This window comes from Ovis canadensis, chromosome 19 (genome assembly GCF_042477335.2).
Source record: "Ovis canadensis isolate MfBH-ARS-UI-01 breed Bighorn chromosome 19, ARS-UI_OviCan_v2, whole genome shotgun sequence".
NCBI lineage: Eukaryota > Metazoa > Chordata > Mammalia > Artiodactyla > Bovidae > Ovis > Ovis canadensis.
In genome coordinates, this window is record NC_091263.1 from 74,903,198 (window position 1) to 75,038,853 (window position 135,656).

At 59.2% G+C, this 135,656-nt stretch overlaps 6 protein-coding genes across 33 annotated transcripts in view; 4 read left to right on the top strand and 2 right to left on the bottom strand.

Annotated features, from left to right (window-relative positions):
• The first annotated feature begins 13,577 nt into the window (after positions 1–13,577).
• Positions 13,578–48,185, top strand: TXNRD3 (thioredoxin reductase 3). 5 transcript variants are annotated; one of them, XM_069562036.1, is made up of 16 exons: positions 13,578–13,981; positions 22,447–22,507; positions 23,410–23,519; positions 26,206–26,310; positions 26,525–26,597; positions 27,491–27,610; positions 29,744–29,886; positions 30,055–30,170; positions 31,007–31,232; positions 31,947–32,039; positions 37,377–37,453; positions 38,192–38,348; positions 38,962–39,069; positions 43,747–43,842; positions 47,468–47,602; positions 47,742–48,185. In XM_069562036.1, exons 3-16 carry the CDS (start codon positions 23,445–23,447, stop codon positions 47,802–47,804), a joined length of 1,587 nt encoding a protein of 528 aa, XP_069418137.1. In that variant the 5' UTR covers positions 13,578–13,981; positions 22,447–22,507; positions 23,410–23,444; the 3' UTR covers positions 47,805–48,185. The 5 variants fall into 5 exon arrangements, with proteins under 5 accessions (XP_069418137.1, XP_069418140.1, XP_069418139.1 ...); XM_069562039.1 differs by having other exon boundaries at positions 13,594–13,981; positions 25,459–26,310; XM_069562037.1 differs by lacking the exon at positions 13,578–13,981 and adding an exon at positions 21,246–22,080.
• On the top strand, positions 43,759–57,952 carry C19H3orf22 (chromosome 19 C3orf22 homolog). The gene is given in 5 exon segments (XM_069562043.1): positions 43,759–43,842; positions 56,156–56,285; positions 56,723–56,854; positions 57,615–57,764; positions 57,766–57,952. Coding segments are annotated over 4 exon segments (402 nt in total). The 5' UTR covers positions 43,759–43,842; positions 56,156–56,196; the 3' UTR covers positions 57,797–57,952.
• Positions 57,953–58,587: 635 nt separating this feature from the next.
• CHST13 (carbohydrate sulfotransferase 13) lies at positions 58,588–66,008 on the bottom strand. The gene is made up of 3 exons (XM_069562041.1): positions 65,515–66,008; positions 60,697–60,779; positions 58,588–60,040 (listed from the first exon to the last, which is right to left on the bottom strand). The coding sequence occupies exons 1-3, from the start codon at positions 65,609–65,611 to the stop codon at positions 59,198–59,200; spliced, it is 1,023 nt and encodes a 340-aa protein (XP_069418142.1). The 5' UTR covers positions 65,612–66,008; the 3' UTR covers positions 58,588–59,197.
• A 2,858-nt stretch (positions 66,009–68,866) lies between these two features.
• On the top strand, positions 68,867–97,278 carry UROC1 (urocanate hydratase 1). Of its 3 annotated transcripts, none has more exons than XM_069562034.1 (20): positions 68,867–69,099; positions 73,328–73,458; positions 73,724–73,817; positions 74,885–74,944; positions 75,202–75,330; positions 75,438–75,499; positions 76,751–76,817; positions 76,899–77,042; positions 77,739–77,827; positions 79,318–79,380; positions 79,640–79,819; positions 80,974–81,071; positions 81,221–81,293; positions 82,359–82,480; positions 85,502–85,572; positions 86,567–86,665; positions 87,873–87,972; positions 91,204–91,285; positions 95,350–95,449; positions 96,245–97,278. In XM_069562034.1, exons 1-20 carry the CDS (start codon positions 68,974–68,976, stop codon positions 96,380–96,382), a joined length of 2,028 nt encoding a protein of 675 aa, XP_069418135.1. In that variant the 5' UTR covers positions 68,867–68,973; the 3' UTR covers positions 96,383–97,278. The 3 variants fall into 3 exon arrangements, 2 of the variants coding, with proteins under 2 accessions (XP_069418135.1, XP_069418136.1); XR_011250939.1 differs by having other exon boundaries at positions 68,912–69,099; positions 85,502–85,754; XM_069562035.1 differs by lacking the exon at positions 79,318–79,380 and having other exon boundaries at positions 68,891–69,099.
• Positions 97,279–102,123: 4,845 nt separating this feature from the next.
• On the top strand, positions 102,124–125,747 carry ZXDC (ZXD family zinc finger C). 12 transcript variants are annotated; one of them, XR_011445974.1, is made up of 11 exons: positions 102,124–102,990; positions 105,220–105,372; positions 105,457–105,535; positions 106,307–106,437; positions 112,791–112,961; positions 115,764–117,056; positions 117,232–117,294; positions 117,729–117,813; positions 122,466–122,590; positions 123,798–123,899; positions 124,801–125,747. XR_011445974.1 is itself a non-coding variant. In XM_069560668.1 (11 exons), exons 1-11 carry the CDS (start codon positions 102,159–102,161, stop codon positions 124,885–124,887), a joined length of 2,475 nt encoding a protein of 824 aa, XP_069416769.1. In that variant the 5' UTR covers positions 102,124–102,158; the 3' UTR covers positions 124,888–125,747. The 12 variants fall into 12 exon arrangements, 10 of the variants coding, with proteins under 10 accessions (XP_069416769.1, XP_069416771.1, XP_069416772.1 ...); XM_069560668.1 differs by having other exon boundaries at positions 115,764–116,410; XM_069560670.1 differs by having other exon boundaries at positions 115,764–116,410; positions 122,466–122,575.
• The window catches only part of SLC41A3 (solute carrier family 41 member 3), a 23,534-nt gene continuing 13,036 nt past the window's right edge, over positions 125,159–135,656 (bottom strand). For 4 of the 11 annotated variants that reach the window (XM_069560680.1, XM_069560679.1, XM_069560686.1 and 1 more), the window contains 7 exons: positions 133,427–133,534; positions 132,581–132,652; positions 130,589–130,733; positions 130,022–130,168; positions 129,696–129,840; positions 129,207–129,286; positions 127,242–128,146 (listed from right to left, as the gene is read on the bottom strand). In XM_069560680.1, the coding sequence (XP_069416781.1) occupies positions 127,638–128,146; positions 129,207–129,286; positions 129,696–129,840; positions 130,022–130,168; positions 130,589–130,733; positions 132,581–132,652; positions 133,427–133,534 (1,206 nt within the window). In that variant the 3' untranslated portion in view covers positions 127,242–127,637. Of the gene's footprint in view, positions 126,335–126,892; positions 127,042–127,241; positions 128,147–128,284; positions 128,965–129,206; positions 129,287–129,695; positions 129,841–130,021; positions 130,169–130,588; positions 130,734–132,580; positions 132,653–133,426; positions 133,535–135,656 lie in introns of those variants that run through there. The other 7 variants (XM_069560681.1, XM_069560687.1, XM_069560677.1 and 4 more) reach the window with 5 other exon arrangements.

Here is a 135,656-nt window from a genome sequence, read left to right on the forward strand (position 1 = left end):
CTCTTCATCTGTCGAAACAATTTCATGGATCAGATGCATTGCTCTTGTTTGTATCTCAGTCATTTCTACTTTAGTTTTAATTACATCATTCTACTTTTTTGAAATTTTTAATGGTTTTTAAGTAGTTTCTTGATTTGAAAGTTCATTTTCAATCTTTTCTAACAAATGCATGTAAGGCCCACCTATTCCTTTGTGTACTGCTGTTGCAGAAAAAGATTCTGTGATGTGGTACGTCTGTGACCATTTAGACATAAATAGTTCACACATTATATATTTTAATTTTTGCTTTAATCAAGAGGTATTAAGGTGTTTTGTTAATTTCTATTTCTATTGCATTTCAACCAGCCTAAATAATAGCAGCTTTTGCAGCTGAATAAGATTTCCCTTATGTCATTGCACAGGTCAGTTTTTCAGAATATTCCATTTGTGGTTAAAAGAATATCTCTGTCAGTCGAGTAGAAGGGTGGTTGGATTAAGCTCATTACTTATTTTACTCAAATCCTCTGTTACTTACTTTTTCCTATGAGAGTTTTGCCAAAACTGCACACTAAGACTTTGAGGACCTGGTGTTTTTCTGTTTGCAGTTCTGCTGTGTTCTGGCTCTGTATGTTTACAAGCGGTGCTTTAAATGCAGTAGAATGGTCATTGGTTACCCTGTCTTCAGCGTGACGTCCCCCTTTCTTTTTATATTAAACGCTCTGACCTTGAATTCTCTGTCATCTGAATGTAAAACTACCCTCTTTTTTGTCTTATTAGCACTTCTTTCCTTCACGTTCATTTTTGCTGGATTATTTCTTTTAGATATTTGCTTCACAGGGTTTGTACTTTTATCCAACCAAGGTTTTTTCTTTCAATTAATTAAGGGAGCCCATTCACACCTAATGTGATGACTGATACTGTTAGAATTGTTTGTTCCTTTTCCGGGGGGTTGCTTTTGTGTGTGTTATACTTTTTGATTTTTCTCCCCTTTCTTACATTTTGTTATACCAACTGAATTTTCTTAATCTTCTCACCCTTTAAAAGTGTTTACTTAAAGTTACATTTAGAAACCACTATCTGTAGTTAAATCACCCAAACGAGTCAGACAACTCAGGTGTCCGCTCGGAGTTCTCTAGAATTTGTGTTCCATGATTGTGCTATTTTTTCATTAAAGTGTAACACACATACTTTACACGCCCACATCTTAGGTGCACAACCTGGTGGATTTCTCAGGGTGAACACAGCCCTGCCACCAGGACGCAGAGCAACACAGAACACCACCAGGTCTCATCAAGCTTCCGTGACGCCGCCATCACGCCCACCACAGGTGGGCAGGACCCGCCGTCACCACGGTGCCCGAAGCCTCTCAGCCTACACGTCTGAGTCCGCGTCTGTCCCCTCGTGTGCGGCCTGTTCTGCTCAGCGTCGGCCCCTGCGACTGCTGCGCACGGAAGCACGGGGCGCTGCTGCCGTCCGCCTGCCGTGCAGACGCTCCTCCTGCAGCTGCGTCACGAGCGTCCGCGTCGTCCCAGGCAGTGGGTGCCGCAGACCGCACGCACAGCCCAGCACCCGCCGTTCGGAAGAGGCATCCACGCACTCCTTCTGGATGCTCGCCCGGGACACGGCACGACTGTTCAGAGTGAGGGCTCTGTCAGTGTTCCAGGTGGTGGAACATCGTCATTTAAAATCCTGCTGCGGCCGCTGCTGCCGATCAGTCGCGTCAGTCGCTTCCGACTCTGCGCGAACCCACAGCCGGCAGCCCACCAGGCTCCCCCGTCCCTGGATTCTCCAGGCAAGAGTGCTGGAGTGGGGTGCCATTGCCTTCTCCGGTCATTTAAAATACCTTACTTTAAACAACCAACGCTCATTGACTCTGGTTTTTAAGTATTTATTTTACTTACTTCCTTGGCTGCACCAGGTCTGGGGTCTCACTGCAGCATGTGGGGCCTAGCTCCTGATCAGGGATCAAACCCAGGACCCCTGCATTAGGAGCGTAGAGTCTTAGCCATTGGACCACCAGGGAAGTCCCAACACTCATTTATGCGTTTAAAAAAAAAAAAACAACTCTACCTGTGTCACCCGGCCACTGTTGTACCCCATTGCTTCTCTTCTGTAGAGCTCGTTGCCCAGCAGTTGTGTGTTTTTAGAGGGTGTCTAACAGGCCTTAACTATTTGGCTTCTTGCGTGCCTGGAAATGTCTCTATTTTGCCATCACAACGAATGATAGCATTGTAATAGTTAGACTTCACATAAAGTTACGGATTCCAACTGATTTTCACTGAGAACTTTGAAAGTGAAAGTCAAGTCTCTTAGTCCTGACTGACTCTTTGGGACCCCATGGACCATAGCCTACCAGGCTCCTCAATCCATGGGACTTTCGAGGCAAGAGTACTGGAGTGGGCTGCCATTTCCTTCTCCAGGGGGATCTTCCCAACCCAGGGATTGAACCCAGGTCTCCCACATTGTAGGCAAACACTTTTACCATCTGAGCCACCAGGTAAGAGAACTTTGAAGATACTGTTTATTGCCGCTTTGATCTCTTGAGGGGCACTCAGTCTCAGCTTTCTTGCATTTCTTCAGTTTGGGGGGAATGTCCTCCGTCATTTCTTGGAACATCTCTCTTTCCAGACCTCCTGAGTAACGGCTTTTACAATATTTTTGATGTATCCTTCGTGTCCCTTGACTTTTCTTTCAGGCTTTCTATTTCTTTGTCCTTTCATGCTAATTGCTTGCTTAGTTTTCCTCCGATGTGAATATCCCCTTTTTGACCGTTGGCTTTCCCTAACTTACCGATCAAGTGCTTAGTTTTCCTCCGATGTGAATGCTCCCTTTTTGGCCTTTGGTTTCCCCTAACTCACCGATCAAGTGTTCGACCTTCTTTGCTTTTCTTTCTTGTTGTTGTTGTTGTTGTTGTTGTTGTTTTAACAAAGTCTATGCACTTGGGCATCTGTCTGAAGCCATTCAAAATCCCTGTCCTGCTTTCTCTATGAAATTTCCTCCCTCGCTCTTTTGTTGTGTTACTCTTTAGAGAACATTCTGGAGAGGCTTTCTGGTTACTCACATTCAGAGTCTTGAATCGTCTCACGGGTGTGCGAGTAGGTCTGAGCCACTAGTGGCGCTGGTGCTGGAAGGGACAGTGATCAGATGGTCAGCTGTCTGGTGGGAATGGGGTCCACCCGCAAGCTGCAGACCGTTGCCTTCCACCTCCTTTTCTTCCCCCTCCCCCCTCCCAGGCACCCCTTCCCACTGCCCCCTGGTTTGCAGGCTGGCTAGGTGACTCCACAAAGGAATTGGTTGGTGGGAAATGCCACTCTTTGGACTCCTGAGTCCTCCTCTTTCTGGATTTCATGAGACTCAGGCTCTGTGTCTTTTGTTTCTCTGAGGCTCAGTCGTGTCCAGCTCTTTACAAGCCTTTGGACTGCAGCCCACCAGGCTCCTCTCTCCACGGGATTTTTCAGGCAAGAATGTGAGAGTGCGTTGCCATTTCCTCCTCCAGGGGATCTTCCAAACCCAGAGATCCAACCCGCGTGTCCTGTGTCTCCTGCATTGCAGCTGGACTCTACCTGCTGAGCCCCTGGGGCGGCGCTTTGCTTCTCTGAGACTGGGATAAATCCAGCATAGTGCCAGACTCATGGGCTTTGTGAATGGAGAAAACCCCGCTCCAAGCCCAGTCTTGATGTCTCTCCAACTTAGAATTGCACTCTCGTGTGTGTTATAAACATCTTGTCTGCCAGACCTCAGAAATTCACGCACACTCTCTGGCTGGTTGAGTTCCCGCCCTGAATCTGTGTCCTTCATCACAGCTTGACGAAAGAATGGTGCTCTGAGGCCTGGTTTATAGGCTTTCTATTCCACAGGTTTGCTGCCCGTTACTACCATCTGTCAGAACCACAAAGCAGCAGTATGCACGCATTACTGTTGGCTGATTTTATTTAGGCACTAATTCTTGTCCCTACCTATCCATTTGTCACATCTGGGGGCTTCCCCGACGGCTCATCAGTAACGAGTCTGCCTGCAACGCAGGAGCCACAGGAGACGCAGGTTCCATCCCCAGAAAGGGAAGAGCCGCTGGGGGAGGAAACGGCAAGTTGCTCCACTATTCTTGCCTGAAAAAAGTCCCATGGACAGAGGAGCCTGATGGGATACAGTCCAAAGGATCGCAGGAGAGCCGGACACGACTGAGAACAAGCGCCTACCTACCCAATGGCTGTCACTGTTTAAAAAAAGGAGAAAGAAAGGCAAGAAGCACACCCACCCCTCCTCTCAGAAAATTCTCACTCATCACAGTTTAAAGACAAGAAGCACAAATAACTCTGCAAGATAAGAAAATACAGAAATAAAACCACCAGGATTCTAATAATCAACAATTGCTGGTCATTCAGTCTAGATCTTGGAACTTGCAGAAAGCAGCCACGTCACCAATAACCCTTACTCTGCATCTTCAGCCCGCAGATGAGACACCTCTACGGCTGAGGAACAAAATGAATTCTTTTCGTGAGGTCATTCGTGCAAGAGAATAGGAACCGAATCAGGGGCCGACGTGCTGACTCTAGTTTCATGAGGCCACAGTGACCAGTCCCTGAGAGGACAAGAGGAAGAGCAGTGAGTGGCAGTGCCCCACCCCCCAAAACACAGCCAGCTCAGTCGGCTCCCTCCTGCCCGCGCCCCGGAGCCAGCCCTGCAAGGGCAGCTGGTGGCCGCACTCTGGTATTTCACAGCAGGAAAGCAGCTAAGGAAGTGGTCTCAGAGCCACTGTCAGCAATTCACTCTTGTCCTCTGGACACCGTCTACAGCCACCAAGCAGCCCTCCAGCTCCCTTGAGCTAAAGGACACACGTGTGTCCAAGGAGACAGCCATGGCCTGAGATAGGCGCGGGAGAGACAAGGTGAACACCGCAGCCCCAGGCCCTCACCCTGCACCCTTGCCCCCGTGAGCCTTCTGTTCTCTGGTTCCACTCCTGCCTTCCATGAGAGTCAGCCACAGGGCCAGCACCCGCTCAGTGCTGACCCCAAGGCCTGCTTCCAGAGTTCCGGGGACTTCCGGTCTGGGGAAGGGGCATGCCGACATTAATCGGGACATCACACAAGTGTAGCATTACAAACTATGGTCTATGCAAGGGCCCTGAGAACCTGTCAGAGTTTGGGCTGATGGCAGACCGTGGTCCAAAGCTGTTTAGAAGGGGTGCGGGTCCTGGGCCCAGCTCCCAGAGGGCGTGGTACCTCCTGCCCAGGCCTCTGGGGAGAGGGGCCATGTCATGCGGGTGCCCTGCAGCCACGGGCTGCGGAGTGCTCCACGCTGCCCTGGCAGGCATCCTTCTCCGGCCTTTTCGCCCCTCAGCTCACTGTCTCTTCCTCTCCTCAGCCCGACCCCCTACCAACTTCTTGTTGCGTCTCCCTTCAGTTCAGTTCAGTCGCTCAGGCGTGTCCGACTGTTTGTGACCCCATGGACTGCAGAACACCAGGCTTCCCTGTCCATCACCAACTCCCGGAGTTCACTCAAACTCATGTCCATTGAGTAGGTGATGCCATCCAACCATCTCATCCTCTGTCATCCCCTTCTCCTCCTGCCCTCAATCTTTCCCAGAATTAGGGTCTTTTCCAAAGAGTCAGTTCTTCGCATCAGGTGGCCAAAGGATTGAAGTTTCAGCTTGAGCAGCAGTCCTTCCAATGAATATTCAGGACTGATTTCCTTTAGGATGGATGGGTTGGATCTCCTTGCAGTTCAAAGGACTCTCAGCAGTATTCCCCAACACCACAGTTCAAAAACATCAATTCTTCAGTGCTCAGCTTTCTTTATGGTCCAACTCTCACATCCATACATGATTACTGGAAAAACCATAGCTTTCACTAGATGGACCTTTGTTGGCAAAGCAATGTCTCTGCTTTTTAATAAACTGCCTGGGTTAGTTTCCAAGGAGCAAGCATTTTTTAATTTCATGGCTGCAGTCACCATCTGCGGTGATTTTGGAGCCCAGAAAATAGAGTCTCTGCTGGCCACCGACTAAGATGTGGGCTCCAGGTAGTCACGACTGCTGTGGGCCTCAGGTTCCTTGTCTGTGAAATGGGGGGGGTAACCCAGGTAGCTCAGGCGATCGGAAGCAGTTGTGGGGTTTCAACGGGTCAGTATAGGCCAAGCCCAGCACGCTTTTTATCCGTCCTTCCTCACGAGCCTTCTGGCGCAGGACTCGGTAATTTGAGATCATCGGGGCGCCTCCACCGGGCCCCGCTGCTCCGCGGAACCCTCCAGGGTTCACACAGCGAGCTCTTAACTTGTTTTCTCGGTGAAGTCGAGACAGGTTCGACCTGTTTAAGAGCAGAAGCGGGCGTCGCTGAGCCGGGAGACGTCCTGCGGAAGCCCGGCCCCCGCGGTCCCGGGGCGCCCAGGTGCGCCGGCGCTGGCGGCGGGGACGCACCTGCGCCCAGGTGGCTGGAGAGGACGCGCCGCCCGCTGCCCGCTTCCTGGGCGGCCACTGCCGCCTGGCGGCCGGTCGGCTCCGGTCCCCGCTCGCTCCAGGGTCTGAGCCGAGCCCTTCCCGGCCCGGTTGTCCGAGAACCCCCGGGGCTGCGCATCTCCCCGCGGGGGCCCGGGGTTGGCCGCTGTACCGGCCGCCCCGCAGCGGACTTCGCCCTCCCCGCAGCGGACTTCGCCCTCCCCGCAGCGGACTTCGCCCTCCCCGCAGCGGACTTCGCCCTCCCCGCAGCGGACTTCGCCCTCCCCGCAGCGGACTTCGCCCTCCCCGCAGCGGACTTCGCCCTCCCCGCAGCGGACTTCGCCCTCCCCGCGGAGTCACCCCCAGGCCGGGGCCGGAGGCCACGTGCTCTCGGCGGGAGGCTCTGCGGCCGGCTGCCCCGGAGCCGCCCCCTGCCCCCTTTCCTGGCGAGCTGGTGGCCCCTGTGCAAATGAGCCACCGAGCCCTCCCTGGCTCTGTTTATTAAGATCTCTAAGGCAGGGCTTCCCGGCCACCCTAGTGGTAAAGAACCCAGCCGCCAAGGCAGGAGACATCAGAGTCGTGGGTTTGACTGGGTCAGGAAGATCCTCTGGAGGAGGGAATGGCAACCCACTCCAGTATTCCTGCTTGGAGAATCCCATGGACGGAGGAGCCTGGCGGGCTGCAGTCCATTGGGTCGCAGAGTCAGACACGACTGAAGCGACTTAGCACATAGCACTTCATCAGTTCAGTTCAGTTCAGTCCAGTCGCTCAGTCGTGTCCCACTTTTTGCAACCCCATGAATTGCAGCACGCCAGGCCTCCCTGTCCATCACCAACTCCCGGAGTTTACTCAAACTCACGTCCATCGAGCCGGTGATGCCGTGCAGCCATCTCATCCTCTGTCATCCCCTTCTCCTCCTGCCCCCAATCCCTCCCGGCATCAGAGTCTTTTCCAATGAGTCAGCTCTTCGCATGAGGTGGCCAAAGTATTGGAGTTTCAGCTTTAGCATCAGTTCTTCCAATGAACACCAGGACTGATCTCCTCTAGGATGGACTGGTTTGATCTCCTTGCAGTCCAAAGGACTCTCAAGAGTCTTCTCCAACACCACAGTTCAAAAGCATCAATTCTTCGGCGCTCAGCTTTCTTCACAGTCCAGCTCTCACACCTATACATGACCACTGGAAAAACCATAGCCTTGACTAGATGGACCTTTGTTGGCAAAGTAATGTCTCTGCTTTTTAATATGCTATCTCAGCACATCATACTTACATATAATATTTATATATACATATATAATATTTGTATATATGCAATACTTTTATTATTTAAATATATGCAATGATTTTATATATAAATGAGTTTTGACAACAGTATATGCCAAACTTCTAAGCATTCTTTCTAGGTCTCTGTTATCTTCTTTAACAGCTTAAGATATGATGCATATGCCGTGCGATGTACCCATTTAAAGCGGGAACTCACGGCTTCCAGTACATTTACGGAGCTACGCATCCATCCACGGATCTGTTTGCTTGTGGCTGCGCTGGCTCATCCCTGCTGTGCGGCTTCTCTGCTCGTGTGCACAGGCTTCCTTTGCGGGGCTGTGCCTGTTACCGACCAGGGGCTCCGTTGCTCTGCGGCCTGTGGGATCTTCCCGGATCAGGGATCAAACCCGCGTCCTCTGCACTGGCAGGCAGATTCTTAACCATTGCGCCAGCAGGGAAGTCCCACCATCACCACGATTTTAGAACATTTTTATTCTCAAAAAAGATCCTCCAACCCTTAGCTCTCACTCCTCGAGCCTCCCTTTCTTCTCCCCTACTGCCCAGGCCGGGGCAACCACTAATCTGCTCTCTGTATCAATATCTTCTTGTCTCTATCGTCTGATTCCTCGACTCTGACTTCAATTAATTAAGAACTCACAAGGGATAGGAGATAATTAATCACGCTATTTCCTGCCCAAGGAGACAAATATGGAACAAAAAGACAGATATATGTTGAAGATAAAGGATAGAAAAGGGTATATATACAGATACTAACAAAAGAAAGTAGATTTGGCCACAGTCATCTTTGGATGAATAGAATTTAAGGACTGAAGAGTTAACAAGGACAAAGGAGGGTATTTTATAATTTTATATATATATATATACATATATATACTCCATTTGGAAAAGGTCAGTTTTCATTCCAATTCCAAAGAAAGGCAATGGAAAAGAATGCTCAAACTACCACATAATTGCACTCATCTCACATGCTAGTAAAGTAATGCTCAAAATTCTCCAAGCCAGGCTTCAGCAATATGCGAACTGTGAACTCCCTGATGGTCAAGCTGGTTTTAGAAAAGGCAGAGGAACCAGAGATCAAATTGCCAACATCTGCTGGATCATGGAAAAAGCAAGAGAGTTCCAGAAAAACATCTATTTCTGCTTTCTTGACTATGCCAAAGCCTTTGACTGTGTGGATCACAATAAGCTGTGGAAAATTCTGAAAGAGATGGGAATACCAGACAACCTAACCTGCCTCTTGAGAAGTCTGTATGCAGGTCAGGAAGCAACAGTTAGAACTGGACATGGAACAACAGACTGGTTCCAAATAGGAAAAGGAGTACGTCAAGGCTGGATATTGTCACCCTGCTTATTTAACTTATATGCAGAGTACATCATGAGAAATGCTGGACTGGAAGAAACACAAGCTGGAATCAAGATTGCCGGGAGAAATATCAATAACCTCAGATATGCAGATGACACCACCCTTATGGCAGAAAGTGAAGAAGAACTAAAAAGCCTCTTGATGAAAGTGAAAGAGGAGAGTGAAAAAGTTGGCTTAAAGCTCAACATTCAGAAAACAAAGATCATGGCATCCAGTCCCATCACTTCATGGGAAATAGATGGGGAAACAGTGGAAACAGTGTCAGACTTTATTTTTCGGGGCTCCAAAATCACTGCAGATGGTGACTGCAGCCATGAAATTAAAAGACACCTACTCCTTGGAAGAAAAGTTATGATCAACCTAGATAGTGTATTCAAAAGCAGAGACATCACTTTGCCGACTAAGGTCTTTCTCATCAAGGCTATGGTTTTTCCTGTGGTCATGTATGGATGTGAGAGTTGGACTATGAAGAAGGCTGAGCGCTGAAGAATTGATGCTTTTGAACTGTGGTGTTGGAGAAGACTCTTGAGAGTCCCTTGGACTGCAAGGAGATCCAACCAGTCCATTCTAGAGGAGATCAGCCCTGGGATTTCTTTGGAAGGAATGATGCTAAAGCTGAAACTCCAGTACTTTGGCCACCTCATGTGAAGAGTTGACTCATTGGAAAAGACTCTGATGTTGGGAGGGATTGGGGGCAGGAGGAAAAGGGGACGACAGAAGATGAGATGGCTGGATGGCATCATGGACTCAATGGACATGAGTCTGAGTGAACTCCGGGAGTTGGTGATGGACAGGGAGGCCTGGCGTGCTGCGATTCATGGGGTCGCAAAGAGTGGGACACAACTGAGCGACTGAACTGAACTGAATTGATACACTCCATTAAGAAATTGCGAGTCATGAATTTTTGTGCACCTAACATCATATCCCTTAAATAGTTTTAGTTGTTAACATGCTCTTTATTGTAAGTAGCAGAAACCACAACTTCAGCTGGCTTTCGTAGTAAAAGGAATTGAAGGGAACTGCGGTTCTAGCAAGTCTGATTCTAGCAAGAGACGACCGGGAACAGAGTCTCACCAGCCTCCCCACATCCACGCGACTCTGGGAAGATCCTGTTCCTTCTCCGTTGTTAGTTGTCTCACCTGTTGGAGACGACACCCTCTCCTTTCTGGGGCTGCTGGGCGGAGTGAATAATGAGATGTCACACACGGTGCCGGTTGTGTGCTGACCGTCTACCAGGTGCCATCCTAAGCACTTTGCATGTACTTCTTGTTGAGTTGCTAAGTCGTGTCCAACTCTTTGGCGACCCCATGGACTGTAGCCCACCAGGCTCCTCTGTCCAAGGAATTTTCCGGGCAACAATATTGGACTGTTTCTTCTCCAGAGGATCTTCCCAACCCAGGGATTGAACCTGCATCTCCTGCATTGGAGAAGGAAATGGCAACCCACTCCAATATTCTTGCCTGTAAAATCCCAAGGACAGAGGAGCCTGGCAGGCTACAGTCCACGGGGTTGCAGAGTCAGACACCAGTGAGCAACTTCACTTCACTTCTCCTGCACTGGCGGCCACTGGCAGTTGGTGAATTTCCTGAGCCATCAGAGTACTGACTCACTTAAATTCACAACGGCCCTTTGAGGCAGGAGCTGACGTTAGTCTCCGCCTATGACTGTTGTCTCAGACTACCACCTAGGAAGGAATGGGGCTGAGATTCAGAGCTAAGCTGTCTGTGCTTTTCCGACCTTAATTGAAATACAGTTTCCTGAAAATGGTGTCACAGTTCTGAAAGGCCCACCAGTGAAGCTCTGATGAGTCAGCTAGTTGTCAGGCCAGGAGCAGAGGAAAACACAGGCTACCCTTATCCTTTCTGTCAGTGATTCACCCTCTGGCCCAGGAGAAGCTGGGGGTGAGGACAGGAAGGGACACGGTAGCAAGCCCATCCCAGCCACAAGGTTTATCGTAAAAAACCCTGACTGTGGAAGTCTTAAATCTTGAAAACCAAGGTTAGAGGGAAGCCTGGCGTGCTGCAGTCCACGGGGTCGCAAACAGTCGAACACGACTTAGCGACTGAACTGAAAGTTGGAGGCGTCCTCAGGGGCAAGGAGGTAACTGCCTCGGCACAGGGGTACAGTAGACCTAGGCTGAAGCCGTGGGCGCCCTTGCTCCTTCTAACCATCGTAGTTGTCAGCACAAAGCCAGTTCCACAGTCAGGAGGGAGACACTTAGAAGGAAACTGCAAGGGGCTGTGAGCGAAGGGTCAGCAGGGGAGCGGCCCTGACCTTGGCCTGCCTGAGAGAGGACCTCAGGCGCCTCCCTCTCATACCATCCCCCAGAGAAAGTTAGATTTGCTGGATGAGGAGGAACATCGAGGCTGAGTAAACAGAAAATGCACAGACCCTAAGGCAGGACTGTGTTTGGCACGCAAGGGGAAGGCAGTGGCTGAAGCACGGTGAGCCAGGTGTCAGGAGATGACCCCTGAGAGGGGCCAGGCACGCCTGCTGGTCTCGTGGGTGAATGTCTCTATTCGGGTTTAACACGCTCACCCCACAGCCGCAGGGGCGTGTAAGTCGTGGTGAGCAAGTTAGCCCCAAATCCCTCCACCCATCCACCCAAATGGTGCATGTAGGATTCCCATTCTGGCACAGATGACTTCAGTTCAGTTCAGTGGCTCGGTTGTGTCCGACTCTTTGCGACCCCATGGACTGCAGCACGCCAGGCTTCCCTGTCCTTCACCAACTCTGGGAGTTTACTCAAACTCATGTCCATCGAGTGGGTGATGCCATCCAGCCATCTCATCCTCTGTTGTCCCCTTCTCCTCCTGCCTTCAGTCTTTCCCAGCATCAGGGTTTTTTTAAAATGAGTCAGCTCTTCACATCAGGTGGCCAAAGTATTGGAGTTTCAGCTTCAACATCAGTCCTTCCAATGAATATTCAGGACTGATTTCCTTTAGGATAGACTGGTTGGATCTTCTTGCCGTCCAAGAGGCTCTCAAAAGTCTTCTTCAACACCACAGTTCAAAAGCATCAATTCTTCAGCACTCAGCTTTGTTTATTGTCCAACTCTCACATCCATACATGACCGCTGGAAAAACCATAACTTTGACTAGACAGACCTTTGTTGGCAAAGTCATGTCTCTGCTTTTTAGTATGCTGTCTAGATTTCTCATAGCTTTTCTTCCAAGGAGCAAGTGTCTTTTAATTTCATGGCTGCAGTCACCATCTGCAGTGATTTTGGAGCCCAAGAAACTCAGGGTCCCTTTATTAGAAATGCCTCCAATTAGCCTCCAATTAAAATAAATAAATTTATAGTAAAAATAATAATAATAATGACAATCATTCAAAAAACATAAAATGAAAAAGTACCAAAGATTTAAAATCTAAAAATAAATAAATAAATAAATAAATGCCTCCAGAATTCCATGCAGTAGGGACTGAGGGGTAGCAGTCTAGGAAATTCATTTTAAAATGTCGTAGCTATATGAGGTATCTAACAGAAACCCAGTTGTTGCTGTTTAGTTGCTAAGTCGTGTTTGACTCTTTGTGATCCCATTGACTGCGGCATGCCAGGCTTCCCTGTCCTTCACTAACCCCCAGAGTTTGCTCAAACTCATGTCCGTTGAGTCAGTAATGTCATCCAACCATCTCATTCTCTGTTGTCCCCTTCTCCTCCCGCCTTCAATCTGTCCCAGTATCAGGGTCTTTTCCAGTGAGTCAGTTCTTTGCATCAGGTGGCCAAAGTATTGGAGTTTCAGCTTCAGCATCAGTGAATATTCAGAGTTGATATCCTTTAGGACTGACTGGTTTGATCGATCTCCTTGCAGTCCAAGGGACTCTCAAGAGTCTACTCCAGCACCTCAATTGGAAAACACCAGTTCTTTAGTGCTCGACCTTCTTTATAGGCCAACTCTCACATTCATACATGACTACTGGAAAAACCATAGCTTTATGGGCCTTTGTTGGCAAGGTGATGTCTCTGCTTTTTAATACGCTGTCTAGGTTTTGCTAGTAGTATTTTTATTTACTTTGTGGGATATAAGCTTTAAAAAAAATAGCCATTTTTTGTAAAGATGGTTTTTATTTATTCACTCCTTCCAAAAGGTTGAGACATCCAACCTCACTGAAGACTGTCTCTAAAGGAGGCCTGAGGGGGCTGGTGGAGTGGAAGTAAGCTCTTCACGGGGGGCGCCCCTGGGGACCATACGGAAACCCGGCGACCCCGCGGTGCGCGCACCACATCGAGCTAACAAGACCGTGAAGCCTGACCCCCGCCACTTTACGAAGACTGGGCGAGTCCAGCACTGCGGTCTATCAGCGGTTTACTTCGCAACAGCCGAGGGTCGGGCGGGGCTGGGGCGGGGCCAGCGGCGTGGATGGGGCGAGCGTCGGGGCGGGGCGAGCGCCGGGGGCGGGGCGTATCCGGGATTGGGCGAGCGCCGGGGACGGGGCGGAGCCGGGGGCGGGGCAGAGCAGGGAGGGGGCGGGGCAGAGCCGGGAGGGGGCGGGGCAGAGCCGGGAGGGGGGCGGGGCAGAGCCGGGAGGGGGGCGGGGCAGAGCCGGGAGAGGGGCGAGCGGTCCGGCCTTCACGCCCACTCGGCGCCTCAAGTCGGTGTCTGGTTTCTGGCCAGGTCCTGCCGGTGCGGGAGCGACACCGCCGTCCTGGCGCAGCCGCCGCCGCCGCCGCCGCCGCCGCCCTCGCGGGCACAGACGCTTTCCACGCCAGGGAGGGGCTCGTCCCCCAGCCGCCGACTGGGCAATGTCCGCGGCGCGGCCGGGCCGTCGTCGCCGCCCGGGCGCCGGGCCTGCCCGCCGGCTCCTGGGGCCTGCCGCTTGTCCCGCGCGGCCCGCGAGGAGCTGCGGCGCCGCCTGCTGGGCCTCATTGAGGGCCACCGCGTGGTCATCTTCAGCAAGACCTACTGCCCGCACAGCACGCGGGTAGGCGGCCAGGTCCCCGGGCCCCAACGGCGCCGCGCCCCGGCCTTGGTCCGGGCTCGTCCGATCCGCCCTCGGCTGGGCCGCGCGGTCCCGCCTGCGGCCTCCGACGGGCCGGCGGGCGAGCCGCGGTCCTGCGCCGGCCGAAAGCCTGCTGGACGTGGGCACCTGAGGGGACAGGTCCCCTGGGTCCCGTCCTAGGGGGCGACGGCGACGGGCGGCGGGGCTGTGCGGACCCCACCGCGTGCCCCGGGCCGGCCGGGCGGCCGTTTAGGCAGGACTGCACGCGGGGCACGCGGGGGAGCTGAGAGTCGAGCAGTGATGCTCTGGAGGACGAACCCGTGTGTAGGATGGGGCTTGGCATCTTTGAAGGCTGCGTCCACGTCTGAGAGTTGAAGCAACGCCTGGGGGAGGCACAAGCCTAAGTTGTCGGGTTAGAGTCGTGAGATTAGGGTCTTCAGGCTGACTGTCAGGTGGACACTGATTTGCACGTTTTCCAGACGAGTGTGCGCGTCACACGTGCCCCTTGCATTTCTCTAGCAGACCACACTCCAGCAGGGGCCTCCTGGTTCATCCTCTCCACTCCAGGGCCACCGCTGGCCAGAACCACTTGCTTTCCCTTAACAGTTTTGTTGCCAAACGTATGTATCCCTTAACAATACTTGGCTCCTTTTGGCTTGTATTGGTACTTTGTGTAAGTAGAGTCATGGATTTTTATACTCTGCGTGTTTTTCCCAACAGTTATATTTTAGAGATTGCTGGATGTTAGTATCTGTAAGTGTGGTTTCTTAGTTTTCATTGCTGTGTTGTTCCTGAGGGTGACTCATAAGCACAGTTATCAGGCTTGATGTTTCTAGTATTTTGCTCTCAAACACAGTATGGCCATGCCTGTTCTTGCCACATCTCCCAGTGCACACATACAAGAGCTGCTTGAGAGGAGATGTCTTGAAGCTGAATTGCTAAGCCACAGAGGAGGCCCAATTTTTTCCTTAGGTGATACCGGAATGTTTCCCGCACGGTCCTACTGCTTGCCCACTCTCTGGTGTGTTACCAGTGCCCACTGCCCTACATCCTTGACAGCAGTTGATACATTTAATTCTTGCCATTCTGGTGTTTATGAGATGGTATTTCATTGTAGCCTTAGTTTTGCATTTTCTTGATGAACTTAACATCTTTACCTGTGTGTATGGGTCATTTGAGTTTCCTCTTCTGGGAAACATTCAGGCATTTTGCTTATTTCTCTATCAGGTCATTTTTTATACTGCTTCTATAGACCTTCTTTATATATTGTGGACTCCAGTCCTTTGGTTCTATGTATTGGAAAGTCTCCCGGATTGGGTCTTTCTTTTTACTCTCTTTATGTGATGTTTGGTTTAACTGAGTGTGGAAGTTTAACGTAGTGAATCTGTCACTTTCTCCTTTCTGGTTTGTGCCTTTTTTAAGAAGTCTTTCTACTCTGAGGTCATAAAGACATCCTCCTGTGTGGGCTGCTGGAAGTTTCTGGTGTGCTTTTCACACCCCTCTTCTCTGTCCCACCTGAACTTGAAGCCGAGGACGTGTGGGGATCCAGTTCCTTTTTTCCTTTATAACTTATCAGTTGTCCCTCTTCCTTTTTCAGAGAGTCCATTCTTTCCACTGTGGTTTGAATGCTCACCAATCACCTGTCTGATTCTCACATACGTGTTGGTTTATTTCCAACCTCTTGTCTTTTTTCTCTGCTTATTGAAGTTGTCCTTTGAAGCTTATAAAAGAGCCAAGCCATCAGAACTGTGTGTGGCCACTGCTGTGTCGCTGGGGCCTAGAACAGTGTGAGGCGGGTAAATGGGTTGAATGAATAAACGGCTTTACATCATTCTGGCGAATGCTTTGCTGACACGGAGCACCTTAGGACAGATGGTTCTCTGTTCTGTGTGCGCTACTGCTTCTAACAACATGGCCACCACTTGGAGTCCTGTTACGTAACTGGACAGCTTTGCTTACTAGACCTTTTCTCAGTTCAGTTCAGTCTCTCAGTCGTGTCCTCCTCTTCGCGACCCCATGGACTGCAGCACGCCAGGCCTCCCTGTCCATCGCCAACTCTGGGAGTTTGCTCAGACTCACGTCCATTGAGTTGGTGATGCCATCCAGCCATCTCATCCTCCGTCGTCCCCTTCTCCTCCCACCTTCAATCAAAACTTTTTTAATGGAGCCCAAATCTGTCCGTCTGAAACATTTTGGTGGTGCCTGTCACTCCAGTGCACACAATTAGGAATCTGGCTTCCAGTGCATTAGGGATCTGGGTTCCAGTTGGATGACAGATCTTCCGGTACTTTCCCTGAGCGCTTTTCTTTCCTGGCCAAGCTTTTTATGCATTATCTGTCTTCACACATGACCCCTCACTAAACAGGTTGTGTGGTAATTTGACCATGCATCACCCAAACTGGGCACCGTATTCCACATCCCTACCTGTGGCCTTGCCTTTCAAGAACGCGTGGCCTAAAGCAGCTGTAATCAGCCTGTTGTCACGTACTGAAAGACACGTGTGTGTGAGGCAGGTGCTGTGGGAATGAGAGGTAAAGCAGCTGCTTCTGTGGGGGTCAGAGGAATTGAAGATGTGATGTTTAAGCTGGTCCTGGAGAGATAAGTTGGATGTAGGCAAGGTACAGCATCAGTAGTTGAGGAATTCGTGTGAGCAAAGGCAGGAGGTGATGACACGAAAATACTGGGCTGAACGCAGTGTGTCGGAAGAGAACCAGGAGAGGGATGTGGGAACGGGCTGGCCTTCAGCTTCTCAGTGGTACTGAGGTCTAAGCGTGTGCCGCTGAGTGTGGACCTGATGGTGTCAGGCTGGAGGAGAGTGATAGGGTCTGCCCTGGGACTGGAGTCCCACCTGGGAAGAGTGTGCTGAACTCGGGGGCAGCTGACCAGGAAGGAAGCTCTTGTGAGTCAGGCGACCTCATGGCCCAAACTAAAAAGTGAAAAATGTGCCCTGATTTTTTTAATCCGTTCCCCAAATTATTTTTCAAGCCGTGTTTTCCCTAATCCTCAACTCACACTTTTGTGGATTGAAAACACGCTTGCATTGGTTAGCTTTTTTTCCTGTAATAAAATATGCATGATACTGTTTACTGCTTTAACCATCCTAGGGTTCACGGCATTAAGACCGTTCCTGTTGGGTGCCGCCATCACCACCGCCCACCCACAGAGCTTTTCTCATCTGCCCCAGCTGGCACTCTGGCCTCACTGGACACTAACTCTCCATCCCCACCCCAGCCGCTGGCAGCCGCCATCTGCTTTCTGCCCTGTGAGTCTGAAAGTATTTGTTGTTTTCTGACTGGCTTATTTCAGTCTGATGTCCTCAGAGTCCATCTATCTGTAGCATGGGTCAGGATTCCTTTCCTTTTTTTTAATAATTTTTTTTTTGAAGGATGATTGCTTTACAGAATTCTGTTCTTTTCTGTCAAACCTCAACCTGAATCAGCCATAGGTCTACATACGTCCCTTCTCTTTTGAACCTGCCTCCCATCCCCCGCCCCGTCCTACCCTCCAGGTTGATACAGAGCCCCTGTTTGAGTTCCCTGAGACATACCACAAATTCCCATTGGCTATCTATTTTACATATCTATGGTAATGTAAGTTTCCACGTTGCTCTTTCCGTACATCTCACCCTGTCCTCCCCTTTCCCCATGTCCATAAGTGTATTCTCCATGTCTGCTTCTCCATTGCTGTCCTGAAATAAATTCTTCAGCACCATTTTTCTGGATTTCGTATATATGCATCAGAATACGATATTGATCTTTCTCTTTCTGACTCACTTCACTCGGTATAATAGGTTCTAGGTTCATCCACCTCGTCAGAGCTGACTCAAACGCACCCCTTTCAATGACTGAGTAATCTTCCATCGTGCGTACGCACCACAACTTCTCTGTCCATTCCTCTGTCCACGGGCATCTCGGCCCCTCCGTGTTCCCGCTGCTGTGAATAGTGCTGTGATGAACAGCACTATTTTCCCACGTGTCTTTTTCAGCTTTGGTTTCCTCAGGGTATATGCCCAGGAGTGGGACTGCTGCGTCATACGGTGGTTTTACTCGTAGTTTGTAAGGAATCTCCATGCCATCTTCCACAGTGGTGTGCATTCCCACCAACAGTGCAAGAGCACCCCTCTCCAGTGTTTACTGTTCGTAGACTTTTTGATGGCGGCCATTCTGCCTGGTGTGAGGTGATATCTCGCTGTGGTCCTGATTTGCATTTCCCTAATAAGGAGCGAGGGTAAGCATCTTTCATGTGTTTGCTAGCCATCTGTGTCTCTTCTTTGGAGAACTGTCTGCCGGGGTCTTTTTCCCGCTCTCCGGTTGGGCTGTTTGTTTTCCTGGCGTTGAGCCGTATGAGCTGCTTGTATGTTTTGGAAATTAATCCTCTGCCAGTCGCTTTACTTGCTGCCATTTTCTCCCATTTCTGAGGGGTGTCTTCTCACCTTGCTTGCAGTTTCCTTTGCTGTGCTAAAGCTTCTACGTTTAATCAGGTCCCACTTGTTTCCTTTTGTTTTTATTTCCGTTGCTCCAGGAGGCGGGTCATAGAGGGTCTTGCTTTATGTCATCGAGTGTTCTGCCCGTTTTCCTCCAAGAGTTTTATACTTTCTGGCCTTACGTTTCGGTCTCTAATCCATTCTGAGTTTATGTATGGTGTTAGTTAGTTTGTGTATGGTGTTAGGAAGTGTTCTAATTGCACTCTTTTAATGTAGCTGTATAGTTTTCTCACCACTATTTATTGAAGAGGCTGTCTGCCCCATTGTATGTTCTTGCCTCCTTTGTCAAAATCAGGTACCCATAGGTGCACGGGTGTACTTCTGGGCTCTGTCTTGTTCCGTTGGTCTGCACTTCTGGTTTTGTGCCAGTGCCATACTGTCTTGATGACTGTAGCTTTGTGGTGTAGTCTGAAGTCAGGACCGTTGCTTCCTCCAGCTCCAGTCTTCTTTTCAAAACTGCTTTGGCCATTTGCAGTCTTTCGTCTTTCCATAGGAATTATGAATTTTTTGGTTCTAGTTCTGTGAAAAATGTCTTTGGTAATTTGATAGGGATCACACTGAATCTGTAGATTGCATTTGGTAGTAAAGTCGTTTTCACAATATTGATTCTTCCTACCCAGGAACATGGAGTATCTCTCCATCTGTTCATGTCATCTTTGATCTCCTTCAGTAGTGCCTTATGATTTTCTGTGTACAGTCTTTGGTCTCCTTAGGTAAGTTTATTCCTGATATTTAATTCTTTTGGTTGCCGTGGTGAATGGAATTGATTCCTTATTTTTCTCTTTCTGATTTTTCACTGTTAGTGTGTAGAAATGCAAGTGATTTCTGTGTATTGATTTTGTATCCTGTAACTTGGCTAAATTCACTGGTTCAGTTCAGTCATTCAGTCGTGTCCGACTCTTTGTGACCCCATGGAACGTAGCACGCCAGGCCTCCCTGTCCCTCAGTACCTTCCAGAGCTTGCTCAGGCTCATGTCCAATGAATCAGTGATGCCATCCAACCATCTCATCCTCTGTCGTCCCCTTCTCCCGCTGTCAGTCTTTCCCACCAGCAGGGTCTCTTCAGATGAGTCAGCTCTTCGCATCAGGTGGCCAAAGTATTGGAGTTTCGGCTTCAACATCAGTCCTTCCAAAGAATATTCAGGACTGATTTCCTTTAGGATGGATTGGTTGGGTCTCCTTGCAGTCCAAGGGACTCTCAAGAGTCTTCTCCATTATTTTGCTTCTTAGATATTTGGATTACTGTTTTTCATCAAATCTCGGCTATTTGGGGGCATCTCTTCAAATATTATTCCCGCGCTTTATTTCCTCTGTCTCTTGCTGGTGTCCATGCCACGTGTGTGTTGTGCTTCGTGCTGGCCCGTTTCCCCCAGGCTTCTGTGCTTCACCTTTTCCCTCCATGGCGTGAGGCTGCACACTCTCCGCTCACGTCCTCAGCTCTGCGAGTCCTGCCAGCTCGAGTCTGCTGTTGAGACGCCATAGTGGAATCTTGACTGTGGGTATTGCACACTCCCGTAATTGCTTAATGCCCAGTTGCTTCCTGTCTATAATTCCTGTCTTTTTCTTGGTGTTCCCACTGGGTGAGACGCTGCCATCATGCTTCTCCGTGCCTCCTGAAGCGTAGTTTTCTCAAGCACCTTGAACGCATCTACGCGGGCGGCTGTGCCTCTTCGTCACACGGCCTGGGCCTCTCAGAGGCGGCTTCTCTTGCCTGCTTTCTTCTTGCGTGTGGACCCTCTGTCCTGTTTGTCTGTGTGTCTGGTCATTTTTTTGTTGAAACTTGGGCGTTTCCGGTAATGCGTTGTAGCCACTCTAGACACTGCAGCCGTCCTCTGTGGCCAGTTTTTGCTTGTGTATCTCTTATGGATTGTTTTCAAGAAGTCTGTTTCCACTCCTCAGAGGTGTGGCCTTGGGTCTGTGCAGCCACCCTGGGGTGACGGGTTCACCGGCCGTCTGTGTTACACTGTCTGACCCTCTCAGCATTGTGCCCGGGTGTCACGCTCCTCTGATTGCGGGTCGGATGCTCTGCTTTCCTGACGGTGCCCTGGGGTGTAAATTGTTCTGTGTTGTTGTTCAGTTGCTCTGGCTCTGTGACCCACGGGCTGCAGCTCACCAGGCTTCCCTGTCCTTCACCATCTCCCAGAGCTTGCTCAAACTCGCGTCCGTTGAGTCAGTGATGCCGTCCGGCCATGTCGTCCTCCGTGGTCCCCTTCTCCTCCTGCCCTCATCTTTCCAGTGGGTCAGTTATTCATGCCAGGCAGCCGCCAGGCGGGGCCCTCTGCAGCGGTCGTCACTGAGCAGATTTGCAGTTTTTTCTTACCCTGGCAGGGCCGTTCTCCAATGTCTCCTCCTGGCTCTCTGCTGACCGGTGGCTCACAGTTTAGCCTGCTGCCAGGAGGAGCCACCGGCATCCTCTGACTCGGCCGCCGCCGTCTCCACTGTCTCAGCTGTGCCTGAGTGTGAACCGCCCCACAGTCCGTGCCAGAGGGTCAGTTTCTTAGGGTGGAGCTCGGCGCTCTCTAAGCTTGCGGTTTCCCCCTTGCCCCGAGCAGCCTCTGAGACCTCGATCCGGAGCTGGGGTGTGGACCCGCTTCCGTTGGGACAGCCTGCTTTATGAGCAGCTCTGGTAGGGCGTAGCCTCTGGCCTCCTTGGCTTGCCTCTCCCAGCCCGGAGCCCTGCCCTGCAGGTGGGCTGGGCAGCGTGATCAGGGCCCTGCTGTTTTCGCCTGGCACAGACACTCTGAGCTGTGAATGAGGTGGTGCGGGACGGGAGCTTTCCCTTGCTGCCACACTCGCCAGTAGCACAGCCTCTGCCTCTCGGACCTGAGCGATAGGAATGGCAGCCTCGGGGCGGCTGGGACCCCGGAGAGCAGGGTGCCTCGTCTCCGCGGCCACAGCCACCTGCAGCGGCGCCCCTGTCACGCTCGGGGGCGGAAGACGGGTCCCTGAGGCTCCCCGCTCTCACTAGTGGATTCTCTTAAATACGCGTTGCCTCATTTGCTGTGTGCCCTCAACTTCCAGAGACTTCAGTGGCCCTTTTTAATCACCTTTCACCAGCCGTGGACATCTGCCAGGGGCAGACGGGCCAAGACCCTCGCGCCTCTGTCCTGGAGCCGGAGCCCCTCGGCTTCCCCTCGAGGGCTGAGGTCGCCGAAGGGACGGAGTCCTGCTGACGGTGGGCTCTGATCGACCTCGGTGGCGGCAGGTGGAGAACTCCCAGGAGGTGACTGAGAACTTCCCCTGGAAGGTCTTGCCGGCTCAGGAGATCAGCTGAGGGGGACTGGAAAGAGGAGCCCGCTCCATGCAGAGCGCTGTGGAGACTTAGCGGTTAACCGGGTGGATGGGGAGTAGGCGTGGGGCAGGAAGAGCCTGCAGGAGGGGGTCTGACACTCTCCGTAGTCACGGACAAGCTCCTGGGGACGCCCCGCTGCTGGCCCCCTGTCCGCGTGGCAGGGCCCAGGGCTTTGTGTGCAGGCAGCTGGCGAACGGTGACAGTGGGGGCATCTGCCTCCCCGCCCGGCGGGCAGGGGGGTGTCCTGCTCATCGCTGCATGTTGCGTTTGGGGAACAGTGGATGAGCCATCCTAGGTGTGTGACAGGTAAATGGTTTAATGACTGTTGAGAGAAAACAGGGGAGAGGACTTGTGGACACAGGAGGGTTGATGTGGGGCGCGCTCCGCGCGAGGCGTTCCAAGACCACGCAGCTGGAGAAATGCTGCTTATGTTGAGTTCCAAAACAGAGGTTTGAGTGAAAGGTACAGATTCAGAAGTGAGACAGCGGGTTGTAAAAGAAGAGAAGAGGCAGGTGGAGGTCGTTCTGGGAAGGCTCCCCGAGAACAGGAGAGAACGTGGCCCGGGGCGCGCATCCCTGAAGGGCACGTTTGAGCGTCCCCAGTGCTTTGCCCACACCCCATAGCTGCGTCTGGTCTGTGCGAGAGGAGAATGCAGGTGCATTTCCATTGCAGGTTAAAGAACTCTTCTCTTCTCTGGGAGTCGACTGTAACATCTTGGAACTTGATCAAGTTGGTGAGTAGAATGGCTCGTACCTGTTGTTTGCAATCAACGTCCACAAGACTGGCTCCTTTCCTCGCATTGCCTCGTTCAGTTCAGTTTACTCGCGTCTCTGGGTTCAATGAGCTGAGTTCACCCACCTCCAACCCCGCAGAAGATGAACCTGTATGTGGAGACACTTTGCGTGGATTTTTTGCGTACATTGTCTGCATTTGAGGGGGTTGTGGAAGGCAGCCATGTAAGGCAGCGCTGGCGGTCCTCAGGCGTGTCTGCCCGCTGTTCAGTGGCCTAGAGGAGGCTGTACCAGGACGAGGCGGGTCTGCCCATCTCCGAGCGCAGCCCCAGGGGGGCCGGCGCCAGTGTTCCCGCATTCCTGCTTCTGAGTCCCATGCGCTTCCCACAGGTTTCCCTTGGACAACAGAAAGCCCAGTCTCTGCCTTCACGAGACTTCATCCCTCTCTTTAGCCAGGTTGATTTAAAAAGTGAAATGCTCTTGAATCTTTGAGACTTTCCTGAAGAGTTTATCACATGGGGAGCCTGAAGGACCGAGGGCCCAGCTCAGTTTTTAGGAGTGGAGGGCATGTTTTGGACTATGAGCATAAAGATTTTTTCAAATGTAATTGTTGGATATGTTTTCTGTATTAGACCACATATTCTGTTTGCTCTTTAAAGGCGATTCTCATCAGTCTCTGCCTAGCCAGTGGATTATAGGTCAGATTCTAATTTGAAAGTGTTCATTTTAAAAGCAGTCAGGAGTCTGCTCTTTATTCTGTAAGGCTTCCTCTGAACCCCTGAGTCGTCGCTTTGTGAAGTTGATAACGTGCACGTGGGCATCAGAGTGTCACAGCCCTTCAGCTCAGCTCGCAGAGCCTCGGAACCTTTGCAGGGTCTTATGTCTTTGATCTTTAATTCCTTAGATGAGGGGGCCAGTGTCCAGGAGGTTCTATCGGAGATGACCAACCAGAGGACTGTGCCCAGTATCTTTGTGAATAGAGTGCACGTGGGCGGTTGTGACCACACTTTCCAGGTAAATAGCACCATGTGTTTCTGAAGGCTGTCTGTCCAAATTTTGTTTTTAAGGAAATATTTAAAAGAGGTGGAAATAGTTTTTACAAGCCTGTTCATTTGTGTCTTTTGGAGCTTGTAAAATGGAAAGCTTCCCTGAAGGCTCACGTGATGAAGAATCTGCCTGCAATGTGGAAGACCCGAGTTTGATCCCTGGCTTGGGATGATCCCCTGGAGGAGGAAATGGCAGCCCACTCCAGTGTTCTGTCCTGGGAAATCCCATGGACAGAGGAGCCTGGTGGGCTACAGTGCACGGGGTCCCAAAGAGTCGGACACGACTGAGCGACGAGGCAGTATAGGATGATTATCAGATAATCATGATTAGTTTAAGAGAAATTAACTTCTTACCAATTCAAACTTTGAACGCTGAGAAGCAGAAAGTTTCGAGTGAGGTTGGAGGACAGAAGGGTGGGCTGCCCTGCTCTCTCCCTCCAAATGGGGACGAACGAGGCCTCCTTCCACCTCGAGGTTTAGGGAAATGAGATCAGCACTGGCAGTCCAGCCCAACAAGTGCAGCTCTCCTGCCGAGGCCGCTGGCCCTGTGAGCTTTCAGAAGCTTTGTTTGGTTCCTGCTGCTGCTGCTGCTAAGTCGCTTCAGTCGTGTCCGACTCTGTGCGACCCCACAGACGGCAGCCCACCAGGCTCCCCCGTCCCTGGGATTTTCCAGGCAAGAACACTGGAGTGGGTTGCCATTTCCTTCTCCGTTTGCTTCCTAGAATGCAGAAATGAACAGGAATCACTTGGTTACGTAGAGACAGATAACAATTGATCTGTAATAACAAGGACCTTATTGTAACTATCTGTTTGCTTTTATTAAACCTCTGCTCTTAGATCCTCTATATGTGTAGGCATCAGTGGGGATGGATTGAATTCTTAGGTTTAGATTCAATTGAGATTACATTTTTGGGGCTTCACCGGTGGTGCTTTGGATAAGAACCTGCCTGCCAATGCAGGGGACACAGGTTTGATCCCTGGTCCAGGAAGATCCCACATGCCGCAGAGCAGCCAAGCCTGTGAGCTGCAACTCCAGGGCCCCAGCAGCCAGAGCCCGTGCTCCCCGACAGGAGAAGCCCCGCAGTGAGACGCGCGCGCCACAGCTGGAGCCGCCCTGGCCACTGCGGCTGGAAGGAGCCCGCACAGCAGGGACCCGCGCAGGGACCCGCGCAGCCAAGGAGAAATGCAGTGGTTTTTTGAAAGCTTCATACACTTAAAAAGAAAGAATCACACTTCTGTGGGGAGAAAAGGTTGTCTGCATCGCACGTTAATCTGGGATCAGCATCAGTGTCCAGTAACTGCCTGCCTCATCCGTCCTGGAAGCAGGTGCCATTGCTGTAGCCTCCGACACCTTCGGAGGCACTGGTCTTGGCAGTGCCCGCTGGGAAAGTGCATCACGGGGTGGGGGGGTGCTTCGGGCTGCAGAGATGCCAGTCTCCCTGCCCTGGGCGGCAGCTCTGTGTGAGGTGGACCCCCTAAGAGCACCTGAGGGTAGGAGGCTGCCGGCCGGGGCCGTGCGCCTCGCCGGGCCTGTGGTCCTGCAGCACTCGAGAGGCACTCGCGGGACGAGCCGGCTCGGGGGCCAGCATGATGACTGAGCAGCCGACCTCGCACGGACAGAGCTGTTGTCCAGCCTCACCTGGAGCCTCCGGCCTTGTCCATGCTGCTTCTGGCCACAGGGAGGGCCACGTGGACATGAGGTCGTGCCTCCGGGTCAGCCCTGACCTTTCCCGACAGACGGAGCAGAAGGCTCGCGTTGTACTTATGGAAAATCAGGAGAAAACCCACAGTGCATGCCCACCGATGATGCGTGAGCACTGTTTTCAGAGAAGACCAGCGCGGGTGGACACAAGCAGAAGATGCCGCTCCTGGTCTTACGTCAGGCGCGTGTGCTCACCCCTCACCAGGCATCCTCGGAGCCAAGTGCTGGTCGAAAGGAAAGTCGCTTCAATCAGAAAAGCCGGCATCTGGGGAGAAGGGGACCCACGTCCCAGAACCAGCTTGCAGGATTCTGCTTGGCCGTGAACGTTTTTAAAGGGAGAAGAGGGAATCAGGCCATCGCTGAGGTGGGAGGTCAGCTTCTCCGTCGTCTTCCATCGTGTGCAGGCCTGCTGATACCTCCAGCCCTACTTGGCCCTCCCTCGTGCCCTCTCGGTGCACCTACACGCTTGCTGAGGGGAGAGTGTGCTCGAGAGTCACTCAATTCTTAACTATTCAGTTCTCCATGCTTGTTTACACCTTTTAAGCCAGGAGGGGAGTCCGCCGCTTAGCAAGGCGTGTGTGCCTCCGGTAGAGCAGAAGGCAGGGGCAGGTAAAGTGCCACCCGGTGAGCTCATCTTGATGGTTACGGTCTGAGGAGAACAGAGGTGAGCCGGCGGGAAGGGCCCAGAGAGCTGCTCGCGGAGAGAGCTTGTCTGACGTAGGATGAGGCCCAACCTCCCCGCCATCTGACATGTGCCTCGCGCTTGGGTGATGACCAGTGTGTTTATCTGCTGTGGCATCGGTCTGACTAGTTGGGCCCAACCGAGCACCCTCCAGACAAAGTCACAGCCCGCTTACCTCCACTGCAGGTTGCCCGTCCCTGAGGTTTTCTAGAAGCCGTGTGTGCTGAGTCAGCTCGGTCGTGCCGTGTTCTGTCCTTTGATTCCCCCCAGGCACATCAGAGTGGTTTATTACAGCAGCTCCTCCAGCAGGACCTGGCGTACGACTACGACCTCATCGTCATCGGCGGGGGCTCCGGGGGCCTCTCGTGCGCTCAGGTGAGAAGCAGCAGCCCCCGTGGATGGTCCTCCCGGCGGTGGCCCTAAGCCTCCCTTCCGCCGTCGATGCTTAGGCCGTTCCAGTCTGCGCTGCTGTCGCGGCACGGCTGGGCTAACAGAGAGGAGAGACTGTGTTTCGTCACACACAGACATGGTCTCATCCTTCGGGGCAAGGTCGGGGAAATGACGAGGTCTCCGTGTGTCTTGTTCGCAGGAAGCCGCCGTCCTGGGGAGGAAGGTCATGGTGCTGGACTTCGTGGTCCCGTCCCCCCGCGGGACGGCCTGGGGTGAGCGGCTCTCCTGCTGTCTCGGGGGGCTTGCTCTCTGTGGCTCTCATCGGTCGGCCTCGGTCCTCACCACAGCCCCAGAGGGTAACCCGCCTGCCTCGGGCTGAGGACACCGTCCCAGGTCCTGTGTTAATAAGAGACGGCAGAAAGATAACACAAAAACGATTGGGGAGGATTTTGCACAGGGAAATTCCAGGCCCCGAGTGTCCCACTGCGTCTGCCAGGACAACTTTGCACCCGCACGGGGGTGTCCCACAGGGTCGTGGTCTCAGAGCAGGGCGCACCCCATTGTGCTTGCCTGGGTTGGCCGTGACGCTTTCCTGTGTCTCTGCGTTGATTTTATAACTGACACCCTGGTTGCAGGAGGGTCAGCCGAGTACACTTGTCCTCCTCCCTCGCCGCCTCCCCGTCCCGGGCACAGCCCTGCCTCCTGGTACCAGGGGGACACGCTCTCGGAGGGCACCGCTGTGAGTGTCTGTCTCACCCCGTGTTGGTGAGAGTCCAGGCAGCTGGCGGCTGGTGGTACCAGCCCGGAGGAGTCAGGGTTGCCCAGGGAAAGGCTGGAGGCCGGCCCTGCCTGGCCTCAGGACAGCGTGTGCCCAGTTAGTCTGACCCAGTTCTGACCACCTCGTGGTTGGGACTCAGGTGGAAGTCTTGGATTCTGTACCCAGGGAACTGTTCAAATGCACGTCGGAATTTGCTCATTCCTGGGCCTCCAGCAGGGACCCTCGGTCACCGTGACGCAGACTGTTCTGTGTAACGGTGTGTGCTGCTGCCCCGCAGTCGTCAAGCCTGTTGTTTCCACGTTTTCAGAGCACCCACTCCGCATGTGTACAAGCCACGTGAACGCGCGCGCGCGCACACAGCATCACAGCTGCGGCTCTCTCTCTCAGGTCTCGGTGGCACGTGTGTGAATGTTGGCTGTATCCCGAAGAAGCTGATGCACCAGGCCGCGCTGCTAGGGCAGGCGCTGACCGACTCCAGGAAGTTCGGCTGGGAGTACAGTCAGCAAGGTGGGTGATGCACGAAACCGTCCAGACTAGGAGGAAAGAGGGAAGAATAGGTTTCTTAGAAATGCTTGCTCTTCCTGTTTCTGTAGTTGACTTTTACGTTAGTTTAATAAACACTCGTTAGGAGCTCGCACGTGCCAGCTGGACCCAGGATTTAAGACTGTCAGTGCAGACCTGCTGTCAGGGGCCTTAGGGCTGGGGAAGGGTTGTTGCAGCTCCGGCCATCCCAGACACACAGCAGAGTGTGGGGGAGCTTTCGAGTCTAAGGAGAGCGCTGACTGGGGTGGAGCGCCGCGGGCAGGCTGGATGGAGCAGGGTGGAGTGATGTTCACGTTGACCTGGGGGTGGTCTAGGGGCCTCTGAGCACGTGTGAGAAGGCGGAGGAGTGTGGCAGGCCTGGAACACAGAGCAGTGAATGGGGCGTGAGAGCAGTGAGGTTGGAAAGCTGTTGAGGAAGAGAGTGCGGGGCTTCCGTACCAGCAGCGATCGCTCACAGGAGGAGGAATAATGGCAACCACAGCAAGCGCGATGCAGGGACTTGGGAGACACCCCACTGGGAGTGTGCAAAACGCGCAAGGAGGTGTGCGCGCGCGACAAGCCAGGCTCTGGTTTCCGAGGGAGCGTCTGCATACCGGGGAGACATTATCTCAGTTATTTCGTAAAGTTTATTGAAAGTCCAGGGAAAGCATCAGAATGCTTTTTCCTTTGGGAACTGGACGGGTTATTCTCACGCTCATATGGAGAGGTGAACGCGTGAGGGTAGCTGTGCCGCCTTTGAGGGACCAGGGGACCGGCTCTCCATCAGAATTGAAGACGCCGCTGCCGCCGCCGCACGGCCGGGCGGGTGGGTGGCGTGGTGGAGCAGCTCCTTCCACGGGCCTGCCACGTCAGGGCCCTGGGGGCCCTCTAGGTGCCAGCCTCCGTGCTCCTGCCCCTGACTCTGCAGGTCGGGGGAGGGTCCCCAGGAGCCGTGTGCAGCCTGCTTCTAGGGGTGCTGACTTGCAGGCCTGTTGTGGACCTTCTGAGAGTGTCTTTCACACAAACCAGAAGCAGAGGTCCCCGGGGCCATGAGACGCGCCGTTCTCGGAGGCCTGGGAGCCTGGCCTGTCTGGAGAGAGGGGCCGACAGAGGACGTGAGCCCGGCGGAGAGCTAGTCAGTGGTGGTCATAACCCCAGGATCAGGGGCGTGGGGTCGGGGAACATAGTCATCAGACTGAGTGTCTGGACCACACGGTCTTGGACCTGTGGTCCTATTGCTGAGGTTGTAGGAAGCGTGACGTGACGTCTGGGCCATAATCGCTGATGCCGCCCGAGTCCCCACACGCAGTGACGTCTGTCCTCCCCTGTGCTCGGGAGTCCCTCAGCCTGGTGGGCGGGTCCCTGAGCGCACTGGAGGGTCAGGGTCCAAATGGGACCGAGGGTGAACCCCCAGTCAGCTGGGTTTGTGTTTGGGGGTCTCACCCAGCCTGACAGGACCCTGGACCAGTGTTTCCCTGGGGAGCATCAGCAGATGGGGTGAATCCAGGAAATGAGCCCCACCTGGCAGGCCCAGGAGTAAGGAGGAGCCTTGATTCCACCAGCCTCGCCCTGGCTTCAGCAGGAAGTGGGTGAGCTCTCAGCTGAGCTCTGGTGTTCACTGTCACGGCCCTGCCTGCGGGGGACCCGTGTCCCACCTGTAGATCTGGGGGCTGGCCGTGGGAGGGCAGTTTCCCACCCTGCTCCATGGATTTTCGTCATGTTCAGAACTCTGCTTCCTACCTGTTTGTAATATGAAAGAAGCTGTGTGCATTAGTTGCTCAGTCGTGTCCGACTCTTTGCAACCCCGTGGACTGTAGCCTGCCAGGCTCCTCTGTCTATGGGATTCTCCAGGCAAGAACACTGGAGTGGGCTGCCATTTCCATCTCCAGGCGATCTTCCCGACCCAGGGATCGAACCCAGGTCTCCTGCACTGCAGGCGGGTGCTCTCCCTCCTGAGCCACCAGGGAAGCCGTGGGGGCTGGAACTGGCGTAAGAAGATGCTTAATAATTATCTTCTGTTCATGTCTGGGTCCTTAAAGCGATGGACGTGCGTGCCGTGTGTGACTTCACGGTGGCCGTGCAGCCCCTCACTCCCGCCTGCCCCGGTCTCTCCCCCAGTGAGGCACAGCTGGGCCACTATGACGGAGGCCATCCAGAGCCACGTCGGCTCGCTGAGCTGGGGCCGCCGGCTGGCCCTGCGGGAGAACGCAGTGACCTACGTCAACTCCTACGGGGAGTTTGTTGAGCACCACAAAGTCAAGGTCAGTCGGGCCTTTGGCCCCATCGGTTACCCCCCTTACTTGTGCCTGCACTCGCGTGAACTGGGGCTCCGTGGCCCATGTTGAGGGCTGCAACCAGTGTGTGAGCGTCCTGGTGTCCGATCAGTCTGGTACTGAAAGAAAAGTGAAGTTTGCTTTGCTTTTTTCAAGGCAACCAATGAAAAAGGACAGGAGGCGCTTTACACTGCTGCGAACTTTGTTATCGCGACAGGACAGAGGCCGCGCTACTTGGGAATCCCGGGAGACAGAGAGTACTGTATCACCAGGTGGGGATGACTAGGCCGGCTGCCCGCATGTTGCGTCACGTTTGTGTCTCCAGAGTATTCACCCCTGTCTCGTTTCACAAGAGATTTGCATTGACGACAAGCAGGGCACGCAAGGCAGAGCTGAGAGCACAGACGCACACAGTGTGTCTCCAGGCCTCCAGGCGGGAGAGTGAGTCTGGGCCTTGGTCCACGCTTGCTGGAGCCCAGAGCGAAGCAGCAAACGCTGCTTCAGGGTTTCATGTCTGTGTGATAGTGATGGGCTGGGTGACCGGGAGAACTCGCTGTCCCGATGCTGGGATCTAACGGAATTCCCAGTGGACAGTTGTCAGGAGGACCTGTGGCCTCAGTGTATGAAGCAGGCCGACGACTTGCACGCTTCCTCGACCAGAGGCACTTTCAGAAACGCGTCCTTCACTGTGTGGCTGTTCAGGTGAACGCCCAGCACAGGCTTTGCCCGTGGCTGCGACCCCAGTGCCCTGGCTGGCGTCCTCCTCCGCGGTGGGCGCGCCCGCGACCCCCAGTGCCCTGGCTGGCGTCCTCCTCCGCGGTGGGCGCGCCCGCGACCCCCAGTGCCCTGGCTGGCGTCCTCCTCCGCGGTGGGCGCGCCCGCGACCCCCAGTGCCCTGGCTGGCGTCCTCCTCCGTGGTGGGCGCGCCCGCGACCCCCAGTGCCCTGGCTGGCGTCCTCCTCCGCGGTGGGCGCGCCCGCGACCCCCAGTGCCCTGGCTGGCGTCCTCCTCCGCGGTGGACGCGCCTGCGATCCCCGAGGGCCGCTCCCCCAGCGCCGTTTGCTCTGGCCCCTGGCACCGTCCCACGTGGAGCCCCTTCTCTCTGCAGCGACGACCTGTTCTCGCTGCCCTACTGCCCGGGCACGACCCTGGTGGTGGGTGCGTCCTACGTGGCGCTGGAGTGTGCAGGCTTCCTGGCCGGCCTGGGCCTGGAGGTCACGGTCATGGTGCGCTCGGTGCTCCTGCGGGGCTTCGACCAGGAGATGGCCGAGAAGGTGGGCGCCTCCATGCAGCAGCTCGGCGTCCGCTTCCTGCGCAAGTTCGTGCCCGTGGAGGTGAGTCCCGGCTCCGGCCGCTTCGGCCGTCTCCCTGCCAGTCCAGCTCCACAAGCTTCCCTTCAGTTTGATTTTTTAAAAAGTCCTGAGGCGTTCGGGATGTCAGTTCCTCGACCAGAGATCAAACCTGTGCCCCCTGCCGCGGGGGTGTCGAGTCCTAACCTCTGGACCACCATCTCCAGGAGGGAGAGGCTCCTCCTGGGGCTGCTCACGTTACCCTTGTTCACGCTGCTGAGGATGGGGTGCCCCCGGGCCTCAGCGCCCAGCTGTGCCCCTCCCATCCCCTGCCCGCCCCGCCTCTGCCCACAAGTCACGCCTCAGTGCGGACGGCTCTCCTAGCGTCTGCCTCACTCCACACCCGTTCATACAGCTGCCTGCTGGGCGTCTCCGCTTGAATGCCTCTCAACATCTTAAATGCAACAGGACAAAATAAAGCTCCTGACTTCCCGCCCGGTGTCCTCCCGCTGCCGTCCTGGCCTGTCTCCATCCTTGGGAGGTGGTCGCCCGGTGCACACGGACCCCCGGTGGCTCCCTGTCCGCTCTTCCTGCTCACCCAGGGCCTTGTCTGTCCCTCGACCACCCTCGGGCTGGTCCTCCATCCTCCGCCCCTGCTCCGTGCAGATGGAACGCACCCTCCTGTACACACGCCCTGCGCCCCGCCCCCCGTGCTGTGCCACCTGCGGAGAGAATCCCCACACTGTCCGTCCCTGCCAGGTCCAGCAGCTGGAGAAGGGCCTGCCCGGGAGGCTGAAGGTCGTGGCTAAATCCACGGAAGGGACAGAGACAATGGAGGGCGTTTACAACACGGTGAGCGTCTGCCGGGCAAGCAGGGGGTGGATGGACACACCGGTGAATTGGCGCAGATGAAACACGTGGGGAGATGATACCAGGGTTGACTTTTTGACTCTCTGTGAGACTCCAGGACAGATGGAACGTGTTGATATTTGATGGGCTTTGGTGGCACAGGAAGAATACGGTGCTGAGATACGCGGGTGTGTGTAGCCGCAGGGAACAAAACCTGGGAGCAGGTGTGGATGGAAGTCGCTCAGTCACGCCCGACTGTTTGCCACCCTGTGGGCGGTGCGGTCCAGGGATTCTCCAGGCCGGAACACTGGAGTGGCCAGCCGCTCCCTTCTCCGGGGGATCTTCCCAGCCCAGGGATCAAACCCAGGTCTCCTGCCTGCAGACGGGCTCTTTAGCAAACTGCATGGGAAGCCTGGAAGCTGGTGTGCCTGCCTGCTTTTAGCGCTCGCTTTCTGGGGAGTTAGGTGTCTCACACGTTTCTGCATTTGACTATTTTTGCAATAAGCATTGGTTATATTTTATAATCAAAAGCAACAAAAACAAGCTATGTCAAATCTCCAAACAGTTTGAGTAGCCCGTGGACCCTTGGGTGGCAGTCGTTATAACTTAAACTCATGCAAGTCAGACACCAGCATTTCTTGTGTAAACTGTAGTTTATCACTAACCTGGATCAGACTATTCACGTATGTTTCATATACTCTGACCGTGATTTTTTTCAACTAAAAGTGAATGATGTTGGGAGGATGACCGGAGCCAAAGACAGGTGTAAGGAAAACAAACATAAGAGCCAGCCCCTGTCGGGGTTTCGATCAGGGCTGTGATGCGTGTGTAACCAGCTGGAAGCACTCGATTCTGCCGTACCCAGGCTTCCGGTTCATGATACATCTGCCCTTTGACCTAGGCCGTCTGTAATAGCCCCCAGCAAAGTTAGCACATTTCTCTGTAGACATCAAGAGCATCTTCTGTGAGATTCACTCCTAGGCGTTCACATATTTCTGTATAGTTACAAATGGTGTTTCTGGAACAGTGCCATTGTCTCTCACAGTCTGTTGCTGATAGAAAGGCTGCTCGATTGTGTGACTGTGCGATGGCGTGATCCGATTCAGCACTCAGGAATCTCGCTGAGCCCGTTTGATCACGTGTCCTTAACGGTTTGTCGTTGTCTTTGTTATGCCTGCGTAGCAAGGCCTTGCTTCCTTCTGTTGACTCCTCCTCTTCTGCGTGAGGGCACCAGCCAGGACCACCCCCCCCCCGCCCCCCGCCACCGCCCCGAGGCTCTGGGGTCGGGAGGGCAGTTTCCAGTGTTTCCTGGTTGAAGAGTAAGGTTTTCCATAGGGTTTGGTAGATATTCTTAATCATGGCGGATACTGTTAATCACGGCGGTGTTCTTAATCATGGCGATATTAATCATGTTCTTAATCATGGTGGAGAAACCATCTTCTGTTTCTGTTTGCTAAGTCGTTTTTGTTGCTGTTATTTTGGTTTTTGGTTGTTAAAGGTCAGAAGCAGGTATCCAGCTGTGAGAATGCTCCTTTGTGGCTGTTGATGATTACTGTTTTCCTTTAATCTGTTAGTGTGTTGCCTTATGTTGGTTTACAGCCAGCTTTGTATTACTGGTGTAAATCCAGCTGGATAACAAATGGTTCTCTTTATACATTTTTAGGTTTGGCTATTTAAAGTTTCTGTATCTCTATCCATGAATCATATTGGCTTGTAATTTTCATTTCACATATTGAACCTCCCAGACTTTGATGTCGAAGTTTCCTAGCTCGTGGAAGAAGTCTGGAACATGTTCCCTCTTCTGTTCTCTAGGAGCATTTGTGCGCTGCTAGAACTGTTGCTTTCATTCAGTCGCTAAGTTGCGTCTGACTCTTTGGGACCCCAGGGACTGCAGCTTGCCAGGCTTCCCTGTCCATCACCAACTCCCGGAGCTTGCTCAAACTCTCGTCCATGGAATCAGTGATGCCATCCGGCCATCTCATCCTCTGTCATCCCCTTCCCCTCCTGCCTTCAATCTTTCCAGGCATCAAGGTCTTTTCCAAAGAGTCAGTTCTTTACATCAGGTGTCCAAAGTGTTGGAGTTTCAGCTTCAGCATCAGTCCTTCCAGTGAATATTCAGGGTTGATTTCCTTTAGGATGGGCTGGTTGGATCGCCTTGCAGTCCAAGGGACTCTCAAGAGTCTTCTCCACAGTTCAGAAGCATCAGTTCTCCGGTGCTCAGCCTTCTTGATGGCCTAGCCTTCCCATCTGTACATGGCGCACAGCTTTGACTCCACAGACCTTTGTTGGCAACGTGATGTCTCAGCTTTTTAATGTGCTGTCTAGGTTGGTCATAGCTTTCCTTCCAAGGAGCAAGCGTCTTTCAATTTCATGGCTGCAGTCACCATCTGCAGTGATTATGGAGCCCAAGAAAACAAAACCTGTCACTGTTTCCAGTGTTTCCCCATCTATTTGCTATGAAGTGATGGGACCGGATGCCATGATCTTAGTTTTTTGAATGTTGAGCTTTAAGCCAACTTTTTCACTCTCCTCTTTCATTTTCATCAAGAGACTCTTTAGTTCCTCTTCACTTTCTGCCATAAGGGTGGTGTCATCTGCATATCTGAGGTTATTGATATTTCTCCCTGCAATCTTGATTCCAGCTTGTGCTTCATCCAGTCCAGCGTTTCTCATGATGTACTCTGCATAGAAGTTGCATGTTTGATAGAGTGGGCCTAGAATGTTCAGTGAAGATATGTTCAGTTTTCTTTAACAGTCAAAGGGCTGTTTCTTTCTGCCGGCTGCTTCTTTCTGCCAGCTTTTCCTGTTGGGTCACGGCTGATCTGCAGCTGTGCCGTCCACACGCCTCGGGGTCCGGCTGTGTGGTGTGTGCTGGTGGCTGCTTCTTACACACCTGTTCGTCTCCAGATTCTCTTTCAATTACAGGTTATTACAAGGTCCTGAATAGTCTCCTGTGCTGTGCAGTAGGTCCTTGTTGACTCTCTATTTATGTGTAGCCCTGTGTGTCTGCTAGCCCCGAACTCCTGACCTGCCCCTTCCGCGCCTTTCCCCCGTGGCAGCCTGAGGTCTGTTTCCGTGTCTGGCAGTCTGCTTCTGCTTTTTGAAGAAGTTCCTTTGTATCATTTCTTTAAGGTTCTGCATGTGAGCAATACCAGGCGACATTTGTCTCTGTCTGATGCGCTTCACTTGGGGTGATAGTCTCTGTGTCCACCGCGTTGCTGCAGTGGCGCGATGCCTTTTTATGGCTGAGTAGTATCCCACTGTATATGTTCACCACATCTTTAGCCATTCATCTGTCCATGGACACTTAGGTGGCTTCCTCCACGTAAATTTAAAGCCAGCTTTCCAATTCTGAAGAAGAAGCCTGCTGGGATTTTGACTGAGATTGTACTGCTTATGTAGATGGGTTCGGTGAAACTGTCATCTTGAATCAGCAGCGCTGATTTCCCTGCACACGAACCTCTGTGTCTTTCCGTTTATTCTGTTTGCGAGTTCTTTAGTTTCTCTCAGCCACGTTTTGCCCTTTTTCTCTGGAGGCCTTTCAGGATTCTGTTGACTGTATCTCTAAGTGCTTCACGTCTCTAACCTCCTGCAGATGATAGTTTAAGGTTTTAAATGTTGTGCGTAGAAATGCAGATGGCTTTTCTGTGTTGACCCTCTCAGGGTTTGCTCTGCATGAAACAGCGGTTTTGTTTCTTCTTCCCAGTCTGTGCGCATCTCATCTCCTTTTCTTGCCTCGTCACCCCGGCTGTGGCCTCCACGTGGTGCTGAACGGAGGCCGTGAGGGTCTCCCTTCTCGGGCGAGTGAGGCGGCCTCTCTCCGCTGCGAGCGTGTACACCCTCAGGGTTCTGCAGACCCTTCTGTCAGCTGGGGACGCATGCTTCTAGTCCCAGAGCACCGAGGATTTTATTGAAATCCTCAAGGGTGCTTAGTTTTGTCAAATGCTGTCCCAGCTTCTGTTGGGATTAGTTTCTGTTCAAATGATGAATTCCATTGATTGGTTTTTGTATGTTAAACCAGATTTGTATTTTGTGACAAAAAATACTTGGTCACGATCAATTATCCTTTATTTATGCTGCCCTATTTTATTTGCTGGCCTCCGTTAGACATCTGGCGTCTGCGTCCGTGGGGAGTGCTGGCTTCCGATTTTCTCTGGTTTTGGGTTACTGATGCTTCGCCGCGCTGGGTCTCCGTTGCAGTGTGCGGGCTTTCTCTAGTCGCAGCGAGTGGGGGCAGTCTTCCTCGCCCTGTGTGGGCTTCTCACTGCAGCGGCCTTTCTTGTTGCCGCGCGTGGGCTCTGGAGCATCCAGACTCAGTAGCTGTGGCCCAGGGGTTTGGTTGTCCCTCGGCACGCGGGCTTTTCCCAGACCAGGAATCGAACCCATGTGCCCCGCGTTGGCAGGTGGATTCTTAACCACTGGGCCACCAGGGGTGTCCTCTCGAGTTTTCTCTCTTTTTACTGCCCTTGTCTGACCTTGTGTCCGGCATTCACGCCTCTCAAGCAGGCCTTGGGGTGCTGTCCCTCTCTCGCGTCCTGTAGGCTTTTTGTGTCGCCGGTGTTTTTCTTAAGTGTCGGATACGCTTTACTAACAAGATCACCTGGCTCTAGAGGTGACTCATGGAGACGTTCACACACCGTGGATTTGGTCTCGGTGAGCTGCCATGGCGTCGGGGGTCCATCACATGGCGCCACAGGGAGAGCGTGACCACCTGCGCCCCGAAGAGAGAGGCCTCAGGGGAGACGGACCCGCGGACTCTCGGTCTCAGGAGTCTGACCTCCAGAACCGAGAGGAACCTCACCCGGGGTACTTTGTTATGTTCTGAACTAGGACCGCTCTTCCCTGGTAGAAAAGCCCGCCTCCAAGTGCAGGAGACAAGGGTTCAGTCCCCTGGAGAAGGGCGTGGCTACCCATTCATTCCAGTATTCTTGCCTGGAGAAATCCATAGAGGAGTCTGGCGGGCTACAAGGTCATGCAGTCACACAGAGTCAGGCAAGACTTCTCGACTGAACAATCGCCTTGTTGTACCTTGACCTACTCTGTAAAGGCCCGTCTCCGAATAGAGTCGCGTTCCGCGGTCCTGAGGGTCAGTGCCTCGGCGTGAATTAGGGGAGGGGCATGGTGCGGCCTGTGCCGTGGGGTCGCGGAGTCCTGTGGGCGCGGGTTTGGTGCAGTCTGTGTTTGCAGGCGTCTGTTCCGTCTAAACTGTGAGGCTGGCTGGCATAGGCTGGTGGTGACGTTCTGCTGCTCTCCTGTCAGCGTCGGAAGGATTCCTCGTGATGCTCTTGTTTTCGCTCCTGGCGTTGATGATCTGTGTTTCTGCCGTCTCTCTAAACACAGGTTTTGTTAGCAATTGGTCGTGACTCCTGCACGAAGAAGTTAGGGCTGGAGAAGATTGGTGTGAACATCAGTGAGAAGTAAGTACCCTGGTGTTAGTGCCCAGCCCTGCTCAAAGCTCGGTGTTTCCGCAGATCGCCCCTGGGAAATTCTGATTTAATTACTGAGGTGCTCTGAATTTATTTTGTAATAAGTAATCTGTCAGCTCTGTATTATCAGTTATTTCATTAATCAGTTGATAACTCTTAATGTTTTCCTTAAATATGTCATGCATTAAGCAGTTACTTGTAAAAAATAATTGTGGAAATGTATGCATCTACTTTCTGTTTAGAATGAATTTGTCTGTCCTTGATCAGGCAAAGAGGAAAGTTCCAAAGCAGTATGTTCAACTCTTGGAGAAGGCAATGGCAACCCACTCCAGTACTCTTGCCTGGAAAATCCCATGGGCGGAGGAGCCTGGTAGGCTGCAGTCCGTGGGGTCGCAAAGAGTCGGACACGACTGAGTGACTTCACTTTCACTTTTCACTTTCATGCATTGGAGAAGGAAATAGCAACCCACTCCAGTGATCTTGCCTGGAGAATCCCAGGGACGGGGGAGCCTGGTGGGCTGCCGTCTGTGGGGTCGCACAGAGTCGGACACGACTGAAGCGACTCAGCGGCAGCAGCAGCAGCAGCGTGTTCCGCTCTGGCGCTGTCCTCAGCGCTCAGAAGGCAGGCAGTGGCTTGTCCGAGACGTGGCTCCAGGGACACTTGGTGGAAGAGCGTCTGCTTCAGCAGTGCAGTCAGTTGTAATATTTTTTCTTCCCTGGACACAACAGGACGGGCAAGATCCCAGTAAACGGCGAGGAGCAGACCAGTGTGCCCTATGTCTACGCTGTCGGGGACGTCCTGGAGGGCAAGCCGCAGCTCACCCCGGTCGCCGTGCAGGCGGGCAAGCTGCTGGCGCGAAGGCTTTTTGGGGGCCGATCAGAGAAGGTAAGTTTCTCACTGCTGTCTTTGGGACAACGTCTGAGTCACAGTCATGATGAGAGGAAAGTCAGTGTGTGCACTGCGTGCTCGCTTTGCTGGGAAGGCACCCCCCGTGTCGTGTGCAGTTCCCTACCGTTTGCTGATGGTTTTGAGTAAATGCTTTATGAGCGTCTTACATGCAGGGTGTTGTCCTGGGTGACGCGGGGGCACCTAGGTGGGGCCATCTTGTCTTCTTACCGGAGGGGTCAGGGAACGCGTCCTGGGTGGGTTGCTGCTCCAGCACCGGGGGCAGGGCCACGCAGCTCGGGATCAGATGGGCTCAGTGCGTGGCCGTCTCCCCTGGGCAGGCCGGCCTGTCGCTCTGCCCGATGTGGCAGAAGGGCCTCCTGCTCATCCTTGCAGGGGTGCGGTCCTGTGCATGGCTGGGGGTCCCGGTCTCACTGAAGCGACCAGAGTCGGGGCTCCCCGTCGGCTCAGTGACTCGGTTCCCCGAACCACGGTGGCTGGTGGTCACCTGCACTGGGCTGTGCTTGTCTGTCTTCTGTTTATAAATGTACGTCGTGCGGATTTTCACTGTAAAAAACAGGACAAAACGAGACACGAGCATTCTGTCTTGCAGTGTGACTACGTCAACGTCCCCACCGTGGTGTTCACGCCCTTGGAGTACGGCTGCTGTGGGTACTCAGAGGAGAAGGCTGGCGAGGTGTGCCAGGCGGAGAATCTGGGTGTAAGCTGCGCGGCCGGTGCATTCTCAGGCCTTGCCCCTGAGCCACGGCTTCCCCCGTCGGGCACTTCTTATTCTGTGCTTCTGCAAGCTCCTGTGACGGCTGCATTGTCAGAAATTATATCCCTGCTTTGGGAAAGTTGGAAAGTAAATACTGTAAGCCCTGCCTCTAGCAGAGTGTGACCGTCGCACAGCTGGGAAGAAGGACTCAGACTGTGCACACAGCGACTTGCACAGGCAGCATCTGCGGCGGGAGGCCTCTGGGGGAGTGCGCCGTATCCCGGGGGGCGGGCACCAGGGGCTGGGGTTCACGGCAGCTCCTCCTCTCCTGCTGGGGTTCACGTGTGCGTGTGTGTGCGTGCACACATGCGTAGTCCATGTGTACCTGTGTATGCACGTGTGTACGTGTGTGTGCGTGCATGTGCGTGCACGTGTGTATGTCCAGGTGTGTGTGTGCATGCGCGTATGTGTATGTGCGTGTGTGCATGCACGTGTGTACGTCCAGGTGTGCATGTGTGCACGTGCGTATGTGTACAGGCGTGTGCGCATGCACGTATGTATATGTGCTGCACGTGTGTTCGTCCATGTGTACATGTGGGCGTGTGCATGCCCATGTGTGCACATGTGTGCACGTGTCTGTGCGTGTGTGTGTGTGCATGTGTACATGTGTGTGCACACACACTCTCGCAGGTCACACTTATGTTCCTGCAGAAACAGGTGCCTGTGGCAGCCACGTGCACGTGGCCTCCCCCCACTGCAAGTTCACTGCCAGTTCTGGTCTTTGGAGGAGCTGACTCACCCAGTGTTCGTCAGTCGCACACCGTGGGGACGTTTGCTGGCCCGAGCTGGCTCTGTCCACCTTCCCCACGTGGCGCAGCGGGGCCAGGCTCAAGAAATGGTTCTGGGAGCCCTCGCCCTGTCTGCAGGCTCGGGAGGGGCGGTTCCAGGGCTGCAGCGCTGCGGGGTAGTGGGCCATACTGACGCCCCCAGAGCTGCTCTCTGCTCTGCTCCACCCTTGCCCGTCTGGTCACGCCGCCTCATGGTGTGTTCTATGATGTGGTGGGTGGTCCGAGTAGCTTTCTCCTGCCCTTCTCCCCACGTGGGAGGGTTGGGGGATGAAGGGGGTCAGAGGGTTAGGACCACCGCATTTTCAGGGGCTGTTGTTTAGGTGGTGTTTTCAGTGAGAAGTTTCCATTTCAGAGGACGTAATTTGATCGGTGTTTATAATTAACTCCTGGGAATAATGAACCACCTGTGTGAGTGGTGAGCTTTCACTCGGGTCTCTGACAAGTGGCGGTAGCCATCGTGGAGTTGACACTTAGTTACAAAGGCACGTGAGAGGGAGTGCAGGAGGCTGCGGCCCAGACGGAGGGCTGTGTCTATAGGAGCCCCCGTCTTGGGGTCACTCTCGGGCCTCTCCTAAGGCCCCCTGCACATCAGCACACCTAGTCTAGACTTTCACTTTTGCATTTTGCAGGACTGAAAATTTGATCTATTAGTATTTTTGATATTCCTATTATAAAGAGACTTGAGGAAACCTCACATAAATCCACATATTGTATCTTTTCAAGTGAGGAAATTAAGGAGAAAAGGTGAGGGTAGCCGCAGTTCAGTTCAGTTCAGTTCAGTCGCTCAGTTGTGTCCGACTCTTTGCGGCCCCATGAACCGCAGCATGCCAGGCCTCCCTGTCCATCACCAACTCCCGGAGTTCACTCAGACTCACTTCCATCGAGTCCGTGATGCCATCCAGCCATCTCATCCTCTGTCGCCCCCTTCTCCTCCTGTCCCCAATCCCTCCCAGCATCAGTCTTTTCCAATGAGTCAACTCTTCGCATGAGGTGGCCAAAGGACTGGAGCTTCAGCTTCAGCATCATTCCTTCCAAAGAAGTCCCAGGGCTGATCTCCTTCAGAATGGACTGGTTGGATCTCCTTGCAGTCCAAGGGACTCTCAAGAGTCTTCTCCAACACCACAGTTCAAAAGCATCAATTCTTCATCGCTCTGCCTTCTTCACAGTCCAACTCTCACATCCATACGTGACCACAGGAAAAACCATAGCCTTGACTAGGCAGACCTTAGTCAGCAAAGTAATGTCGCTGCTTTTGAATATGCTATCTAGGTTGGTCATAACTTTTCTTCCAAGGAGTAAGTGTCTTTTAATTTCATGGCTGCAGTCACCATCTGCAGTGATTTTGGAGCCCCCCCCAAAAATAAAGTCTGACAGTTTCCACTGTTTCCCCATCTATTTCCCATGAAGTGATGGGACCAGATGCCATGATCTTCATTTTCTGAATGTTGAGCTTTAAGCCAACTTTTTCACTCTCCTCTTTCACTTTCATCAAGAGGCTTTTTAGTTCCTCTTCACTTTCTGCCATAAGGGTGGTGTCATCTGCATATCTGAGGTTATTGATATTTCTCCCGGCAATCTTGATTCCAGCTTGTGTTTCTTCCAGCCCAGCGTTTCTCATGATGTACTCTGCATAGAAGTTAAATAAGCAGGGTGACAATATCCAGCCTTGACGTACTCCTTTTCCTATTTGGAACCAGTCTGTCATTCCATGTCCAGTTCTAACTGTTGCTTCCTGACCTGCATACAGATTTCTCAAGAGGCAGGTTAGGTGGTCTGGTATTCCCATCTCTTTCAGTAAGACGAGATAAGAAAATGGAATTCATTCACAAAACTCATGCCATAAAGTCCTCTGGACTTTGATCTGTGATAAGAACTTGTATGTATGATATCAAAGAACTCTTACAACAATAAAAACCAAACAACCTGGCTTTTAAAAGAGCAAAGGATATTTCCCCAAAGAGCGTGCACAGGTGACCAACAGACACGTGGGAAGAGTCTCGGTGTCACTGTCACCAGGGAACCACAGCGCAAGCTCTGTGAGAGGCCGTGGGCTGATTTGTGAAAGTTTTCACCGTTTCTGTGGGTCCTGTCTTCACTCTCCTGATGGTGTCCTTTGAGGCACAAAGCTCTTTCCCTTTGGTGCAGCACCCCCCCTCCCCACCCCCCCCCACCCCCGCCGTGTGCCTTGTTTTCTTCTGTTGCCACATGCACTTTGATGGACTTCTGACAAATCGTTTTCTGACCCACAGTCGTGATGATTGACGCCTGTGTTTTCTTCCTAGAGTGTTGCGGCTTTCAGCTCTGACGTGTGGGCCTCTGATCCCTTCTGAGAACTTTCTGTACACGTGTGAGGTCGGGGTCCAGCCTCATCCCCCCACACGTGAGAGCCCATTTCTCCTTGAAGAGCTTCCTCCTAGTGGGGAAACACGGGCGCTGATGTAGCTTACAGATTTCAGTGTAATTGGGAGGGTGGATAGGAGGGCAGAGGGCAGGGAAGAGAGAGTGAAGCCTTCTGAACAGGAGGGCAGGCCAGGAAGGAGAGCCCGCCCAGGAGCAGGCAACCGCAGCAAAAGTGTGCTATTTAGAAGCGTGCAGGCTGATGACAACCAGGAGGAAAGGCACTTGTGTCTGATTGAAAAGGGCACTGGGCGGCAGAGGCGGCCTGTCAGAACAGAGCTTTTAAATTTGCACTTCTTGTACATAGGTTGATTTAACAATTAAAACTCCTTACAAAGGCAGTCATAGGGAGATCGTTCTGGGGGGTGGGCTGTGCCACTGAGCTCGTTAGATCTTCGTTCCCCAGCCAGGGATTGAACTCGCGCCCCCACGCACAGAAAGCGCAGAGTCCCAACGGCTGGATCCCTCGGGAACTCCGAAGGGAGGGTCTGGACAGGAGAGCACTGGGCAGAGGAGGCCGCCAGCCCTGTTGGACGGTAGTGTGTCCTGAGGGCACGGGCGCTAAAACTGTGCTGAGCGGCACACGGGCGACAGAAAGACCCGCAGGACAGAAGCTGAAGCCCAGACTGATGCAGGTGCTTAGGAGAATTAATGTGATAAAGGCGGTGTTTTAAATTTATGGCAAAAGACGTTCATTAAGGGTGTTGGAGTAAGTGGGCAGCATTTAGGAAAAATGTGAAGTTGGGTCCACACTTCACGCCCACTTTGAACCAGGAGGATCAAATACTTAAATGAAACAGAATCTTCCAAGTGCTGGGAGGAAAAGCAGAGCTAACACGATGTGACGAGCCAACTCACTGGAAAAGACCCTGATGCTGGGAAAGACTGAGGGCAAGAGAAGGGACAACAGAGGATGGGATGGCTGGATGGCGTCACCGACTCCGTGGACATGAGTTTGAGCATGCTCCGGGAAATAGTGAAGGACAGGGAGGCCTGGCGTGCTGCAGTCTCTGGGGTCGCAGAGAGTCAGACACGACTGAGCGACTGAACAGACAATGCACGTGAGGAAGGGGGTGGAGGGGCCCGGGGGGGGGGGGGTCCCGCGCGGGACTCGGGGCGCGTCGGAGCCAGGGCTTTCTGTTTCAGAAATCCTGCCTATACTCTCAAGAGTGGGCACCATCTCTTTTCTTAACATTCGGGGTATATTTTAGGGAGAATACCTTGGGGTGAAGAAGCATTTATCTCATGTTCCTCATGGCCGGAGAGATTAGAAAGTTTGTAATAAAATGTGCAGAAGAGTTCATTTCCATCAGACTCGGAAGCTGGGATCCCACGTGTTTAAGTTTCTGAGAGCTGGGGGACAAACTGCCCTCTGTGTGACTGAGGAGCCCTGCAGGTGTCTCCGTGGACGCTGACCTCTGCCTGTCTCTTGCAGGTCTACCACACCCTGTTCTGGCCTCTCGAGTGGACAGTGGCCTGCAGAGACAACAACACTTGCTACGCGAAGATAATCTGCAATAAACTGGACAACGTACGTCATGTGGTTGGAAGCGGGCATGCTTTGATTTTAAAATTTCGCTTTTAGTCTCGTATCTGGGTTTTTATAATCTCCTTAAAGATAGCTCTCGAGGCTAGGCAGAAATCCTTCAGACTGCCGCCCAAGTGCTGTGCTTGCGGAGGATGGACACAGGCCTCCCTTTCTCTGTGTGATCGTGTCTCTCAGGGGGGCCCTGACTGGCAGTGTGGAGCCTCAGGCTCTGCTGCAGTCTGGGCCGTCAACGACACAGCGTAGGCGCGTCCGTCTGCATCTGGAGACACAGGTGTGCCTTGAAGACATTACGGGGCTTGGTTCCAGACCTGGCAATAAATCGTGCAGGCCCCGGTTTTGTTTGGTTTCCCTGCGTGTGTGAGGTCACATTTACACCAGACTACAGTCTTTATCAGTCACATTCTGTCTAAAAAATTCAACGTACAACCTTAATTTAAAAATACTTTATGCTTAAGCACTCTAACCATCAGCTGTGCCCTCAGCAGATTGTAACCTTCTTGCTGGTGGAGGCTCTGGCCTCAGTGCTGGGGCTGCCGACTGATCAGGGCGGAGGTGGCTGAAGGCTGGAGTGGCTGCAGCTGTTCCTCAAAGCAAGATGTCCAGGGCGCTGGCCGCTTGGAAGGGCCCTTCTGTCATGAGTGGTCCCCGGAGCAGGCAGTGCTGCCTGAAAGCGCCTCGCCCACAGTGGCACTGCCACCCTGCCGTCCTTTATCCACCAAGCGTGAGTCGTGTCCCGAGTCCTGGTTGTCATCGCGGCTGCGGTCACGGCCTCTTGCAGGAGTGGCTCCATCTCGGGAACCGCTGTCTGTGCTTATCTGTCGGGAGCAGCTCCTCCTGCGATTGGTCCGTCCTCAGGTGGCGGCAGCTCAGCCCCGCCCTCAGGACCCACTTCTGAGCCCCGTCCTCCTGCCTCCACCACGTCCCCCTCCTTCCAGGAAGTCCTGGGGCCCTCGCTGTCATCCACAGAGGCTGGAGTCAGGTTGTTCCAAACGCCTCTCGGGTTTCTGTTCTGACCTCATCCCACGAGCCGCGACGCCATGGCATCTGGGACGGGACTCCTCTCCAGAGGCCTTCGGTCCACTCTGCCTAGATCCGCCAGAGGACTCACTGTCTGTGGCAGCTGCAGCCTAGCAGAATGGATTTGTCCAATAATGAGACTTGGAAGTCAAAATTGCTTCTTGGCTGCTGGACAACAGAGGGTGTTGTGTTAGCTGATGTGAGAGCAACATCCATCACGTTGTACGTCTCCATCAGAGCTCTGGGGTGGTCAGGGGCATGTCATTTGGAAAGGGCACTCTTATTTGGAAAGGAATCTTTTCTTCTGAGCAGTCAGTCTCAACAGTAGGCTTAAAATATTCTGTAAACCATGTTGTAAGCAGATGCCGTCCAGGCTTTGTTGAGTACAAAGCAGAGTCGATTCAGCTTAATTCTTGAAGGCCCTGGGGTTTGGGGGATGGCAGGTCAGCGCCGGGTCCACTGTGTCAGCGCCCAACATGAGAGCAGCCTGTCCTTTGAGGCTGCGAAACCAGGCTCTGACTCCTCTCGCTGTGAAAGGACTGCGTGCGCGCTCAGCCGCTTCAGTCGCGTCCGGCTCTCTGTGACCCCATAGACAGCACCCGCCAGGCTCCTCTGTCCATGGGACTCTCCAGGCCAGACGGCTGGAGGGGGTTGCCATGCCCGCCTCCAGGGCCTCTTCCCCACCAGGGATGGAACCCGGGTCTCACGTCTCTGGCATTGGCAGGCAGGCTCTTTACCGCTAGCGCCACCTGGAAGCCCATGAACGACCCAGATGCATCCTTCCATCCACACTGAAAACCGCTAAGTGCTGGAGCTTCTGGGGAGGTCAGGTCTTCTGGGTAAAGGGCTACAGCCTCTGCGTGGGCGCTTGCTGCTTTCCCGGCCCTGCCGTGCCGCCTCTGAGAAACGATTCCTTCCTGAGTCTCTGAGCCTGCTCCGCCAGTTCCCACCGCCCTGCAGCCTCCCCGCTGCTCCTTCACGGAACCAGAGGGGATCACGGCTGTGCTCCGGAGGCTTTGATCAGAGGGCGTGGCGGCTGGTGTGGTCTACCCAGACGCCAGAGCTGCCTCCCCCAACGCCAGCAGGCCGGCTGCTTCTCTCCCCTCGCTCCTCTGCTCACTGGGGCAGCGCTGTTTCCTTGGAGAGCTGTCCCTCCGCATTCTCAGCCTGGCTGACTGTCTGGCTCAGGAGGCCCAGCTCTTGGCCTGTCCTGGCTCTCCACCCACCCTCCCCATTTCCAGCTTCTGATGTCAAGGAGAGGCGTGCGACTCTTCCTTCTGTTGAATGTTCAGAGACCGTTGAGATTATTGGCCTGATTTCAGTGTGTTTCTGTCCCAGGGCAGAGGGAGGCCGAGGAGGGGGAGACTGGCTGGGGGCTGGAGCCAGTCGGTGGAGCTGTGAGTGAAGGTCCCATATCACATGGACCTGGTTCGCGGGACCCAGAAGAGTCACAGGAGTAAGGTCGCAATCCCTGATCACGGGTACAATGATAAGGAAGAAGTTTGAAATGGTGTGAGGGTTACCAGAGTGTGGCGCAGAGCTACCAGGTGACCGGTTGCTGCTGGAAAGACGCTGCCGGGAGACGTGCTCCACACAGGGCTGGCACAGACGTTCCGTCGGCAAGGGGCAGGGTTGTGGGGTGCGACACAGTGTGTCTGCCCCTAGGTGGGCCGCATCGCAGGCAGTTAGGAGATGCCTCCGTGCACTGAAAGCTTGGTTAGAATTGCTCAAGTTCTAATGGAGGCGCTCACAGCGGCGGGTGCAGGGCCCCCTGTGGAGCACGAGGGAAGCCTGAGAGCCCCTCACCGCTCCGTGGGGACAGCAGGGCCCCTCGAGGCCGGTGAAGAGTGTGCGAGGCTGTGCCAGCCCGGGGCGCCTCCCTCCTCAGAGTCTGAGATTCTTTCTGGGGAGGTCGGATGTGAAGTTGCCGGCGATGTGCCCTCATGCAGCCCTCCGAGGGTCCCTCCTGTGGGGGCCGGAGATTCTGGGCATCACCCACGGCCCCTGGGGAGTGCCAGTCACTGTGGGGTGTCCTTCCACAGGCCTGTGGGGTCCAGGAGTGTGGGGCACAGGCCTCCCCTGGTGCACTGTTGGTCCTGAAGCTCTAGACGCGGGGAGAGGAGAGCTGTGGACGGGAGGCTGAGTGCTGGAGCCCCGGGGTGCCTGGGGTGAATTCACTGCCCCTGGTGTGTGAGCGTGGGGGGCAAGGGGAGAGGGCCCCCCGCTCAGTGTCTGCGCCCCGGCCCGGGAGTGGGGCCCCTGCTCAGAGGGCACGCACCCCGGCGTGGCCATTAGACCTGCCTCGCCAGAGTGTCATCCAGGCTCTCGGGGTCACTGGACGTGTCCACCGTGCTGGGAACCCCTCTGGGCAGTGGGTGCCACGCGTCCTGATGGGTCGGGGCTCACGGTGCCTGGGGTGCGCCCAGGCCTCTCCCCACAGAGTCTCAAGGACACGGGTTCCTGGTGGTGCTCTGGGCTCAGGGCAGCGTTAGAGGCACTTTTCTAGGGGAGATGCTGTAAGTTTCAACTGTGAACCTGGGGTGACGAGGCTCCTACTCAGGGCGTTAACCTACTGGCTTCCTTTCGGAAGGATCGGGTGATAGGATTTCACGTCCTCGGACCGAACGCCGGGGAGATCACTCAGGGGTTTGCTGCCGCCATGAAGTGTGGGCTCACGAAGCAGCTGCTGGATGCCACCATCGGGATCCACCCCACGTGTGGAGAGGTGCGCCCGCCAGGGCTCCAGGGATGGGGAGGGGCCCCGTGTGCTCTCGAGGGTGGCGTCAGCACCGCGTCAGGGACGCGCCCGAAAACTGGCGTCCGCACAGCTGCGTGTGAGTCGCTGTCTTCCCTCCGCTGGGCAGGTGTTCACCACCTTGGAGATCACCAAGGCATCAGGACTGGACATCACGCAGAAGGGCTGCTGAGGCTAGGCCCCGCCGCCCCGTCCTGTCCCGCCCCGCGATGGTGAGGCGGCACGTGCGGCTCAGGGAGCCCGCGCTGCCGGGGGACAGGAGGCGGGGCGGCGCGGGGGCCCACTCCCCGGCTGGGCTGACGGGAGGGCAGACTCGCTGCCTCCTTGACGTCTTCGCTCCGAGCCGCCAGGTGAGCCAAGACCGACCTCTGCCCGCCAGCTCCTCCGCGAGGCCTCTCTCGACTGACTCATCCAGGCTGGCGCCCGCGCTTGCTGCGGTTTGAGCCCCTCCCTGTTGCTTCCACGGAAACAGTCTGTGTTATGAAACTGACTCCAGTGGGCGTGCTCAGCGTGGTGATCTTCAGAGCAGTATTAAAATGCTCTCAGTACTGCATTCTGTGAAATCCAATTTGAAGTTATTTAAAGCAGCTCTGTTCACGGTCTGTTTACTCACAGCCTGCTTCAGCAAATGACCAGGTGATGTCAGGGCCTCTCCTTGGGGTGTTCACACCTGTCGGCATCTAAAAGGGCTGGAGGCGGGCAGCCTTCCCTGGGGAGGAGCCTGTTTCCTCCCAAGCAGACCTCCCAGCCCCAAGTCCAGGGTTCCAGACGGTGGTGCGGTCCTGGGCTGGCCTCCTCCCGCTGGCCCACTGGTCCTTTGGTCAGAACTTATTTTTAAAAGAAACTTTAGGTCAGTAAGCAGGTCGGGGTCACCATCTGTGGACGGGGTGTTTGCTGCCCTCCCCAGAGGTGGCAGAGGGGCGGGGTGCCCAGCTTGCCAGCCTCAGGGTCCAGTTACTGAGGAGCCACGAGCAGGCAAGGCGGGGGAGCGGTCGCCGTGGGGGCAGCCCGGCGGCCCACCCGAGACGCTGGTGGCTCCTGCGCGTGGGCTGGCGGCAGTCGGGCAGGGTGTGGCACGGGCGAGTGGCTTCTCTCACTCGCTGGCTTTCTGTTAACGGCTGCGTCAGCGTCTTGGCCAGGTAATACTGCTGCTGTGTTGTCTCGGCCTTGGCATCTGGTCACCATCTCTTCTCCTTCAAGTAGGTTTTCTCCTAGGATTGCACCGTGTAACCAGCTGAGATCTGTGTCTGGAATGTGAGAACGGCTCACCGTGCAGAATCCAGTCAGCGCAGTGACCCACATCGGCAGAATGGAGGCAAGAGAGTCACATGATGGCATCAGTTGATGCTGAAAGAGCGCTCGACTAAATTCAACACACTGTCCTGATTAGAAAGTGCTCAGCGAACTAGGGATGGAAGGAAACTACCTCTACGTAACAAAAGCTGCACGTGGAGGCCCCACAGTCATCAGCTAACAGGACAAGGCCGTCCTCTTCTGCCACTTCCGCTCAACAGCATCCTTATGGAAAGTTCTATGCAGAGCAGTTAGGCAAGAAAAAGAAGTAGAATCATCCCCACTCGCAGGTGATGGGGTCATAGCTATAGAAAGTACTGAAGAGGCCTCACGCCCAGACACAGAAGCTGCTGGACCTGGTGAATGAGCTCAGCAGGTTGCGGGATGTGAAATCGACTCCGGGAAGTCCGGCGAAAGTCTGCACACCACCCGTGATCCATGTCGAAACGAAGAAAGCGATTCCACTTATAGTAGCCCCCAGAAGAAGAAGATTCATAGGGGCTGAATTAACCAAGGAGATGGGACAGCTGCACGGTGAAGACTGCAAACTGTTGAGAAAAGCAGCCAGATAGGTGGAAAGACAGCCTGTGCTCATGGATTAGGAACCTTAATACTGTTAGAACGTCCGCTGTGCCTGAAGCAACCTACACATTCACGTTCTGTCCGAAACTCGGCAGTGACTTTTGCAGAAATGAAAGAACCCGTCCTGAAATTCCCGTAGAACCTGAAGGGGATTCTGAACGTTCAGAACAACCTTGAAAAAGCACAGAGTTAGAGATCACACACTGCTGTTTCAGGGTTTACTGCAGATCCTCAGCTGTGAGGACGGCGTGGTCCCAGCACAGAGTGGGGCACGCGGAGAACAGCGAAGTCAGGCCTCACGTGTCAGGTCAGGGGGATGGTGGAAACACCGCTGAGACCCTTTCATAGGAAAGCGTCCTCTTTCTTCCGCTGGCGCTGGGAAACCACGCCAAAGGGCAACGTCAGATCTCTGTTCACATCGGGTACAGACGTCAGCTGAAAGTGGGCCAGAGACCTGAACGTAGCAGCAGAAGCCGCAGCGCTCAAGAAAACCCAGGGCGGAGGCTCCGCAACCCCGGCTCTTGCAGAGACTCTCCCGTGTGACGGGCACAGGAAGCGAAGTAAAGGGCGGACTGGACCTCGGGGGCTTAGGGCCTGGGGCGGTCAGGGGCGCCAGGGCACTGCAGAGTGAAGGCAGAGCCCAGAGGAGAGGGGAGATGTCCGGGCCTCGTATCTGAGAAGAGATACGCTCCAGAACGCAATATCTGGAATATATTGAGAAACTTCCAAAACCCAGGAACATAGAAACAAACACCCAGGTTGAAAATGGGCAAAGGACTTCAGCAGACGTGCACCACGGAAGGTGCACAGATGGCCAGCACGCCGCCAGAGGCGCGGAGACGGGGGCTCACTGAGCCGCCACCCCACGGCCACCAGGGTTGCTGTTCAGCTGCTCAGCCGCGCCTGACTCTTCGTGGCCCGTGGACCGCAGCACACCAGGCTTCCCTCGCCTTCACTGTCTCCCAGAGTTCCCTCACACGCATGCCCATCCAGTCGGTGATGCCGTCCAGCCATCGCATCCTCTGTCGCCCCCTTCTCCTCCCGCCTTCAGTCTTGCCCAGCATCAGGGTCTTTTCCAGTGAGTCAGTTCTTCTCATCAGGTGGCCAAAGTACTGGAGCTTCACCTTCAGCATCAGTCCTTCCAGTGAATGTTCGGGGTTTGTTTCCTTTAGGATGGGCTGGTTTGGAGCTGAACCACACGCTTTAAAATGGTGAAGATGGCTGCTTTTTTATGTATTTTATCACAAGTTTTAAACTGCATTTAATTGTGTCTCAGTTATGCCTTAATAAATTTGATCTAAAAAAATGAACCAACAGCTTAAAAAAAAAGCCCAGGGCCAGATGGTGTAAGTCTGTGAAACGTAAAGAAGTATTAACAGCAGTTTCCCTCAGAATCTTCCAGAAAGCTGGAGGAGAGAGACCACTTCCTCAGTCATTCTGTGCAGCATCATCACCGGCTTCCAAGGCCGGATGGAGACGCGGCCAGCAAAGCCCAGGCCAGCACCCCGACGGGCGCAGGTGCCAGGCCCTCGGCAGGGTGGGCGCACCCAGCGAGAGCCAGCAGGTCTCTAAAGGACTGCATGTGAGGCGAGTTTATTCCCAGGGTGCGAGGGAGTCTCACAGCAAGGAACTCAGTGATGAGACACACCACGTTAATAGAATGACGGACCACGTGACCGTCTCAGCTGGTGCAGAAGAAGCATTTGGCAAAATCCCAGGCGATAAAGGCCCGTGTGAAACCCCACAGATCACGCTGCCCTCAGCATTGAGACGAGACCGAAAGGTTTCTTCCTCTAAGATCAGGAACAAGATAAAGATGCCTGCTTTGCCTGCTGTCCATTCAACTCGCCCTGGCGTTCTAGAGAGAGTGCTCAGACAAGAAAAGGAGTGAAAGGCGTCGCACTGGAAAGGAAGAGGCAGACCTGGGTCTGTTCACAGACAACACGAGGCCGGCTTTGGCGGCCCCCTCGCTGCATCTTCTCTGTCTGGGGGCCTGTCTGGTCGTCGGCATTTTAGAATAAATGTTCAGTTGATCGTGGCCCATCAGAGCCTCCTAGCCCAAGGCCTGAGGCCCTCTTTGCTGTGCGCGCTCTGCCCGGGACGCGTCTCTCAGTTCCTGCTGATGTCCCAGCGGCCCGCAGCCCCGTCCAAGGCCAGGCGTCATGCACCTGGACTGCAGACCCAGACGTTAACCTGCCCACGTTGGTTAGAGCCGCTGACCGGGATGGGACTCGTGCCCTCGGTGCGCACAGCGTGTGGCTTTCGCCTGTGCCCCTCGGGCCCGCCCCATTAGCCACCGCCTCCCTCCAGGTCCCTCCAGGGACCTCCCTCCAGGTCCCTCCAGGGACCTCCCTCCAGGTCCCTCCAGGGACCTCCCTCCAGGTCCCTCCAGGGACCTCCCTCCAGGTCCCTCCCTCCAGAGCTCCTTTCGTGAGCTCTGCTGGCTGCTGGGTCCACCCCGGGGCTCCCGGTCCACTCGCCGCCTCCTCCGCCTGGATGCCTGGTGTTTCCACGCCCACCTGGTCGCAGCTGTCCTCACGGAGCACCTGGAGCAGCTGCGGCGCCCCGGCCCGCCCTGGCCTCACCCGGCCCACGCTCTCCCGGCGGAGGCCTTCTCTGAGCGCTGCTGTCAGGCCGTCAGGCTGCCGCGGAGGGGACGAGGCAGAAGCAGCCAGGAGCGTGGCGCCCCACCTGCCCACAGGCCTGCCGTCACCTGGCCAGAGCCCCGGGCCCCTGGGCACTGTGACCTCACCATTGTGACAGGGCCCCTGGGAGTCCCTCCCGCCCAGCCACGGCGCACACACGGGGCTCTCCAGGAGGGTCGCGAGTGCCGGGCCCCGGCAGGGCAGGCAGGGGTCTCACCTGGTGCCCCTCACAGCCGCAACCCCGGGCAGGCGGTCCTCGGCCCTCCCTGGTGGACGCTGTCCTGCCTGCGCTCCTCAGGACGGGCCCAGCCCCCTGGGACCTCCAGATGCTCGGCCCTGCACAGCCGTGGCCCTCCAAGCCCAAGTGAGCTGCCTGGGGGCCCTGCTGCAGGCCTCGTTCCCTGTCTTGCTCGCTCTGCCCCTCGGTTCGTTTCCATCTTCAGGGACCATAGGCTTGGCCCTGTGCACACCTCTGGACCCCAGCAGGCTGCTGCCCTCAGCCCACTGCTGCGGGGCTGACTCTTCACTACTGACCCAGCGACGGGATGCCTCCCAGCCCCACCTGGAGGGGCTGCCCGGCCTCAGGGCAGGAAGTGCTGAGGGAAGGGGGTCCCCGCCTCACGGCAGAGACGGCTGAGGGGCGGGGGGACCGGGAAGAGGGGTCCCCACGGGGCTCCCCTTGGGCCTCATCCTGCATCGCGCCCCCGGCAAGCCCCTGGACAGGAGCCCCACGTCGGGGCTGCTCCGAGAACGTCCGGGTCAAGGCCAAGGACGTGAAGGCAGAGGCAGGCCCTGCTGTCTGCACCGTCTGCTCCCCTCCCGCCCCAGTCCTCACGCTGAGCTGGGGTCCCGGCCCGGTCGATCCCCAGCCCAGTGGGGTCTCCGTGGGGCAGCAGACCCCAGAGCTGCACCCTTATGCCCGCCCTCCTCAGCCCGGCCACTCCTGGGCCACAGCCAGGGCTCAGGTCAAGGTCAGCCAGGGAAGGCGCTTCTCTTTACTATTTGTCCGCATCGCTTGGCACCTGGCCTCTTAGTTCCCAGCCAGGGATGGAGCCTGTGCCCCCTGCATTGAGACAGTGGCGCCTTAGCCACCGGACACCAGGGAGGCCCCGAAGAAGGAGCTCTATTTCCGCCAGGTGGGTCGTTTGCTGCCCGCAGGCCTCGCGTGTGCTCTGCTCCCACGCGTGTGGCTGTGGGTGCCCCCACGCAGGGTCCTCGGAGATGGGGTGCCCACCAGCCCAGCTCCACACAGCTCCTCCCCGGCCAGGGGTCCCCGACTGTGCCCTCGGGCGAGGCTGCGGGCCTGGCCCCGCGTCCTGGGCCCAGAGCCTGGTGGCGCGCGGCAGCAGGACCGTGCCCAGCGCTCGCCTCGCCCGGGCCCGCCACACAGGGCGGCCGCGAGTGCCTGGGCCCGGGGCCTGCTCACCCCCACCTTTCTGGCTGCAGGGGGCCCAGCCCTCACATCAGCGTCCCCCCGGGCCGGGTCACTGCTGGGCGCTCTGACCCACACGCGACAGCATCTTGGCTGGGATGGGGGTGGCAGCCTGGACCCACGGGGCCCCCTGCCTGTGGAAGCGGGCTCCCCGCAGTACACAGGCCCAGGCCCACGACCGAGAGGGTCCACAGGTAACCCGGGCGGGCTGTGGGGGCCCCTGCCTGCCCCCTCCAGGCCCTGGGTTCCCGCGGCAGGGCTGTGTCATCTGCGATCACTGCTGGGGTGCCCTCTGTCGCCCAGCTGCCCCAGGACTGTGGGAGCTGTGTGGCCTGGACGCCACCTCTTCCCCCACACGCTGCGGGGCGGGGGGTGCAGAGATGCAGGCAGGGCAGTTCCCCCAGAGCCTCGGTCTCCTCACCTGGAGAGGGCGGGGGTGGCCTGTCTGCCATCAGGTGGGGAAGTAAAGCAGGGCCCGCAGAGCGGCACAGACACCCCACCGGCCCACCCCGTCCTGGGCCTGGGCCCCCTGCCTGCTCCCTGTGTCCTGGCCTGGCACCCCGGGAGGGGCTGAAAGCCTTGCCCTTGTACCAGCCCAGGTCCCTTGCCCGAGGCCTGCCCTGGTGCAGAGGGCTGCCCCGTCCCCAGGGGACCAAGGCTCCTGGGGACCAAGCCCCCGCCCGGGAAAGAAGTGCTTGTTTCTCCGAGGCTTCTCTCCGGATTTCAGGAGATCCGACAGCAAAGTGTGGTCACAGGAACACAGCTGCTGTGACTCAAACTCAGAGAAGCAGGGGGCAGCGCCCCACCCCCCCAGAGGGTGGACGGGCGATGATGCAGGCCAGAGGGCCCCCGGGAGCTGTGTGCTCAGACCGGTGCTGGGGGCCTTCATGGCCTTCGCCCTCAGGGCCTGTGGCTCAGTGGCTTCCACGCCGGGGATGGGGGGACAGGCCCCCACTGCTGTGAGACGCCGTGTTTGGGAGCCGCTCCCTTGGCTCCGCGGGGCTTGGGGTGAGAAGGTGGGAAAGAGGCCTGCCGTGCTCGTCCCCTGGGCCCCCAGGCCCTCCAGGGGCAGCGCGGTGGGGAGCAGGCCTCGCAGCTGTCCCGGCCGCCTCATCCCTGAGTCGCCAGGGGGGCTGCTTCAAGGGTGCCAGCTCCCGGGGAACCTGTTGCCCGCTGCGGTTGGTCCCGCCCGTGTCTTCACAGCCCCCCGCCTGGAACCAGGGCCCCCCACGCCAGGAGGAGCCTGGCAGGTGGCTGGCCTCAGCTCGCAAAGGTCAGGCGGACAGTGATGTGGCTGCATGAGCGCCGCCACTGGGGCGAGGGGCTCGCGAGCCCGCGGTCAGGCCTCATGCCCAGTCCTCCTTCCCAAGGCGGGCCGTCCTTACTCTTCTCTTATCCTGTGAAAAAGAACTACCCGTGACTGTGGGGCAGGGAAAATGGCCCAGCTGCTCAAAAGCTGTGGGCAGATCTCTTTAAAACTGAACCAGCGGGCTTCCCCCAGCCCGGCGACTGCACTCCCAGCGCGTGCAACGGAGAAATAGGGACACGTGTGTGCAGAAACCTGTGTGAACATCCACGGCAGCTTTATTCACGATGACCCCGCCTGGGGGCTCCCGGGGCCCTGGGGGAGACGGTTAGTCCAGGCCAGCCCCGGGCAGCAGCCCCTGCAGACCCGGCCTGGAGATGGCACGGGGCAGCCCGTCTCCTGAGGGTGCCGGCTGCGCCTTTCTGCCTGTGCAACCCTGTGCAGCCACGGCCCTACACGGCCCGGAGAGCCGAGGTGGCCCCGGGCGGGCCGCACGGGGTGGATGCTGCTGCGGGGCGGGGCAGCACCTGGCACCCGCAGGGCCAGTCCGCTGAGGGCCCCTCTGACTGTGGGGGCCACTCAGAGCTGCTAATGGTGCAGAGCTGCACACACGCACACACACACACACACACACACATGTACACACATTGTAGGGGCGGCTCAGAGACGGGCACGGTGTAGAGCTGTACACAGGCATGCACACAGAATATGGGGGCCACTCAGAGCTGCTAATGGTGCAGAGCTGCACACACGCACACACACACACACACGTACACACATTGTATGGGCGGCTCAGAGACGGGCATGGTGTAGAGCTGTACACAGGCGTGCACACAGATTATGGGGCGCGACTCAGAGCTGCTAATGGTGCAGAGCTGCACACGCACACACACACACGTGTACACACATTGGGCGGCTCAGAGACGGGCATGGTGGAGAGCTGCACACGCACACACGCATACACACGTGTACACACACATTGTAGGGGCGGCTCACAGACGGGCGTGGTGGAGAGCTGCACACGCACACACACATACACACGTGTACACACACATTGTAGGGGCGGCTCAGAGACGGGCATGGTGGAGAGCTGCACACACGTGTACACACACGTGCACACACACATTGACACACCAGAGCAGGCCTTGTGGAGCAGCATGCTGAGCACTGGGGGGCTCACAGCCCTCCTGGGCGCCCCATCTCGTGCACTATCGGGGAAGCCTTGCTGTTCGAGTCCTGACTGGCTCCTCCGGCCTCTCTTCCAGCTCTGGCTGAAGGACGTGCCCCAGTGTAGCCCCCTTCTGTGATGGACCCGAAGGCCCCCAAGAAGTCCCGCCAGGGAAAGGAGAATAAGGCCAGGATGCAGGAGAAGTTTGCCAGGAAATTTCCATACAGGTAGCAGACCCCGAGCCTGAGCCTGGAGGGCCCCCCCTTCCGCAGGCCCCCAGCCCAGGAGCACCCTCTGGGAAACATGGTGGGAGCAGGTGGGGGTCTCTGTCCCCTGAGCTGCTCTGTGCTCCCCGACGGCAGGCTCCACACCAACCCTTCGCCCCTGAGCTGGGCCCCCCAGAGCCTCAGCCGGCTGCTTCCTGTCGCCTGTTCAGCACACCTGCTCCTGCGGGGGTGTGATGGGGTCCGGGTGTGGGGGCGGGGCAGGAGCCCGCAGAGCCCGCAGGCTGGGCGGCCTGGGGCCTCTGCCAGGTGGCCTGTTTTTCTGGGTTGAGGGGCCTGGGAGGGCTGAGCCCAACCTTGGGGGCCACGGCCTCCTCATGGCTTCCCGTGGCAGGGGCACTTGCCCTCAGCCCACAGTCCCGGTCTGTCACTGCCCACAGGTTCTCCTGGCTGACGGAGACCAGCTCAGAGCCCCTGCAGCCCTGGGCGCTCACGAAGACGAGCAGCTTGCTGCGGGAGCAGCTGCCCCTGCAGAAGACGCTGCTGCCCACGAGGTCCATGCCCACCCGAGGGTGAGTCTCAGCCCCAGGCCCCCACGCGGACACAGCACGTCCGGGCCGAGGACAGCGAGCCCCGGGGAGACTCCCACTCACTCCCCCACACCCTGCACATGGGAGGACACACTCAGACCTCACACACAAACGCAAATATGCACAGACTCACCCTGACCCAGACTCTCCACCCGGCCCACCACCTGCACTGACGTGAGTGGGCATGGGGCCTCCGGGCTGAGGCTGTGTCTTCTCCACTGTGCTCCCGGGCCTCTGAACCTCTGCTCCCCTGGGCTGACGGGCTGAGCTGCAGCTTCTCCCATGGAAGGGTCCGTCTTGTTGGACCCTCAGAGCCTTCAGGCTGTGTGGCCAGGTCCTTGTGCCGGAGGCAGGGGGTGGGGGCTGAGGCCTGCCCCCAGGACTGCCCTGCCTCGCACCCTGAGCCCAGGCAGTGGGCAGATCACCCAGAAGCTAAAGGCCGAGTTTATCTGAGGATAACAGAGCCCCTGAGATGGGGGAGCTGGAGGGGGGAGGGTGGTCTCGGGGGGAGGTGGCCTCCGTGCTGGTGGTGCCTGCTGTGGCTTGCCCCCAGGCTGGCAGGCCTGTGTCTGGGCTGGGCAGAGGACGGGGAGGTGTCCACCGCTGGACGTCCGGGCAGGGGTCAGCCAGAGGAGTGTCTGCCCCGGGAGTGGAGCCACGGTTGCAGCCCTGGCCCGCTCCTCTGGCCTGGGGCCGGGCTGGCTCTGTGGGGTCAGCGTGGGGCTCTGTGTGGCTTCTCCAGGCTGGGGGCCCCGGATTTCCTGCCTCTGTCCTGCCTCCAGCCGCCGCCATCGCCGCCAAGAAACCTCTGGGAGCTGGCGCTGCTGACCCGCCGCTTCCCCAGGCCCGCAGCACTCCCGCCCGCCCCCTGGAGCCCCGCTCTGCACCGCCAGACTGGGCCACTCGGCCCCCGGGCGCTCGTGACGGTGGCCACCGGGAGCTCCCTCCAGGCAGAGGTGACCTATGGGGAAGCGAGGAGCCCTGGAGAGGTCGCCCGCGGACACGCTGCAGGGTCATAGCCCCGGACAGTCGTCTGCACGCTGGCCCCACGCTCTCATCCATAAAGTGCGGTGACGGTCAGCTCTACAGTGTGAGCGTCATTTCCTCGCGTTGACCCCCAAATACGCTCAGGCATCTGGGATACCCGGGTGGCGATACTCTGGAGTCCTGCTTCAGGGGAGCGCGCGTGAAGGCGGACCACCTAGTCTCATTAGGGGCGCCTTTTTGCCACGGCTGCGCCCGGAGGAGGGGCAGGAAGGGGCAGTCTTTCCACCCTGACTGAGACAGTCTAGGAAGGGTGCTCAGGCAGGGCTTACAGCTCAGCAGAGTCTAAAATGCTGGTGCCACCTGTGTGCGTTAGGAAGCGGTGTGTGTGCGCGTACGTAGGGGGGCACGCCTGTGTGCTGCAGTGGACACGCCTGTCACAACTTGGGTAGAAAAGCACGCACACCAGGGCGGCGGCGGCCCCAGGCACAGGGCTTGGCTGAGCTGGTGTGGCTTTAGCGCTTGGCCCAGGCAGAGTGAAAGGACAGGTTTTCCGCAGTATCACTGCCCCCCCTCGAGCCAGCACATGGCAACCCCCCAGGGTGTCTGCGCTCCTTACTCCGGTCCCCCCCAGCCTCTGACACCTGTGCCCTGCTGGGAAGGTGATCCAGGCTCAAGACCAGACCACCTCAGACCCCAGAACAAGTGCCAAAAGGAGACACAAACCCATATTTCACAAAGTAACAACGCATTCATTTCAAGCCATGAGCCCCTGCTCACCATGGTCCGGTCTAGTCTGCTCCTATATTGCCTACTGGGCTCTGCTGATGGTGGACCACCGAGCACCTGGCTGGACTGAGGCCAAGAAGGAGCCAGAACAGGCCCCCCTCCCCCGCCGGGTGCACCACGTGGTGGGGTCCTCAGGGTGCCCAGGTGGCCGGTCACCGCCCACTGAGGCCGAGACAAGGCCTGTCCGGTCCTAGGTCTGGGCGTGGGGCGGGCGGGGGTGGGCGTCTCTCCTTGGCGGGGCCGCAGTGACCAGGGCAGGTGAGATGGGGAGGGCCCCGGGGGGCTCGGAGGCCAGCGCAGAGCCAGCATTCTAGTCTTGTGCTATGGTTAGGCTCAGGACAGACGACGAAACACAGACGCTCGCAAGCTAGAAACCTACTATTCCGTCCTCCGGGGTCCTGGGGACGCACCCGCCAGCCAGGGTGCTTCGACGAGGCCGGCATCAGGCACGCAGGGGTCCAGCCCCTGGAGGTGAGGCGGGCTGTGCGCCAGGACGCCGTCCGCCCGGCGGGGCGAGGACAGGGCCGTCTCGGCGTGCACCCCGACCGCCGGCTAGCGCAGCCGCAGGTAGGAGGGGACGGAGTAGTTGAAGAGCAGGAAGTCCATTTTGTAGAGGCCGAAGAGGCGCCGCTGGTAGAAGGGGCTGATGTCGCGGAAGAGGCGCTCGGCCCGGTCGCGCGCGGCGGCCCGGGCCCCCGGGGGCGGCTCCGGGAAGCGCAGGCCGGGCGCGCCCGCGAGGCCCAGCACGAAGGCCGCGTCCTCAGCCAGCGTCTCGAACTTGCCCACCACGTCGTAGCGCAGGCTGCACGGGTGGCAGAGCGCGTGGGCGCGCTCCCAGTGCTCGTTCAGGGGCCCGTCGCGGCGCGTGCGCGGGTCCAGCAGGTAGGCCAGGAACTCGGCGAAGTGCACGTCGTGGCCGCGGGCCAGCGCGTCTGGGCTCGGGCGCGGTCGCAGGCGCCGCACGATGTCGGTGCCGAAGCGGCGCTGGAAGGCGGCGCCCCAGGGCCGCTGCAGCTTGTTGCGGTAGGCCGAGGCCAGGCGCTCGAAGGGCTCGCGTACGAAGAGGAAGGCCAGGTAGGTGCGCAGACGCCGGTTGACCTCGGCCGGGCTGAAGTCAGCCAGCGAGGGCAGGCGGCCGGGCGCGTGCGCGTCGGGCGCGGGGATGGCGCGCGGGTCCCCGGGGCCGCGGCCGCTCAGCGCCAGCAGCACGCGCTTCCAGTTGGTGCAGGCCACCTTGGGCACGTAGCAGTAGAGCAGGCCGCGCGCGTCGTCCACCAGCACGTGCCGCAGGTCCTCGGGCCGCAGCAGACGCTGCCGCCGGCTGTGGCGGCCGCAGGCGCGGCGCAGCAGCTCTCGCCGCTGCCGGTGCACCTCGGCCAAGGCGGAGCGCGGGCCCTGCGGGGCCAGGGCCACGGAGGGAGCCCGGGTGAGCTGCCGTGAGCCCACCCCGGCCGAGGGGCGGGGAGGATGCGGCTGATCGCGCGCAGGTCCTTACTGCCGCCCCCACGCCCACCGCTCCGCCCCGCCCCAGGGAGGGTCTCCGCCTACACCAGGCCCCTTCCATCAGCACCACAAGGGCAGAGGTCCAGGTGAGGCTCCTGCGCTGATCGAGCAGGGCCCGAGCCGGCAGGTGCTCAGTAGTGCTGAGGGCGCCTTCAGGGGCGTGTGTGAGCTGGGCCTGTGGGCTCAGTTGGCGCACACTGGGGACAGCATATGGCCCCTCAGGCCTGGGGGTGGGGGGCGGCATGCCCGGCCCATCTCCCCGTCCCAGCGGCACTGAGCCTGGGGCTTCCCTTCGCGTCCCTCCTGCTGTGGGTGGCACGCAGCCCACTGCTCATTATGTCCCCCACGCGGAACGCTGCAGCACAGAGCCCAGCATAGTCCACACCTGGACGCCCCCAGGTCTCTCCGCCTGCCCCCAGCGTTCGCCCCGCAACGGCCCGGCCTTCGCTCCCTGGCCAGAGCCGGAGGCGGCCGCAGCCCCTGGACAGCAGGTCCACGCGGGCTACGGCCGCTGCGGCTGGAGGCAGCACGGGGAGGGGTCCGCCTACCTGGTCCAGGTCGTAGAGCGTCTGCAAGGGGCTCCTCCTCTTCCCACTAAACCAGCTAGTGCCCACGGCGTTGCTCTGGAACACTGGGGGCAAGGGAGAGGCGTTCGCCGTGGCACCAGACTGGCCGTGGCCCTAGGGGCTTGGCCGACTCGCCTGGGCACACTGCATCCACCGCTGGGCCTCAGTGCCCCCACGTCCCGCCTGCCTCGGGGGTCACTGACAGACCAGGTCCCTGTCACCAGGGCAGGGAGCCTGCCCTCCAGAGCTGCAGGGGGCTTGGGCGGGAGCAAACAATGGGAAAAGGGGAAACCACCGCCCTCTAGGAAGGCCCTGACCACCCAGCACCACTTGCCTCCACCAAACACCCTGCCTCTGCCAGCCACGGCCATGCAGCCTGAGGGTGAGGGCCCAGTGGGGAGGCTGGGCCAGCCTCTCCCCTCCCTGGAGGGCAGGCAGCAGCAGGGGTCGGCAGCAGCTGGGGCTGGCGACAGCGGGGGCCGGTGGCAGCGGGGGTCGCACCGCCAAGCTGCCGGGTTGGGTGGCAGCGCAGGTGACCAGGTCAAGTGGCCTCTGGGGACGCCTGCCGGGGCTCCTCCCCCTCCTGCTGGGGTGTGTCCCGCCTCCCAGTACATTCAGGGTTCACTGGCAGCGTCCAGGTGTGGGGACGCTCTCTATCTCAGCACTGTATCCCTCAGTCTTCTCCAAACTGCCACAGCCTCGTATTTGTCTTAGATATGATTCTACTTACCAATAAGATATAACAGGTTTTAATGCCTTTAAAAATATCACCCAAATTGTCAAGTCTTTGGTTAGACTGATCAAGAAAAAAAGAATGAAGAGTCGAATTACAAAAAAATGGAAATGAAAGAGGTGATGTTAGTACTGGACCTTATAGAAAGAGGGCTTCCCCGGCGGCTCAGACGGTAAAGAATCTACAGTTGAGGAGATCCAGGTTTGATGGTTGGATCGGGAAGGTCCCCTGGACAATGAATGGCAGCCCACTCCAGTACTCTTGCCTGGAGAATCCCGTGGACAGAGGAGCCTGGCGGGCTACATCCATGGGGTCACAGAGAGTCGGACACGGCTGAGCGCCTAACAGTCTGACTGTCATAGAAACAACGTAGCTGCGAGCACTGCATGTGACTGAGGAGCGTCCATTTAAATGCGCTCAATGGCTGTTAATAAAGTGTCGGATTCATAGGGATATGCAATATTCACAAGGATATCTTTAATAATTCAGAATCACGTTAGGAAATAATAAATTCATAAGAAAAAGGAAGCTTTCAATGATCCTTGGCTTTCAACAAAATGAGGAGTCTTAAAATGCTGCCAGGATTCAAGAGTTTTCCTGAAGACAAATCTTTGGCAAACAAGCGAACTTGAACAGTTTGGTGAACTGCTGCGTTGGCAGACTGACCACAGGCAGTGGTTCCCAAACTTGAGCGGGCACGGGGCCTGCTGAAACGCGGGTGGCCTGGCCCACGTCCAGAGGTTCTGGCCCCCTGGGTGGGGCCCGTGGTCTGCACGCTGACAGTCCAGGCTGCTGAGGCCTGGGAGCCCCCTGAGCACTGCTGAGCACTGCCTGGGGGACTTGGTTAAAGGAAGAAGTCAGTGAGAGGGAGACCAGCCTTGCCGGGCCTGCAGACCCCTCCCGTGTGCACCTCTGGCAGCCCAAGGGCCCCTGCCCACTCCAGTGTCCCCAGAATAAGGGCCAGGCTCGGCTGTGACCAGGGCTTTTGGAGGGGTGAGGCCCACAGGGCCTGCCTGTGTCCTCGGGATCATCAGTGACCCGCAAGACAAGCCACCCTCCTCTGGCCGCCCGCTGGCAGGGAGGCCCCAGGACCTGCTGGCCCCATGCTAGCCGGGCGCCCCCACAGCCCTGGGAGGAGGGCTCTGCCTCACCTCTTTCCGGTGAGGTTAGAGGCCCTGAGTGGGGACGGAGCAAGGCTGGTGCCCCCCGGGGGGGCAGGCAGAGCAACAAACCAGGCCGCCTCTACCCAAGGCCCACGGCTCAGAAACACCCAGCCTATTGGAAGCAGCAGCTCTTGGGTGGAGCCTCTCCTTTCCCACCCAGACCGAAGCCCGAGGGAAAGCGGGTCCCACACCAGCCCCCAAGAGCCGGGGCAGTGATTATGGGGCTGGGCCGCCCCTGCCCGGCTCCACCCCTTCAGTGCAGGAGCAGAACCCTGATCCGGTGGGCGGGCAGGCCGGCGTGGAGGAGGATGAAAGGTCCGTGGGTCCAGCCCCCCCAAGCCCCCCACAGCGGGAGGCCGGGGCTCTGAGGGTAGGGCGGTCCCCAAAGGGCCCCATGGGGCTTCCTGCAGCCTCCTGCCCCCTCGCCCCAGTCCCCCGCCTGTGTCCTCAGCCCCCGAGTCCCTCCCCGAGCCTCCAGGTCCCAGGCCTCCCAGCAGAGGGCCAGGGAGCAGACTGGGCCAGCCCAGGGCAGCCACTTGGGCAAAACCACAAGCGGGCTCTGCTTTGACAAAGGAAACAAAAATAGCAGGAGGTTAGAGAGAGAGGGAGAGAGAGGAGGCGAGGAGGAGGGAGGGACTGAGTGGTGTCAGAGACAGAGCTTCCCCGGAGGGCAGGGATGGAGGCTGGGAGAAGGGGAAACAGACACGCGGGAAAGCAGTCTGGAGTAGCTCAGAGCGAACCAGCTGGGTGTGAAGGGCTGGCAGGCCGAGGGAGGAGCTGCCCGCAATCTGGGGGTGCCCAGTGGGCCAGCCCCGGCCTCCCAGGCCCGCTGCACGTGGGCTGGCATGTCCCGGTCAGCACAGGAGTGGCCGGGAGACTGGGGAGCAGGCAGGAACGCACGGCGCCCCTGCTCTGCTCACTGACACCGTGCCCCCAGGGGTCGGAACTACTGTTCTCCCATTTGACAGATGGGAAAACTGAGGCTCAAAGAGGCAAAGAAACATGTTGAGGCCTCCCAGCAAGCAAGGGGCCAGGAGCGGCTTGGCGCCAGGCCCCGGTGAGAGCATGTCCTTGGCTGCTGAGGCCTCCTGGACCCACTGTGCCCGCACACCATCCTGCCCGCCCTCACAGCACCAGGGGCTGGGGGCAGCATGCCCCATGGGCAGCCAAAAGCAAGCCCACCCTAAGGACAGGCCCGGTGCAGCCACACTGGGCTCCTCGGGGCTGGCCCTGCAGGACGCTGTGCTGGGTGACCCCCAGCCTGGGGAGCAGAGGTTACCACACAGTTTTCTGGTTAATAAGTTCCAGCCAGGCCAGTGTTGCAAGAGCAGGCCGTCCGAGCAGCACAGCCCGGCCGGGTCAGCACCCCCCGCTGACCTGCAGGCCCTCCAGGGGTCAAACCCTTCAGAAGGAAAAATCGATTCTGCCTTTTTCTCTTGGAAGAGTCGTGACCTCTCCACCCTGAGCTCCGCAGCCCCCGGCACAGAGCCCTGATTGGGTGGATCGCTCTGCGCGGGACGGTCAGACTTCACTCCCGCCTCGGGCACCAGGAGCTGGCAGAGCCCAGGCCACGGCCTCCTGCTGGCCGCCAGTGAGTCCCGCTCCCTCCAGGGCCTGCCCGGGTCCCCCGCCCCCTCGCTCAGCACCAGCCTCACTGCTGTCCTGCCGCTCTGCGAACACCGGTGCCCTCTGCCTGGGCTGCTTCTCCAGAAACCTCTCCTCTTCCGGGCTAAGACTTCTTGTTCGGATCTCAACTCAAACATCCCTCCAGAAAGGGGGCCTCTCCAGTGGCCAGACTGCTGTTCGTTTATTCAGGGCACTCGTTGCTACTGAGGCCATCTGATTCACGTGGCAGCTGTCTGTGTGCCCCAGGGGGAGTCGGCTCAGCGAGGAGGGACCGCCCTGTTTTCCTGTAACCCCGGGACCTCGCCTGGCATCCGGGTTACTGTTCAGTCGCTCAGTCGTGTCCGACCCTTTGTGACCCCATGGACTGCAGCACACCAGGCTTCCCTGTCCTTCACCATCTCCCAGAGTTTGCTCAAACTTCTGTCCATTGAGTCAATGATGCCGTCCAACCATCTCATCCTCTGTCGTCCCCTTCTCCTCCCACCTTCAATCTTTCCTAGCATCAGGGTCTTCTCCAGTGAGTTGGTAGTATTAAAGACTGGTAGCCCTTCTGGGCCATGTGGAGAGCACCCCAATTCCTAGCCTGCCACACAAGGCCACTCATGAGTGGACCTCAACCTACCTTCCTTCCTGGCCTCCACCGCTGCTCATATGCACACACACTGCCACACACACACTCACACCCGGAAAAGGCAAGGTCAGGACAGGCCTCTGCCTGGGCACCTCCAGACCTCCGGGGCCTCTGCAGCCCGCGGGTCAGCGGCCCACGGCCCCTCGGCCTCTGGAGTGAGTCAAGTCGCAGCACATGCTGGAGCAGGCACTCCGCACGGCTGGCACAGCGGGCTGCCTGTTTCCCACACCCGACCCTGAGGAGGGTGCTCCGGACGAGTCCTTCCTGGTGCAAAGTGCGGTGCCAAGAGGGACCCACCTGGACCGGAGCGTCCCACCCGCGGCTGTGGACACTGGGGAGGGGGGAGCTTCCAGGCGCGAAGTGGGACCAGGCGAAGGAGGCAAAAGACCCGGGTGGCCTAATGCCCTCCTCGGCCCACCGCTCACCTGGTCCCTGGACAGAGGCTGGGAGCTCCGGACCGTCCCCCTCCCGGCCTTGGGAGACCGCATCGCGAGCCCTTGCGAGGACCCGGGACGCGGGCGCAGCTTTGAGTCTTTCTGAGCGCCCCCTCCCCGCGCCTCCCCCGTGCCCTAGCCCGAGAGGAGACCAAAGGCGCCCCCACCCGGTCGCGTGCCGCCCCCCCCCCACCCGCCGCGGCAGGCACTCACCCGGGCGCAGGGCGCGGGGCGCGGCGCCCAGGAGCAGGAGCGCGGCGCCCAGACACGCGGCCGCCAGCGCTCGCCGCCGCCAGCAGCGCCTCGCCATGCTTGCCCGGAGCGCGCCGCGCTCGGCCGGGCCCAATGGGGCCCGCGCTGGAGTGGGACCCGGGGCGCGACCTCCGTCCCGCCCCTGGACCCGCCCACGGGCTCTTGCTCAGACCGAACCCGAAACCCAGGGCCGCCCAGGATCCGCGCACCAGGGCCGCGCTTGGATCCGGACCCGGGACCCTCCCGGCGGCCTGTACACCACTCCACCCCCGAAGCGCGGGGATGCGAGGGCTTTGCTGTCTGGAGGCGGGCCGGGGCTGGGGTGGGGGGTGGACTAGTCCAGTCTGCCCGGCCCCTACTCCGTCCAGCGGGGCAGTGAGCAGCCGCCCAGGGCGCGAAGGGTGGAGACCGGCGGAGAAGCCCTGTTGCCGTCAAGGTTTCGCCCGCTTCCTTCCGCTCGCCCGGGCGCCCTCCTCCGCTGACACCGAGCAGCCTCATCACAGTGGGTCGGGGCCGGATGTCCCCTTTGCTCCTTTGCTGCGTGAAGCCGCCAGTACGAGACCCTCGCTGACGCCCCCAGCCCCAGGATCAGGCCAAGAGGGCCTCTCCCACACCGGAGCCCACCCTTCAGCCTTGCTCTCCACCCGGGTCTCCAGGTTCTGGCTTGCAGGAGGCAGCCAGACCGGGGGCGAGGCTGAGACGGGGGTCTCCTTCCGCCTCTGGACATCAGGACTCCTGTTCTTTGCCTCCTCCCCACAACTGCTGCAGACCCCAAGGGAGCACTCAGCTCGCTGAAGACTCTTGAGTGCAGGCTGGTGAGAGTGAATCCTGCCTTGAAAATGCACTTGTGCAGCACCCCAGGGGGCTGGGAGACACTCCAGACCCCAGGCTCCAGCTGCCCACAGCGTGTGCAGATCTGGGTGTGTGTGCGTGAACCAACCCTGAGCAGCATGAGTGTGTGGGAAAGGGGTGCATCTCAACTGCTTCCAGCCCTGCCGGCTTCTACTTAACCTGCTGTGTGCGGTCAGGAGAGCTGCCTAGCCCTCTGCGCCCAGCTCCCTCGCGCAGTGGGATCGCACTAGGGCCCACTTCACCGTGCGGTGGGGACCGAACGAGACCCAGCAGACGCTCGGCATGGCACCTGGCACTCAGCCAGTGCCGGCTGCGGACTCGACCCTGGTGGTTAATACGTTACTCCTGTTAGTGTCTGGCAGGTGGCTCTGGCTTCTGTCAGGGTGGGGACATAAAAGTTCCTTCCCGTTACGTGCAAATCTATTTAAAGGACAATATTAAGTAAATAATGGTTCTGCTGCCTTAAAGACAGGGCTCCAGATTCTATCCTGGGTCTCAAAGAGCAGAGGGCAAGAAACAGCCCAGGACAGAGCAGGGGCGCTGTGTTGTGACTTTCCCGAGGCCCGGGACAGAGGGCCTTGGGGAGCGTCCAGCTCACCTCAGAATAGCCTGAAGGCAGGGCTGCTGCTGCCCTGGGCCTGGGACCCAGATTCCGGGTCATCCACTTGCGCAGCTGGTTCCGAACCTCCCCTACTATCTGCGTGAGGACCTGGGTTCTCTGCAGTCCCAGCCGCAGGCACCCTTAGGCAGGCGTCCTGGTCCCTGTGCTGCCACCTGGTGGCCACGTCTAGAACACCATCTCTGCCCGCCCAGTCCAGGAACGTCCAGGAGGCCCCCAGGGCCGCACTGGGTCTTGGGGTGGAAGGGCCCACATGCCCAGGGCTGGGGTGGGCACGGGAGAAGGAGCGAGCGGGCACGACCATTGCAGCTCGTCAGTGGCTGTGAAGACAACAGGGGCGCATAGGGAGGCGCCCGGTGCTGAGATGAGTCCGCAGTAGACAGCCATCGAGAAGACCCCGAAGGCAGAAGCCGGAGGGGCAGGCAGGGCGTCCCTGCTCCCAGCCTCTCGTGGCCACGCTGGGCCTCCCGGGGGACCACGGCGGGCAGGGAGGGGGTGGGGCCCGGAGGGAGGCTGTGCACGGTCAGGAGCCGGGTGGCCTCGGGGTGCAGGCCCTGTGTTGAAAGTGGACGGATCAGCGGTCAGGGTGCGCAGAGAAGGCCCCCGGGCAGGAGAGTGGAAGCGGGGAGGAAGGGACGCAGGGGAGGGGCTGATGGCCCCGGGCGTGAGCTCTTGCCTGGCAGAGACGGGGGCCCAGCGTGGCCTGGGTGACGGTGCCAGGCGGGCAGGGCTGGGCTCTCGGTGCCGGTCGCGAGGGGCAAGGAATAGAGGCTGGCCCGGACAGGCTTGGGCCTGGGAGAGAATCCAGCGCGGGCACTCGATCCCGAAGAGGACGGACTTCATCCAGCGCCAGGGCCAGGGGCTCAGGCCCGGAGGCACGCTGAGGGCCTGCGGCCTTGCTTGGCGCCTTGTCACTTCCGCATTTTTTACTTGGTCTGTCCGTGGAGCACAGTGTGAAAGCCCCAGAGTCCTCTGGGCCAACGTTGAGGCCGACGGCGGCTCCACTAGACTAGCTGTGGCCGTGGGCAGGCCCCGCACCCCGCGGAGCTCGACCTGCACCCCCACACGATGGACACTGAGCCCCGCAGGCTGGCCGCAGGGGCAGGGCGTTCAGCTGACGCCGGTGTCCCCGGGCGCAAACAGCGGGAGGCGCCAGCATCCTGCAGACGCGCCGGGCGTGGGTGCTCACACGCTGTGTGTGCGTTGGGACGGCGCCCAAGGCCGCGGGCTGGTCGGCAGCCGAGCTGGGTCCACACCCAGGGCTGCTGCCCACCCTCTACCTGGGGTCACTGGGGCTCTAGGGCGCATCTTCCCAGCTCTGAGAGTGGCCCTGGGCCCCACCCGGAGCTGGAGGGAGCTAACGGGCACCCCCTGCCCCAGAGGTGGCGACGGGGTCTCCTGAGAGCCGGGGAGGCCTGCACCCCCGTGGGGCACCCCTTCCCCCAGAGGTGGCGACAGGGTCTCCTGAGAGCCGGGGAGGCCTGCACCCCCGAGGGGCAATACTGCCACCGCGTGGGCTCCGGCCAGCGTGTCACTCACCAGGCGGGAAGGAGGGAAATGGGGCGGCCGCACTCGGTACCCCGGTCACGGGCCCCCCTCACTGGCACACATCGCCCCTGATGATGAGGCCGCCCCCCGAGACCGTGGGGCAGACCCAACCCAGAGACCCCTCTCCCCATGGTGTGTCCCAGAAAACTCCCCGCGGGCCAGCACACTGCGGAGGGGACACACGGACCCTCCCCCGGCATCCCCGGCTCGAAGCCTGCCTCACCCCGGACCCTGCCCTCCGGTCAGCGCTGCCCTGACCCCGACCCTCACCCTGGCCCGGGGCCCAGAGAGGGCCGGAAGGGGTGGGCCCGCGGCCCGAGGGTCCCGCCCCGCCGGACAGGACGCCCGGTCTCTCCGCGGCCCCAGCACACAGCGGCCCTCTGCCCCAGCCTCCGCCAGCCATGTGCAGCCTCCAAGCGCTGTGCTCTGGCCTGCCCCTGCGACCCCTCCCGGAGAACCGGGGCCGGCGGGCCGGGGTGCCCCACGCCCCAGTCAGGACCCCCGGCCTCAGCCCCCGTGAGGAGCAGGTGAGAGGCTGGGCCCCCCGCCCCGCAGGACTGCTTGCCCTCTGGGAGGTTCGGGAGGGCTTTGCCCACCAGCTGCTGCCTGCCAGCCTGGCCCTGGGGGCACCCACTGAGGCCTGGCATGCTGCAGTCCCCCACGTCAGCCTCCACCGCACCCGCCTCCCTCCTCCCGGCTGCCCGGGGGGTGTCGGCCTCTGGCCCCCACTGACCGAGGGTCCCTGAGGCTCTAGGTCACGGGTGGGCGCCATCACCTCAACCTTGGGCCCCCAGGGCCCAGGGGGCCTGCTGCCCGCTCCTCCCGGGAGCACCCGCTGGCCTGGGGACCGGGGAGGAATGGGTAGGTGGATCCCTGCACCTCCTCCTTCCCGCTGGTGTTTGCTCTTTGACCCGGTCTTTGACACCGAGCTCCTAAATCGGCTTCAGTTCCCTGGGTGGTGGGGGCTCCTGGCGGGGCTAGTCACCGGGCCCAGACCCTGATTGCACGCTGGGCCTTTCGGCCCCACCCGCAGCCTCCCGAGAGGGGTGGAGGCCAGGGAACCAGGGAATGGGTCCTTGCAAGGCCGCTCCCCAGGGTCCGACCGTCCGGGTCCGTGAAACGGAGCGGGTGCTGGGGTGAGGGGCACACCTCGGAGCTCCCCCCAACCCCGGTTCCTGCCCATCAGCTCACCCTTTGTCACATCCTTTCAGTACAAAACCCACGGAGAGAGTGTCCTGAGCTCTAGGGGCAGCACTAACAGATTACAAACCCGAGGGGCTGGGACCCCCAGTTCTCACTGGTTGTTCACGAGCACCGGTGACGACTGGGGTGTGTGATCGAGGGCTGAAGTGAGGGTGTCTCGTGGGCCCGAACCTTCAGCCTGTGGCCGGGGTCTGGGGGGACTCTGGTCGACAGTGCCCCAGTGGGACCGAACGGAGGGCCGCCAGTGGGGTGAGGGGAGAGGAGGGCCCTGGAGGAAACACACATTCAGTCCCCAGGGGGAATGCCTGCGGGAGGACCCCTGGGGCTCTCCTGGACCATCCCAAACCTGGCACGGCGTCCTCGGCCACAACCGTCATGCTTTCCTGGGGCCGCTTTTCTGCTTTATTTAAATGGCCCTTTGAATTCAACATCAGCCTTTAAAGGTAGTTATAAGAGACACGCAAGTCGCACGCTGTAACATTCTGCGATTCGTGGCGTCTCCTTCCAGACACATCCTGGTGCGCGGAAGTTGTGTGCGTCCTTCTTGAATCTCTAAGTGGGAGCTGTCCGCGCAGGCTGATCTTCATCAGTGTGGGGTTGTGGTTGGAGTTCATGGTTTGGATGAATGGAAACACGCTCCCCTCTTAGTTCTCTGGAGAGTACTAGTTGTTGAGTTGCTCAGTCGTGTCCGACTCTTTGCGATGGACCACAGCACGCCAGGCCTCCCTGTCCATCACCAACTCCCGGACTTTACTCAAACTCATGTCCCTTGAGCTGGCGATGCCGTCCAGCCATCTCATCCGCTGTCGTCCCCTCCTCACGCCTGCAGCCTTGCCCAGCATCAGGGTCTTCCCCCGGGACTCAGGTCTCCGCATCAGGGGCCTGAGTACGGGAGCTTCTGTAGGTAGACTGCTGTTCGCCTGCAGAGTGTGCTCGGCTGTGGTGCGGAGGGGGAGTCCTCTCACATCCGTTAGAATCGTCCCTGGCATCCCCCGCCCCCATGCAGCTGCTCTTGGTGACCTCTCCCCGAACCACACCCCACCCTCAGGGGGCTGTGCGGGACCTCACACCCCAGGTCCGAAGACCTCCCACCACTGCAGAGACACCGCCCGCAGCTTCTGGAGAGCAGGGCCCAGTGGGGCTCACTTCTGGGTCTTCAGTGACGCCAGAGTCGTCTGCTGAGTGGATGAACAGGGGTGTGTGCCGAACCAGTGCCCTGAAAGAGCTCAGTGGGCAGAAGAAACGTAGAAAGGCTTCTTGGAGGAGCTGGTCTTGGTGCCAGGGGCAAGGTTCCCAGACTGGGGAATCTGAGCGGGAGGCTATTCTGGAGGTCATGAGTGACCACGTGGAGACGGTCCTGGGCAGAGCAAACTGGGGTGGACGAGCCCTGTGTAGGCCCAAGCTGGGTGAGGACCTGGGAAGCCAGGCCCGGCCTGGTCACAGAGAGGCTGAATGCCACCCCTGGGCACTGTGTTGGGCAGGGCTAGCCTGCTGCATGGCCTGCTGCCCGGCCCGCTGCCCACAGAGAGCGAGGCCCACGTGGAGCTGGGGGGACAGACACCCTGCATGGAAGCTGTAAGCGTGGAGGTGGTCATTCCGGCCACTGGCCCTGGGCAGCGCCTGCGTGCCGGGTGCTGCCCACGTCCACTCGGCCGGGTCCCGAGTCAGCCCTGTGAGGTGGTGCCTCCTGCTTGTCTTCTGAAAGAGGAGGTGCAGCTCAGAGGGGTGTGTGTGCGGGTCGGGGACCCGCAGGGACAGACTGGGGTGCAGGGGTCTGGGCCCCGAGGCACAGTCTCTGGAGAGGCTCCCCCGCCCCGCCAGGAAGAGCCTGACTCACAGTCTGGACCTGGCGGGTCTGGCCTCACTTCGGCCCTGTTCTGGTGAGGACCCCATGGGGCTGGGCTCCAGGGGTGTGGGGGCTCAGACAGGCCCAGCCTATCAGATCGTTAGGAAACGAAGCAGAAGAAGCCAGCGGCCGGCGGGACGTGCTCGGGCCCATGTAGTAAGATCAAGCCCCCCACCAGGGAGGGTGCCTGTGCGCCTGTGACGTGTTGCTTTTGAAACTCCTCTGTCAATGTTTGTTTTCGCTTGCAAGCTCTGATTATAGGCTGTTCACTGATTTAAAAAGAAACACGCCGTCTCTGTGTCATGGGCCAGACATGGCCTTGAAGGGCTTGACCTCCAGCTCATGCTGGGCCCCGCCTGCCCTTGAGCCTGAGCCTGCAGCTTCCTGCCGCGTGCCCTCCCGTGCCGCCCCCCCTCCGTGCCCCCCGTGCCCCTCCCACCCTGTCACCCCGTCGCTGCGTGTAGCTTGCACGTTCCTCCTCGGGGCCCTCCTGTCGTGCATGGCTCCCTCCCTAGAGCGTTGGGCCAGCAGTGGCTCCGGGAACAGGCCACAAGCTGGACTCAGAGACACTGCGGTGGGCCCACCCGAGCCCACCCGAGGCGCCCGACCCCTGGGTGAGCCTGGGAGACCCCGCGGGCAGATTCCCAGCCACCTTTTGCGAGGGAGACACACACGTTTCTGATCGCCTTTCCCCGGAGAGCAGGAGCCATGTGCCTTTATTCCACGTTGAAGTCGCCCAGGGACTCGCCATGCAAACCTTTCAAGTTCCCCTCACTCCTGAGCTGGGGTTTCCTCGCTGCCCTTCTCGCCCTCGACTTCTTCCAGAATCATCTTTCCCCCACCCTTCCCACGCACCCCTCGGCCCCCAGGGGCATGCTTGATGTGCGGTGCTAGACTTTGGGCGCACAGGGCAGGCTGTCCCCACCCCGGGCCTCTGTCCTCAGCCCCACGGGCACCTGGCTCTGGCTGGCCTGGCTGTCTGTCTCTGGGGAGGCCCTCTGCCCTGCCCACGAGCTGGTGCCTCAGGCTCCTCTCCTGTCGCCTCCACCATTCTGGTCAGAGTCTTGTCCGAGGCTCGAGCTCCCTGCCCCCTCGGTAGATGTGTTCGATGAATACGTTCACACCAGCTCCTTATCGCACTCCCTAAAGGAGTTTGTTGTGCATTGTTGGCTGGTTGAATGCATGGCCTCAGTGTCCATCCCTGACACCCGGGTGTCACCCCACTCCCCCGCCTGCAGGCCTCTGCCGGGTACTGGGAGGGAGAGAGCAGGGGAGGGGCGTCTGGCGGGACCCCTGCCCTCCTTGAGCCCAGGGGAGACTAAGAAGCAAGGGAACAAACCCACTCTGGAGCATGTGGAGACGCTCAGCCCGGGGAGGGGCCCCCAGGGAAGGCAAGCAGCACCTCCCACTGTAGCCCAGGCCACAGGCCATGTCCCTCTCTGGCCCTTGCTGGGGCTCAAGCGGCCTGGTGCCCGGTGAGCACACAGAGGGAGGGACTGGAAGGCTGCCAACAGAGAGCTGGAGGGCAATCAGGGAAGGCTTCCTGCAGGAGGTGACGGGGAATGGCCTGGGGTGCGAGCTGGGCAGTCTCGGGGCTGGGCCCTGGGCCTCCTGAGTGGAGCAGGGGCACATCTGGAGGGCAGAGCTCGGCCTGGAGCCTGCACACCCTGCCGCCCTCACCGCCTCCCCCCGCACCGCCCTGCCAGCTGGCGCTGAAGAACGCCCTCCGCTACTTCCCCCCGGACGTCCAGGAGGTGCTGGCCCCCGAGTTCGCCCAGGAGCTGCGGCTCTACGGCCACGTCTACATGTACCGCTTCTGCCCCGACCTGGAGATGAGGTGAGTGCCGCGGGCTGGGCCTGTCCCCCTGGAGCACAGACCTTGCTGTGGAGTGTGCCTCCTCCAGGCTGCGGCCTGTCTGGTGGTGTGGAGGGGCTGGCCCAGAGCACCTCCTGCTGGTGGCAGCTCCAAGGGGTGGCTCCTTCTGGTGATGCCAGGGCTGGCCGTCCACACCGGCAGGGCCAGGGGCCGGGCCGCGACGAGGCAGGACCCGACATTCCAGGCGCCTGCCCCTCGACTGGCCTGGCAGCTAGACCCCTTGCAGGGCCTACCCGGTGGAGCAATATCCCTGCCGGACGAGGGCGGCTGCAGCCATCATGCTCATGATCATGAACAACCTGGACCCAGCCGTGGCACAGGTAACAGCCCGGGCGTGCGGGCGGGGTCGGCAGTGGGAGGTCGGCGTGCGAGACACACCCAGCTCACTCATGGCAAGCGTTCTGCTTGGAGGCAGTGGCGGATTCGGGGTGTACGCAAGTCGCTCAGTCGTGTCCAACTCTTCGCGACCCATGGACTATACAGTCTCCAGGCCAGAGCACTGGAGTGGGTAGCCTTTTCCTTCTCCAGGGGATCTTCCCGACCCAGGAATCGAGCCTGGGTCTCCTGCATTGCAGGCAGATTCTTTACCAGCTGAGCTATGAGGGAAGCCCCGAGGGAAGCTGCAAAGCCAGAGCGGGGAGGGCTCCTCGCGTCCCCCGGGCGCCTCGCCGTCTCCCGGGCACCCCTCTTTGGTCGTTACGACAGCATCAGCACCACGACACCAGCCTTGGCGTCAGAAGGTGTCACTGTACGTCTGATGCGTGCGTGCTTAGTCACTCAGTCGTGTCCGACTGTCTGCGACCCCCTGGACTGCAGCCTGCCAGGCTCCTCTGTCCCTAAAATTCTCCAGGCCAGAACACGGGAGTGGGTAGCCACGTGAGAACTGGAAGGGAACAGACTGAACGCTGTGGTTGGCTGCAGTACATTCGAAACACCACGACGTGTAATCAGTATAAAAGCAAGGTGTCTCGTAGCGTTCTTTCCCTACCAAGTCCTCGAAACCAGCGGTGGGTGTCCTGCCTAGAGCTTGCCCTGTGGGCCGTGGCTCCAGGCGCAGAGGCTGCTGACAGAGCAGGCCTCTGGCCGTGCTGGTCCACGCAGGTCTGGCCACACGTGCCTGTGCCGGCATCCTTGCGCGCCAGCCCGTTCTGCAGCGGCCTCTGCAAGAGAGGACAGCCTTCAGGGGGACCTGAGAGTTTGCTGGAGAGCAGGAGGGTCCCAGGATGTGAGCGCTCTGCTGAGCCCTGACCGGGTCACCCCCCCAGCCCCCAACTCCTCCTCCAAGGGCCATCAGCCACTTGGCAGGCGGCCATGACCCCTGAACCCTGCCAAGCTGGGGGCCTCCTTCCCCACACCCCCATCTCAAGTGGCCCCGCATCGTCTACAGTTTCCTCAGGAGCTCGTGACCTACGGAGGAAACGGGCAAGTGTTCAGCAACTGGGCGCAGGTATGGACCCCGGACTGTGTGGGCAGGCGGGGGGGTGGGCACCACAGGCCTGTCCACCACCTACCTCCGCCCCGGCCTCTGGCCTGGAAGCGCCTTGCAGACTGGCTCTGGGGCTCGGGCTCTGCCTCCCTGATGCCCGAGAGCCCAGAGGCCAGAGGTCCTGTGGTGGGGCCACTGGAGGGGAGTCGGGGGCCTCGTGGGGGACTTGGGCCAGTGTGGGGACGCCCCTCACCACCCCGTGCCTTGTTCTCCTGCAGTTCTGGCTGACAATGTCCTACTTGGCCCAAATGACGGAGGAGCAGACGCTGGCCATGTACAGCGGACACCCGCTTGGCCTTTTCCCCAGCAGCCCCGAGGCCCCCAGGCTGGTCATCACCAATGGGATGGTGGGTCCCGGGGCTGCAGGGAGGCCCAGCCACCACCTGCCCGCCGAGCTGTCACCCCCGAAAGCCACGGCGCGGCCCCCAGCCCTCCGCCCGCCCCTCTCTTGCAGGTCATTCCCAACTACTCCTCCAGGACAGACTACGAGAAGCTCTTTGCCATGGGGGTTACCATGTGAGTACTGTCGGTTCATAGCCAGGCCCTCTGGTTAAGGCAGAGCAGCAATCGTGGCCTCAGCTCCGAAACACCCTCACCATCAAAACGCTATAGCACGATTCCGTATTTACACGTTTCCTGCTCATTTTCGTGGATGTCCCTGCGATTTTTATACATGTGTGAGTGAGCAGACGTGCAATTTGAATCCTACTTTTTGCAAGGACTCAGGTCCTGGCTGCACAGGGGGCGTGGTGATGGCTCTGGCCCCTGAGCTGTGTGAGAATGGATGGGACATTGCCTGAGTGGATGGGACCCCAGGGGAGCGCGCCCCGTGGCGGGCTCTGCCTGCCTCCCTGGTGGGTGTGTATCGTGTTGGCATAATTGTTCTATTCCCGCAAGCTTGTACCGCAAGGGTAACCCATGCGCCATTTATCAGAAGAGGAAGTGGAGGTTCCCGGAGGCCCTGTGCTTGGCCCAAGTTCTGGGATTGGCTCGGAGTCTGGATGTGTGAGCTCCAGGATCCGCCCTCAATCCAGAGGAGAGAAGGGACTGGGGAGGCTGCTGGGGGCAGGTGGACCGGGTCCTCGCAGTCCTCGGGGAGCGCAGACACTCTCTTCTCCCGCCACGTGGCCGCTGACGCCGATGCTGAACAGCCACCGCCTGGCACACGTGGGCGCCTCCTCCCATGATCTAGCCTAGAGCGCCCAGCAGGCAGGGGGCTCCTGTTCTGTGGCCCGCCGAACCAGCTGCTGACTGGCAGAGAGAGGGGCTCCTGCAGCCCGCAACGGGGCTCACTGCGGGAGCTGATGTGTGGAGAGGTCCCCATTGGCCTGGTCGTCAGAATGGGCCCTTTGTGTAAACAACAGCGACCTCTCGAGCGCTGTGCCCCGACTCTGCCGGAAACTAGGGGACTGGCCTTTCCTACAGGCGTCTGTTTTGCCTAATTAATGAGCTCATGTCTGGCTGCGCGTGTGTGCGGGCTTCCTCCGGTGCCTCGAGCAGGGATTGCTCGCTGCGGCAGCTCCGGGGCACGCGGGCCTGGGTGGTGGCTTCGGGAGCTGAGGCTTGTGGACTCACCTGCCCTGAGTCACGTGGGATCCTTCTGGGCCTGGGATCAGACCCACGCCCCCGCCTTGGCAGGGACCAGCAGGGAAGTGCCTCCTTTTGTTGTTTAAGCACGAAGCACGTGGGGGCGACAGAGCTCCTTAGACCCCAGGGAGTGGGGCAGGGAGGCGCCACTCCAGCTCACGCCCCTGCGTATGCGGGCAGGTACGGCCAGATGACGGCAGGCAGTTACTGCTACATCGGCCCCCAGGGCATCGTCCATGGCACGGTGGTGAGTGGCAGGCTGCGGGGCCGTGGGACTGGGGGGTGGGATGAGCGAGCGTGGTGGTGACTCCTCCCTCTCCCCCCACAGCTCACTGTGCTGAACGCGGGGCGGCGCTACCTAGGGCTCCAGGACCTGGCGGGCAAGGTCTTTGTCACCTCCGGGCTGGGCGGCATGAGTGGGGCTCAGGCCAAAGCTGCTGTCATCGTGGGGTGCATCGGTGTGATCGCAGAGGTGAGCCCGCAGGAGCAGCCCCCCACCCCATCGAGAGCCCCCCGGCTGCTCTCACCCTGCCTGCTCTTGCCTCTGCCCTCCCAAATCCTCCCATCCCAGTGTGGGTCCCCACAGCAGCAGACACACCTGCCTTCCAAGTGCCCATCACTGCCAGGCCCGGAGCCACGCTCCCAGGACGCACGCTCCCAGGACCCAGCCTCCCTTGCCTTGGGGCCCTGGGGTCCAGCCAGGAGATAGTAAACCTGTGAATAAGTGAGCAGAGACCCCACACACACACCCCGCCGCATCTGGACAGAGCTGTCGGGTTAGGGGGAAGAGTGGATGAGGGCCAACATCTATAGGGTCTCTTGAGCTTCCCTCCTGGATACAAAGTGGCTTCCCCAGCTCCAGCCACCTCGTCTATATTCAAGGCAGACAGAAGGGGAAATGCCAGCTATGGCTGACGCTAGCAGGAAAATAATGCTTTAGAAACTTGTTTTACCACGTTGGTCAGGATGGGCTCACGTGGATGTTGTCATCTACAAGGGTGGAGGGAAGGCGTGAGAGGGCAGTTGGGATTAGCTGGGAGCAGAGCGTCTCCCTGAGTGAAATCAGGGTTTGCTGACTTGGAGGCGGGAGGCAGCTGACAGCAGCTCGTAGGGTCCGCCCCGCCCTGTCGGGAAGGGGGTGATCTTCACCCCTGCCCCGTGGTCCCAGGTGGATGGCGCGGCGCTCATGAAACGCCACAGGCAAGGCTGGCTGATGGAAGTGACTGACAGCTTGGACCACTGTATCGGAAGACTCAGGTGTGACGCCTGGTGCCGGGGGAGAGTGGGCTGGGAACCCTCGATTTCTGCTTCTCACTGTTGGCTCCTGGGAATGTGGAGTGGCCCGGGTGTGTCCACGCCGCCCACACACGCAGCCTCACAGACATCCGTCGTCCTGTGGGTGACCCCCCAGCTCAGCCACAGTTTGGCAAAGACTGTGTTTTGGGTTTCTCCCTTCTGTGCCTCAGTGTCCAGCCCACAGCCTGGCACACAGGAGGTGCTGCTCGAAGCTGCTGAATCTCCACAGGATCCATCCGGACCCGCGGCTCCTCCCCAGGGGGGCCAAGGCTGGTGCGGGGTCCCGGGACCCTTCCCAGCTGCATGCCATCTGCTGAGATTTCTCCATGGGGACAGGCAGGGCCACCGGGAGGCCGCTCCTCAGATGCTGTCTTTGAAGCATTCTCTCAACTGACTGCTCTGCAGAGCTGAGCCCCTCTTGTGTGGGGAGTTCTCCTCGGCACAGAGGGCGTCACCTGCTGTGATTGGAGCTGCCCAGGGGCGCAAGGGGGCTTAGGGGACACTGTCCAGAAACACAGAGTTTAAGAGATGCTCCTGTTACTGAGACTGGAGACTCTTTTGACACAGATCTTTGAAAACTTGCTGAAAACCTTGCATTAATTACTGGAGAAATTCTAAACTCCTCGTGTGGCAGAGAGGGTCTTAACCTGGTCTGGCTCTGACCCTGTGGGTGCATCTGGAACACAGGTGCACACGGACACACTCGCACACACGTGCACACACGTGCACACACGCACACGCCACACTTGCACACGCACACGCCACACTCGCACACATGCACACGTGCCACACTTGCACACGCACACACTCGCACACACACGCCACACACACCACACTCGCACACACACTCGCACACACACTCGCACACGCACACACACACGCCACACTCTCATGCTCATGGACACACACACACTCACACACGTCCAACCACTGTGACGTTTCTGTCATCTCTGAATTTTGTCGTCTCACTCACACAACGGTTAACTCCCGCAGCCGCACAGAAGCACACACAGAAGTCCAAATCAGAATAACAACCGATTCCGCAGCCGCTTTGATGATTTCAGGTCTCCTGTTCCCCAGACATGCTGTAGTTTTTCCAAATCAGGGTTAGAATCATCTCTCAAACCGTCTGCAACTTGAGGATCGCCTTGAGCGACTTCTACCAAGATCCCTGTCAGAGCCCCAGAAGCAAGGGCCCGAATGCTCCGGATGGAATTCCAGGCCTGGGGGAGGCGGGGGGGCAGCTCCTCTGTCAGCCAGTCCTCAGTGAGGGGCCCCCGGTCCGCTGTGCCCCTCGGCTGGGGGCCTCGTAGGTCCCCAGCCCTACACTCACACGGTGCTGTGGGCGCCCCCCAGGCCTCTGCGTCCTCGCCAGCTGGGCACCAGGGTGCGGGGTGTTGGGGTGTTGCCCTGGGCAGGTGTGACGGGGCCGCCTGTCCTGCCGCTTGCAGGGAAGCAAGGAAGAGGAGGGAGGTGCTCAGCCTCGGTTACCATGGCAACGTGGTGGACCTCTGGTGAGTGGGGGGCTGGCCACCTTGAGGGCCCCCGGTGAGCCCTTGGCCGCGGCCCCGTTACTGGCCCGGGGCTCCTGGCTGTCGCGGCCCTGATCCTGGCACAGCTCGCAGCAGACCCCCCCCAACCCCCGCCAGGGGGTGCAGGATGAGCCTCAGGCCTGGCTACGGAGCCTGTGACCGGGCACACCGTGTGCCCTCCTGGCTGGACCCTGAGCTCGGGTGCTGGCACTACCCGGCCTGACCGGTCGTCTCCCCGCAGGGAGCGCCTGGTCCATGAACTGGACACGACGGGGGAACTCCTGGTGGACCTGGGCTCCGACCAGACGTCCTGCCACAACCCGTTCAACGGTGGCTACTACCCTGTGCAGCTGAGCTTCGCAGAGGCCCAGAGCCTCATGGCCTCTGACCCCACTGCCTTCAAAGGCCTGGTCCAGGAGAGGTGAGGCGGGCCGGGGCTGCCCGCACAAGGGGTGGGGGCGCACACGGCCTGCTGGGGCTGTGGACGGGGTGGCCCCGGCCTCCGCCTGGTTCTCCCACAGCCAGCTGTGTGGCCTGTGCCAGACCCTTAATCTCTCTGCTCCTGTGTCCCCGCCTCTGTCAGGGTCATGAGGGTACTATTCCATGGGGATACTGGGGACAGGCTGAGGTGACATTTGCAAAGCACTGGGGCAGCTGCAGCACCTACGGCCTCTAAGCAGATGCTGGTAGGGGGCAGCCTGGGGCGCTTCCAGAAGAGGTCACTGCTTGTTCAGCACGGAGCCCGGGCCCCCGCGCCTGGCTGGCTGGGACCTGTAGGCACTAGCTGAGTGACTGCCTGCTGTGTCTCCCGTGAACGGGGAGAGGCTCTGAGGAACCCCAGGGGTGGGGGGCTTCCCAGTGGGAGGCACTGGAGGTGGAGCAGGCAGGGGCGGGGTCAGCAGGGGAGGAGTCAGGTGGGGTCAGGAGGAGTGGAGTCAGAAGGGGAGGAGTCCAATGGGGTGCAGTCACGAGGGGAGGAGTCAGGAGAGGTGGAGTCAGAAGGGGAGGGGGTCCGATGGGGTGGAGTCCGTAGCAAGCAGAGTCAGGAGGGGAGGAGTCAGAAGCGATAGAGTCAGGAGGGGAGGAGTCAGAAGGGGGTGGAGTCAGGAGGGGAGGAGTCTGAAAGGGTGGAGTCAGGAGAGGAGGAGTCAGATGGGGTGGAGTCAGGAGGGGAGGAGTCAGGAGAGGTGGAGTCAGAAGGGGAGGGGGTCCGATGGGGAGGAGTCTGAAGGGGAGGAGTCTGAAAGGGTGGAGTCAGGAGGGGAGGAGTCAGGAGGGGAGGAGTCAGAGGAGGAGTCTGATGGGGTGGAGACCAGAGGGGAGGAGTCATAAGGGGTGGAGTCAGGAGGGGAGGAGTCATAAGGGGTGGAGTCAGGAGGGGAGGAGTCAGGAGAGGTGGAATCAGAAGGGGAGGGGGTCCGATGGGGAGGAGTCTGAGGGGAGGAGTCTGAAAGGGTGGAGTCAGGTGGGGAGGAGTCCTATGGGGAGGAGTCCGAAGCAAGCAGAGTCCGAAGGGCCGGTGTCAGCGAGCTGTGGTGCTCTCGCTGGCGCTGACTGCTGACTGCTCCTTTGCAGCCTGCGGAGGCACGTGTCAGCCATCAACAGGCTGGCCCGGGAGCACTTCTTCTTTTGGGACTACGGCAACGCCTTCCTCCTGGAGGCCCAGAGAGCCGGTGAGAGAGGCAGGAGGGGCGTGGACACACTCGCCTCGCGGCAGGCCCGGCCATCCCGTCAATGCGGCCAGCAGGAAGGGCCCTGGCATGCCTCTGCCTCGCCGGGCCTCGGTCTCTCCAGGTGATTCTGGCCCCGTCTGTGTGCACAGGGGCCGACGTGGGGAAGCCGGGCGCCAACAGGACAGAGTTCCGCTACCCTTCCTACGTCCAGCACATCATGGGGTGAGTGGGGACGCTCCCGGCGTCTGTCCTTATACGCACAGGTCCTTAGCCTGCTCATACTGCCCAGGCTGCCTGCTGAGACCTATGCTTGATCCCAAGTGGCCACGGCCTGGGTGATGGGGTTTCCACCCCAACAGGCCGGGGGAGAGGAGCTGGAAACGTGAGAGTCTGTGGAGGGCCTCAGGGAGAGCACGGGGATGGGGGCCATGCCTGAGTCACCTCCGGCGAACACCCCAACCTACGGGTGCTCAGGGCTGACCCCCCCAGGCCCTGCACGCTGTGGCCGAGGAGCTGTGCATCCCCCAGGCGCGCCCCAGCCCTGAGCGGGTGACCGAGGGCCCGATCCCTGCAGCCCTTGTGCCTTCCTGGCCACCGGGGGCCTGAACTCGCCGGGACAGGGCAGCTGCTGCAGGGAGAGGACAGGGTGGAGTCCGGGCTGGGGCAGCCGGGCAGGGCGGGAAGCCCCCGGGTCTGCAGCAGAGGGGACCCCAGCGGGGGCTGGGGGTGGTGAGAGAGGCCAGCACCCTTCTCAGATTCACCGTGGGAGGGGACAGGGCCAGAGTGGGGCCACGACCACAGGCCTGGGGGTGATTCCCCAGGGGGCAACCGGAAGGGAGCCCAGCAGAGGCTGGGTGGGCACGAAGCCTAGGGAAGGCCTGCGCCCCTCTGCCTGGAGCCCCCTCGAAGGCCGGCTCACAGCAAACGGGGCCGTTTCTGTTTATTGCGCGTTCTCCCGGGTGCTGCCTGGTGTTCGGGCTGTCTCTAACCTCGGTTTAGGAAGTTCTGCTTGTCTGTGTCCCGGCTCCCTGCTCCTGCAGCCAGAGAAGCTGCAGCTCTGGGAGGGACGCTGTGGTGATGGAGGGGGCAGGCAGGGTGGGGACCGCTGCACGTGCTGGTTGAGAGGCTCCGACTCACGACACAGGCCCCTGCGCATATGCCCACTTCATGCACTTCATGCCTTCACCCCGTCAGTTCTGGAGCATCTGCGGCCTCCCTGACCTTGGACCATGCCGACCCCAGCCCCAGCCCGGCCAGCCCCAGGTGACGAGCCATCTGCCTTTTCAGGGACATCTTCTCCCAGGGCTTTGGGCCCTTCCGCTGGGTGTGCACCTCGGGGGACCCCCAGGACCTGGCGGTCACAGATCGGCTGGCCACGTCTGCGTTGGAGGAGATTGTTGCTGCCGGAGGTGAGGCTGCCGGTTGGAGATGCTGACGTGTGGCTGGCCCCCTGGCTGGCAGTGCTGGGAGCCTGGACACAGGGTCCCCGCCTGGCACCGTGGGCACAGGGCACGTTCTCAGGGGCTGCCTGTCGACGGTGCTCGGCCCCCTGTAGCCGGCCCTGTGCTGCTGCCTCCGCGTGTCCAGGCCACTCTGCTGTCTCCACGTCAGAGCTGCCCCAGGCCGTCTGTGGACACAGCGTGGCTCTGCCCCGCCCTGGGTGGCCCCGGCCCAGCTGAAGACCCTCCTTGTGTAGTGGGCGGGGCAAGAGGGCGCACTCACTTTACCGCACCTCCCCGGCTGCCTGCTTGTCACAGCTCCTGCCCTGTTGCTCTGTGGCTTCTCCCTGGGCCCAGGCAGCCTTCTCTGGGGCTGGTGGGTCAGCCTTTGCAGCTTGTTGTAAATCCTCTGGGCCCAGTTTCACCCTGCCGCCCACATCTGGGTTGAGTGGGCTCAGTGGCAGGGGCTTAGGGTCAGGGGACCCAGGAGGAGCGCCTGATGGGCGGGGCCGCCTTGTGGGTGGGGCCATCTTGTGGGCGGGACCACCCCACTGGCTTCGGAGGAAGCTGAGGCAGCTCAGTTCAGTTCAGTTGCTCAGTTGCGTCCAACTCTGTGACCCCATTGACTGCGGCATGCCAGGCTTCCCTGTCCATCACCAACACCAGGAGCTTGCTCAAACTCATGTCCATCGAGTCAGTGATGCCATCCAACCATCTCATCCTCTGTCGTCTCCTTCTCCTCCCGCCTTCAATCTTTCCCAGCATCAAGGTCTTTTCCAATGAGTCAGTTCTTCGCATCAGGTAGCCAAAGGTTTGGAGTTTCAGCTTCAGCTGAACATTCAATGAACATTCCAATGAACATTCAGGACTTATTTCCTTTAAGATGGACTGTTTGGATCTCCTTGCAGTCCAAGGGACTCTCAAGAGTCTTCTCAAACACCACAATTCAAAAGCATCAATTCTTTGGTGCTCAGCTTTCTTGATAGTTCAACTCTCACATCCATACATGACTGAAAAAACCATAGCTTTGACTAGACGGATCTTTGTTGGCAAAGTAATGTCTCTGCTTTCTCATATGCTGTCTAGGTTGGTCATAGCTTTTCTTCCAAGGAGCAAGCGTCTTTTAATTTCTTGGCTGCAGTCACCATCTGCAGTGATTTTGGAGCCTCCCAAAATAAAGTCTGACACTGTCTCCACTGTTTCCCCACCCATTTCCCATGAAGTGATGAAACTGGATGCCATGGTCTTCGTTTTCTGAATGTTGAGTTTCAAGCCAACTTTTTCACTCTTCTCTTTCACTTTCATCAAGAGGCTCTTTAGTTCTTCACTTTCTGCCAGAAGGGTGGTGTCATCTGCATATCTGAGGTTACTGATTTTTCTCCCGGCAATCTTGATTTCAGCTTGTGCTGCATCCAGCCAAGCGTTTCTCATTATGTACTCTGCATATAAATTAAATAAGCAGGGTGACAATATATAGCCTTGATGCACTCCTTGCCCAATTTTGAACCAGTCTGTTGTTCCATGTCTGGTTCTAACTGTTGCTTCTTGACCTGCATACAGATTTCTCAGGAGGCAGGTAAGGTGGTCTGGTATTCCCATTTCTTGAAGAATGTTCCACAGTTGGTTATAATCCACACAGTCAAAGACTTTGACATAGTCAATAAAGCAGAAGTAGATGTTTTTCTTTCTGGAACTCCCTTGCTTTTTTGATGATCCAACAGATGTTGGCAATTTGATCTCTGGTTCCTCTGGCTTTTCTAAATCCACCTTGAACATCTGGAAGTACATGGTTCACATACTGTTGAAGCCTGGCTTGGAGAATTTTGATCATTACTTTCTAGTATGTGAGATGAGTGCAATTGTGTGATAGTTTGAGCATTCTTTGGCATTGCCTTTCTTTGGGATTGGAATGAAAACTGACCTTTTCCAGTCCTGTGGCCACTGCTGAGTTTTCCAAATGTGTTGGCATATTGAGTGCAGCACTTTCACAGCATCATCTTTCAGGATTTGAAATAGCTCAACTGGAATTCCGTCACCTCCACTAGCTTTGTTCACAGTGATACTTCCTTAGGCCCACTTGACTTCGCATTCCAGGACGTCTGGCTCTAGGTGCATGATCTCACCATCGTGATCTGGGCGGAGCCTCCTCCAGCTTCCGGATGTTGGTGCAGCTGCAGACCCTCAACCTGCCGGGCGACTGCTGGCGTTTCCATCGTAACCACCCTCCAGGGGTGATTTCAAGGAAGCGAGGCTCCACGTGAAGTGGGAGCAGGTTGTCCACCAGCCAGAAAACCTCGGGGCACAGCTCCTAGTACAGGGCTGGGACGTCACTAAGTGATGTGGAAACATTACTTTCATTTTTAACACAATGTTTTCAGTTTGACTGAAACATCATAGACATCTGTAAACCACAGGCTCACAGAATTCCTGCAGATTTAGCAGTCTGTTCCCACAGCACCTTGGCAGACCCCCCTCTCCAGCCCGCCACTCTTCAGCCCTCCACTCTTAACTGCCTGCCTGTCCTACCTCGAGAGGCCCAGCATCTGTCAGCTTCAGAGCCTCTGTACTCGCTGCCCCCTCTGCAAAATGCTGTTACCTCAGTTCCATGTAGCTGGCTCCTCTTCAGCACTTAGGACTTGCTTTGAGTGTCGTCTCCCCAGAGAGGCCTCTGGTCCCCCCGACCCCCTCACCCCAGTCTCAACTGCACTTGTTTCCTTCTCAGCCCACAATAGTCTTGGCTCTGGTGCCTGGCACTCAGCAGATGCTCCTTAGATATTTGCTGCGGGTCGGGTCCTGACTCACTCGATTGCTGGCATTGCCATCGCCGGAAGTCGAATGGGCTGGTGGGGAGCTGGGGATGGGGGCACCCCGACTCTGCTCGGGGTCCAGCGGTGGGTGCAGATGCGTGCCTGAGCCCAGCTGCCTTGCAGCGGGAGTGTGCACCCCCACCGTGGGGCAGGGTACCTGAGACACCCCCTCCCCTGCCTGCAGTGACCCCGGCTGTGAAGCTCCAGTACGTGGACAACATCCGCTGGATCCGGGAGGCTGCCAAGCACCAGCTGGTGAGGGCGCCAGCTGGGGGGCGGGGCGGGTGCAGTGTGGACCTTGCCCCAGGTGAAACGCTGCTCACCACCTGGACAACTTGGGGAGTCCCTACTGGCCACCTCGCCCAGGGGCCACTGTACAGAGAAGCCCGGGGCCTTTCAGAAGGTGGCCTGGACTCTGGGGCAGTGACCTGGGTCAGGTAGGTCCTCCCTCCCGTCATTGCCTGGCAGGGCCCTGGAGCCAGGCCTCCTGATTTCTCAGTTGTGTGGCCTGGGCTGAGTGGCTTGGCCTCTCTGGGTCTCCCCTCTCGTCTGCACAGTGGAGGCACGGAGGTGGTCGGGCCCCCGGCTGTGGTGCAGGGCTTGGAGCACGACCTCTGCGGCGCCAGGGCAGGGCCAATGGGCGTTTCTGTGCCTGTGAGCGTGACCTCAGATCAGATGACGCGGGGAGTTGGGGGTGGGGGCGGTGTAGCAGAAGGGTGTCTCTGAGGAGCTGACTCGCAAGTTCAGGCCTAAGTGGGGCTGAGTCCAGAGGGACCAGCCAGTGCACAGGCCTGGGGAGGCAGCCGGCCAGATGCGCCCAGACCAAGCAAGGGCTGGGCATTTGGTTCTGATGGCTGGACGCTGCCACGTCTGCACCGGTGGGTCCTTGGCCTGCCCCAAGCGGCGGCCCCCGCCCTGGGCTTCCCAGTCCAACCCCGTCCACCCAGACTACCGCTGCCGCCTGTACCAGTGGTTGCACGCGTGTTTCTCCACGGAACCCCTCATGCCAACCACCCAGTGCCTGAGAAGTCCACGGCGATCGCCGCTGGACTTGAAGACCTGGGCCTGGGGAGGGTGGGGCAGGAGGTGGCGATGGGGGCGGGCCCCCGGAGCCCCCGGAGCCCGCCCTGCGGAGACCGGTCCGGAGGCACAGCTGCACCAGGGACACGGGCCGCGCGTGGGGGACTCCAGCGACCGCCCTCCAGCGTCTGGGGGGCGTGTCTCCTGAGCATCGCCCTTCTCGCCACAGGTGGTGGGCTCCCAGGCCAGGATCCTGTACTCGGACCAGAAAGGCCGTGTGGCCATCGCCCTGGCCTTCAACCAAGCCATCGCCCGTGGGGAGCTCAAGGTGGGAGCCCCGCCAGGCCAGCCCTCAAGCCCGGGCTCTGCTGTGGGCCCTGCCGTGAGACTCTGGGCAGTCAGGGGCCACCGCTGAGCCTTGTCACCTCAAAGCGTGGCTTCCCCTCCGGTGGTTCTGGCTGTCTTTGTTGAACTGTCCCTTTCGCCTCACTGCAACCCTGACCGCGTCTCCGTCTCCCTAACGGTCAGCCCCGCCCACCTCGCTCGGCGCATGCGCACATGTGGGCTGCACAGCTGTGTGGCGCTACAGCTACAGCGCTTCATGCCCCGCCTCCCCGCCTCCTCCTCCTTCCCGCCTCCTTCCAGTCAGCTCCGCCCACCTCGCTTGGCGCATGCGCATATGGCGCCTCTTCGCCCCCTCCCATCCTCCGCCACCCCCTTCCTCCCGCCTCCTTCCAGTCAGCTCCGCCCACCTCGCTCGGCGCATGCGCGCAGAGCGCCTCTTCGTCCCACCTCGCTCTCCACCCTTCCTTCCTCCCGCCTCCTTCCAGTCAGCCCCGGTCACCTCGCTCGGCGCATGCGCGCACACGGCGCCTCTTCATCCCCACCCCTCCCTCTCCGCCCCTCCTTCCTGAGCGCCGCCCCCGCTACCCAGGTGCAAGCCTTGCTCCAACGCCGGGCTCCCGGCGGAGCACGGGGCAGACAGGGTCCCGCCCGGTGCAGGTGGAGGGACACTGTGGATGCGCGGGCAAGGCCATCAGTCCACGGTCTCTGAGAGTGCGGCGCTCCGCGGATAAACTGAGCGAGGAGTGCGCGTAGGGTCGGAACTGGGCTCCGTGCTGCAGGCGGAGCCGTAGAGTGTCCCCGGTGCCAGCGCACTGGGCTGGGGGTCCCGTGCAGAGCGGGGTCAGGCCCGGCTTGTTGAAGCGCAGGGAAGCTCCTGCGACCTCCGGTGGGAGCCGAAGCCCCTGCCTGTTCCTGCGGCCCTGAGATGGGGGCTCCGTAAAGTGGGCGTGGTGACTGGACAGGGTAGCGGCGACTCAGAGCCAGCACCTGGGGGTGTACGGGCTCCGGGTGGACAGAAGGGGCATCTCTGGGCGGTCTTGGGGGGCGTTGGAAACCCCCTGCGCCCTCCTGCAGAGGGTCTGCTTCCCAGGGTAGTCCAAAGGGCGTCTGGCGTGGCCTGACCCTTGAACTCTGCCCCGGGCCAGGCAGTGGACACCACCGCTGACCTTTCATGCCCTTTCACACCGCAGGCGCCGGTGGTCCTGAGCCGAGACCACCATGACGTAAGTGGCACCGACAGCCCCTTTCGGGAGACCTCCAACATTTACGACGGCTCTGCCTTCTGTGCAGGTGAGGAGGACAGGGCGTCTAAGCTGTGTTTCTGTTGGATTCGGGTTTGATGTAAAAATCACGTGGCTCAGTCTGTCACGGTGCTGTGAAAAGGTTGCTGGCTTCTGAGGGGGCAAGGCCCAGGGTGACCAGCCCACGACGGAGGCGGCTCTGGGACCCGGGACACGGCTGTAAACCTGAGCAGGAGCCAGTGGACCGGGCCGGTGGACGCCTGAGACCTGGGCGCACCCCATCACGCGCCAGGCGGTCTTCAGAAGGTCCTCAGGGTCCTCCTCTGTGACGAGGAGCCAACAGCGGGTCCTTCTTTGTTGTGAAGGATGCACTGAGTTTGTGTGTGGGAGTCATGTCAGCTCCCCCAGGCCGGGTTCCGTGAGGGGCTGTTAACCTCACACAGAGCTTCTGCCTTCTGCTCCTGGGGGCTTTCTTGTCCCCAGCACCCAAGGCTGCTTCCGTCATGGGTGGGACCCCTAGGGAAGGAGTGGACACCCAGGAACACCGATCCACATCACTCTGAGGACTAGGTCCATTCCCTGTGAGCTGTGAGACTGATGGGCAGAGAAGCATTCATTGTCCCTCCAGTGCCTGTGGGCTCACACCGCCTTCCCTGAGGTTAGGCCTGTCTGTCTTCTCTCTCTCTCCTTGATCAGCCTGGCTAGGCATTGTTGAATTTTGTTGATCTTCTCAAATAAGTTTTTAGTTAGATTTTATTCTATTTTTTTTTTGCTTTCAAATTGACTGATGTCTACTCTTATTTTTACTGTGATCTTTTTCCCATTTACTGTTTGGGTTTAATTTGCTCTTCTTTCTCCAGTTTCATGAGGTTTCCTTTTGTAATAAAAATGTTTTAGTATTATGAATTTCCCGCTAAACGCTGCCTTAGCTGCATCGTACTGATTTTTTGAAAAATGTATTTTTCTTTTCATTCAGTTCAGAACACTTTTAAATTTCCTTTGATACATCCTCTTGGAACCATGGATTACTGTGAAGTATCTTCTTAAATTTTTTTTTTTTAAATTTAAAATCTTTAATTCTTACATGCGTTCCCAAACATGAACCCCCCTCCCACCTCCCTCCCCATAACATCTCTCTGGGTCATCCCCATGCACCAGCCCCAAGCATGCTGTATCCTGCGTCAGACAGACTGGCGATTCGATTCTTACATGATAGTGTACATGTTACAATGCCATTCTCCCAAATCATCCCACCCTCTCCCTCTCCCTCTGAGTCCAAGAGTCCGTTATACACATCTGTGTCTTTTTTCCTGTCTTGCATACAGGGTCGTCATTGCCATCTTCCTAAATTCCATATATATGTGTTAGTCTACTGTATTGGTGTTTTTCTTTCTGGCTTACTTCACTCTGTATAATCGGCTCCAGTTTCATCCATCTCATCAGAACTGATTCAAATGAATTCTTTTTACCGGCTGAGTAATACTCCATTGTGTATATGTACCACAGCTTTCTTATCCATTCATCTGCTGATGGACATCTAGGTTGTTTCCATGTCCTGGCTATTATAAACAGTGCTGCGATGAACACTGGGGTACATGTGTCTCTTTCAATTCTGGTTTCCTTGGTGTGTATGCCCAGCAGTCTTCTTAAATTTTTAAGTTTGGGGAGATTTTCTAATTATCTTTCTGTTACTGACTTCTGAGTTAATTCCATTATAGTCTAAGAGCTTTGTATTCATCCTGTTGTTTTAAACTTGTGTTAAGGGTTGTGTTGTGGCCTCAAAGGTGATCCCTCTTGATGCCCCTGGGAAGAACCTGTATTCTGCTGTTACTCAGGGGCTTTTCTTTTTTTTTAATTTTAAGAGGTTTTTCTTGGTGTGGACCATCATTACTGAATGGGTTACAGCGCTGCTTCTGTTTCACGTTTGGTTTTTCAGCCGTGAGGCTTGTAGGGCTCAGCATCCCATCGGGGATGGCCCCTGCACCCTCTGCGTTGGGAGGTCACGTTTTAGCCACTCGACCAGCAGAGAAGCCCTGGGGACGTGTTCTCTGCGTCTCACCGGGTGAAGTCGGTCAGTAATGCTCTTCCTGTGGTCAGGAGCCTTGCTGCCCTTCTGCGGCCCTGTCCCCTAGGTGGGCGCGCGTGAGCTGGCTGCAGAGCTGGCTGCAGAGCTGGCTGCAGAGCTGGCTGCAGTGCCGGCCGCTGCGCTCATCTGGCCCCTCCGCGGTCCTCGCGCGCGCGCCGCTTGCGTTTTAAAGCTGTGTTGTCAGCTGTGCGCTTGTCTGTGTATTGTCTCTTCTTGGAAGATTGACGTCTTTACCATCGTGTGACGGCTCTCTTTTTTTTTTCTTTATTTTAAAACATTTTTTGGCCCCTCATGCGACACGTGGGATCCTAGTCCCCCGGCCAGGGCTCAAACCCCGGGCCGCCTGCCTTGAGAGCGCAGAGTCTCCAGTGCGGGCCCGCCGGGGACTCTTCTCCGGCGCTCGCGTGCTGCGGCGTTAATGGGTTCACATTGGTATTCTTCCGCCAGTGTAAAAGCTGACCACAAACGCAGAGGCTGGAAGCGGCAGAAGCGGGTTCCCTGAAGTTCTGAAGGCCCAGAGCCTGAAACCAGTTTCTCCAGGCCTGGGTCGAAGTGTGGGCAGGGCCCCGATGTCTCAGGAGGCAGCCGGGCGGGTGGGTCGCTCCTTGGCCTTTGCCAGCTTCTGGAGCTGTTCCGGTGCGTCTCACAGTCCCAGGCTAGACGGAAGTTGTTCCCAGGACCCCCGCCTCTTCTCTGGGGGGGCTTTGGGGAAGAGCCCACCAGGGGCCAAGCCCTTTGTCCCTGGCCCAGGGGCGTGGGTCTCAGGGCGGCATCGACTCTCTCAGCAGGCCCTTGGACAGGAGTGAGGCTCGGTTCCCTTCTCTCTGCGGGCGCCTGTCTCCCTGCAGAGTCCTGTCTGGTAACCTGCCGCGGGGCCTCGCCCAGGGATGCCCAGGCGCAGTCTGCGGCGTGCAGCTTGCCCCGCGCCCTCAGCGCGCTTCTCTGAAGGGTAGGGCTGGTGCTGTTTGTCGCCTGAGCGACAGTTCCTCCACCCTCAGTGCCTCTGGGGTGCTGCACCTGTGCCGGGCAGGTGGCAGTGGGAATCGGGCACTCGTTCGGTGCTCCCGCTTCACCGGGCTCTGCGAACGCAGTGTCTGCGGCTCCTACAGGTGCCCTCCCTGGTCCCTGTCTGACCCCCCGACCCTGGCCCGGGCTGGCCGCCTGGCTCGGGCTGACCGCGCTCTCTTTCTGCAGACATGGCTGTGCAGAACTTCGTGGGCGACGCGATCCGTGGGGCCACCTGGGTCGCCCTGCACAACGGCGGGGGCGTTGGCTGGTAAGAAGGTTCCCGAGGGCCAGTGGCGCGGGTGGGGGCTCCCCGCAAGTCTCGAGGGGCCCTCCGAGCTCCCTCTGCTGAGGACTCCTCATGTGAACTGGATGTGGGGGCCTTGCCCAGGCTGCACCTGTGCAGTCTCCTGCGTCTCGCGGGACGCCGCGAGCCATCTTTTCCGGCGTGGTTCTCCAGCTGCTGTGACAGGCGTTCTCCGGGGAACTGTCAGAGTCGCCCTGGCCCCGTCCTTTGACTTCACCAGGGCGGCTGGGCTGGGCGGCGGGAACCTAGTTCTGGGCTCCCTGGCTCCTGGCCCCGTGCTGCCCAGCCAGGCCTGTCTCCAGCCCAAGCCACGGGCCAGCTGGGGTTCTGGGAGGCTGCGTCCTGGGCCATAGGCAAGTACCCTCATGAGGTCGTCCCTAATTCTGCACCAGGTTTCAGCCCGTGGCCATTTCCAGCACTGGGTGTCCTGAAGCTCAGCTCAGGTCCGGCCCCACGCGTTCAGCCTGGAGCTGACACCACATCCCACAGCTGGGGGCTCAGTCCCTCAGGGCCGGCCCTCCGCCCACCGCCCCATTTTCTGGCTCCAGTGGCAGGTCTGCCGCATCACCTGTGACCCCCCCACCCCCCCCGCCCCCCCCCCGCCCCCCAGCTGGAGATCACAGGTCCCTACGGCCCCCCAGCTCAGTTCCCCTGCTTTGCTGGAGCAGCTCACGGAAGGCAGAAATTTCTGAAAAAAATTACAAAGGTGTCAAAGGGTGTGAGTCGGTAGCCAGAGGAGGAGACCCACGGGGTGAGCACGCGAAGGCCCACCTGCCGGTGGGGGCCTGGGCAGGCGCGGCCCTGCCTGCCTGTGCTCCGGCTCCCGGCCGGCCACTCTCCAGGCCCCTCCTCTGGGGCTTCCTTGCAGGATTCCTTCCATGGGTGTGACTGACTCCATCGCTGGCCACAGGTGACTGGTTCCACCTCCAGCCCTTCCCCCTCTGCGATGGTCAGGGACTGGGCCCCAGGCTCCAAGCGCGGGTCACAGGGTGACTCCTCTGGCAGCCAGCCCTGCCCCCTCGGGCGAATTCTCAAAGTCACCTCATCAGCAGGATGAAAGACACCTTCATCCTGCTCATCACAGGAAATTACAAGAGTTTAAGGAGCTCTTCGGAGAAGGCAATGGCACCCCACTCCAGTACTCTTGCCTGGAAAATCCCATGGACAGAGGAGCCTGGTAGGCTGCAGTCCATGGGGTCGCTAAGAGTCAGACACGACTGAGCGACTTCACTTTGACTTTTTACTTTCATGCCTTGGAGAAGGAAATGGCAACCCACTCTGGTGTTCTTGCCTGGAGAATCCCAGGGATGGGGGAGCCTGGTGGGCTGCCGTCTATGGGGTTGCACAGAGTTGGACACGACTGAAGTGACTCAGTAGCAGTAGCAGCAAGGAGCTCTGTGCTGGGAACCGTGGACAAAGACCAAATGTTTATTTCTCATTATAAGTAACAATGTCCCATTCGCTGCTGAGAAAAACGAACAACTGGTGTCCATCCTAAAGGAGATCAGTCCTGAATATTTATTGGAAGGACAGATGCTGAAGCTGAAACTCCAGTCCTTTGGCCACATGATGCAAAGAACAACTCATCTCAAAAGACCCTGATGCTGGGAAAGATTGAAGGCGGGAGGAGAAGGGGACAGCAGAGGATGAGACGGCTGGATGGCATCACCGACTCCATGGACGTGAGTTTGTGTGAGCTCCAGGAGATGGTGAAGGACAGGGAAGCCTGATGTGCTGCAGTCCACGGGGTCACAAAGGGTCAGACATGACTGAGCGGCTGAAGTGAACTGAACCGTTGCTTATTGCAAGTGGACATGTGGCAAGCGTTTGGATCTCCTCTCACCTCATCTCAGAGAAGAAACACACAGATGAGAAAACTGAGGCAGCGGGCAGTTTAGGCTGCACCTGCCAGGGTTCCCTGGGTGGGGGGTGGGTGTCACCTGGGCGGCTCTCTGGACCCCTGGGCCCTTGCAGCAGCAGGGGGCGCTGTGGCCCCGCACAGCAGGACAGCTCTCCAGACCAGCTGCCTCTGAAGTGACCTCCCAGCCCGTTTTGGCCGGAGCAAACCTGGCCGTGCCTCCCAGAGCCCAGTCCTGCAGCCTCCAGAGCGTCCCCGTGGGCTAGCTTGGCCTTGGGCCCTCTGAGGCTGGAATTCTGAGCTGTAGCCCAGTCAGGTGGCCTGAATGAATGGAAAATGTGACCGGAGTGCGTGGCCGGAACAAGCCAGGAAGGGAGGGATTGGGCCCCGTCACCAGGTGCCGGCCATTCGGGGCTCGACTTGCTGAATGGGTTCTGGAGATGATGGGATGCCTCTGGCGGGGGCCAGAGCCGGCGGTGGAGCTGGATCTGGATTCAGATCTGTCCCCAGATTGCTGAAATCGGAGCCAGGCCGGCAGAAGGCAAGTGGGGCCGGACACGAGGCCCTCGGGCCACTGCTCGCCGTGGGGGCCCCCCACTAGGCTGCCCCCCAGGCTCTGACGGCGGGGCCCTGAGGCACTGGCACCGGGGCCATGAGTCATGACACCCTAGGGGGCTCCTTTGGGAAAGTGCCTCAGGTTCACTGCAGAATTCGTGCATAATTCAATCCACCAGATACTGCTGCAGACCTTCCTGGAAACGCAGTGGGGAAACCACCACCCCCCGCAGTCTTCCTGCAGCTTCAGCTGCGTCTCATGCTTCCAAGTCACGGTTGCCGTGACTGATGTCTCTCGGTTCGCTCCGGGTTTCTCCACTGCGTGGGGGCTCCCTGTTTCTGAGCAGATCCATGTCAGCACCGGGTCCCCTGCAGGCCCCCCACCCTGCGCCATCTGTCCGTCTGTTCTGATCACGTGCTGGGGTCTGGCCCATGCCGTCTGCCCCACAGTCCCAGCCGGCGGCTGCCGTGTAGATGGGGACTGTGGGCTGTAAAGCGGGATACTCAGCGGTCAGGCTCTGCTCCATAGAGACAGTGGACCCCGGTCCCTCCGGGGAGGGTGTGCAGGTCCCTGCAGGCGGGACCAGCCCCCAGGCCTGTGTCTCTGAGGAACAGATGCACTGTCTGGGTTCGATCCCTGGGTCGGGAAGATCTCCTGGAGAAGGGCATGGCTACCCACTCCAGCATTCCTGCCTGGAGAATCCCATGGACAGAGGAGGCTGGCAGGCTGCAGTCCACAGGGTCTGAGACACGACTGAGGGACTTCGCTTTATCCAGATACTGACGCTGTTTCCCCACCAGAGCACATCTTGAGGCCAGCTGCGTGTGGGCATTCCCGAGGGGCCTGTTAAGATATGGATCCCGAGGGCAGGTCTGGAGTCGGGGTGGGGGGGTCTGCGTCCCTGCCCAGCTGTGGGTGACGGTGCCATGGGGCCCCTGGGGGGTGGCAGCCTGGTTTCTGAGGTGACCTGCCCGCTCAAGTCTCACTGCTTCTTGGGGACACACGGCTGCGCCAGCTGCATGCTTCTCAAGCTGCTAATGGTGAAGACCCGTCGCGGGAGCCGCGGCTCCTGCAGGGCCCACGCTGTGCTTGGGGTCTCCCAGGACACTTAACATCACTTCCTCTCATCAGCTGGGTGGTCCTACCTCAGAGGCAGCTGCACGCAGAGCTTGACTCTGCAGATGCTGACTGCTCGGCCACAGTCTCTGAGTGAGGACTCCCGTTTGCATAACCTCCCCAGCCCCAGCCGCTATCACATGTCAGACCTGGGGCTGTGGGCTTAGTGGCCGAGAAGTTCCAACCCTGTTGTTTGGCTCTGAGTTGCTCACTTGTCTCCAGGGACTCGTGGCTGAGTTCTGCCCCCTTTTCTGCTCATCTCACGGTGTTGTGTCTCCTTAATACAGCCAGCACCAACCTTACATGTGACCTTCTCCCTGAGGACCATTCTCTGGCCTGCGACTGCTCCACGACACGAGAGGGCTCCCCCTCTCTGGTTGTCTTCCTGGGCCAAGGGCTCCTCCGACTGGGTTTGCAGAGGCCGCCTGGAGCTGAGCACCTTTGCCCCCTGACTGTCTGTGCCTGGGAGTGACCCCGAAATCCTTTGGCTTCTTGCAGGGGCGAGGTGATCAACGGGGGCTTTGGCCTCGTGCTGGATGGGGCTGAGGACGCCGAGCGGAAGGCCAGGCGGGTGCTTAGCTGGGACGTTGCCAACGGAGTGAGTGACCGCCAGCATCCCCCAAGGCTCTCCCCTGTGCAGACTGCAGACCCTCCTCCTTCCGGAAAGGTCTGCGGCCCTCCTGCCGCTGCAGTATCTCCCCCCAGCCACTGCCAGGGTGTCCCTGCACGGCAGACAGCCCGCGTCTCACCCGGCCTGTTTCCTGTCCAGCCTGTGTCCACGGGGCCTGGGCAGTGCGCCCCTTCCCCACACTGCCTCTTTGTGCATCTGGGAGCACAGCTGTGTACCCTCATGTGTGTGTCCTGACACTGTGTGTGCCCTGACACCGTGTGTGTGTCCTGACACCGTGCGTGTGCCCTGACACCGTGCGTGTCCTGACACCGTGCGTGTCCTGACACTGTGTGTGTGCTGCGGGGCCCCGTCCCTGAGGGACCACATATCAGGGCCTGAAAGGGGAAGCATGACAGATGGGGGTCGGGGTGATGGGGGTGGGTTTACGGACGTGAGTGAAATGGGGAGGGGGCTGGGGAGCCCAACTGCAAGGGTCCAAGGGTTAGACCAGGAGGCCTAGGAGAGTGGCAGGGCAAGTCCCAGGAGCCCCCAGCACAGGGGCTGGGCTTCCTCCTGGAGGCCGGGAGACTGGAGGGAACGGGTGGGGCAGGTGGGGTGCCAGGGCCATGTCGGGGGGCCCCTGACAACACAGGTCAGATGGGAGGAAGGGAACATCTGGGGAGAACCTGAAGCGGAGCCGAGGTGGTGTGCTGGGGGGTGGGGGGGCGGACACGCGGGCTGGGCGGGGCCTGGCACCGAGGGCACGCCCCTCCCACCCCTCAGGTAGCCCGCCGCTGCTGGTCCGGGAGCCCCACAGCCTACGAGGTCATCTGCCAGACGATGCGGGAGGACAGTGGCGTGGTGGTGACGCTGCCGCATGCAGTGGCGGATGAGCGTGTGCTCCAGGCCCTGCGGCTGTGAGAGGACTGGGCGTCCCGCGGTGCCCTGGCCCCCGGGTCCCGCCCTCACATTCCCCGCCCCCTCCACTGCTCGCCGTGCTCCCCTGGGTCCAGAGCTTTGCACACGGGCGCGCGTGGACGCACGCACACACGCACACGCACGCACGCGCACGCACACACGCGCACGCACACACGCATGCCCTCTCCGTCTCCCCACCCCAGAGGTAGTCGCTGCGTCCCCATTTTACAGACCGGGCAGCGAGGCGGGGCCCTCTGCTCTCACCACGCAGCTCCCCTGGGGACCTGGAGGGCAGTGAGGGTCTCGTTCTGTGCGGGGTGCTCAGGTCTACCGTGGAGGGGACTCCAGGGGCTGGTGCCCAGAAGCCTGGCTGAGTGGGGCGCTAGCCAACCCACAGAGCTGCCTGCATTCCTCTTCCCCTGGGTGCACGGTTCATCTGGCCAGGTTCTCATCCAACATCTATCGCCCCCCGACCCCTGACTAACTGTCCACGCCAGGGACCTGCAACTTCAGCCACAGAATAGCCTGGCTCTGGCTACGCTCCTTATTCTCTGTCCTCCATCTTAGCTCCGCCCCTGCTGGGCCCACGACAGACCTAAACTGAGAGAGACTTTGGGGCTGGGTCTCCAAGGGGCCCCCGAACTCGACACCCCCTCGTGTCTAGTCTCAACCACGCAATATGGCCCGTCTCCTGCCCACTGGCCATTCTGCCTTTGCCTAACAGAACCCCAGTGTAGTCTGGGCAGCGGTGTACACAGAAGTAGCTGACTTTCCAGCCTGCCTAGTGATCGAGAATAGATAGCCATTGACCTGCCTCCAGCCCAGCAGACCGTGGAAGTCTGCTGGATGCATCTGCTGGGAAAGCTGTAATAAAAACGGGCTGACGAGGTGGTGTCCCATTCCATTGTGCCCCTTCTTTCTGCCAGAATCTCAGGTGTGATGCCTGGAAGCACAGCAGCTCTGCTGTGGCCATGAGGAGATCACTGAATGCCCGGAGGCTTCTGGAAAGGCAGAGGTGCTTGGGCTCCTGGCAGCACTGGGTGCTGCTGTGCCAGGCCTGGGGGCCTCCTTTCCTTGGTCCTCACCTGCTCAAGCCATCCTCGCAGGCTTCTGTTGCACGTGGCGAGCGTGGGGTCTGGATGTGGAGGAGGGCTCCACTCTCTCACCATGGGCTTTCCAGAGGGGGTCCCCTATCCTGGAGTCTGGGGCCACAGTCCTGGGGTTGAAGATTTTTTTGCCCCCCCCTTAAAAGTTTTTTGACTTTGTCACCAATTGTTTAGAAATTGGGAAATTTCACTTAAAAAAGCAAACCCAGGTTTTGAGTTACTTGAAGTCAGGAGAGTAAGTGATACTTGTTGATAAAAGTGTGCCTGAAGGTCACCCTGTTGTGTGTTTCTACACAAACATTCCCTGTTTCTCGGGGGAAACAAATGTGTGTTCAGTTTGAAGACCAGGACCTTCTGTCATCCTTTTTGCCCAGCACCCTGAGTCCTTCAGGACGGCCAGGGCTCGGCCAGCCTCAGGGGAGGGTCTCAGGAGGCTTGTGGCCATGTTTGAGGTCTCCAGACCCTCCCTGGGCTCTCACAGAGCCCACCAGTGGGCATGCCGCCCCCCGTCTCTGCTGCCAGCAGGGAGAAGGGATGGCCGGCACCACTACTGGGCCCAGGAGGGCGGCGGAGCAGCCGACCACAGACTTGGTGGCTGTGGAGGTGCCATAGAAAGCCTCCCCCCCCCCCCCCCCGGCTCTGCAGTGACTGAGTCCCCCGCCACTGCAGACACTGACCTCCAGCACACCCGCAGCGTCCAGGGCGAGGGTCAGGATGCGTCTCTCTGCGCGCCGGGAGAACTGGCGTGGCAGGCCCTTGGTAGTCAGATATTTCCGGAGAAGTTGTTTATGAACCCGGGTTCTGGCCTCTTACCACAGTTAGGAAGGCACTGAAAACCACTAGCTTAGATTCCACTCCCCACAACCTGCATCCACCTTCTGCAGCCTTCTGTAAGAAAGCAGGGGAGCATCGTTCACTCAGCAATGCGTTCATCGAAACGAGGAAGATAGGAACCAACTGGCCCTGGTGGGGGTGGGCCTGGCTGCCTTGAGGACTGCAGAAGCCTCAGGGCCCTTCCTGGTGGCCTCTGCTCCCTGGCACCTAGGACTGCCCGGGGACAGACTTTCCCCGCCAGCCAGCCCGAGCCAGGGCAGGAGGGCTCTGTGCTGTTGCCCTGGGCTTTCCAGAGGGGACCCCTATCCTAGGTCTGGGGCCAGACTTGACTTGGGGTTGTGTTTTATTTGCCCCCCACACCTTTAAAATTTGACTTTGTCACCAATTTTTAGTTATTGGGAAATTACACTTAAAAAAAAAAATCCAGATTTTGAGTTACGTAAAAGTTGAGTTTAGGTGACAGCGTGCGCTCACCACCCCTGCCCAGTCATCACCGGGAGGCCCTGGGGCCTGGGCTGGTTTTATCCAGCTTGCCACAGTCCCCACCAGCCTCTGGGGCTAACCAGGGCACGCGTGATAAAGAAGCTGCCTGTCAGTGCAGGAGCCAGAAGACACATGGGTTCGATCCCTGGGTCAGGAAGGTCCCCTGGAAGAGGAAATGGCAACCCACTCCAGTACTCTTGCTTGGAGAATTCCGTGGACAGAGGTGCCTGGCGGGCTACAGTCCATGGGGTCACGGAGAGTCAAACACGACTTGGTGACTTAGCTCACACACATGCCACCAGTCTCTGTGGTCCAGCAGGGGCAAGGCCGAGTGTGTTTGCTGTTTATTCCTGGACAGGAGCTGCCTATCTCTTACTGGTGGGCAGGCTACCTCATGACCGGAGCGGTGAGCTTTCAGTTTTCCACCCCGACCTCCAGGGAGGGGAGAGGGGCTGCCAGTGTCTCACTTGGCACAGGATCCTCACTGTTTATCCACGTCGTCCCATGTGTCAGCGTTTCCTTCTTTTCTAATAGTGAATAATCTCTTGAATCCATAATCACATTTTCTGCGTTGGCCCAAAAGTCCACCTATTCTGGACATTTCATATGAATGGAATCACACAATATGCGGTTTTTGGGGTCTGGCTTCTTTCCCTTGGTGTGTTTTCAGCGTTCATCTGTGTTGTAGCGTGTATCAGTACTTCGTCCCTTTTTACGGCCGAATAACATTCCTTTGTGTGGACAGGCCATATCTTGTCTACCCCTTTGTCTGTTCACGAACACTCACCTGTTTCCATTTTTTAAACTGTAGTGGTATGCCACTGTGAACATTCACACACAAGCTTTTGGATGGGTTTTTGGATGGGTTTTCATTTGTCTTGGCTATATGCCTGGGAGTGGAATTGCAGGGTTATAAGGAAATTCTTCCCAGGTGGTGCTGATGGTAAAAAACCTGCCTGCCAAAGCAGGAGACGTAAGAGATGTGGGGTCAAGTCCAGGGTCGGGGAGACTCCCTGGAGGAGAGCTTGGCAACCACTCCCGTGTTCTTACCTGGAGAATTTCATGGGCAGAGGAGCCTGGCGGGCTGTGGTCCATAGGGCTGCAAAGAGTCGGACACTACTGAAGTGAGTTAGCACGCAAGGAAATTCTGTCTTTAACTTTTTGAGGAACTGCCAACCTTTTTTACACAGCGACGTTCTCACCAGAAATATATGAGGGTTCTAATTTTTCCCTCACCAACACTTTTTTTCTGTTTAAAAAATTGTAACTATCCCAGTAGGTGCGAAGTGGTATCTCATTGTGGTTCTGAGTTGCATTTTCCTGATGACTAATGAAACTGAGCTTCTTTTCATGGGCGTATTAGCTAGTTCTTATTTGGAAAAATGTTTATTAAGATCCTGTGTGTACTTTTAAATTGGGTTGTCTTTGTGATTGACTTGGGAGTTTTTAAAAATATGTTCCGGATAGCAGATCCCCACCAGATACACGATCTGCAAATTTCCGCCCATTTTATGGGTTATGTTTTCACTTTTTTGTTCCTGTTCTTAACTCAAATTTTTTAATTTTCACGAAGCCCAGTTTGCGTCTTTGTGCTTTTGTTTTCACATCTGAGAAGCCATTCCCTCATCCAAGGTCACAGAGATCTACAGTTATGCTTTCTTCTGGCCATTTTATAGTTACAGCTGTTAGGTTAGACCTGGGATCCACTTTGAGTTCCTTTTTGTGTCTGGTACCTGGCAGAGGTACAAACCCTCTCTGCTGTGTGTGACTAGTCAGCGATCCCAGCATTATTTACTGAAAAGACTGTTGCCTTTATTGAATGGTATTCAGTTCAGTTGCTCAGTCGTGTCTGACTCTGCGACCCCATGAATCCCAGCACACCAGGCCTCCCTGTCCATCACCAACTCCTGGAGTTCACTCAGACTCACGTCCATCGAGTCCGTGATGCCATCCAGCCATCTCATCCTCGGTCGTCCCCTTCTCCTCCTGCCCCCAATCCCTCCCAGCATCAGAGTCTTTTCCAAGGAGTCAACTCTTCACATGAGGTGGCCAAAGTACTGGAGTTTCAGCTTTAGCATCATTCCTTCCAAAGAAATCCCAGGGCTGATCTCCTTCAGAATGGACTGGTTGGATCTCCTTGCAGTCCAAGGGACTCTCAAGAGTCTTCTCCAACACCACAGTTCAAAAGCATCAATTCTCCAGCACTCAGCCTTCTTCACAGTCCAACTCTCACATCCATACATGACCACAGGAAAAACCATAGCCTTGACTAGACAGACTTTAGTTGGCCAAGTAATGTCTCTGCTTTTGAATACGCTATCTAGATTGGTCAAAGCTTTTCTTCCAAGGAGTAAGCGTCTTTTAATTTCATGGCTGCAGTCACCATCTGCAGTGATCTTGGAGCCCCCCAAAATAAAGTCTGACACTGTTTCTACTGTTTCCCCATCTATTTCCCATGAAGTGATGGGACCGGATGCCATGATCTTCCTTTTCTGAATGTTGGGCTTTAAGCCAACTTTTTCATTCTCCACTTTCACTTTCAAGAGGCTCTTGGTATTGGAGCAATTTATTTTTGGCACAAACGTAGATATAGATGTAGTCCAAGGGACTCTCAAGAGTCTTCTCTAACACCACAGTTCAAAAGCATATGTAGGTGTGTTTCTTATTCTTTTCAATATTGTTGACCTACTTTTGGGGAGGGTGCTGCACCTTGGGGTTTGGGGGATCTAAGTTCCCTGACCAGCTGTGGAAACGGAGTCCTAATCGCGGGAACTCCCGAAGTCCCTTATTCTTAAGGTGCTTTTTAATAATAAAGCGGTCACCAACGCATCACACGTTGGCAGAGTCTCCAGTGCTGGCCTCGGGGCTGAGCTGTGGAGGGCTCCCCAGAGTCTCCGTCCGCACAGCAAAAGGGACACCAGGGCGCCGTGGACACAGACCCTGCGTGGATCCCGCAGCAGCGGGGGGCGGTGGGGTGGCGGCAGGACGTCCGGCGAGGGAAGCGGGGGCCGGCCGGGCCGCTCAGGGAGGCGGCGCGGCGGCAGCGGGGTCATCGCCCTAGACGCGCCGGGTTGGACGACAAGCCAGGCGGCAGGCCCGCCCTCAGCGAGTGGCCGCCGGACAGCCCCGCCCCTCCAAGCAGGCTCCACCCCGTGTGACGTCACGCGTCCGGCGGGCCCTGGGCGCCGCCCGCCGCCCGCGCATGCGCGCCTGGGGCGCTCCGCCGCGCGCTTGGGCGCTGACCAGCCTGCGTCGCGCACGGCGTCGCGCGGCGGCCAGCCTGCGTCGCGCTCGGCGGGCGTGCGTGCGGGGCGGTGCTTCCGGCGAGGCGGTGGCTGGATGCGCCGCGGCCCAAGATGGACGCGCCGGCGCTGCTTGCCGCCGCGGCCCCGGACGCGCTCGGGCCCCAACTCGGCGGTGGCCCCGGTCGGCCCCGCAGAGCCCCGGGCCCCGCGCGCCGCCGCCTGCTGCTGCTGAGGGAGCCCGAGGGCGGCGCGCGGGGCCCGCGCTGCGGGGAGGCCGGGCCGCCGGCCGCCGGCGGCGGCGACTCTCTGGTGGTGCTGCTGGACGTGGCGCGGGGCGCGGCCGCGGCCCCGGGGCGGCGGGAGCCGGAGCCCGAGCCCCGCGCCGCCTCGAGCCTGGCCGGCCGCCTCGCGCAGGGCCCCGGGGCCGCTGGCCCGCAGGACCTGCTGGTGCGCCTGGAGCGCGGCGTCCTCGCGCTGGCCGCGCCGTCCCGGGGCCCGGCCCCCGGCCAGGAGGCCGGCAGCCCGGCCGAGGCCCGCCGCGCGCCCGCCGGGCCCGGCTACCGATGCCCCGAGCCGCAGTGCGCGCTCGCCTTCGCCAAGAAGCACCAGCTCCAGGTGCACCTGCTCACGCACGGCAGCGGCCAGGGCCGGCGGCCCTTCAAGTGCCCGCTGGACGGCTGCGGCTGGGCCTTCACCACGTCCTACAAGCTCAAGCGGCACCTGCAGTCGCACGACAAGCTGCGGCCGTTCGGCTGCCCAGTGGGCGGCTGCGGCAAGAAGTTCACCACCGTGTACAACCTCAAGGCGCATATGAAGGCGCACGAGCAGGAGAGCCTGTTCAAGTGCGAGGTGTGCGCCGAGCGCTTCCCCACGCACGCCAAGCTCAGCTCGCACCAGCGCAGCCACTTCGAGCCCGAGAGGCCCTACAAGTGCGACTTTCCCGGTGAGCGGCGCGGGCGGGGCGCGGTGTCTCCTCTCCTCCCGACCGGGGGTCGCGGCGGCTCCCGGACCCCGCTTGGCTGCGAAGTAGCTCAGGGAATCTCGGAGCCCTCCCCCGGGTGCGGGTGCGTCCGATGAGCGAGACCACAAGGCGTCTTCCCACCGACGGAGCCGGAGGGAGGTCTAGTCACTGGGAAACGCTCAGTCCGGCTTGCGGGCGCGCACCCCGGGCTGCAGGAACGCTGGGCCGCCGCGCAGCCGGGGCGAGACATTAGGGCGCCCCAGGGGATCATCGCCCGGTGCGGCGCATCCACTTTTTATGTTGTTAAAACTTTTGTTTCGTTTGAACTTCATGGTTGTATGAAGTTCTGAAACTCGTCTTCATCTTCAGATGGAGACTCCCGGCGAGGTGGGTTCGGTGGGTGAGTGTCCATGGACTCTCCGCCCGGATAGGCGGCTCCAGCAGCGGAGGGCATGTCCCTGCGAAGGAGAGGCTGGGGGGCCGGGGCCGGCTGCGGAGCCAAGGCAGGGAATGCGGGCATGTGGGAGGCTTCTGGAGGGCCTTCCTTAAAAGAGAAGCTGGCGTGTGCGCCGGGCGATTGGTTGATGTGTTGTGGACCGGGAGTCCGCTCCGCATAGTGTCTGGGTTACCGACGTGTACTGGAATGAGGGATTCTGAAAGGGCGGAAGAAATGCCAGATGTTGGGGAATTCTCTCTGATCTTCCCCTGTGCCCTGGGCCGATCCTGTGCACCCCGTCTCCGTGGAGAGCCTGGTTGGAGAGCACTCTCTGTCCCGCACTCGGCACCTGAGGACGGCTTACAGACCGCTCTAGTGAAAAGCTCAGAGGGCGTCCTTCTGAGCACAGTGCTAGCAGGATCAGGAACCCACCTGCTTTGGGCACGGGGTCACCCTAGGGGTTTTGAGGTGAATGATCTGTGGGGAGTCTGTCCCCGGTGGGCGGAAGAGGGAGAGGGACCCGTGGAGTGTTCCAGGCCGCAGGGGCCTGAGGGCTGACCCAGGTGGAGGCTGTGGGCTGCTGAGCTGCTCCAGCTGGGGAGGATTGAGGCACTGGGTCCGGGGGCTTCTCTGTCGGTTGGGGGAGGGTGTGTCTTGCTGAGGCAGACTCCAACTTTGCTTGTTTAGATGTGTCTACCTGACGGAGGGGCAACCCAAAGTGAGGAGTGGCCAGGGCCGCTGGGGAGAGACAGATGTGTACGTGAGGAGGAGTGGGGGGCGTTTGGGGAGATGAGCTTTTCCCTGCTCATTGTCACTGGGGAGAGGAGGGGCGCCGGGCTCTGCACCCGTGGCGGCCCCAGGAGGGCTTGAGAGGGGCCATAGCGCCCACTGCTCACGGGCATCTTGCAGCCTCTTGGGTCTGCCGGCTGTGAGCACTGACCTTTCTGTCGAAGGAGAGCTGGTTGTTTAGTAGCCAAGTCTCGTCCAGCTCTGCTTCTCCATGGACAGCCTGCTTTTTCCACCAGGCTCCTCTGTCCATGGGATTTCCCAGGCAGGAATACTGGAGTGGGTTGCCATTGCCTTCTCCAGGGGATCTTCCTGATCCAGGGATCAAATCTGGGTCTCCTGCACTGCAGGAGGGGTTCTTTACTAGGGAGCCGCCAGGGAAGGAGCTGGTGGCTTCTAGCTCTCCCCAGTGGAGAGCTTAGTGATGTTTGAAGTCCCGTGGGTCAGCCTGGGTTGAAGATGCAGGTGGGAAGAGGCCGTGTAAGTGCAGAGGAGCCCGGTGACTCTTGACAGAGCAGGAAGCCCCAAGGAGACAGGCCAGAGGGAGGAGGGGCTCGCGGCAGGGGCCGCTCTGCCTCCGGGAGGACGTGCTCAGGGATGGGGGCTGGGCCTGACCCCGCAGCTGGGAGACCCTCAGGTGTCACTGCAGTGGCTGGCAGCCCTCTCAGGCTCAGCCCGACCAGACGGACTCTGGGTCCACTATCTGGTTCATCTTGTTGGGTTTACGGGTCGTTGAGTTCCCACCACACCTGGAGTGTCTGTCGTGCTGAGCTGAGAGCTGATGGCTGCCTCCGAGGACGACCGGGTGGCCACTTGGGGCAGGTGGCCTGTGAACTGCCCCGAGCCGCCCCGACTTTAGCCTCCAGGGAGGCCCTCACGTCCTCCTCCTGTCTGCCCTGGTGCCAGCGGCGCCCGGGGCGGTGACTGGGTTAGCTCTGTGACGTGCCTTCCGTCCCGCCAGTGAGCAGGCTCTGTGTTTCTCTGTTCAGGCTGCGAGAAGACGTTCATCACTGTGAGCGCTCTGTTTTCCCATAACCGGGCCCACTTCCGGGAACAAGAGCTCTTTTCCTGCTCCTTTCCGGGATGCAGCAAGCAGTACGACAAAGCCTGTCGCCTGAAAATCCACCTGAGAAGCCACACAGGTAACGAGCCAGGGACGCCCGGCCCCAGCCCGCCGTCTGCGCAGGTCCCGGTGGTAACCGTGAGTGTGGCTCTTCTTCCCTAAGGTGAGAGGCCTTTTATCTGTGACTCCGACAGTTGCAGCTGGACCTTCACCAGCATGTCTAAGCTCTTGAGGCACAAGAGGTAACCTCGCATTTGGGTTGGATTCTTCGTTTCAAAACGACTGAGTTATTGTCAGTAGCAGAAGCCTGTGGATGGGATGATCCGTGGGTTTAAGTTATAAAAAACAAGTGTGGATAACTTGGAAAGTTCAGAAAGTTTATAAGAAGAAAAACACACAGAGTCCAATCACTTTAAGGTAGCTTTTCTGTGTGTACTTGTTTTAAAGTTCAGTTGGTGTGCTTAACGCTCAGCTTGGTTTTCAGCAGAGCTGGGGTTGTAGACCGAGCCTCCCTCGTGCCACCGTCGTTTCTGTGGTGGTGGTGGTCCTTGAGGGTCCGGGCCTTGTGCAGGGGGCCCTCGGCGCTTGGCCTTTGTCCTGCGCTCGGCCTCTCAGCAGCTCTGACGCTGAAGCGCTTGTCCTCCTGTTTTGCCTGGGGGCCCAGAGAGCTGGGAGGCGTTCTGTCCTTCACCGCCGGGGCTGAGGGCGTCCATGTGGACAAAGACCGTGTGCGTGTCAGGCGAGGCCCCTGCCGCAGGGACAGCCTGTGTGGTGGTGGGTAGCTGAAGGGGAGAGGCGGCTGCTCCTTCCTGCGTGGAAGCTCTGAGTCTGACTGTGGTCGGTTCCATCAGGAAGGAGGACTTTGCCCGCGAGGGCTGGGGACCAAATCCCGGCTTCTCTGAGACGAGTCGTTTTCCCCTGCGGCGTGGAGAGCTCGTGGGTGGGTGCCTCAAGCAGAGCTGTGGCTGTGGGGGTGGCGCGCGTCGTCACCCTCACTGCCGTCTGTCCCGCAGGAAGCACGATGACGACCGCCGGTTCCCCTGCCCCGTCGAGGGCTGTGGCAAGTCTTTCACCCGGGCCGACCACCTGAAGGGCCACAGCGTCACCCACCTGGGCACCAAGCCCTTCGCCTGTCCTGTGGAAGGTGGGTGTGAGCAGCCCCACGGCTGCCTGGCGCTGTGGGTGGAAGTGTCTGAGGTGCCACGTGGGCCGGGGCGTGGGGTGGCTCGGCTGGTCCTAGCCGGGGGCGAGCATTCTGGGAGCAGAGTGCTAGCAAGCAGGTGCAGAGTCCGACCGCTGGAGCCAGGGCCGGGGGCTGTGGCTCTGCCGAGTCCCCGCTGGCCTGACGCTGTGAGGATTTGGCGTCATACTGTGGGGAAAGTGCCGTTCAGGGAGACGCTGCAGACCCACCTGAAGCTGAGCGTTCCCTGGAGCATGGCCAAGGCACCCCGGTGGTCTAACCAGACGCAGACCGGCGTCTCCGCAGGGCTCCAGCTGGGGGCGGGCCGCAGGCGCACAGCCAACGAGTGGGGTGCTGGGGACGTGGCGGCAGCCACCCAGACTGTGCTGGGGCGGGGCGGGGAGGGGTTGGAGACAGAAGCACCAGGGGGTGGGCTGAAGACGGCCTGGCCCGGCGGGGCTTCTCCTGGCAAGTGTGAGCGGCCCCGGGAAGGTGGGCAGGAGTTGGGGTCCGCAGGGATGTTTGTCGCTAGAGGGTGGTTGCCGCCTTCCCTTGGGTGGGGTAGCTTGGCAGAAGCGTGAGGACTGTGGGCATGTCTTTGTGAGGGTGTGATGCGAGTCTCGGTAGACCGCTGCACTCAGGAAGAGGTGGTCGTTGACACGTGGACACACGCATGTGCTGCTGAGCATGGAGGGAACCTGGGCGAAAGTGAGATCCTTCGGGCTGGCTGAAAGCTTCATTCAGCTTTTAAGTAAAAATGAAAGACACGTTTCTCACATTCACCAAGAACTCTATCGAACTCTTTACTCCCCATTTTGTTCAGCTACCTTCCGGCATTTTTCAGCTGGCATCATGATTCTGTCTTCCCCAAACTTTTCCCCCCCACATAGCATTCTCTATTTCAAGGTCTCATAGCCCGGTAAGAACACGGTTGCTGGCGTTTACAGGGTTTGCGGAAGCCCTTGTTTTCCCCTCCAGCCGTACTCTCTGGTTCATCTGCATCAAGAATGTCAAAAGCAGCTAGGACAATTCTTCCCGTTTTGTTTAGAAACTGGAGCAGCCCACTTCCCCACGTTCTACAGTAGCCTCATTCCATACAAACACCAGTCAAACAGAAGGCGTTCTCTGAGTCTTCATTCAGGTTCTGCGTGCGGTGGGTCACCGGAAAGCCGCGTGTGTCGGCGACTCTTGCGGATCAGCGTTGCATTCTCGCGGTATAGTCCCATCAGTGGGCCAGCGTTTCCTGTGCCCTCTGTCCTTTTTTCTTTAACTTTCCATTTTATCTTGGAGGCCACCTAATTAGTCCTTAGCAGTGTTGTGAGAGTTTCAGGTAGATGATGAAGGGACCCGCCGCGCACACACACGCGCGCGTCCCTTCTCCCCCAGCCCCCCCCCCCGGCGGCCCCGTGACCCTGAGCGGAGCCCTGTGTGCTGTGCAGTGGGGCCTTGTTGCTCACGTGTGTGAAACACGCAGCGTGTGCACAGGGCGCCCCACCCCTCCCTCCATCCTCCCCCGGCACCCATAAGCTCGTTCTCCAAGCCTGCGAGTCTGTTTCCGCTCCGTGAGTGAGCGCGTGTGCACCATTGCTTTTCCAGACCCCACTTGCGGGGGGTGCCATAGGATATGTCTCCTCCTCTCCCTTCACCTGGCGGGAGAGCCTCGGGGCCCCCACGCTCTGCAGGTGGCATCGCGTCGTCACGTGCAGTGGCTGCCTATTAGTCCACGGGGGGCTCGTCCCACGTCTCCCATACCCGTCCCTCTGTCGATGGACAGCTGGCCTCCACCTCCTGGCTCTTGCAGACGGTGCTGCGGTGAACGCTGCGGCGCGTGTATCCTTTGGGATCGTGTTTTTCTCCAGATACGTGCTCCTGAGTGGGGTTGCAGGGTCGTATGGTAGCTCTGTTTTTTGTTGTTTAAGGGCCTCCACACTGTTGGATAGTGGCCGCACCAGTTTACATTTCCACCAGCAGTGCAGGAGGTTCCGTTCCCTCCACGTCCTCGCCTGCGTTTACTCTTTGTGGATTTGATGAGCTGTGTGTGCCTGAGCCGGGCCTTTCTGCAGTTGCGGTGAGCAGGGGCTGCTCATCGCTGTGGGCTGCGGCGGCTTCTCTCACTGTGGCGCGTGGCCTTCCGGAGCACAGGCCCAGCAGCCTGGCGCCTGTGTGGCTCTAGTCGCTCGGGGGCGGGTGGGATCTTCCCCGGCCAGCCGTTGAAGTTGCCTCTCCTGCATCGACAGGCGGCTTCTTCCCCACTGAGCCGTCAGGGGGGCCCTGTTTATGGATGTTTTGGTGATGGCCCTCCTGAGTGGTGTGGAGTGCTACCTCACTGACGTTTTCATTTGCATTTCTCTGATAATTAGCGATATGGAGTGTCTTTTCCTGTGCCTCTTGGCCATCTGTATGTCATCCTTGGAGAAATGTCCATTTAGGTCTTCTGACCGTTTTCTGGTTGGGTTCTTTGTTTTGATGATGCTAAGCCTCAAGAGCTGCTTATAAATTTTGGAGGCTGATTCCGTGTAAGTTGCATCACTTGCAAATATCTTCTCCCTTTCTGTGGGTTGTCTTTTTGTTCTGTGGTTTCCTCTGCTATGCAGGCGCTTTTGAGTTTAGGTAGGTCCCCCTTTTTAAAAATTTTTGTTTTTATTTCCATTATTCTGAGAGATGGATTGAAAAGATACTGTTGCAATCCATTTCAGAGCATGTTCTGTTTTCCTCCAGGAGTTGTATAGTGTCTAGTGTCCGTTTAGGTCTTTAATCTGTTTGGAGCTTACCTTTGTGCATGGTGTGAAAGAATGATCTAATTCCTTTTTTTTTTTTTAGCATGTAGCTGTCCAGCTTTCCCAGCACCGTTTGTTGAAGAGACTGTCTTTGCCACATTGTGGAGTCTTGTCTCCTTTGTTGCTGGTTAATTGCCTGTTTGGTGTGTGGGTTTATTTCTGGGCTTTCTATCCTGTTCATTGATCTGTATTTCTGTTTTTGTGCCTGGACCATACTGTTTTGATGCCTGTAGCTTTGTAGTATAATCCGAACGAAGTCAAGGAGCGTGAGTCCTCCAGCTCTGTTTTTCTTTCTCAAGATTGTTTTGATGATTCAGGGTCTTTTGTGTCTTCATACAAATTATTAAAAAAATTTTTTTTGTTATAGTTCTGTGAAAAATGTTGTTGGTGATTTGATAGGGATTGCACTGAATCTGTCGGAGAAGGCAACGGCAGCCCACTCCAGTACTGTTGCCTGGAAAATCCCATGGGTGGAGGAGCCTGGTGGGCTGCAGTCCATGGGGTCACGAAGACTTGGACATGACTGAGTGACTTGACTTTCACTTTTCACTTTCATGCATTGGAGAAGGAAATGGCAACCCACTCCAGTGTTCTTGCCTGGAGAATCCCGGGGACGGGGGAGCCTGGCGGGCTGACGCAACTGAAGCGGCTTGGCGGCGGCGGCGGCAGCGCTGAATCTCTGGATTGCCTGGGTGGTAGTCTGTTGTTCTGACAGTATCGGTTCTTTGGCTCCATGGCCGTGGCATATTTGTTCGCATCTTTGCTTCCACCAGCGTCTCACAGCGTTTGGAGGCGTGTCTTCGTCTCTTCCACCAGCGTCTCACAGCGTTTGGAGGCGTGTCTTTGTCTCTTTAGGGAGGTTTATTCCTGCGTAGTGTATTTTTCTAACGTGGCGAGCGGCCTCGCTCCCTGAATCCCCTTCTGGCCTCTCGGTGCCTGTAGAGACGCGGCAGGTGGCTGTGTGTGGCTCTCTAAGCTGCAGCCTCCCCAGGTCCCCTGGTGGCTCGGGCAGCTTTCTGGTGGCATCTTCAGGGCCTTCTGTGTGCAGCGTCGTGTCACCTGCAGACAGTGCCAGCTCGCAGTCTTCTTGTCCAGCTTTGAGCTCCCTTGGCGGCGTCTTCTTCTGCTGGCCCTAGCTAGTGCTTGCAAAGGTGTGCTGAATGACAGTGGCAAGGGTGGACGCCCGTGTCTTGTTCCTGATCTTAGAGGAAGTGCTCTCCGCATTTCACCGTCGCGTGTGATGTCAGCATGTGCAGGGAAGTGACGGTTTGCCGCATGTGGCCTTCGTTATGCTGAGATGTGCTCCTTCTGTGCTCACCTTCTGGAGTGTTTATCATAAGTGGATGTTGGATTTGTCAGAAGCTCTTTCTGCACCATTGAGGTAACCATTCTTCCACTTTCGGCGTGGTGTGTCACACTGATTGATGTGTGGGTCTTGAAAACCCTTGCATCCCTGGGAAGGATCCCACTAGATTGCATGTGTGACCCTTTTAATGTGCTGTTGGATTCCAGTTGCTCATTTTTCATCTTTTTGAGCAAAGAGCTCTTCCAGATGCCTTCTGAAGCCTTCCGGGGAATTGAAATTTCTTCCACTGAGAGAGTCTTGTGCAGATCAAGTAAATGGACCTCTGAAGGTGCGGTGTCTGGTTAGTAGGGAGGGTGAGTCAGAACTTCGCAGCCGAGCCGTGACAGTTTTTGTCTGGTCATCGAAGAACCCCACCGTCTTGCTTATCCTGAGGGCAGAGCATGTGCTTTCTGCTGCCTGACTCCACGCGCTTCCTCCTTGGGTGCTGCTGTTGGCCTTGCTGGAGCCGTGCTCGTTGGAACGAATCGTCTGGTTTTCTGGAAGGAGCCCATAACAGAGGACTCCCTTCCAGCCCCGCCACATTCCTGACGTTGCCTTCTAGGACGAAGACCAGCCTTGCCGTGGCGGGTGGTGGCTCGCGTCACTTGCCCCACGAGCTCGTCCGCTCCACGCCCTCGTACAGCATGCACTTGCCATCGCTTGTCGTAATGTGTTTTGAAAGTGGACAGTTTCCATTACGTTTCAGTAGAGAGTCCTGTGTAGAGTATGGTCAGGAAGGTTTGTTTGCTTGTGTGGAACCCAGACTTCGAAGCAATGACTGTAACCAAGGCGGTACAGGAGACTCTCACGGCGGGTGGGTGTTGAGCGTGTCTGCTGTCCCCCACGTGGCATACCATCGGTTGTCCTCAGGATTTGAGTTCAGTTGCTTTCAACTCCAGCCGATCTCCCCAGCCGTGGAGCAGTGTCCAGCAGGGAGCCTCCACATCTGATCAGCAGCTGCACCTTCTCTGTACACTGCGCAAACCTCTTTCTGTGTCTCAGCTGCATTTTTATTTTCTCGAAATAACAAAGCGTGATATGCTGGAACTGTTACTTTCTCTCTTCCATCTTGGCTACACAGAAATTCACCAGTCTTGGTGCCTTTTTTGTTTGTTTTTATGCACACCGGTTCGACAGCTGTCACGATACACTCTAACAGAATTGTTTGGATGAAGTCACAGACAGTGGCGCAGCACTGTAGCCTTCTTAGGGAGAAAGTCGAACGAGCCCTTGGGCCACCCGACATCTTGCTCTCTGTTGAATTTGCAAGTTTCTACAGCCGGAAGCTGCCTTCTGGCAGGAGCTGGGAGGACGTCCCTGCTGTGGTCAGGCCAGTCCTCAGCAGAGCGGTGTGACCGGAGGTCAGTTCAGAGCTGTCTCAGAGGCAGCCAATCCTGGCTCCTGCGGCTCAGGACCCTCTTTCCCTGTAAGAACCCCTCCCGTCCCGAGCCATCCTTCCTGACCTGGGAGCACCGTCCCATCCTCGCTTTACGGACAGACAGCACACGCGGAGCCGTCCGCTCCCTCCCACCCTGCCGTAGACCCTTGGCCTCAGGCCTTCATGGCTCTGACGGGCCTGCCCCTCGTCACCTGGAAGGTGACGTCTCTCCTGAGACCTGTTCCTGTCTTGCAGGCGGATGCCACCCTCGGGCCCAGAGTGCTGGGCAGCCCGGCCCTGTCTACCTTGGTGGGCTGCTGTCTGCCTCGGCGAGGGCAGCTGACTGCCTGCTGCCGTGCCGAGCTCTGGCGGTGGGGCCTGGGCCTTGGAGGCTGGGCAACAGCCTCTGCGGGTTGCTGATTCCCTGTGTCCCAGCACCATCTGTGCTGTGAGACCCTGGTGGGCGTGGGCCACCAGCCAGGCAGGCCCAGGTCCGGCCCCCTCCTCCTGGTTCTCGGCCGTCTGCCCAAACCACCTGGCAGCGGCTTCTTAGTGGAAGCCTTGAGGACTTCTCCACAGGAGGAGGTCACTTCTGGGGTCAGTGGGGGCGATCTGCAGCCTGGATGTCTTGGGGTCGTGGGTTTTCCTCCGGTAGCAGCGTAGCAGAGGTGGGCGGTGTGACTCGGGAGATGCTGGCGTGGCCTCGAGGCTGGGGGGCAGCCGCATGTCACACCCGGGGCACCTGCAGCCTTCAGGGCATCTTGGCGCTGCCCGGGGCCGGGGCCTGGCGCCTCACACGGCTGTCCTCTCTCCCCAGGGTGCTGCGCCAGATTCTCGGCGCGGAGCAGCCTCTACATCCACGCCAAGAAGCACCTGCAGGATGTGGCTCCCCCGAAGAGCAGGTGTCCGGTGTCCAGCTGCGACCGGCTCTTTGCCTCCAAGCACAGCATGAAGGCCCACGTGCTCAGGCAGCACCGCCGGCACCCAGGTGGGCCCCTGGCGGCCGCGGGCGCGGCTGCAGCTGCTCGCTGCGTCCTGGACGCCTGGCCCGGGGCCACGGCTGCCTTGCCTGCACACCCGCGTCCGCTGGTGCCACCCCGACCCTCTTGCCCGCCACTCTCGGGCTTCCCCCGCCTGGCCTGGCCAGGCAGGGCTCCTGAAGCTCGCCTTGGCCTCGTCCTGTGTGCCGAGCTGCCCCTCCGGCTGCTCCTGTCCAGCCCTGCCCAGGACAGCCGTGGGGTCAGAACAGACTGTTCCTGGACAAGCACGCGGGCAGAGCGCAAACAGCGACGAGTCCCACGGTGACTCTGCACAGGGCCATGGCCGTCCTGCCCCCCGGCGCTGGGCACTTGGCAGCCTTTCCGACCGTGAGCCCAGGCCCCCAGGCGTGGCGGGCAGGGCCTGGGTGCTGCACAGCGGCCTCTCGCCGCATCCATCCCGCCGCCTGTTCCCCAGGGCCTGGTGGGTGTGCTGCTCATGCAGGGCCTCGCGGGTGAAGTCCTGGCTGCAGTCCCCTGAGCGGCTGCCGCTGGGCTCTGCCCAGGTCTGCCTGCCCGCCTTGGGCATAGCCCCCGCCCTGCTCTGTGATGCTGGGAGGGGGAGTGGGATGCAGGGCGTGTCAGGAAGGGGACTGGGAGTGTCCACGCCTGTGAGGTGATGTGGCCTCGTGTGAGGTGACGTGGCCTCGTGTGAGGCGACGTGGCCTCGTGTGAGGCGTGGACGTCCCAGGTCTGTGAGGTGATGTGGCCTCGTGTGAAGTGTGGACGTCCCGGGTCTGAGGTGACATGGCCTCGTGTTGGGCAGGTGAGGGGGTCTGTTGTGAGTGGTAGGTATTCACGGCTCGACGTGACTGTAGGTGCTGGGGAGTGTGTGTCTGTTGTGGAGGAACCCTGCCTCACGGTGTTCCTGGTGGGGTCACGCTGGATGGAGGTGAGGCAGGGCCGTGCTGCTCTGAGGGAGCTGGTTGCCTTCACGTGGCCGGTGCTAGTGCTTGTGTGCAGCTTGTGAATATCTGCCTCTCGCATGTGGCAGGTCTCCAGTAAACTCTTACAGAATTAACAAAATGTTAAATAAGGTATTTACGAGCAAGTTGGTATTTCTTGATGTTTGCCTGGATTCAGTTCAGTTCAGTCATTCAGTTGTGTCCGACTCTCTGTGACCCCATGGACTGCAGCACACCAGGCCTCCCTGTCCATCACCAGCTCCCAGAGTCCACCCAAACTCATGTCCATTGAGTCAGTGATGCCATCCAGCCATCTCATCCTGTGTCGTCCCCTCTCCTCCTGCCTTCAATCTTTCCCAGCATCAGGGTCTTTTCCAGTGAGTCAGCTCTTCGCATCAGGTGGCCAAAGTATTGGAGTTTCAGCTTCAACATCAGACCTTCCAGTGAACACCCAGGACTGATCTTTAGGATGGACTGGTTGGATCTCCTTGCAGTCCAAGGGACTCTCAAGAGTCTTCTGCAACACCACAGTCCAAAGGCATCAATTCTTCGGCGCCCAGCTTTCTTTATGGTCCAGTTCTCGCGTCCGTACGTGACCACAGGAAAACCATATTATCTTTCTTGATTTATTCATAGGGAGCTGAATCAGCAAGGTTGTCTAGGAAACTGGAAAGTTTTGAGAAGGAGACGTATTTCCATTTTTACCATCTTCAGAGAGGCCCTGCCGTCTCTCCAGAATGTTCCCTGGTGCTGGGTGATCGTCGAGGCCCCGGTGGGTGGGCCCAGCATCTGAGCTCCGTAGCAGCATAGCCGCAGGCAGAGGCTCTCCGCGTGGCTGTCCTCCGTTTGCTCGGGGACAGCGTCTGGCAGCTTTCCTCCCTGGGTCCCCAGTGGAACCTCGTAGCTGCTCTGCTGCAGTGCCCACGGGGTGGTGTGAGCTCAGGGCCCGCTCCGGGTTGGGGGTGCTGGTGCTGCAGGAGAGGCCTCTCGCAGCCCTCCTGGCTCCTTTGCCAGATTCTCGCACTCCTGTCTCCCTGGTGGCCTGGTGCCTGGCGAGTGCTCACCAGGGCTGGGATGGTGGCTGCCCTTGGGTCTGAACTCCAGCGTGAGCGTCCAGTGGCGTCGGTCAGTGTTGGCACCGCCCCTTCTCCCCAGGGTGGCCTCACGGCTGGCCTCCCTTCCCCGAGGAGCAGCTACTCGAGTGCTGGGCGCCGGCGCCGCTGTGGTCGGGGGAGCCCGCCTGGGGGCTGAGCCTGTGCCTGCCGTGGGGCGGGGGCGTCTGGAAACAGGGCGGCTCCCCAAGCCTGTTGGGAGCCGCTCGGTCCAGGGGGCCGCAGCCTGGGTTCAGTGCACGGGGCCTACCGTGTGTCTCTGCAGGCTGGCCGGCCAGCTGGTCCCCACTATCCTCCCTGTTCTCCCCCTCAAGCTCGGGAGAGGCGGAGACCAGGCTGAGAGGTGGCCTGACACGGCTGACCCCAGAAGGGTCCCCGAGCCGCAGGATCAGTGCGGCCTGAGGTCGGAGGTTCGTGCTCTGTGAGGGACACGGTCTCCACGGGCACTGCGGGGCCGTGCGTGTGACGGGTGTGAAGCCTGAAGGACTCAGGGTGAAACTTTCTCTCACTATTACTTGGGGAGCATCAGTGGCTGGGGGAAGACCCAGGGGCTCGAGGCTCTGAACCCCCATGCGGGCACCCGGGCATCCCCCGCGGCTCCTCCCTGCGGAGTGTGGCACCTTCGGGGGCTGGCAGGGGCTGCGGAGTCCGGTCCGCGCCTCTTCGGTGTGCCCCGCCCGCGTCGCAAGCGCAGACAGCCCTCCCATCTCTGATCACCGTGTTCCTTCCTTTTCAGACCTCTTCCCTCCACTGGGGGCTCCGAGCACGCTGACGCCTGGCGGTGACCCCGGCAGCCCCGGGCAGGGCGAGTTCAGCCACGTGGACCTTGCGGTTCTCTTCTCCGACCCGCCGGCTGACGGCAGTGCCGCCCCCGGGCCCCCCGACGCAGCTCTGGGCCCTGGGATCCTGACCGTCGACGTGACTCCTGCGGGTGCCTCTCTTGGAGGGGACCTACCTGCCGGTCAGGCTTCCTTTGGGCCGATGGACCCGCTGGTCTTCGTGGCCCACAGTGACGTCCCGCCTGGCCCGGACAGCCCCCTCGTCCTTGGGACAGCAGCCGTGGGTTTCCAGCAGGGCGGCCTCGCCGCGGACGATTTGCCGGCCATGGGCACAGGGACCCTGGGCTGTCTGGTGGCTGTGCCCGTGAAGAGCTTGGATCAGGACCCCCAGGCTCTGACCCCGAGCGGCCCCCAGGGAGCCAGCAGCGCTCCGGAGCCCCTGGTGTCCATCAAGATGGAGCCAGACTCGCCCCCCCGCGCCCAGCCCGGCTGGCAGCAGCAGCTGGGCGAAGGGGCGTTGCAGCCTGCAGAGTCCAGCCCCTCGGAGCAGCGTGGTCCTCGGAGAGACACCGGGCTCGTGGCGGGGACCAGCGGCTTCTACCTGGTACGAGGCACCCTGGGGTCGCCGGCTCCTAGCTCGGCTCCTGCCCCGCCGTGTGGTGTCCTGGATTGACCCTCTACTGCAGACGCTTCCTAGGGGCCTGCGAGAGCGTGGAGCCCCGGCTACAAGTCTGGAAACCTGAATTCCCGTCTCGAATCTGGAACAGACTAGTGCTTATGACCTTGAGCAAATCGCTTAACTTGTCCGAGCCATCAGTCCTCAGTTATTTCTGAAACGAGGGGCTTCGACACGATTTCCAAGGTCTTCTGAGCGCTGGGGTTTGGGGGATGATGTGTCTTTTCCTGAGAAAAGCTGGGACGTTCATAACGTTGACGTGTCCTGGTGGTTGAGCGTCTCACACAACGGCAGGTCCTCAGACGGACTCCTGACAGAGGAACTGCAGCGTCAACAGTGTCTGAAGGTTCATGGACGTGAAAACCAGGAAGAATTACCCGTTAGGACTGACGAGAAAAGGAGAGTGGTCTGGGAGCTCTGTCTCCGGAGGGCCATGACGCCTCTCCGCTTGTGAGGCCTGACGCTGGCGCGCTGTGACTGCGCTCACGTCAGTTACCTGTTTACTGTAACTGAGAGTAACTTACGCAGAGTCTTGGGACAGTCTGTTTCCTCAGCCTCAGGTGGGAGCAGTCAAGTAGGTTTCTCTTTGTGGTGCAGGTTAAATTCAATAGTGATGTTTATGTTCAAAAAGTTAAATCTCACTTGGCCACGATTTAACGAAGTGCTCCACCGTGAGCGACGCAGAGATGGCTGAGGCCCAGGGCCAGCAGCGTGTGAGGCTGACCCGACCCTGTCCGTTCTCTCGCTAGCTGTGTGACTGGGTTCGGCCCGGCGTCTGGGAGCCCGGAAGGCGCTCGGAGAGGGGCCTGCAGGTAGGCCCGAGCCCCCCGGGGATGAGGGTCGGCCGTGACCTCACGGTGCTCCCAGCCCCGCGCCCGCAGACCGGGCGCTCGGGGACGTCCTGCCCTCCCTGGAGCACCGGCCGCTTCACCGGCTGAGGCCCCCGCAGCCCTGGCCCCGGGCGGGTGGAGGGCTATGCTGAGGCTGTGGGGCGGTGGTCGGGTCCTGTGTTTCAGGCAGCAGAGAGGTCTTCAGCTCACGACAGGCTGGTCCGTGTGAGGTGTTTCATACGGTTTAGCCTCCGGAGGAATAAGTGCTGCTTCCTGGACTGGAGTCGCGTCGCCGCTGTGACTCTGTGTCCCCGTCGCCCGGCATGGTGTTTGGTCTGACCTCGAAATGGACCCTGTGCTCAGTTGCCCCCCTGCTGTTCGGGTCCCGACTGATGCTGCTCTTTTTTTGGATTCAGGAAGGTGGAGGCTCAGCGAGAACTGATTGCCAGTCCGTCCAGCGAGCCAGGGAGAAGAGGCAGAGAGGTGCCGGGAGCCGCTTGGGTGAGGCTGCGTGTGCTGGGCCGGGGCGGTGTGGGGACCCTGGGCAGGGCGCCTCTGGTTTTAAGACGTCAGCCGCTTTGTGGAGTTTCTAAAGCACAGGGTGGACTGCACAGTCCGTGCTTGTTTGCGACCTCGTCCGTCTGTCCGGGGTGCCTGTACCTGGTGCCTGTGAGGCTGTTGCTGGCTTCCTCAAGAAGCACCATGTGAAATATTTAACTACAGATTATTTCAAAAGCATCGAGAGGAGTGTAGGATTCGCGGTACACTCGTCTGTTGGTCTCTTCTTTGAATGACAATAACACGCTCTTTTCCGTGGCTTTCTTCACGTAAACACTGCCCTGTGGTGCCTGCCTGTGGTCGGTGTTCACTGTCACGGGGGAGGAGGCCCCCTGGTCCTCGAGCCCCGGGGCGGTGGGGGCACAGACGGCACGGCCCGTGGAGACGGCGTGGCCGGGGCGGCGGCTGTCGGGCCGTTTCGTTTCCTTGTTGTTCGTGTTAACACTTGAGCATTATCTTTTTAGAACTTAGGACATTTAGAAACATACCAGACAGGGTCATCACTTGGTCAGATGTTACTAGCTTGCCTTTCTTTCAAGCTGGCTTCTAGCGCGCATCCAGTTCTCAGTCATAAAAGCCGTGAGCGTTTGTGGGTCTGTTCGCCCGGGTCGCCGGGGTCGCCGGGAGGCGTTGTGCCTCGGGCCTCTCACGTGTGTGCACCCCCGCCCTCGCCCTGGCCCCTCCCCTGTGTGTGTGCCCGCGCACATGCACACACTTGCTGCAGAGCTGGGGCAGTGTGTCCGCAGGCCGGCGGGCCTGTCAGTGTGCAGGAGGCTGTCACGTGACCGGAGGCTGTGCCCTGGCGAGTTGGGCGTGGGGGCTCCGTACGGCCCCCGAGGCCCGGGCTCTGGGCCTGCCACTCCCTCAGGGCTGCAGAAGACGCTGACGTCCACCCCGCTCACTTTCAGCTAGACGACTTCTGCTCATGCGGGAAGGTCAGCAGAAATGTCCCCGAACTTACCGTGTTCAGGACCAGGAGCCTGCTGGCTTGCTTGTGCCCTGCAGGGGTGGTCGGCTGTGTCTACCTGCTCAGTGATTCAAGCACTGTATGGCTTTCCAGACGGAGCCTGCCAAGTGTCCAGGCTTCCCACCTGAGGCAGGGGGCGCGTCTCCTTGAGTGGGAAGGCTCCCACCCCTACCCCCAGCTCGAGGCCCGAGAGCCCGCAGGAGGAGGAGCGTAAGTGCGCCTTCCCTTTTCCAGAGCCCCGGGCCAGCCGTGCGTTTCCCCGGAGCCTTGCTTTTGGTGGAACTGCAGACATGTAGAAACACGCCTTCCCTGCCGGGGTCCAGCCCCGGTGGATCCAGGGAATTAGAAGGGTGGTCGGAGTCGGTGAGGAAAGACTTATTTATTAATATAAGATTAGATTAGGAAGAAATAGTGTAGTAGGAAGATTAAGTGGAGAGAAGAGGCTGATTAACTTGGGTTATGTGGAAAACCAATAAAGTTCCAGACAAGGAGCTTCTACGTTAGGCTGCCGGCGCCCGTTTGAATATCGGAGAGTGCCCTGCCTTGGGCTCTCTCTCTCACGGATCTTGGAAGCCGGGTAAAGTAAGTAGACACAGTGAGCCTCCACGTCCCAGATGGGAATTCAGCCTGAAATTAGAGTAAAGAGGAGACGCGGGGGAAACCAGTCCAGCGACTGGCTCTCCTATTGTCCTTCAAGGCCTTTTATACTTTTGGTTATACAGAGATCGATGGTTAATACAAAATTACGTAGCGTTCGCAGCCCAGAGTCTTTCTGCATATGTTTTTGTATACAGAAGGTCTCAGGTGACTTACATTATCCTCTGGCCAAGAGGCTTGTTAACACTTTTTGGCTCTCCTCCTTAATGAATGCTAATTTCATTTCCCCTAAGTGTTTTGCTTTAATCTGCATCTCCTTAAAGCGCTAAAGTTACATCTCTATAGAACAAAGGCGCAGTGGGTTATAACAAAGAAGGTACTTAACTCAAAGATCTAATGTTGCTAATACCAGGTCTACTACTTGTTTTTCTATATACCAACTATATCTAAAAACAAAGGATATGAAAATTTGGCAGCAAGTATAGGCTCAACAAATGAAACCTTTAATCAGTCCTATTCTAGTGATTTTGACTCCTCGGAAGCCCCTACATTCCTAGGATGTTTTAAGCTTCCTGTGCCTCCTGTGGTCAGGAGGCCTCAAACAATCACACGCGCAGCTGTACGAGTCCTGCAGGCAGGCTAGAAAGCCATCAGAGGGGTTTTTGGATTGAAACACTCTTTCAAATGCAGAAGACTAAAGCCCTGAATTGACTTTTTCCAGAGAATGTCAGAAGAGTGGAAAAGCAGGCCGATTCTTATTTTAGGGGGGTGGATGCTCAGGAAATTCCAGGGGGAAAACCTGAGGTCCGATTAACCTTGCCATCAGAGCTCTGCCACATGACCTCGTCACGGGAGGAATTCCTCATGCGGGCTCCCGACACTCCCCTGAGCTTTGTCCCTGGCCACGGTGCCTGACACATCACCTCGCCTCCCCCGTGTGGACCTGTCCTGAGATCACGCGTGTCTACACGGCTGGGGAAGGGCCGGGCCATGGTCCACTGATGGCTCGGATGTTCTCTGCATGGGAGAGGGGCCCCTGGGTGAGAGGGGAGAAGGGGGTCCCCGAGTGTGAGAGAGGGGAACGGGGCCCCCCCAGGTGAGAGGGGAAGGGGCCCAGCTGAGCACCCTCCATGCCAGCGGCAGCAGCTCCTCTGGCAGTGACTGGCGTCTGCGGGGCACAGGCCCTCGGGTGGGCTGAAGGTGTGCTGGAAGGAGGGTTTCTGTGATTTCGCTCAGTCAAGTGTGTACTGACCTAGAGGGCAAAGCTGACCGGGCTTGAGCTCGTGAACACAGGGACGTGCTCGTCTCTGACAGACGCTGGGCTCGTGTTTGAGCCCCGTGGACCCACCCGTCACCAAGAGTGAAACAGGCACTCGGTCGTAACATCTAGAAGAACCAGGGGAGTTCAGCTCTGATCTGTACGTGTGACTTTCTCTCTATTCTCCCATCTAAGCAGCACGTGTGCCCACAGTTGTGCGTGAAGGCGGGGTTGGATCCCAGCTGGGGTCTCAGAGGCGGCACGGCTTGTGCCGTGTCATCAGTGTCAAGGAGAGAGGGGCTCAGACTCACTGCATCTTTAGATGTGACTTGGTGATGAGTAGGAGACACACGTCGTGTAAACGTTGCCTACTTTAGAAAAAAGTTGGCCGTGCTGGGTCTTAGCTGTGGTGCACACGGGCTTCGCTGGGTCACACGGGGTGCACATGGGCTTCGCTGGGTCACACGGGGTCTCGGCTCTGGTGCACACGGGATTCACTGCTCCACGGTGTATGAGATCTTAGTCCCCCAACCAGGGATTGAACCCCCACCCCCTGTATTGGAAGGCAGATTCCTAATAACCAGAGACAGCCCCACATCTCGTCTGCTGCTAAAAGTGGCTCCGAAAGGTGCGTCGCCGGGCCGCCTCCGTTCGCTCCGGTGGCCTCGTGGCGGGCTTCCTCGACGCGCCTTGAAGCGCGCGTTGGCGTGCCAGGTGTGTCCGCTCGGGTGTGGGATGGAGTCAGACCCCACGTCATTTTGCGTTCGTACCATGCGGGTTCATCCAAAGCAAATGAGCTGAATCTGCAGCTGCAGAGTTGGGTTGAGGTCTGTTTAAAACACGTGAGCTTTTTGTTAAAAAATTGTTTCGACAACAGTCTCCAAGCTCACACAGACACGAGCTGTCTGGGAGCACGCCGGCAGTGCCCTTCTCGACGCGGCAGCAGGGTTTCCCCTTTGATGTTTCATAGTTAGCAGTTTAATATGTCTTCTCCTCGATGGGTTTGCACTGTTAATAACTGCAGCGGTAACTCAGCTTTTCAGATGAAGAACCTTCACTCCTGGAAAGTGCATTTAAATAAACTTTAAAAATAAGCAGGATTCCCATTTATGGACATGTTTGTAGCAGGGAAGTGTGCTGGGGTGATGAAGACTTGCAGGCCTGATAGGGACTCCCGTAAAATTCCAGCAGAGGCCAGAATGTGGACCTGGAGGCTGTGCGGGGGCTGGGGCGGGGCGTCTGCAGTGAGCCCCCACAGGCGCGGCCATGTCCGTGGGGAGGCTCGTTTTCCGTGCGAGGCTGTTCTGTGCCCATGTCCACCAGTCGCCCGGGCACCTCACCCTTGCACTCCCGCACCCGAACATGTCTGCCCGCCCCCTGCTCCCCACGCCCGTACCCACTCCGCCGTCCAGGGTCAGGGAGATTGGGCAGTGGAGCCAGCTGGGGCCGTGTTCCTGTGTCAGAGAAACCCTTTCTGGGGTTAGGAAACGCTTCCTGGTCAATGTTTTTTTAAGTGTATTGTTATAAAACCAAGACAGTGATGGTTTTTGTGACGGAAGTTGGACCGAAACAGCCGCTTAGCAGGTGTTGGGAGTGGGGGTGGGGAAGGCAGCCTCCGTCCGTCCTCCTCCCGAGAGCTCTGTGCTCCACGTGTCAGGGACCCCGAGTGCCCCTGGCTGGTGGGTGTGCAGGGTGAGGCGGGGTCCACTCCAGAGGGCGGGGGGCCCGAGCACCGTGTGCGTGGAGGACGCAGGAGGACGTGCTCTGTTTCAGGAGCCACTGGGGAGTCTGCACCAGGCCTCGGGGAAGGGGACGTCTGCGCTGGCCCGGGAGCCTGGCTGTGGGGCGGCCTTGCCGTGCCCAGCGCCCTGCCGTGTGTCCAGGTACAGCTGCTGCAGGTGAGAGCGTGCATCACACAGACACACAGACACAGAGAGACGGACACACAGACACACACCCAGAGAGAGACACAGACACACACCCAGAGACACACTCACCCAGAGAGAGACACCCAGAGACACAGACACAAGAGACACACACAGATACACACCCAGAGACACACACACCCCCAGAGACACACACACACACACCCCCAGAGACACACACACCCCCAGAGACACACACACACACCCAGAGACACACACACACACCCACCCAGAGACACAGACAGACACACACACCCAGAGAGAGACCCACAGACAACACATCGAGACACACACACACACCCAGAGACACACACAGACACACACCCAGAGACACACACAGACACACACACCCAGAGAGAGACCCACAGACAACACATCGAGACACACACACACACCCAGAGACACACACACCCAGAGACACACAGACACACACACCCAGAGAGAGACCCACAGACAACACATCGAGACACACACACACACCCAGAGACACACACAGACACACACACCCAGAGAGAGACCCACAGACAACACATCGAGACACACACCCCCCCAGAGACACACACACCCAGAGAGAGACCCACAGACAACACATCGAGACACACACACACCCCCAGAGACACAGACAGACACACACCCAGAGACACACACACACACACCCAGAGACACAGACAGACACACACCCAGAGACACACACACACACCCAGAGACACACACACACACCCAGAGACACACACACACACACCCAGAGACACACACACACACACCCAGAGACACACACACACACCCACCCAGAGACACAGACAGACACACACCCAGAGACGCAGACAGTACCCCTACCCCCGCCTGTTGTGCCGCAGCGTCCACACTTTTCCTGGTCAGGATCTGGGCTCCTGCATCTGGCGGGACGCGGTCACCTTCAGCCTTGCCTTCCGGGGCTGGCAGGGGGGGAGGACGCGTGGCTCTGACCCCTGGCGCATCTTCACTGAGCGCCTCTGTGTCCGTGGCTGTGGGCCTCGGGGCTGAGCAGGGCTGTGGGAGCAGGGAGGGCAGGCAGCCGGCCGCCGGCCCCAGTCAGCGTGGGCCTCGGGCCTCCCCGGGAGACGGGCTGGGCTGGCGCAGCCGCGTCCGGGGGGTGCCTCCTGGGGCCGGGGTCCCTGACGTGGTGCTCTTGCTTCCGCAGGATGACCCCTCAGGGGACGCGGTCTTGCCCCTGGCGCTCAGCCCGCAGCCTCCCGCCTTCCACCCCCTGCTTGCTGTCGACCTGCCCGTCTACGTCCTCCAGGTTCGCTGCCTCTGTTCTCCGGGTTGGTTGAGCCCCGCGCAGCTTCGGCTCCCAGGCTCGTCCCTGAGGTGGACGCGCCCTGGGCCCCGTGGCCACCTGGCCGGGGTGTTTTCTGGAGATGGGGGTGAGGGTTTGAGCAGTGAAGGCTGAGCCTGCAGCTCAGGCTCACACGTCTCAGTGGGTGAGGTGGGGTTCACATACTCAAGTTCACGCGTTCAGGCCTGTGAGAGTTGGGCTGGCCGGGTTTCAGCCTGTGCAGAGATAGGCCCAGACAGGGTAAATGGTTTGCTGGAGTCAGGGGTTAAGCTGTGTGTGGGTGGCAGTGGATAATTCAAATTTGGATAGATAAGGGTGACCTCTGTGTTTTATCAGATTTGAAACAGATATGTAAAAGTCAGACAGTAACTGGTTTTCTTATATTCAACTTGGGCTGTGGTGTTAGAGGTGGACAGTGGATGGAGCTTGGAGGCCCCTGGTCGCAGCACCTAGAAGGCCTCACAGCGTCCCTCCTCCCGCGGGGCGGCCCTCGTCCTGGGCTCCTTCCTGGGGCGGTGGGGGGTGGGCGGTGATCAGTGTCTGTGGTGGCCTGGAACCCAGTGCCAGGGCGGCTCCCTGGAGGTGGCGGCTGGGGCCCGTCCATGTGGGGCCAGCCAGGGCAGGGAGTCCTTCTCTGAAGAGAATGGAGCCCGTCCACGCGGGGCCGGCCGGGGCAGGGCGTCCTTCTCTGAAGAGAATGGAGCCCGTCCACGCGGGGCCGGCCGGGGCGGGGAGTCCCCGCTCTGAGGAGATTGCGGCAGGGACGGAGCTGAGCTCGCCTGTTTTGCTGGTGGCAGAGTCTTCCCTGAAATGACACATGCTGAAATTGGGGGAGGGCGAGCTCCCCGCTGTGCTTGCTTTGCAGGAGGTGCTGCCTGCAGGAGAAGGTGCCGTAGGACCCGAGGACATGCCGTGCTCGGGAGGTGCCGCTGGTCTGCGGGCCTGGCTGTGACCCACCCTGCCGGGCCGGGGGCGCTGCTGGGCAGCCAGGCCCATTCTTCAGAGGCTCCGGGGCAGTGCTGAGTGCCTCTGTCCCGCTCTGTCAGGGACGGTTGGGGCTGGGCCTCCCGCCCCAACTGCGAGAGCAGGTGCTGGTCTCCCTGCTCTGCTGAGTGCGGCCCCTGAGGACGCAAGGGGCCCCCAGCCAACAGGCCGAGGACACGGGCGGCCCCCAGGCCCCGCGGCAGCCCCCGCACCGGCCGATGCCGAGTTAAACTCACAGAGCGAGCTTTCTTACTTTTTATTTGGGTGTCGGTACCTCATGGCAGCCGACAGTGGTTTGCAAGGCTGTCCTCCGAGCACTGGGGCGCATGCCGGACCCTGGCCCTGGCCCGGGGCCGCTCAGGTGTGCACGCGTGCGTGTGCTGGCTCTCAGTGCGCAGCCCGCCCTGCGAGAGGACACGAGCTGTGACTGCGTGACTGCCCGCTGCAGGGTGGACGCCGGCCCCGGAGCCGGTCCCCGTGCCTTTGCAGGCGCTGGCGTTCAGGTGCTGTTGGTTCTCACTCTGCTTTCTGTCTCCTGAGGCGTGGGCCTCGGCCTGTGGGAGTGACCCCGCTTTCCATGGTGGCCCCCGGTGTCCTGTGGGGGAGCGGGTGGGGGGCTGCATCCTCATTTGTAGGTGGATCTCAGCCGCCCCACCAGCACCTCAGCTCCCCGCTTGTCCAGAGCGCCCTGGACACGCAGCCTCCGGGCCAGGGCTGGACCTTTGTCCCCCTAGGTGCTCGGGACCAGCTTCCGTTTCCCAGCACTGAGGTCCCTGCTGCTGTTCGGCCCAGCTCTTTGTGCGAGTGAATAAAAGTTTTTGTAGCCGAGCCAGAAGCTGGGTATTCTTTCTCTCAACCGAAGCTCTTGCATCCTCTCCTTGTCGTGGTGTGGGGCCAATCTCCTCCCCTCAGGGTGGGCTTGGGGTCTGGTCTCACCTTTACCATCCTTTGGGGGTTTAAATCTAAGAACAGGTTTCTGATGACCAGGATGCAGGGAGCAGAAAGGGAGAGCAGGCCCATCCCCGGAAGAGTAGGGAGGATGGCCTTGCAGGTTGAGGGGCCCGCCCCCTGCCACCCCCCCCCCGCCACCCCCCCCCGCCACCCCCCCCCCACCGTGCCCTGCCCCCGGCAGGTGTGTGCTGGACAGAGGCCGCCCCAGCCCCGGGATCGGGCCTGTGGGCGCGGGGGAGGGGGCTCCCGGGCCCCTAGGAGGGTCCAGGTGCCGGGTCCAGGGGGCCGCCCGGCTGCACCCCAGTCTGCAGCAGCCCGTGGGCAAGGAAGCAAAGTGCCAGCAGGCCGGTGCCCAGCAGGTCGCCAAGCCCTGTGAGGTACGGAATGCAGTGGTCATCTGGATCCAGGGCCCGCCGCCACGCCAGCCGGACCGCCACGTCAGCCAGGTGCAGCAGGATTGTCACCTGTGCGGGGAGAGGCGGGGTGATGGCCACGTGGGAGGGGCCGCGGGCCTCTCGGACGGAGTGCAAGGGGACGTGCCGTCCCAGGCCCCATGCCAGCCCTGGCTCCCCTCGGCCCGAGGCGCATCTCCACCCGGAGCCTCAGGCCAGCTCTCCCTCTGAGGCTCACTGGGAGCCTGTGTGGAGGTGCCCTGTGTGGTCAGGCCTCAGGCCCTGAAGTCGCTTGTTCAGGCCGTCCTTCCCCGGTGCCACTCTAGACAGGCTCCCTGCCTGCCCTTGGGGGTCAAAACCGTGCCAGCGCGCCCTCGTGGGGCTGCCCCCAGGGCCTCGGCAGGCGGGCTGCCGGCAGAAGCCCACAGGCCCCTGTAGGAGCCCCTGGCTGGCCCTGCCCATCGCAGGCCCCACCCTCCGCCGCTGCGCTGACCCTGCTGGCGAGGCGTGAGCAGTGCCTCTGGACACGGCCCCTGGGCCAGACCAGCTGACCGAACCTCTGGGAGGCGGGGACTATGTCCTGCTTGTCCAGGGACCCCTCCCAGGATGGGGCACGGTGCCCGTCCTCACCTGGACCAGGCCCGCCAGCAGGTACAGGAGCACAAAGGTCCTCTCGCTTGGGACCGACTGGCCCTCCAGCAGGGAGACGATGGAGAAGAAGGCCAGGTGGCCGGGCACCACAAGCACCAGCAGGATGCGGGCCGACGTGGCGTTGATTTCTGCGGGAGGCAGGGCCATGGCTCAGCGGCGGCTGCAGAGGCCTGGGCAGGAGCCTGCAGCGCGGTCACGGAGCCACTGCGTGTCCTCCCCGCGGGTGTGGCCAGCACTCCTGGGAGCTGGCGTTGGAGCGAGAACAAGCAGGATTGAGGCACAGCAGCAAGCAGGGCGACTAGGAGGCGACGCGACCCGCTGTGACGGGGGAGGTGGACGCAGCGGCTTCTGGAGGCCACCGTGCGGATGTGCTGGGACCAAGGCCGGGGCCCCCTTGGCACGGTCCTCAGCAGCTGTGCGCGCGGCTCCAAGGCTGCGAGACGTGCTTTCCTGCCAAGACTGCAGGCTGTAGAGCCAGCCCATAATGTGAGGGTCTTGTCGGGCAGAAGGGGGTCTCAGTGAGAGCCAGGCTCCATCTGCGCTGAGTTAACACAGCGTCTCATCAGCTGGCTGGGGAGGGCGGCACAGTCGCGTGGACGCAACCGTGAAACACCCTGGAGAGGCTGCGCCAGACCTCTCCACGGTGACAAACTATGAGGCCTGATTGTTAAAATGGATCTTTTAAAAAAAGAAAAAAAATTACAAAGGGAAAAGATAGTTGTTACTATCGGCAGGTGGTGTAAAAACTCAGGAAAATCCACTGAAAACTAAGAGCTACACGTGACACTTCCCCCCAAAAGCCACGTGCTATGCCCTGACCCCCTGAGGTGGAGTTAGAGGTGACGAGGTCACGGGGTGACCCCAAAGGGTGACCCCCACCCCGTGGAGCGCTGGTCCCTGCAGAGGTGTTGAGAGCTCGTCTGCGCACGGGTGGCAGGTCAGACAGGGCGGGGCAGATGGCCCACCCCAGGGCCTGGATGCCACGCCTGGGGCGCAGGGCCCTCCCCTGTGCTGGGGGTTGGGCCTGGTAACACAGACTCCAGTGATGCCATCCTTGAAAGAAACAACCACATGGTTCCTGGAAGGCCCCGGACCCACCTGAGCTGCAGAACGTGGAGCAGGGGTTGGGCCAGCATTTCTTCATCCAGAGGGGCAGGACCCCGGGCGTGCCCCACAGGTGCAGGTGCGTGGAGATCCGGCTGGTCTGAATGGCCACCAGGTTGCCTCCAACACCTGCAAGACAGCCCGGTTTCCCCTGCTTGACGCCTGTCTCAGAGCCTGTCCCCTATCTTAGGTTCAGCTCCTTCAGGAAGCTTCCCTGGCCGACTCAGCACTTGATCTCTTCTCTTTCCCTCGAACTTGACCACATGCCTCATCTGGCTCCAGACCAGGCGGCCGGGACCTTGCGAGGGAGGCGTCCAGGCAGCAGCAGGGTCCCCTTGACAGGGTGCCTCTGAGCGAAGGGGGCGTGACCAGCAGCCTCGGGGTTCAGTGGCTGACGCCTGTGTGCAGGGGTGGGGAGGGAGGGAGGGGTGGCCTCGGGGGGCCGCTGGAGGAAGGATCCAGACCGCGGGCAGGCACGTCTGAGGTAACGTCAAGGCCGGAAGGAGAAGAGATGGGGCGGGGCAGGGTGCACGCAGCTGAGCTGGGCTTGAGGGGCTCCTGGCGTTGCAGGGAGCTGAGCGTGCCGGGCCCAGAGGCCATGGGGCTCCTGCGGGCGCAGGTCAGGGGTTGGCCCCTGGCCACGGCCCCTCCCCTATTCTGTCACCCCAGCCCTGGAGGACCCCTCCCAGGGTGGAGACCCACTGCCTGGGCTGCTCCGGAGGACTCGGAGGACAGCTGGGGCAGAGGGGCCTGCAGATGGAGCCCGCGTGGCCCACTACCTGCGCCCCTCACCGCTCCCCGCCGCCCAGCTCGTCTCCCTGTGGGGCCCGGTGCTCCCCTCCTGCAGACGCTGAGCGGGGACTCGGGGCCTCCAGGATGTGAGCCGGGACATCGCAGCCTCACTGCGCAAGGGGAAGACAGGAGCCTGGGGTTTTCATTGCAAATGTCTGAAAACATTTCAGTGCCGTCAGTGAATCCAAAAGGGAGGCCGCATGGGGCCACAGATGCCAGCAGGTGGGTCTGGGTGCCGGCCGGCAGGCTTGGGCTCAGCCCTGGCCCCGGGGGAGCCCCTGAGGACCGCAGCCTGGCCTCCCAGCTGCGTTTGGGGCCGAACCTGCACCCAAAGCCCCGAGGTCACTGCTCCCCCAGCCCCTGGCCCCAGGGCCGCTGTGATGGCCACAGCACCTACCACAGATGATGGGGGCAAAGACGGCCATGCCTCTGAACTGCGGCCGGGACAGGGTCTTGTTCAAGATGAGCCCCCCGAGGCTGCGGGCAGACGGCAGACCGTTAGCGGCACGGGCGCCCTGTCTTCCCCAACCCAGCCTCCTCTGCACCCTCTGGACCCCCGTGTGCATTTCCACCTGCGACCCGAGTCCCGCCTGTCCAGGACGCCCACCGAAGATGTCACCCTCTAAGAACACCCCAGACCCTCCCTAGGCCCCCGGACCCCCCAGAGATGCTGCCAGGGCCTGGCTTGCGACCCCGCGACCTCAGAGACCCCACGGCCTCCGCTCCCCTCCCTGCGAATCAGCCAGAAACTCACGTCAGAGAGGAGGGGGCGCCCTCCGCCCTGAGGGGCCCACCAGCAGCCGTGCAAGGGGATGGCGCCCACAGAGCCGCAGTCTTGGGGCCCGGCCCGGGGCTCCCCGGGGAGACGGGCGGAAGGAACGCGCACCTGCTGACGAGCATCGCCAGGACGATGGGGAACCAGCCGAACTTGAGGATCCTCACGACAGGCGGGTTCTGCTTGGCGACGAGGACGCAGGCGGGGGTGAGCGCCGCGAAGCCCACGAAGACCAGCGGAGTCAGGTACTGGCTGTCTGCGGGGGAGGGGTGCGGAGCTGGGGTGGGCCCCGCCCCGGCCCCCACCTCCCGCGAGCCGGGCGGCTGCAGCCTGCACTCTGCCCCGACTCCTGACCGCGGCCAGCACTGACCTCGGCCCCTCGGGTGCCTGCTCCCACCACCCACTCAGCTGGCCGGGACCTCAGGCCTCGGGCGCACCTCTGTGTCTGTAGAAGAAGCTGCTGACCACAGCCAGCAGGGAGAGCGTGGTGAGGTCGCCCAGGCTGGCCGCGATGGGCGTGGCGATGTTGTCCGGGTTGACCCCCAGCTTCCGCGCGCCGACCACGATGCAGACCATCAGCGTCCCTGCGGGCGGGGGCGGTGAGCGGGTGGAGGCAGCCCGGGACCTCACTGCGCCCACCCAGCCGTTCCTCCGCAGGGTCAGGCCCTCCAGGCTGCGACTGCCTCGTAGCTCCTGCGCTTGACCCCAGAGCAGCCCCAGCGCTGACGGCCCTGAAGCATCAGGCAGGTGGTTCCGCGGCTCCAAACCCCTGGGGACCCTGGGCCTCGGGGAAGACCCGAACTCAGGTCCTGGGAGGTGCGGCGGCCTCGAGGGAGGGGTCTTGAGCCTGTAGTGGCGGTCCCCCCGCCCCTCCCTCCAGGGGCCGGCTGCACTGCGGCCCCACCCCAGACCCCGCCTAGGCCCAAGATGTGCGGGTCCAGGTCATGGTGGGTGCGAAGATCGAGGGGCACCCCATCCCCTGCAGGACCCCGAGGGCCACTCACCCAGGGCGCAGGCCGCCAGGGAGGCGGTGAGGACGCTGCTGGCACACAGCACCTGGGCCTCCACCACATCCAGCCCCTGGCCGGAGGCCAGGCCCAGCAGCAGGGCTGCCACCGCCGCCAGGAGCCCCACCACGGCAGCCTGCACCTGCGGGCGGGGACCAGGCTGAGGCAGGCCCTTCCTTCCCCCGGAGCGGCGGCCAGCACCCGCCTCAGCCTGATGCCTGGCCCACCGCCCCGACCTTCCCCAGCGACCCGTGTTTATCTTGGGTCAGCTCCCCTCTCGAGGGTCTGACCTCCAGCAGCACCCCCATCCCCTGGGGCCCCAGGACACGCCCTGGCTTGTACACAGAATTCCAGCCAGCATTCCACGATGGCACCCGACAACTCATCCTGCATTCAGGTGTCACAGAAGCGAGCACCTGTGCAAGGACAGGCGAGACAGTTTTGAGGGAGAGGATGGAAGTGGCGTCTCATTTGGGCATTTTCATTATGAGCATGTGTGTTGGAGCTACAGGAATGAAAACCGGGTGGCTGGGCAGGAGACAGACCGGCAGGTTGGCAGGACAGCAGGGCCTGGGCAATGAATCGTGAGTGGCCGTTCGCTGTGATAAAGGTGCATTCCCATCAGGCTGGAGTGAACAGGGAAGAGGAGCCGCATGTTTGCTTGGGGAGAGGAAAGGATCCTGACTTGTCGTTCACACACGTGTGCCTGAACACGAAACCCTAAGCTGAGACACGGAAATGTGGAAGACTGTGTCTCGGCTTTTGGGCTAGGGAAGGCCGCCTCCTCCCTACAGCATGCCAAACCTATAAAGAAAGCTACAGATAAAATGTATATTGAGTGCCAGGTATGACTTGTGTGACAAGAGATGGCACAGAACAAGGACCGGGACAGACTGGGAGAAACCACATCCCTCACGTAACTGGTGAAAGGCCCCCCACCAAGGGACTTCCCGCTGGGCCAGGGGTGCCCTCCGCGCGCCTGATGCAGGGGCCGGGAGCTGGAGCCATGTCAGGCCACCGCAGCACCTTGTGCAGCCAAGTGATTTGTTTAAAAAAGATCCGCGTCCCGAGCAACGAGCCCGTTTCACAAGTCAAAACAGCCCTAATGCTAAACGGGCAATCTGACAGGGTGACGCACGAGCGTTAGGACGGTGACTCGCAGAAAGGAAATGCGTGCGGCTGAGAAACAAGGGTCAGGTCCCCTGCGATCCTTCCGGGAGACATCTAGAGCTGTAGACGGTTCTTACCCTGTGAACTTGGCGGGAGTTCTCTTCAGAGCACCCCCAGCACGCCCAGCGCACTGTGACTGCAGGCCGCCCCCCGCCCCACCGCCCAGGGTGATGGGTGCGTCAGGCCAGGCCAGGCTGGGTGGGTCTGTACCGGCCCCGAAGAGCCGGCCCCCAGTGGCTGCACATGTGTCCTGCCAGTGACATTCTAGGCCATACCATCGTCGAAATGCCAGTTGTCAAGAAGTTTAAATGTGGTTCTATATTTTTGTGATAAGATATGCTGAAGTTATCCAAAAGCTTAACTATGCAGTGTACAGCAGCCTTTATGCTTTGATATTAAGCTTTTTAGAAAAACAGCAGGCAAGATTGCATCCACGCTACGCTGGGACTGCGTGCCCACCCAGGGCCTGCCTGGAGCAGGAGCAGATGGGATGCTGGTTAAGGAGGATTCAGGAGGAAACAGCCAATGAGCGTCACCAAGGCCACCCAGACCCAGACCCTGAGCCGGGGACCCAGGCTGAGCCCCAGCCACGGAGCAGGCAGCCTGTCGGTAAGCGGCGGCCTCGCCTGCAGGCCTGCGGTCCTGCTCCAGGTTCTGTGTGTGGCCACAGGCTGCCCCGGTGGAGGAACTGGACACAGACACGTCCTGTCCAGAGGCACACAGGCCCGCCTTGGACGGAGACTGCAACCCCTCCGTGAGGAAGACGCATGGGTTTGCAGTGACGAGCGTGGAGCGTTCAGAGGCCAAGAGGAGGCTCACCTGCACGAGGGCCAGGTTGCTGCTCACCACCCTGTACTGCTCCTGGGGGTCATCGACCTGCCCGGTGTTGGCCTGGGCGGGGAGAGGAGACGATCTGAGTCCCCTGGGCGTGGCTGAAGGGGTGCCCCCTCCCTAGAGGCCCCAGCAGGTCAGTGGGGGGCCCCTCACTGCCGCCAGAGCAGATGGTCCTGCCGGCTGTCACAGGGCAACTCGAGCAGGGGGGTGGGGACACAGGCCCCTGGAGACCAGGAGCCTCTCGCCCCAACCTGGGCCAAGCGTCCTGCTCAGGAGATGTACCCAAGCCCCTCTTCTCTGTGATAAAAAGTTCAGGTCAGCAACGCGCTCCCTCCTTGAGAAGCCGTCGCTGCTCCCAACATCATGGCCTCTGCCGGCCAAATTCAAGACAAGCTAAGAAAAGGTTCAAAGAAACTGCGTCTCTCGGCCCCTCTGTACTGAGCTCAGTTACTGAACGCTGACTTCTCAGTCCTTGTCTGTTCTTTTCCCAGTAAACTCTCCAGGTTGAGAAAGGATTGGCCTTAACTGTCTTTTTCCTTCCTTGGATTGGAACACAGGAAAGAACTTTCAGGCTTTTATTTTCAAATAAATTGAGGCTTTAGAGTTCCAGAGTTCTCGAGAGCCCCCCAAACCCCCATCGCCCAGCCTCCCCTGACTCACGGCTCACGGGCTGCAGGTCAGCCCCCAGCTTCATGACCGTGTCTGCACCGCCCAGCTTCCCAGCTCTGTCCCGACCCCAGGCGTGGCGTGGCCGCCGAGCAGCTGTCACGACCATCCCTGACCCCACTGGGCGCTCAGAGCCGAGCCCCTCGGGCAGGCAGGGGCGCTCACCGCAGTGGAAAGCCTCGATGCCAGCGTCATCTCCAGGTTGCCCTTCAGGCCCACCAGGGGCGGCACCAAGGTCAGCAGGTCCTTCATCTCCGTGAACACGGGCCAGTGCTGTGGGGATGGGCCGGGCTCAGTCCAAGCTCGCGGACTGCGTGTCCCTGCCCCGGGCGCCCTCCCGGGGCCCACCCCTCGGGCTCCCCCTCTCCCCACGTGGCTGCCCCGCTGAGGGCTGCTGGTCTTTCTGCGGGACTTCCACTGCGTTTTTCTCGAAAGCGCTCCATCTGTGGAAGTGGCTTATTTCACGCAGACTGTAGCTTCAGCGCCGGGGCTTCACCTGCGCCAGACCTGAGCGCGTGCTGGGATGGCGGTGTCCCTGTTTCTCAGCCCGCCCCTCCCCGTGTCCGTGTCCTGGGGACAGAGTCTAGCCCTCGTTCCCGCCTGTAACCGCAGTCTGACGTCCGCCTTCAGCCTGACTGGGCTCGGCCTGTGCGTCACCGCCCCTTTCCGGCCTTCTATACCTTTACAATCGAAGGGACTTGTTTCCTCCCCCAGGCAGGAAAGCTGCGGAGTCTAATAACCACCTCTCTTTCTCAAGACGGGCACAGGCGTCTCAGGCCCCACGGGAGTCCCCTCCTCCGCCCGCCCTGCATGGACTCGCCCTGTCCACCCGGGGCCGCAGCACCCCCAGGCCGTGACCTTCCACCCCAACCCCCTCCTGCTGGGGATCTCAGTCTTCCCAAGCCCACCCCCCACCCCACAGGGGGAGCAGGAGCTGAGGTGTTGGCCACGGCCCGTCCTCTCCCCAGGGGCCATCTGGACCAGGAGGTGGTCGCGGCCAAGGAGGATCGGGAAGTGGGGTGTGGACACGTCTGGGCAGGTGACCTCCGGGCACTGTGCGAGGACAAGGCCAGCGACGCCAGGCGCTGGCAGGACGGAAGGCCAGGTCCAGGGGAGGGGCCGGCCCAGAGCTGCATGGCCTGCAGACCCCCAGGGGGACCCTGGAGCCGGGGGGTCCTGCTGTCCAACCCCAGGGCACCTGCCTTCTGGCCTGACATGTGCCCCGGCCGTAGACGTCCCCGGGCCCCCCGTCCCCCTGGGCTCCACGCCTCCAGCCCCCAGCTACCCTGTGGCCTTCAGCCGCACGTCCGGGTCACGTGGGCCCGAAAAGCGGCAGGTCGAGACGCTCAGCCCTGATGACGCCTAGCTGCGACTCCAGTCCCGCACAAACACGCTCACATCCCACGGACACACGCAGGAACAGGCAGGCGGGCGGGTAACCCGGGCTGTGAGCTCTTGACCTGGCCGTCTCACCAAACTGAGTGCTCCGAGCAGTCGCCTCCCTCCCGTGCTGGTCCTCGTGAAGCAACATGTGGTGTGTGTTTCAGAACAAAGAGCCAGGATGGAGTCGAGAAAGCTTTGCCCTCAGCGTCTGCATCCTGGTGCCCTGGCCAGCCCCTCTCGTCCACACGCAGGGCCCCTCACCTGCAGTGCCTGCTGCTGCTCACGGCCCCAGAAACACCACCCTGAGGCCCAGCAAAGTGCCTGCCAAGTCTCCAGCCTGCCGCCGCCCTCCCTGCCTCCCTGCTGCCCCGTGTCTGCAGGGGCCCAGCGGCCAAGACACAGACGCCAGGACAGCGGGGAGGCTTCCGTCTGCTTGGGGTTCAGCCAGATAGGCCGGGGGAACCGACGACAAGTGGCCTCGCCCACCCGCCCAGCACGCGACTCCCCCTGATCTGAGAACAGACACTGCCCTTGGGGCTCCCGGCGCCCACGTGTGCGGTTAGCCCCGGAGAGGCCTGGGAGGGGCCCCGGGACCGGCAGTGAGAGCCCACAGGGGCCGAGGCCAGGGCTTAACCTCGTTCCGTGGGAAGAGATGCCGACTCACCGCTTGGGTGGAGACAGTCTTGGGATGATACCAGCTGACACTCCAGCGCCTCACAAGCCTCAGTCCCCAGACCCCGAAACGGGCTCCCGGCCCCAGATGGCGCCGGCGATCCCGGCCCCGGCCCGTCACACAGCCACCTGGGGGCCGTCCATGGGGCTGGCTGTCAGGCCTGAGGCTGAGCGTGCGTGGCTCCAGGCAGCACCGGCCGGCACACCCCCCCCACCATGCGAGCTTCCCCCTGGGAGCCCCAAGGCTGGGCCGGGGGTGGGGGTGAGCAAGGAGTGCGGAGCGAGGGAGCCCTCACGCCGCGTCCGCCAAGTGGGGAGCGGGGAAAGGCTGTGATCTCCA

What these genes read in the sequence shown, in the direction of transcription:
- ZXDC (XM_069560666.1), top strand. Translation starts at nt 102,159, where the DNA reads ATGGACGCGCCGGCGCTGCTTGCCGCCGCGGCCCCGGACGCGCTCGGG. An exon ending in GGACCAGCGGCTTCTACCTG is followed by an intron (nt 116,411 to 117,231) that starts GTACGAGGCACC and finishes TTCTCTCGCTAG; the next exon opens with CTGTGTGACTGGGTTCGGCC. An exon ending in AGGTGCCGGGAGCCGCTTGG is followed by an intron (nt 117,814 to 122,465) that starts GTGAGGCTGCGT and finishes GCTCTGTTTCAG; the next exon opens with GAGCCACTGGGGAGTCTGCA.
- TXNRD3 (XM_069562036.1), top strand. Translation starts at nt 23,445, where the DNA reads ATGACCAACCAGAGGACTGTGCCCAGTATCTTTGTGAATAGAGTGCAC. An exon ending in GTTGTGACCACACTTTCCAG is followed by an intron (nt 23,520 to 26,205) that starts GTAAATAGCACC and finishes GATTCCCCCCAG; the next exon opens with GCACATCAGAGTGGTTTATT. An exon ending in TGGAGGGCGTTTACAACACG is followed by an intron (nt 32,040 to 37,376) that starts GTGAGCGTCTGC and finishes CTCTAAACACAG; the next exon opens with GTTTTGTTAGCAATTGGTCG.
- CHST13 (XM_069562041.1), bottom strand. Translation starts at nt 65,611, where the DNA reads ATGGCGAGGCGCTGCTGGCGGCGGCGAGCGCTGGCGGCCGCGTGTCTG. An exon ending in GCCCCGCGCCCTGCGCCCGG is followed by an intron (nt 60,780 to 65,514) that starts GTGAGTGCCTGC and finishes CCTTGCCCCCAG; the next exon opens with TGTTCCAGAGCAACGCCGTG. An exon ending in CGCTCTACGACCTGGACCAG is followed by an intron (nt 60,041 to 60,696) that starts GTAGGCGGACCC and finishes CTGGCCCCGCAG; the next exon opens with GGCCCGCGCTCCGCCTTGGC.
- UROC1 (XM_069562034.1), top strand. Translation starts at nt 68,974, where the DNA reads ATGTGCAGCCTCCAAGCGCTGTGCTCTGGCCTGCCCCTGCGACCCCTC. An exon ending in TACGTCCAGCACATCATGGG is followed by an intron (nt 81,294 to 82,358) that starts GTGAGTGGGGAC and finishes CTGCCTTTTCAG; the next exon opens with GGACATCTTCTCCCAGGGCT. An exon ending in GGAGATTGTTGCTGCCGGAG is followed by an intron (nt 82,481 to 85,501) that starts GTGAGGCTGCCG and finishes CCCTGCCTGCAG; the next exon opens with TGACCCCGGCTGTGAAGCTC.